Raw genomic sequence first — 144,179 nt, 5'->3', positions numbered from 1 at the left:
ATAAGTCATTTTGACTATTATAAATATCCAAATTAGATATCTCTCCTCACTCACCCATCTTGTCCTCTTTCCTCCATCTTGCAGCGCTGCCACCATGGTGTGCATGAATGTCCTGGCAGATGCTCTCAAAAGCATCAACAATGAAGAAAAGTGAGGAAAATGCCAGGTTCTCATTAGGTCATGCTCTAAAGTAATCGTCTAGTTCTTAAGTATTATGATGAAACATGGTTACATTGGCGAATTTGAGATCATAGAGCAGGAAAAATTGTTGTGAACCTCACAGGCAGATTAAACAAGTGTGGCATAATCAGCCCCAGATTTGATGTTCAATTGAAAGATCTGGTAAAGTGGCAGAATAATCTGCTACCATCCCATCAGTTTGGGTTCATTGGGCTTGCATCCTCAGCTGGTATCATGGACTGTGAGGAAGCAAAACAAAAACACACAGGAGGAAAAATCCTGGGATTCTTTTTCTAAGAGTATAAAGCATATATATATGTGCTTTATACGCTCTCTCTCTCTCTCTCTCTCTCTCTCTATATATATATATATATATATATATATATATATATATATATACATATACATATATATAATGCTCCAGTGAACAAATAAATGAATAAATAGATAAATAAATAAATAAATGCCCAGATTAACAAAAAATGATTATGAAAATGCTATCTTCATTCAGAGAAAGAACTGATAAACAGAAGTATATATATATAATTACTTTACAGATATATAATTATATATATACATATTAGTTGCCAATGATAGTCATCTATATGAAGAGGGGAGGGAAGAAAAAAATTTACATGATAATTTTATTATACTTTTTTAAAAGGGATAGCAAGCTGTACATAATAGATTTACAGTTTTATGTGTAATTATCTTTTTATTATACTGTTATAGAATGCTTGTTTTATTCCATAAACTAAAGAATTTTAAATAACTATATACAAGATAAAAAGGAAATAATCAACAGAGGGAAAGGCACTAGAATTAAGAAAATTGGACCTTATCTAGTCTAGTCACTATTTTACAGATGGAGAAATTGAGGGTCTCAGAAAGAGGTTGATTTGTCCTAGATCACACAGTGGAAGAGCCAGTATTTGGACCTTGGTTAATCTTAATGATCTTCAAGCAAATGAAGGGTTACTACTGCATAAGCAACTATTATCTAACTCTATGTATGATATAACAAAAAAGAACTAGAATAAAATGCAGCATGGAAGACTCCAATTAGATAGAAGAAGTCATTTCTAAAAATTGTGATTTTTAGAAGCTTTATTCAAGGAATCATGAAATCTCCTTTATTAGAGGTCTTTAAAAACAAAAGAGAAAGTTTCATATAAGATGATCCTGTCTTAGATAGAAGAAATCATTTCAAAGTTATCTTATTATGTAATTTTGCTATCCCTTATATTTTATTTTTTTTTCCTTAAGGATTTGCCTCTCTCAACACATTCAACTTAGATCAATGTATAGCATGGAAACAGTGTAAAGACTAACAAACTGCCTTGGGGGGGGAGGGGGGAAATTGAAAATTTTTTTAAGAAAAGAAATCATTTCCAAATAGTAATTTTTAGATGCTTTGTTTAAGGAATTATGAAATCTCCTTTACTAGAGGTCTTTAAAACAAAAAAGAAAGTTTCATATAAGATAGTCCTGCCAGAAGGCAAAGAAATTATTAACCTAATAAACTCTGGAGATTTCTTTCATTTCTATTTTTCTCTTTTCTTTTGCTTCTTTGGTTTTTTAATTCCTATGGGCCAAGGGGATTTTTCTTCTCTAACACTACGTGTCATAACCTCATCAATGGGGCTAGGAAAATCCCAAGAGAAACACCTTTGACAAACCTAGAAACATAATTTACTTGATTCAGAGCAGTAGGTAGGGTTAAACGTATTGTGTTCTTCAGCAGGACCCCATTGGTAATTTGAAAATAAGTAAAATATCAGTTATTAATGAATGAAACCAACTTGTCATAGAAGCTGCTCCTGCCTGGAGGTCATCAAAATGAAATCAGGAACCAAGCAGAGCAAGTCAAAGCAAGAAGAGTAAATGCCTCTACAACCAAGAATGGAGAGGAAAGGGTGGGGAGAGGGAGGAACCTACCTAAATCACTTGAATATGGATGAAAGGTAAAAATTTCCTGCCAAGCTGAAAGGGGAGAGAAGAATTGACTGTCAGGAAATGAAACAGCCTTGATCTCTGAAACAGAAAGGAACCTGTCGGCTTTAGCAAAATTCATAATAAGCAATCTTGTCACCAAGCAGTTGGAGGTCCCTGATAGCTGCATAAGAGCACTTGGTTGTTACTAAGTGAGAGTAATGAATTCAAAGAGAGGAGAGAGTTGAGATCACTCAGGCTGCCAGTCTGCTGTGTCTAGAGTCCTACCACCTGGGTTCATCTTTTTGGCACATCCTAGAACTGATTTGTGAACAGATAGTGAACTAAAAATCAAAAGAGTAGCAGGCTTTCTTCCCCCCCCCCCCCCCCCCCCCCCCCCCCCCGTGTGCTATGGGTTTCTCAATTCATAAACATCATTTGGAAAAATTAATCAGAATTAACAATGTGGGTATTTATCTAGGGAAAATAATGGATAAGGAAACAAATTTTTTTTCAAGGTATAAATTCTTAAGCTCCAAAATGTCTATTAATAATGATAAAATTAAAAGAGAGTTGAAGCTTAAGTCATAGAACCTGAGTTTGGATTCTGGTTCTGCCACTTTCACCTGGGGCAAACAACAATTATAACAATAATAACCATAACAATAATTAGCATTTATATAGTACTTGAAAGTTTGAAAAATGCTTTGTAAATGGTACCTCATTGATCCACATGTCAACCTCTAATGGTAGGTGTTGTTATCATGTCCATTTTAGAGATGAGGAAACAGAGGCAGATAAGACGTCAAGTGATTAAGTGATATTTACAAAGTGACTGAGACTAGATTTGAACTCAGATCCTTCTGACTAGTGCTTTACCCACTGTTAACATTTCTTCATCAGTAAAATGATGAAGTTTGACTAGCCGACCTCTAAACAGTTAGTGACTGGAGCAAACTAGTTTGAACTCAAGTAGATCCAAATTGGTTTATACTGGTTTGAATTTCTTATTTGAACTGGTTTATATTGGTTTGAAAGGGTTTGAACTAGTCAAAATTTGTTTAGACTGGTTTGAACTGGATTGAACTGCTAAAACTTGTTTGAACTGATTTTTTAAACTTGATTAAATTTGTTTTAACTGGTTCACACTGTTTTTAAATAATTTGCACTGGATTAAACTAATTTGAACTGAATTTTATAGAATGAAAGTGCTTTGCACTAAATTGGTATGAACTGGATTAAATTGACTTGGATTTGTTTGCATTGACTAAACTGATTTTTACTAAATCAAACTATATAGTATGAAATGCTTCTAAATGTTTGAACTGGTTTCTAACTGGTTTGAACTTGGTTTATTTGAATTAAGCTGGTCTTGATTGGATTTACTGGTTTTTCATTGCTTTGAACTAGATAAAATTGATTTTAACTGTTTTAAGCTGTGTTAAGTGATTTTAACTAGTTCATGTTTCAACCTAGTTTTAACTGAATTAAACTGTTTTAACTGGTTTTAACTGGTTTCAATTTATTTGAGCCGGATTAAATTTGTTTGAAGTGATTGAACAGGTTTAAAATGGTTTGCACTATATTAAATTGTTTAGAACTGATATGAACTTGTTTTAATTTGTTCAGGTGACTTGAACCAGTTTTAACTGGTTTTGTTTTATTTTTGAACTGTTTCATTTTGTTTGAACAGTTTTGTACTGGGTTTAACTATTTTCTACTGGATTGAACTGGTTTGCATTGGATTAAACTGGTTTTTGGTAGTTAAATGGCACAGTAGTTAGTATCAGGTCTGGAAGGAGAAAGATCATCTTACTGAGTTCAAATCTGGCCTCACTCACTTACTAGCTGGGCAAATCACTTAACCCTGCTTGCCTCAGTGTCTTCATCTGTAAAATGAACTAGAGAAGTAAATGGCAAGCCAATCCAGGATCATTGTCAAGAAAACCCCAAATGGGATTACAAAGAGTCAGCACAATTAAAATGACTGAACAACAACTACACTAAACTTAGATTACATCTATTTCAAAAATTCCTTTAATTTGGAACATATTTTCATATAGAAACAATATTCTAACTGATATATTTTTATGATTAATTGGAATCTCTTATGGTCCACATAAATCTATTTAATATCAATGTGGTTGAATTATAGATTTGTAACCCCTGTGTCAGAGACTTTGTCCTAACATAAGAGGGCTTTATAAACAATGGGGAGGGGCTTTTCATTTTTCTAGTTCATTCACATAATATGGGAACTTCAATATTTAACCCCAGGGTTACAGTTAATGTATTCATCACCTCCTCTTACAAGTACACAGGTTCACAAGGCACAGAACATTAACAGATTTATTTTGCCATTCAAGATAAGGAAATAGAACTTTCAGCAAGACTCATAGAAAAGCAGTAATATTCCAATGACCAACCTTTCCTCAGAAACCTATAAATCTCAGTCACAGAATTTCCTGGGGTTAAAATTCTAGCAGGGGGTTATTCCCTGACTTTAGAACTCTCCTCCATTGCTCTTCTGGCTGACTGTGAAGCATAGTTTTCCATTAGTTAACACATCCAGCTACACTTAACACATTTTGGTTGTGTCTATACCATATCACAGCTTCCCACAGTGGTCCTGATTTTTGTCTCTAAAATTACTGGCCACCTGTATAATGCATTTCAAAAATACAGTTTCAGATGATTCTTTGTAAATGTTTCTCTATATCCCATAAACAGGTCTGTCTCTCTCTCTCTCTCTCTCTCTCTCTCTCTCTCTCTATCCAGTTCTATTTTAGCTCAGATTGAATTATCATCGTTTAATATCTCCTCTCCCCAAGTGGACCTCCTGACTACATCAGAATATCAAATCCATCTAGAGACTTCAATTTCTTCATCATCTCTCAGTGTTCCATGATACATTGTCCCTTGAGTAAATTAGTAAAGTTACATTCAAATTACCTAAGGCAATTTCTTAAAATATTTAGGGGATTGATGAAGAGCAACTCACTTCCCTACATGCTAAAAAGAAAAAGAAAAAGTTCTTTCAAAGTATACCAGATATATGGATAAAGATCACACCAATTAGAGACATTTGTTTGCATGATGTTTGTCCTTCATTCTCAAAGAAGACCATGACATCAGGGGAGGTGATACCATAACAGGCTTGTGAATTGGGTTGAGTGGGGTGGGGAGGGGTGCTGTGCTAAGTCACCAATCTTACTTTCTCCTCCAGAGTCATCTGGATTCAGTGGCCAGATATGAATCAGGATACTGGAGATGGACCTGGATGTAAGGCAATCAGAGTTAAGTGACTTGCCCAAGGTCATATAGCTAATAAGTGGCAAGTGTCTGAGGTTAAATTCACACTCCCATCCTCCTGACTCCAAGGACAGTGTTCTATCCACTGCGCCACCTAGCTGCCACAGATATGCTTACTACAGTAATACATATATATATATATATATATATATATATATATATATATATATAGTAAACTTTCTATGTACTTTTATATTTTTGTCATTCTCCCCATAAGGCAATATAACACCCAGAATCAAAATTGCCAAATCAAAAGAACATTGCCAAGTCAAAAGCCTCAATCACTGCTTCCTAGAATATCATGTTACTCTTTGCTTTTGCCAAAGAGTCTGTGTACCTCCTCTGTAACTTATGGTCACCTGTGCCTGTCCTCCTATTCTATGTGTGCATTGGGTTGGATAAAAGGCATCAGGAAGAACTAATTTCTGGGATGAGGTCATAGGTAGATAGTATACATCAATCTATCCAAAAAAACTGGTTCAATTTAGACAGAAGTATCATTTGCCCTCCTTTCTCAAGGATTTCAGTAAGTAGATTACATTCTTCCTTTTCATTCCAAATCTACCCTTATATTAAAGGACTTCAACATACATGTTAATGTTCTCTCAAACACCCTGGATTCTCAGTTAACCAAATCCCTTAATTCCCAAGGCTCAAGCCTTCATTTCATATTAGCTATACCTGAAGATGATCATAGCCTTGATCTTATTATCTTCTACAAATATTCTTCCTCAATCAAGAATTATGAAATTCTTCCCTCTGATATAAATTCCTACCATTCCAGATTTCCCTATGATTCCTTAATCCCAAACCTATTTTTCTTCTTTTTCTATCTTATTTCTTTTCCTTATTAGTGTTGACCTTACATATTCAACTTTACACTGCATTCTACTCTCAAATAGTCCTATCTTGACTTTAGCCTTGCCATATCCAAATCCTTAGAAATGACTTCACAATCCCTCTTCTTTCATTTACTTCCCAAATCCTTGCAATTTGGCTTTCAAACCTATCATTCAAATTCAATGATCTTTTCTCTGTCCTCATACTTATCAACTTTTCTAAACTATTTGACATGGTTGATTCCTTTCATCTCCTTTCTGGATTTTATGACCCTCATTTCTTTTGGTTCTCCTCCTTAAATAACAGGAGTATTAAGAACCTGTCTAAATACTCCTCTGTCTCCTTTGTTTACATAGTCCATGTCCTCTTTGGATGTATAGTTAGGGCACTATGAGTGCACCCAAAGTCACTCCTAGGTCTCCTTCTCTTCTCTCTACACAGTCTCTCTTGGTGACCTCAAGAGAATTTATGGTCCAACTATCATTTTTATACAGACCATTCTAAAACTATATGTCCAGTCTAAATTTCTTCCCTGAGCTCCAAGGCCACAAAATTACTTGCTTTTTTGGACTTTTAGAACTGGATTTCCAATAGACTTCTCAAATTTAATTTATCCAAAACAGAATTCTTTTCCTTTCCTCCCCATCCCACCCAAAAAATCACCACATTTTCTAACTTCTGTATTTCTCTTAAGGGCATCATGATCCTTTCAGTCACAATGAGGTACCCTTCAAAGTTGAAGTAAATAAATGTTGATAATTCATCCTCTCTCATCCCCAATAGTCAATCAAATACCAAGTCGTATTCATGCTACCTCCACAACATCTTTCACATCTGTCTTTCATCAAGTTCTCATCACCTACTAATTTATCTCCCTGCCTGAACCCCATATACTATACAATTGACAAATTGATATTCCTAAAGCATATGTTCAACTATATAACTCTTGTACTCACAAAGTTCCACTGGCCACTCAATGCTCTAATAATGAAGGTGAGATCCTCTGTTTGTCATTGAAATCTCTTCACAACTGGTTCCAGCTTACCTTTTCAAAAAATATTATGTATAATTCCCCTTTGCATACTTTGGTTTAGTCAAACTGACCTAGTAATTAAGCCTCACTCCCAACATTTTCTCTCCCATCTCCTTAACTGTTCAAGGACTGCCCTCCCCATGCCTAGAAAAGATTCTCTATTCCTACTTCTTATAATCCTTAGCTTCCTTTTAAGCTTGCTCAAGAGCTACACACCACTTCCTTTATAATGCCTTTCCAGATATTTGTCCCACCCTCAGTTGATAGCCCCTTCTCAAAGCAATCTTGATATTACTTTGTATTTATTTTTTACATATTTAATATTTACTTATACGTGTAAATTCAGTTCTCTTTGTTTGATTAACAGCTCCTTAAGGAAAGGAACAGTTTTCATTTTTTCTTTGTATCTTCAGCACCTAGGATAGTACCTGGTCCAGAGTAAGCACTTAATAAAAGCTTGGATTAACAAATAATGGATTGATTGACTGAACAGCTTGGTGAGATTGATGCTATTATTATCTCCATTTTATATATGGAAAAACTGAAGCTAAGAGAGGTTAAGACACCTGCCCAAAGTCATACAGCAAGTATATTTCTAAGACAGAATTTGAACTCAGGTCTTCCTGACTTCAAGTCCCTTTATCTACTGCTTTATGAGAGGATGCTAGCACTAGCAATAAAATCATTTTGCTTCACACAAGACATGCAGTTTAAGGGAAATCAAAATCAATTCCAAGACTAGTTAGAACTTGCACAGTTTTAGCCTTTCTACAGAGCATACTGCATCAATCTCATCCACAAGAGAGTTTGAAAAAACAGGAAAAAATGTTGTTGGTTTTAATATCTGCATATTACTATAGGAAAAAAAAATGTTGTTTCTTCATAGGATATCAGGCTATCAAAAACTGTTCTAGCATGAAATTTAGCAACCATTTCCAAAGGGTCTATTGCATTATAGCCAGCCGGACTAAGCAACAATTCCCTTTTCTAAATATTGTCACACTGGTATCTGAACCCTCCCAGCTGGATTGAAGCCAAAACTATAAATAGTTATAAACAGTGAAACTAATAGAGGGACCATCACTAGGGAATCTAGGGAATGGTAAACCAGAATGAATCCCTGTCTTTGGGTCTTGGTATTTTTATTTTTATTTGGGGAGGTGGGGGAAGGGGAGAAGATGCTGTGGAGTGGATTTCTATTTCAGATAGGAGTACTAAGAAGCCAAGGAGATTGCCAAAGATGTGAGAAATGTAGAGGGAGGGTCCTTTAAGGAGAAGAAGGTAAGGTGTAGACTCTGACATGTTTCTGCAAAATTGGAAAGAGCTTGAGAAAAAAGCACACATACTCTAAACTAAGAAAACTCATGCTGTGAAATTCTTCTTTGGACCATCTGCCATGTTACCCTACATCTGGCTTTTGAATGCCAATAAAAGTAACTGTCTATATTTACATTATAGACCTGACAGTAAAAATTCTCTTCCCATAATCAGCACTCTTCTCCCTTTGAAGTCTCCCCTCACACCACCCTCCTTCTGGATCCTCCCCCATGCTCTCTGGTTTAGGGCTGACTGAAGATGAAGAATCCTATAGCTTGAAAGATTTCCCCTTACTGCTACTGACAGCTATTGTAGATCTTAAAGTATGCCTACTGAGAAACACACACACGGACTGAACCCCTATAGGGGGAATTCAACCAGAAAGTCATACTTGCTAAGGAATATCAGATAATTTCATTCAGCAAACATCTGTTAAATACCTACCATGTGCAAAGGACTAAAAACAGTTAAATGGTATAATGAGAAGAATGCTAGACTTGTAATTCGAAAAGACAAGTTCAAATCCAGGTTCAACACTAACTAGCTGTGTGACCCTGGGCAAGTCATTTAATGTGCCTCAGTTTCCTCATCTGCAAAATGGGGCCAATAATAGCACCTCTTAGAAATTTTGTAAAGATAAAGAAATAATCATTGTAAAATACTTTACTAATCTTAAAGTACTACATAAATTCTATGTATTTATAATATTATTATGCAATGCACTCAAGATAAAAACAATCCTTAGCCTCAAAAAGCTTATATTATATTAAGGGATACAACATGAACACAGAAAAGTAACTGCAAAATAATTTAAGGAAGGAAAGACTGCTAACAACAAGAAAGATCAGGAAAAGCTTCCTAAGGACCTCAGTTAACAGCTGAAGCTAGCCACATAAAAGAAATGGAGGTATGTCCCCCAGGTATGGCATAGCAGCATAGAGACAAATGATTAAATGATCTAGTTCAGAGACAAACTAGCAGTCCTGTTTAGATGGAACCTACAGTACCCCAAGGGCAGCAGCATGAAGTAACTGGAAGGCCACACACATTTTTTCCAGACTTGACCTGGCAGAGTTTCCCCTCATTGGCAAGGCTCCCATATACCTCCCTAAATATAGGGTGTGAATTTCTCCCCCACCCAGTTAAATGCCAAATGGGTTTCCTAAACCTTATAACAATATGTTCTCCTCTGAACCAAGAGAACAAAGAATCACAGAAACCCCATGATTGATCCAATCAATTCAGCAAAGAAAAATCAATCAAAGTTTCCAGAGTCTTGGAGAAGTATGCTATCCATTTATGAAGAAGCAACTGATCAACCAATGGCAAAGTACACACTTTAGGATTATTCATTCATCCATTCAACAAACATTTGCTAAACACTTATTATACTCAAGGCTCTATATTAATTGGTAGTGGAAATTAAAAAATGAATAAAACAGTATCTCAGGACTCTTAGCATAATAAGGAAATTACAATTTTGGTAGCCAGGTGGACATCAGGTTTGGTATCATGAGTTCAAATCTAGTTTTAGACACTTAACTAGCTGTGTGACCCTGGGTAGTCACCTCACCTTGTTTGCTTCAGTTTCCTCATCAGAAAACTGAACTGGAGAAGGAAATGGTAAATCACTCCAGTATTTTTGCCCAGAAAACCTCAAAACAAGATCATTGTGAATGACACATGAGTTACAATTCAAAAATAACTATTTCTGTGGAATCATTCCCATTTTTAATCAGTATCATTTTTGACCATGAAGATACACCTTCTGAATAGCTGGCATGATTGGGGGTATATTTTATAGCCAAGAACAGAACAAAATTAATTAACCCAAGCTTAAATTCTTTAGCATGCTACTCGAGCGAGTCACCTAAACAACCAATGCATCATTCTTTAACAGATGACTGTTAAAAGCACTTAGAAGATTTTAAGATTTGGTGAAAGTAACTATCAGAAGCTTATGCTAAAACTCTAGTAATACCCAGCAAATCTCGAGAACAACTAGAGGCCTTTAGATGTTGGTCTGGGTTAAGACTGTGTCCATTTATCAGTGGAAAATAATCTTCCCTGTTGTCTCCCTATACTGTGCACTGGAAACTTATTCCTTCCAGTCTGAAACTTTTCCAGTTCAGCATATAGATGGGCACCCAAAGAGAGAACACAGCCTATATGATCTCTAATCAGTCAACAAACATATATAAAACACCTACTGTTTCAGGCACTATGTTAAGAGATGGCTACAAAGAAAGACAAGCCAATCTCTACTCTTAAAGAGCTCATGTCTAATGAGAAGTCAATATGCAAACAACTTTGTACAAACAAGAATTATACAGGATAAAATTGAGGTAATCAACAGAGGGAATATAAAAGATTTCTTAAAGAAAGTTAGATTTTTAACTAGAACTAGAAAGAAGTAAGTAGGTGAGAATGAGGAGGAAGAACATTCCAGGCATGACAGCCAGCCAGTAAAAAGGCAGAAGACAGAGTGTCTTGTTCAAGGAACAAAAATAAGGCCAGTATTGTAGAGTAAATGAAGTGAATAAGGTGTAAGAAGACTGGAAAAGTAGAAGCACCATTAATTTGTCTTGAAAGTTTGCCACAATTGTCATATGAAGGCTTCAGGATTCAAGTTAGTCTTGTGTCTGTCTCTACTTTCCTAAAGAAGTAGGCTAGGAATATTGCTAATCCCCAATCAATTCTTAAATCAATTCTCACTTTCTTCTTTTGAAAAAGATCTGACTTCCTTTTTATAGTTCTTTCAAGTAGCTAAAATATTTTTAAGATAATAGCAATAATTAAGTCCTATCTTTGATAAAGCTGGATAATGTGGCATAGCACAGATATAACTGCAAAGATTTGTACATTTTCATATATGAAAATTAGAAAATTTATCTTTTTATAGACAAATCCCCTCTATTCAATTTGCAATCAATAAGATGTTTGATTGGGGTGGATGGGGGAGGGTGATTTATATGTAGAAAAAAGCATATGTGTGTTAAAACAAAATTAATAATAAATTTTCCTATGAAAAGAAAAAATAAGGAAGTTCTTATAATGGAGTTGTGCCTGATAGGAAATGCTAGGCTTATAATTTCATTATAGTATTTGTGTTGGAACTTAGCAAACATATAGGAATTAATAGAATTTTGCATTTTCAAAGGGCAACTGAAGTTGACTGACCCTCTGTTATTTCTGAGTCCAAGAACACTTTGTTATAGTTTTGCTTTTGGGATATTATGATTTGAGCAAATAAGTCAACTAATATAAATATCCACATTAACTATAAAGGACATATGAAGAAAGATATTATCTAAATCCAGAACAAGAATCGATAAATAGATGTGTAGAATAATATTATTTATATGCATATATATATGAATCTAATAGTAGCCATCTCTAGCACTGAGGGGGAAGGAGAAGGGAAGAAAAAGGAAAAAAGAAATTTACAAAACTTTATTATATATTTTAAAATAATATCAAGTTATATATATTTGAAGTTTCATGTAAATCATCTTTTTTATTATGTTATAGAAATGCTTTTTTATTTCATAAATTAAAAATAAAATAAATTTTAAAAATATATATAGTACTATAAGTTCTGGATTTACACGAAACAAATTTAATTGTGGGATCTCACATAACATTTTGACTTACCTGCTCCTACCTAGTTTCCCTTGGGAACTGCAAATGTATTGATGTGGGTGAAAGTTATTTTTGAACTTATGAAACGAAAAAAATAAGAAAGTTTTTATAATGAATGGAGTTGTGCCTGGGTTTATAATTTCATTATAGTATTTGTGTTGGAACTTAGCAAACATATAGAAATTAAAGGAAATTTTTCAGTTACTATTGAAGTACTCATTATAATAATGTATATGAGATAAAATAGTCTTTATTCTAACCTCACAGAAAATATAAAACAACAGAAAAAAACTCACAATAGTCCAAAAATAGTTGACAAACATTGATTATGATGTGTTAGGCATTTTAAATCGTGGAAATACCAAGAAAGGTACAAGATAGTCCCTGCTCTCAAGCAGCTCATAATCTAATGTAGGAAACAAAATACAAATAAATCATACCAAAAAAAAAACTACATTTAGAAAAAATTGGAAATAACAAGCAAAGAAAAGGTACTAGTATTAAAGTGGATCATGAAAGTCTTTTTTATAATATGTAGAATTTTATATTGAAGCAATTTCTGTGATGGACTTAAGCTAAAGAATGCTATCCATCTCAAAGACAGAGTTAATGGTGCCTTTTATACAGACTGAAGCATACTTTTTTCCATTCTATTTTTCCTTGAAGTTTCTCCTTCTTTGTGTGTGTGGTGGCACTATATTTACCTTTTCAAAATTACCATGATAGGTGCAGCTGAGTGGCTCAGTGGATAGAGCACCTGTCCTGGAGTCAGAAGGACCTGAGTTCAAATCTGACCTCAGATATTTAATAATTACCTAGCTATGACCTTGGGTAAGTCACTTAACCCATTGCCTTGCAAAAACTAAAAAAAAAATTACTACTGTAGTAATGTTTTACATGTCTACACAATTTTAATCTACACAAAGTAACTTGTTTTCTCAGGTAGGGGAAGTGGGGTGGGAAGGAGGGAAAGAATATGGAACTCAATGTTTTGGAAGTAAATGTTGAAACTTGCTTTTGCTGGGGAGGAAAATATAAAAATAAAATTGAATGAATGAATAGAACATTTAAAAAAAATAAAAGGTAGAACTGTAACTGGGTCTTGAAGGAAACCAGGGAAGGTAAGGAAGCAGAGATGAGCAGGGAGAGAACTCCAGGTATGGGGAAGAGCCAGTGAAAATGCCCAAAGTCAGGGCAAACAATGTCTTGTTTGAGGAATGTCAATGAGGCCACTGGATTGTGAAGGTAGAGAGGATGGAAAGTATCTAAAGAAGTGTATTATGAAAGACAACTAGCAAGCCATTCCAACATTACAAGCATGAGATAATTTGGTACTTCACCAAGTGGTAACAGTGTTAAAGAAAAGAGGGCATATGAGAGGGATGTTATGAAGTTAAAGTTACAGGTCTTGGCAACAGATTAGATATAGGTAGGTGAGAGAGAATGAAGTATTACAGGTCTTGGCAACAGATTAGATATAGGTAGGTGAGAGAGAATGAAGTATTAAGGGTGACAACTTGGTTGTAAATCTAGGGGCCTGGGGAAATTGTAGTGCAAGTGAAAATTACAGTAAAGTTTGGAAGTGGGGAGGCTTGAGGGTGTTGGGGGGGACAAGGGAGGAATAAGTTCAACTTTAGACTATTTAAACTATCTATCCAGTTCCAGATATCCAATAGACAGTTGGAGATGCAAGACTGAGGTCAGTATAGATATTAATGATGGATAATATTGGAGAATCATCAATATATATGATTATTGATTCCATGGGAAAAGATGATATAACTAAGTTAAATAATATAGAGAGAAAAATCCCTAGAAAACATTCACTGTGACCTGAATGAAGACCCAGCAAGTGAGACCTTCTTTATTACATCCATGGGTTTGTTTCCTGTAAAGGGGATCCAACAGACTTGTAGTAATCCCAACGTTATTAAGAGAGTTCTTGCAACAACTGAGCACAGAGCAGTCGAGCTAAGAATAGACAGTTGTTAAACATGTTCCAGTATACCACTGGTTGGAGAACACTCTGTCAATAAGAAAGTGGGAAATGTGGAACAAAAGAAGGTTGGGTTGCAAGAGCCTAATTCCAAAATTCAGTATTTTGAATATGGTGAAGTTCCTAGAGACTCTAAAAGTGTATTCAAGTTAATATGTGACTAAAGTGGAGGAGAAGAGGGGATTGTGGTTGAAGAGGTTGAGAAGTTGTGGAAGGAAAGGAAGGAAGGAAGGAAGGAAGGAAGGAAGGAAGGAAGGGAGGGAGGGAGGGAGGGAGGGAGGGGAGGAAGGAGGGGAGAGGAAGGGAGGAAGGGAAGAGGAGAGAAGGGAAAGGGAAGGGGAAGGGGTAGGGGAAATGGATAAAAGAAGAGGGAGGAAGAAGGGGAAGGGGCAGGGACAAGGGAGAATGGAAGGGGAAATGGGAAGGGGGAAGGGAGAAGGGGAAAGGGAAAGGAGAAGGGGGGAAGGGGAAGGAGAAGGGAAGGGGGAGGAGAAGGAGGAAGGGAAAAGTGAAGGAGGAAGGGAAAGGGAAAGAAAAACCATAGGAAAAATAAGAATACTGAGCATGATGGCAAGAGAAGAAGAGTGAGTGGCTAGTCTTTGAATAACTTGGGAATGTGTTCTGGAGGGTCAATAGGTGGCAAACATGAGACCAGGAAAAGAGTGGAATAAATGGACTATATAGATTACTCAAAAAAAGTGAAAAGGAGGGGTGACTAGGTGGCACAGTGGATAAAGCACCGGCCCTGGAGTCAGGAGTACCTGAGTTCAAATCCAGTCTCAGACACTTAATAATTGCCTAACTGTGTGGCCTTGGGCAAGCCACTTAACCTCATTGCCTTGGAAAAAACCTAAAAAAAAAAAGTGAAAAGGTTATTGAAAAACTAAGATAAGCAACAGAGTACATTGTTACTACCTTTTTAAATTCAATGCACATGCATATTCTTTTATTTTTAAAAAATACTAACAGAAGTTCCTTTGGTTGAAATACTTATATTCACAATTAAATAGAATTTCACAATTAAAAAAAAAAATCAAACCAACACCTACTCTTGGCCCGATCATTCCAAAGGAATGAGTAAATGAGTGGACTACAATGAAGATGGAGACAAAAGAAATCTGTCTTTGGAGGAATCCCTGATGTCTGTTAAAAATAGAATGTAGAAGGAGTATAAGTCATAAAGTTCAAGGATGTAGAAGAGTTTATTCAAGATAGAACAAGATAGAATTTGAAGTAACAGTGAAATGATTAAGATTATGATAAACAAATGGATTTGGGATGGGTCTGGGGGGATTCCAAAATAGTCAAGGTTCAACAATTAAGTAGGAACATCCAGCTAGCTTGCTCCCATTAAGCACCCATTACTAAAAACTTGGATGACTTGTTTGAGACTAGATTAAATAATATTCATAGTTGGCATGCTTCAGAGAAAGAATCCCTCACTACATTCAACTAAAAGCTTAAATATTCTTCTTTCTGCTCTCATTGCTTCCCCCAAACTCCTTCAGAAGGCAGTTCTACTCCATTTCTTTAGGGAGAAGTCTAACCTTTAAAGAAATATGCAAGGACCATTTTAATCCCTTTCCTTTACTGTACCTGAGGAGCCCTCTAGTGGTATTCTTAATTTTAGCAACCAAAGTAATTGGCATCTCATACCTTATCTTTGTCTTTCACAGTTGCTTGCAATATTTATTCCCCACAGTCACTCTAAGGTTAGAATTCTCACACTGAAAGCAATGTGAAGTGGGAGTCAAAAAAACCAAAACAATTCTCCGAATTCTTCCACTGATTCGCCAAAAGAGAGAGAAAACACTTGTTATAAGCAATTATAAGAACAAAATGAAATATAATTGAAATTAATCTAAGACTTTAAAATGTCTATTAAGCAGCATCATATCTTCAAGGGAATACAAATAATTATTCTCATTATTTTACAAGTGAGAGATAAAATAAATTCTAAGGCAGAGACTCTTTACAGCTTGGGTTTGGGTTTGTTTTTTTGGGGGGTATCATGCACCCCTTTGGCAGAAACCTTTCTCAGAATAATGTTTTTGAATATACAGAATCATAAAAGAAACTAATTATGTTGAAAGAATTATTAAAATTTTTTAAATAAGATTATAGATTCTAAGTTCATAAACTATATTCTAAGGTTCATAATTGAAGCCAATAAAATTCAATCAGCATTTACTAAGTTCCAATTCTATGCTAAGCATTAGGGGTAACCCTGTCTTCAAGAAATTTACATTTTACTGGATCAGAAAGGTCAAATAGTTTCCCAGAATTAAAGAAGAACTCAGCTTCTGAATCAAATGAAAATAACATAGCCTTCAGCATTCTACACTGTTTTTATTTGCCCCTTTCCCCATGATGGCTAGGATCCAGAGTTTGTGGATTAAAATGACATATCACTCAGTTTGGCAAGATATAACTACTTTATATCTAAACCAGTTAGTAACAAAAGTAGATAAAAAGAGGGCATTATATCTATGATTCTGTGGTCATACAGAGCCATAATGGATAGTCTCATCTACTTCATGTTCAACTAGGTCATCTGAGAATTATCCTTATTGAAACACTATCATTTGGGTCATTTCAATTATAATCAAAAACAAGAAACAAAAAACATCATAAAATGTCATGACTACTATGAAACACTTATCTTAAGTAGCAAGCTGGAATTATTTTACCTAGGGCAAAAATGATTGGAAGAAGGAGGTAGTAGAAAACATGATGGTGGCAGTGATGATGCCTATGCAAAGGACAGACTGACCATAGATAAAGACAATCCCATTGAGAGAATAGAATAGTTTTCAAGCTCCTTCAGATGCTGGGGAGAGGAAAATCATAGTAAGGGCATGGTAGATGGTGACCCAGGATAATTGTACCACTGAGCATCAAAGGCCAGCTGAAAACTAAAGGGGAAGAAATAGGTAGCAGCCATTGTAATGAGGAAGCACAGCCTCTTCCCGCAGGAAGCAAACATGCTTCCCATCTCTTATTCTAATAGTCTAGTATCTATAATCAAATCAACATTGACTGTTCAGAAAAAGAATATGTAGACTGACCACCCTATTCCCTGGCTACCAATCTCCTAAATATATGATGAGTCCTACAATTAGAATTTACGTTCCTTGAGGAAGAAGAGGATTATCTCAGTTCCATCTATACTCCCAAAATTTAGTACAGTTCCTGAGATGCTGATACAGGACAACCCAACATAGTGTACCCTCATCAGAAAAGTACTGTGCTCTACAAGCAAAGCAGAATTGAAGTAGTGTAAAGGCAATATGAGATGCCGAAGTTTAAAGAATCCACCCCAAGGGGCGGCTAGGTGGTGCAGTGGATAGAGCACCAGCCCTGGAGTCAGGAGTACCTGAGTTCAAATCCAGCCTCAGACACATAATAATTACCTAGCTGTGTGGCCTTGGGCAAGCCACTTAACCCCATTGCCTTGCAAAAACTAAAAAAAAAAAAAAAAAAAAAAAGAATCCACCCCAAATGTTCACATGGACTACTTGTGGCCCCCACTGTGGTAGAGAATTTTAAGCTCATATTGAATTGATCAGCTATAGTTGGACATGTTGTAAAACTCTCAATATAGTGATGTCATTTTGGTCCTCCTTAAGAATGAAGAATAACAACTAAACAATCAACAGCAGCTGATACTGGTTTTTTCATTCATTCATCCATTCATTCTTTCATTCATTCCAGATATCCATGTCTTAAGATAAAGGTCTAGTTCACCTTTTTACAAGTTATGGCTCTAAGTGACAGCAGTACAGGGAAAAATTATTTGTATATTCCAAATGAGATGTTCTCATGAGCAACATGTATATTACATACATACAAATGCACACATATATGTATATATTCAAATATCCAGTTATAATCAATTGTTTCAGTAAACCCTTCCACCATTGATGCAAACTAATTGTTCTTAATATTAAAACATATCATCTACTAACTCTAAGCTTAATCAGAAGCATATGATTACAAATCCAAATTAGAAATTACAAAGATTCCTCTCAGATTGTATGTCCTAGACTATTGCTGTTTCCATATTCCTCAGAATAGTCAAATCAGAGTTTCCGTGATTCAGTAACATGACTTTCATTGTTCAGTCTCTAAACCTAAATCACTCCTTCCTTCAGGTATGTGATTAATCTGTTGGTCCTTGAAACCGATGACTAAGTGCCTCTAAATGAAAACTGTTGCCTCCTCCTACTTAAACTGATGGACCATTTTCCTAGGAGGGGAAATAGGGAAAGAAAAGGAAAAAACTGGAATTTTTTTTAAAACTTAGTTCCTAATAGAGAAGTGTCTTCGCAAAGAGCAAGAAGAGGAATTTAATTAATGCTGCACAAAGATGGTCTCCAAAAAAGTGCAAATGAAATACAAAGGGACTTTAAGCATCAGCTTTGATGACAGGCTTAATTGGACATAAAAAAAAGTTAGCAGGAATATTCCAATTCTTTCTAAAATGGCCCCATAACTGGCACTGACCTTTTTTTACAAATATTTAACACTGAAGGAGCAGAGAACCTGGAAGATGAAGGTAAATTCACACAAACGGGAAAAGTGAAATGAAGATGGGGAAATAACAGTCTTTGCCTATGAATTGGGGTCAAATTGTATACCTGACATATCCCTATTGACAAAGAAAACCATTTGCATGAGAAAAGTACAGCTTATCCACTGTTTTATTTTCACAGCTTTGTTTATTTTTTTTTTAATCCAGTTCAGTAATTCGGTATGATTCCAACTTTTGGCCATTTATTTCATAAATGAAAGGACATAACTGTTATTCATCTCCATCAGCCAAAGAAAATATTTCTGAAGTCATTTCTTTCTAGCACAAAATCCTGCCAGTCTCCATGCTCAGTGTGGCTGCAATGGGGTCACGTGATGTCTGGGCAAAGGAGCTGAGCAGTCAATTATGCAGTTTCTAGGCAGAGAAGAGTTCCCATCACACCCAAATGCCTCCAAGTCACATGAGGTGACTTTCTAATCTGTAGTTTGGCTGTTCATCTGGCAATTTAAAGACCCCTCTCAGACTGCATGATGATTTTTCCCCCTCAAGACGGTAAATACATATTTAATGACTTGTCCTTGTAGTCTGCAGGTTGATAATTCCTACTGTTAAGCAAATTCTAAAAAACAATTCACAGAGATCCACACATAAAGCTTCCATTGAGAACCATCAAAAGCTATCCAGGAATATCTGATGCACTCAAATGACTTTAAGGTTGCAAAGTTAGTTATTATTTTAACAAGTAGGTTTTTTTCTTAAGCATATTATGACTGCAAGTGTCTTAATAATGAAAAGGAGTTATAGAATTTTTTTAAGCTTCCCTAGTTCTCTGATATAAGTAGGAGTTAATACATTGGCATTTAGGGAGATGAAAAACTGGAAAATTAAGTTGAACAGAAATCAAAGTGCCAACATTTACACTGATTAAATTTTATCAAGTGAGTTAGTATGAATATCCCTATTAGATCACTGAATGTCAGTCTGCATCCCCATAACCCATCTTGGGTACTCCATAAAAAGTAGGAGCAATGGGAAGGTTGGGATGATGAGAGTCTCCACAGTTTTCACAATGCTCACTGATTAGCATGCAAATAAATGTAGGGGCAAGTGCCAGATGAAGCTGGCTGAGCCATCCACCTCCACCCCCAATCTACATGTCTTATACGTCTATCACAAAAATCACTGTGTTATTAGCCATCACAAGCCTCACTGATAGTCCTACAAATGATCAATGACTTTACCATCTCAACATCGAGAGTCATAAAGATATATCCAGGATATGCCCCATCTAAATTTAGTCATAATTACAGTCTTGGCCATCCTGGAAGGAACTTTAAAATCATTTAATTCAATTTGATGATATTAGTAATATTTTTAAGTCCTTTATCCTTACATACAGAAAGTTTTCTTCCTTAAAATATTCAAGTGGACCCATCTGCATTCTACTTCTATGAAGTATAACTATGGTAGTGAGGACAAAGATTTTCCTTCTGTTTTTTTACTTTGCCCACATCCCATGACAAAGATAGCCCCAAGTTTCTGACACAAGCTAATAAATAGCCCTAGAAGCAGGAGTATGGTAGCTGTTCCAGTCCCAAGCTGGGCAAATGCTATTAACCAATCCCTTCTAGTTCTATAAGTTTTGGGGTTATTTTCATCAAAGTTCTGCATTCATGGATATATCATCCTCTCTCAATCTAATATCTAGCAGCCTAGAGAATTATTCTTAAATCCCTGTTTGTGACACTCATTTTCTAATTTTAGGGAAGGGTGAGCAATTAGGGATTCCCAGGACCCTAGGTCTATTACATTTTTTTTCGATGCCCATGTCTCTTTGCCACTAAATTCAATTTCTTTAAAACTATGCCATTAGAGGGAATAAGGTGAGGGGCCTGAAACATTTAAAACCCACCCTATTCATATTTTTTCTTTCAATTCAACTAACAATATAGTTGGAAAAGCTGGTATAGTAGAAAGAATAATAGACTTGGAGTTAAGAAAGCTTGCTTTTGACACATATAGTTTTGTGACCATGTATGAATCCTTTAACCTCTCTGAACCTTAGTTTCTTCATCTGTAAGATGAGGGTAATATTATCTGATGTATTTGCCTAACATGGCTATTATTAGACCCAAATGAGACAATAAAAATATGTTCTTGGTAAACCCTCAAATATTATATAAATGTCAATTATTGTTATTATCATTACTACTGTCTCAAATTCAATGGACTTTTCTCAAGTCTCATCCTTCCTGATATTTTTTACATTGTTGATAGTATCTGGGCTTGCTGGATACTATGTCCCTTGGGCTCTATTCTCATTCCTCTTCCTCTCCAGGTTTCATTTTTGACCTTCCAGACTTTGTCCACCACACTGAAATAAACCAGTTACCAAGTTTTTCTTGGTAGCAGTCATCACATCCATTTCTTCTTCCCCATTTCCAGCATCACCATCTTAGTCCAGAACTTTATTACCTCATACTTAGACTATTGTACTATCTTCCTAAACTGCTTCCTTACTTCTTTTTTTATTCCCTTATTTTTTTAATTTATTTTTTATTCTCATTTTGTACAAATGTTTTTCTTTACATTAATAAAATCTACTTGTTTACAAGTAAACAAAATACCCCTCCCCCATGAATATAGATAGACTTGCTTGGGCAAAAAAGTAAAGGGGGGAGAAAAAAATTAAAATTAAAAAAAATAATAGTAATAATTGTAGGTATGGCCAGGTCGTGCAATGGATGAAGCACCAGCCCTGGAGCCACGAGCACCCGAGTCCATATCCAGCCTCATAAACCCAATAATCACCCAGCCATGTGACATGCAAGCCACCCGATCCCCACTGCCCTGCAAAAACCAAAAAGAAGAAAAAAAAAAAAGAAAGACCCAAAATAAAATAAAATAAAATAGTAATAATAGTAGGGGTGGCTGGGTGGCAGATAGAGCATTGGCCCTTGAGCCATGCTTCCTTACTTCTAAAACATCCACTCTCTCATCTATCCTCCACCCAGCTACCAAAATAATATTCCTAAGACACAGATCCTCCCAGTCTAAAACTATCAGTGACTCCTTATTATCTCTAGAAGAAGCTTGGCATTTAAGTCACAGGTCTATCTAGCTCTAACCTCTCTTTCCAATCCTATTTCTCATTAATCCCCATCACGAACTTTACATTCAAGGGACAATAGACTTCTAGACCTGTGACATTTGGGACACTTACTTCATCTTCCTGATTTTCTGTTTTCTTATCCATGAAAACATGGAATATATGGCATCCACAGGGTCCCTTCCAGATGTAGATCTAGAATCCTATGATTCTGTTTCCTAAAGTCAATTTTCTATTGCCCTTCATTCATTTTCACTAGACATCATTCATAGCCAAGATGCATCCTTACCTCAACTCTAACTTGAACCCCCTCTTCTGGGAAATATTTTATCCCTTTCCCCCAATTTGTCAGTGTTATTTTCCTCCTCAACTTGCAATACTTTTATTCCAACCTAGTATCTCTAACATACCTCAACACCTCAACAATCCATCATTTCCTTGTTCTGGATAGGTCATCCACCAACACAGATCTCAATCCTTCTATACTAGGATCTTTTCTAGCCCTTGGTAATAATTGACTGCTGACCTAACTCATAAATATAAGACCCCCCAATGTATGACATATTGACCAAAAAGCCCTGAGCAAATGTTAATTTATTCATTGTATCTAAAGCATGATTTAGAATATGGAGGCCAGTTCAACAAAGTTAAAAGTTAAATCAGAAATTCAGGGCAGGGGGCAGCTAGGTGGTGCAGTGGATAGAGCACTGGCCCTGGAGTCAGGAGTACCTGGGTTCAACTCTGGTCTCAGACACTTAATAACTACCTAGCTGTGTGGCCTTGGGCCAGCCACTTAACCCCATTTGCCTTGCAAAAACCTAAAAAAAAATTTTTAAAAAGAGAAATTCGGGGCAGGAACAAATTTGGGCACCTTTGTTCTTTGTATGAACTCAGGAATACATGGTGAAAGTGAGCATTTCTGATGGGTGTTACAGATCCACTTTTATTGGTTGGGGTGGAGGTATTTCTAGGATGATGATTTATGGAAAGCAAGGTTACCTGCTACACTTACAAATCTATTTTGGGAACATTGTAATTAGTTGAAAGAGAAAGGGAAATAGTGAGAAACTATGACTAATCCCATGGCTGACCTTGGGCCTATTTCCATAGGGATGGGAGGCTACAATTCTTGCCTTTGACTGGACTTCCCTCTCTTTTTTTCTCTCTCTCTCTGGGACAACTACTGATATCCACATAATCTCTCCTTTAGAAAAGTTTTTACTACCAAATATAGGAACTAAAATGGGTAAGAAAAGCTAACAAAGTCTGCTCATTTTAAGACTCCTAGAACTCACACAAATATTCTCCATTCAAATTGCTGCAGTGAATCACTCTAATTTAATTGGGCCTAGCAGAAAAATCCTTTTGGGGGTTAAATCACCCTCTATGCCTTGGTAGATGGTCTTTGTTGGAGTTTTGTTACTAAAAAAACAAAAAACTAATTACCTTAAAATGTAATGATGACCTCCCAAACAGTAGGCTGGAAGTAGATTCAAGGTAATTTGCAAAGGTAAGAGCATTAACGGAAGAGATTAGGGAATGCTTCTCAAAGAGACAACATCTGAGCTGTTTTTAAAGGAAGATGATGACAAAATCACTTCGTTCTTACTACAAGACTTTCTAGCTTTGGCATAATCTTTTTGATCACCTCATGATCATCTCCACACCACAATGAGATAGCTGCCAAAGGATGGGACAGCTAGGTGGTGCAATAGATAGTGCACAGACCTTGGAGTTAGGAAGACCTGGGTTCAAATGCGGCCTCAGCTGTGTGACCCTGGGCAAGTCACTGGTTAATATTCCCCCAAAAAGGGAGTTTAATAAAAATCTGCTTAATTAAATTAATTATGTAAGGCACTTTATTAAGCTCTGGGATTTTAGAAACAAATATAGTCCCTGTCCTCAACTAAACATTATTAGAGTCTAATAGGGAGGAACATAATACATACACAAATAAATGATAATAAATGAATAATAAAAGATAACGTACATTAGAGGCAAAGAGATATCCAAAGTGCTCTTAGAAAATATAAAAGATATGGGGGGGGGTGAGGGGAGGGAAGCATGAATGGGGAAAAAAATTGTAAAACTCAAAATAAAAATCTTTCTATAAATAAATAAAAAGAACATATAAAAGATAACATTTAGGCAAGAGAAATAAGTGATAGTTTTATGAAGAAGGTTTCAGTCAATCTTTTCTAGACCTTAAAGGAGAAAAAAAATTTTTTAACAAACATAGTTGTAGAAGGAGTACATTCCTAGCCAAAGGTCTAGAAAGGGAAGGGATCAGGAAGCATCCAGAAGCAGCAACTTAGTGAAATGTAGAATTCATAAAAGGGAGTGAAATAAGTCTAGAAAATTAGATTGGGATCAGGTATGGAGAACTTTAAAATGCCATAGTAGAGTTTGTGCCTTATCCTATAGATAAAATAAAGTCATTGAAAGGGTTTTTGGATTTATTTGGGGGAGTTTTTTGGGAGGAAATGACATCATTAGGAAAATTAATTTAACACAGGTGTGAAGGATAGATTAAAGAGAGGTGAGACTAAAGGTAAGGAAACCAATTAGAAAGGGTATTTTTCAAGCATAGAGGCTGAATTAGTATGATGACAATTTGAGAGGAGACAAGAGGACAGATACAAGAGATGCTATGGCAGTAGAATACTAGGACTTCAGAACTGATTAAATGAGAGAGGTGACAGAGAAAAAGAAGAAATCAAAGAAACCTTGAAGTATCAAGATCTTAGTCTTGGCTCTATGGGGATGATGCCTTTAAATTGAAGGAGAAAAGAAGGAATTTAGGTAGGATAGTCATAAAATCAATTTTGAAGATTTTGTTGTTGAAACTGAGGAGAAGTATGGATGGTAATGTCCTGCAGGCAATCGAAGGGATGGGAATGGAGCTCAGGGACATGAATCAAATATATAAATTCTTTCTCCAACCTTCTCACAGTCATCCCAAAAGGTTTTGTTGGTATTTTTAAAAAAATTTAAGTTCTTTGGTTTTAATTCAAAGTTTTACACCTGAACTTGGTAGGAAATATGTAGTCAAAGATCAGCCTGTTTGAAAAGATAAAGATAATTATATTTCAATTAAATATTATATTCACTATATAATTATAATTAATTAATTATATTATTGTTTTATTGTGTTCCAGATTATATATAAAATATTTTAAATATATAAACTAGTATTGTATCATAATGATTTATTATTTATTAATAATTGTTCCTCATATAATTAAATATTATATTTAATTAAATTATTGCATTATGTAGGATCCCTTATACTCACTAAGAATATATGGATGAATATCATTTATTAAGTACTTATTATTTGCCAGATATTGATAATAACATGTTGAGGATACAAAAGCAGAAGTTAAAATAGTCCTGACCTCAAAGAGACAACACATTAAGGGGAATGATGGCCAGGGAATGATGTTTTAGTTTTGAAAATTACAAGACTATAACTCTAGGAGCTATATTAACCTACCTTTTCCTCATACCATTGGTAGTACTGATTCTCTTATGGATCCAAAACTGGAGAGGTGTAGAGAATGAAGCTGAGTATATACACAGGATCGAGGAAGTTGACAAGCCAAGGAGTAAAGTAAGATACTGTTCTAACCAGCCTTATATAAGCCATGTAAAGAGTTAATTCCTCCAGAATGTTTGCTGGTGTGCAAGGAGCAAATTGAAATATGACTGAGTCTAGACTAGGTCCTCTATAAGCAGCATCAACTAAAGATTTACACATTTCCACCTTAATTAAAAGTAGATGGAGATGTTACCACCATCATTTACTGGAGAATGCCCAGAAATCATCAACCCTGTTTCTAGGCAACCGCCAGAAAGCTTGAAGAGAAAGAATGTTGAGGAGAGGGGCAATGATGCTTCTGGTCATATGTGAGTCATCAATGAGTTTTGCCCAGTAAAATGATGATTAGTCACCATAATTGGCTGCTGAGCCAGAAAGATGATTCCTCAGTAGATATACAAAATGAATCTTCCCCACCACCACCACCACCACCACCACCACCACATCCACATCCACCTCACCCCCATTCACGTGTTCCAGCCCTGTTCGGCTCTATGGTGGCTGAGAATCATTTGACAAATAGTTGTCTTTGTCTCTAGACTCCCAAAGAAAGAGGATGTGGGTAGGAGGGGGCTACTTCTACTTGAAACATAGAGTCAATCTAGTTTAGTGTACCTGCACCTGGGGGTTTTTGCACCCTTTTTTGCTTTTATGTTTCTAAAATTGCTGACTGGGTACCAACCTCAGGGTGAATGTGTCCAAGTTTCAGGATCACCTTGCAGATTCAAAAGGCCCAGACGTCTTGGCTTCTAGTGAGGAAGCTTCTATATTGGAGTTTGCAAATAGCAAAACTACTCTAGTGATCTTGGAAGAAAGCTTGGCCCTTGCTTGACAATTTGTTTTGGACAGCACCTTGCTAAGTAAAAAAGTAAAATGGCTAAGTAAATGTTAAATGTACAATGACTAAGTAAAAGTAAAATGTCTACATGCTCTGCAAACTGCTCTATCTGATTAATTTATGTCAACCTCCCAGTAGATTGTCATAGTAGTTTTATGTTAAATTGATGACTACCATTCTATTAATGTTCAATTGTGAATTTTTTTTTTTGGTTTGGCATTTCTTTTTGTGAGTAGAAATAAATTAGCTGTCCCATAACCTAAACCTTAAGAAATTTTCCCTGAGGCCCCTGGATTTTAGTAAGATTATCAGCAAGGGGATCTTAATTTCCCTAAAGGAGAGGTAGGCACCCTCAGGAAAGATTCCAGTTCAAATTATCTGGCTAGATTTAGAAGACGGTTGTTTTGTTCTTTGTTTTGAAAAGGAACAATGACATCACAGTGTTGTCTTGACTCTTGACTCAAGAGTGAATTGGATTTAAGTGAAGCAGGAATGTTCAAAGTCATCAGCCTCAATTCTCTCTTCATTGGAGTATAGTGACATGACAAAAGTCAAGGGATACAGTGGGTGACCTTGGTGTCTTTGATATCTGACCAAGCTCTAAGCACTCCACAGCATTTCCCCCCCCCTGAATTTGGCTATGAACGAAAAGATATGGAATGATGGATTTTTATTTTAATTAGATATTGCTGGTACTAGTCTGGTTACAAGTGGCCAGTCCAAGATGGAGGGGAAAAACCTGAAACACTTCTCTAACCACCCAACTCTTTGTCTTTATATTATGAGACAACATTCTTGTCCCAATGCAAGCCATGCCCAGCACATATCCCTCCATTCTTCTTTGTGTCAATGGTGGGTAAAGCCAAGTACCAGAATTAGGTTGATGAAATGAACCAGGAAAGACTCTTTTTTTTAGATGTTTGCAAAGCAATGGGGTTAAGTGGCTTGCCCAAGGCCACACAGCTAGATAATTATTAAGTGTCTGAGGTTGGATTTGAACTCAGGTACACCTGACTCCAGGGCCAGTGCTCTGTCCATTACACCACCTAGCTGTCCCAGGAAAGACTTTCAAAAGCTACTGTTCTGCCCCAAAGAGATCTTCATTATTTATATTCTTCTTCTAAACCACCAGCCCAGAAGTGAACACTTTCTAGGCTTTTCCTATTGTTGATTTCAGAGTGAGAAAAGACTGATGTTCCAATGAATGTTTCTACTGGGAGCTTCTGTCTACTTGCTCTGCTAATTACTCCTTCTCAAATTTAGGAATTTAACAGTTAACCAACCCCAACCCTGAACAGTCTTTATCCCACTATGTATGAAGAAAGGTACAAGAGAAGAGAGCACATTAATACAGAATTGGGATTTTTAGAACCACTCCTTCTTCCCCCCCCCCCCAGTGGTAATAGGATGCCCCAATCTCATGGAAATATGATGTCCTCCTGATCCAGAGGTCTTCCAGTGTTTTCCCCATGAATTTGGCTATAAATGAAGAGAGATATGAATAATAGGCAGTTTTTAAAATTTTAATTAGACATTGTTGCTAAGAGCAAGTTTGGTCACATGTGGCCAGTCCAAGATGGAAGGGAGAAAAATACGGTGCATCCTCCAACCACCCACCTCTTGTTTAAATATCATGGTACTCACTCAGGTTGCTTCCATGCTCCCTTCCAGCTTCTACTTGAGTAGAAGGTACCCAGGATGGATGCCTGGCTCCAACCAGATCTTGATAAAGGAACAATATACTGTTAAGAAACAGGAGTTACAAGAGGAGTCCAGAGAATTGATATCTTACTGGTCCATATGGTAGTGTCAATTTGGTGCTCCTTAAGTGTATCCTTGCCTAGTAGTTTACAACTCTCCTTGTAACAGAATTTTAAATAAGGCAATGGGGACCCTGAGATTAATGGATAACTATATCCCTAAGAGTATTATTTAATATATATTTAAATAATATTCTTATATATATTATATATACATCTTTAGGCATATATATTATTTACATACCCTAACACATTTATCTGCATACTTTTATATGCACATAAACTCACAAGCCTAAAATGAATTGGATAAAGCACCGGCCATGAAGTCAGGAGGACCTGAGTTCAAATCCAGCCTCAGACACTTAATAATTACCTAGCCGTGTGACCTTGAACAATTACCTTGTTAAAAAAAAAAAGGGGGGGGTACTATTCTACTGTTACCCAAGAAATGAAAAAATATCCTAGAAGAAAGCCTCCACTACACTGAACAGATTGTATGTGGAAGAACATGGAAAAGAGTCACAGATGGATTCAAATCTGTACCAATGGATTAAATACCAACATAAATGAGATCACTGTGATTCACTACCATATATGTACCTCAATGAGATGGAACCTTGGGGAAGGTGGTTGCTACAAGAAACCACTAGGTGGCATTATAAATACACTTTAATTTTTTTTTCATGATTTTTGCACTATAAAGAATCTTCTAGTAATTTTCTCCAGCTTCTTAATTTTACTAATGATAACACTCAGGTCCACAGAAGTTAAAATAAACTTGGCCAAAGTTTGACAAGGAGTAATTAGCAGAGCAAGCAGACAGAAGCTCCCAGTAGAAACAATCATTGAACATCAGTCTTTTCTCACTCTGAAATCAGCAATAGGAAAAGCCTAGAAAGTGTTCGCTTCTGGGATGGTGGTTCAGAAGAAGAAGAATATAAATAATGAAGATTTCTTTGGGGCAGAACAGTAGCTTTTCAAAGTCTTTCCTGGTGGGCTTTCTTTATATGTCTGTTAATGTTTTGTTTTGTTGTGCATGTTCCTAGGAGAAGTCTTGGCAGTATCCTTTTCAATAAGCTGTTTGAAAACTAAAACACAGAAAACACCAAAATTGGGCAGTGAGGATTTTATTTCATAAAGTCATCGAGGGCTCTGTCCTTGGAGAGCACATTCGGAGGTCTTTTACAATGGTGTTGGAGGGTCTGGATTCTGATCCAATTTACTACAGATGCCAGTATGCTCTAAAAATTGTCAGCTTGCCACTACTGACTAGGAACCAGGAAGACCCGAGTTTGAATTTTGACTCAGACACAAATTAGCCATATGACCCCAGACAAGAAATTTAAATTCCTTCCTCATCTGTAAAATAAAGAGATTGAACTCAATGACTTCTGTTCTAAATCTATGCTCTTCTGACATAGCAAAGACCTTTCTAGAGCTATGTTGGGGGCTAGCAGAAGATCATAGAAGGTGACAGATTTACTACTTGAAATGGATGGGACAGAAATCATGGATGACAGAGAGAAGGTAGAATTCTCCACAATACTTTGCTTCTGCTTGCCTCGATAGGAAGGCTAGAATTAAAATGTTTAATAAGGTTCTGAAATCAAGATAAGTGTTGGAAAAATACTTAGTTGCCTTCAGTGAGTTAACATCACACCTAGATAAATTATATACTAGAGCACTTGCAAGAGCTAAAGCATGATTGCTCATCTGATTTCCATAATGTCTGAAAGATCTTAGAGAATGGGAAGGAAGGAAGGAAGGAAGGAAGGAAGGAAGGAAGGAAGGAAGGAAGGAAGGAAGGAAGGAAGGAAGGAAGGAAGAAAGGAAGGAAGGAAGGAAGGAGGGAAGGAGAGAGGGAGGGAGGGAGGGAGGGAGGGAGAGTGGGTGGAAAAAAGTCTTCAGGCTGTGCCTCAAGAAAGCTGGATTAAATTTCAGGCAAAATACTGCAATGTGTTAGTGATGGTTTGTAAGCATTTAGAAAGAGAGTCAACAGTCAGCAAAAACCAGCTTGGGTTCATCAAGAAAATGTCTTCTGGGGTGGCTAGGTGGAGCAGTGAATAGAGCACCGGCCTTGGAGTCAAGAGTACCTGGGTTCAAATCCGACCTCAGATACTTAATAATTACCTAGCCGTGTGGCCTTGGCCAAGCCACTTAACCCCACTGCCTTGAAAAAAATCTAAAAAAAAAAGTCTTCTAATCATATTTTCTTTCTTAATAGCATTATTAAACTGGGAAATCAGGAGATTGTCATAGACATCATATGCCTGGATTTAAGCAAGGAATTTTACAAAACCTTTCATGATAGCCTTGTCCACAAGATGGAGAAATGTGGACTAGAGGCTGGCATAGTATCATAATTTGGAAAACAGCTAAATGAGTAACGATTATTAAATCTATATGAAGCTGGAAAATATCTTTAGTGGAGCAATACAGAATCCGTCCTTGGCCTCATTCTTATTCAATATATGGGGGGGGGGTTGTGTTTGTTTTTAAATAACATGGTTAAAGGCAGAGAAAAAATGCTTATCAAATTTGTCAGTGGCATGAAACTGGAGGGGATCTGTGGGAAGAAGAGTATTGCATTCTACTCAATAATGAACATTCTTGCTTATGTTCAATTTTTTATTTTTAATTTATAGAATAAAACAAGCACTTCTATAACATAGTGCAACAAAAAATAATCACACACAAAACTTCAACTGTTACATATAGCTTGCAAATTCTTTTAAATTTGTAATAAAGTTGTCATGTAATTTTTTCCCTTTTTCTCATCCTTGCCACCCTAGAGATGATTACCATTAAATATAAATATATATGGATATATGTAAAATATTCCTATACATTTATTGATCAGTTTTTTCTGATAAATATTCAATAAGTATCTGATGGATATATATATACCTTCATATGTCCTTTGTAGTTAATTTGGGGATTTATTAACATGCAAATGACTTATTTGCTCAAAGTTACTTTTTCTTTAGAGAAGTTATTACATTTATTTCATTCAAAATAAATCAAACTTTGGAATAGTAATGTTTTCTTATATGCAATGTAAGAATAATATTGAATAATATACCCCATATAATAGGATAAATAGTATCCTTATTATATTCAATATAAAAGTATCTTTAAAAGTATTTATGGGGCGGCTAAGTGGCACAGTGGATAAAGCACTGGCCTTGGAGTCAGGAGTACCTGGGCTCAAATCTGGTCTCAGACACTTAATAATTACCTAGCTGTGTGGCCTTGGGCAAGCCACTTAACCCCCTTTGCCTTGCAAAAACCTAAAAACAAAGTATTTAGAAAGAATGAACTGGAAACAGATGAAAACGATGCTTTGTGCTTGGATCATTATTTGGAAAAGCTATAATTAAAGAGAACTAATTTCCTCAATTTTCTCACTGAGATGAATTTGGAAGAGAATTTATCTATATGATTTAAATAGACTGAGTAACCACTATGTATCAAGTACTATGCTAAATGCTAGAGTGAGAAAAGAGTAAGATATAGAATTGATCATAATGATTGTACAATTAATATTTACTTCTCACAAGATAAATAGATTTGAATAGGAAGGTTCCTCAGAGGTCAAATAATCTAACCTCATTTTATAGATGAGGAAACTGAGGCCAAGGGAAGTGAATGACATGTCAAGTCATTTAGGCAGTTAGTCGCAGAGCTGGAATCTGAACCCATTTCAAATTTTAAAAAATTAATAAAAGCTTTTTTAATAATCTAATTCCTGTGTAGAAAAAAAATTACAGATTACAATAACACATGAGGCACATGTTATACCACCTATAAAAACAAGCAAACAGGACCCACTCTACTAAGTAAACTCCAAAGGCTCCCTGTCTCTTCCAGGATCAACCACAAAGTGTTCTCTTGAAGATTCAAAGCCCTTCATCACTTTAGTCTTCCTCCTTTTCCAATGTTCTACCTTACACTTGACCAACATGTACTCTTTGACCCAGAAAAACTGGCCTCTCAGCTGTTTCATTAACAAAACATTAAATCTGAGCTCCAGGCACTTGCTGCCTATTCTAGAAGCTTGGAATGCTCTCCATCTTTATCTCCACCTCCTGGCTTCCCTGGGTCCATTCTACTATTAACTGAAATTCCAACTTCCACAAAAAATCTTTCCTAAATCCCTTTGAGTTATAGTGCCTTTCTTCTCTTTTATTTCCTATTTATCTGGTAAGTAGCTTGTTTGTACATATCTATTTCCTTCTTGTTCCCCCATTAGATTGTGAATGTTTTAAAGGCAGAACTCTTTTGACTTTTTTGGTATCCTCCAACAATTAAACAGTGTCCAGCACACAGTAGGCACACAATATGTGTTTATTGATTGAATTAATCAAGATCCAAAAATAATTTTATTGGTGTTACTGATATTATCATAGCCCTTTAAAATTTACACAATGCTTCCTATATGTACAGACATACTTTGAGTTCTTGAGATGTTGTTCTTTTGTTACACAAGAAGAAAGTAATGTTCATAGAAATTAGGTGACTTGCTCAGAGTCACACAAGCTGTTATTCAACAGTTTCAATCATATGGGACTCCATTTGGGGTTTACTTGATGAAGAAACCTGAAGTGGTTTGCCATTTTATTCTCCAGCTCATTTTTTTTTAACAAATGAGAAAACTGAGGCAAACTATATGTCCCAGGGTTACATAGCTAGTGTCTGAGGTCAAATTTGAACTCTGGTCTTCCTGAGTCAAGACCCAGCATTTTATCCACCGAGCCATGTAGCTGACCTAGCTGCCCCAGTTATACATTTTGAAGAAGTTAAATTATAGGATTTGAACCCGTCTTCTTGTTCTAAAGGCATCCTTTTGTCATACCATACTACTTAGTCCATAAGATCTCAGTAAGTTAGAACAGTGATTCAAGTTTATTAAGATAAAATTAGTTAGGGATCAATGTGAAATCTTGATAGCATTTATAGATAAAACTCACAGAAAGTTTAGTAAATAGATGCAATATGGAAACTATCTACCAGTGTTCTTATAATAATCCATTCTCATCATCAACCACAAAGTCATTACATTTGATTCTCTAATACCTCACTATCTAGATGCAAAACTAACACTAGAAGGTGATATTAAGAAGGGTAGCTAGCTAGACCAGAATAAATATGCAATAAATGGAATCCATGCTTGAGGCAATATGATTTCAAAGATACTCGAAGTCAATTTCTAATATACTCCAAAGCAGATGATATAATTACCCCCCAAATAATCAAGATACACCAATGATTACTAACTATTTTTCTACTTATTCATCTCTAAAAATTCTTTATGAGAAAGTTTATGCTCGCATAAATCAGAGGGGATGATTGGGGAGTCACCAATAAATTTGAGGAGTTAACCTGAGGAGATTATGGGGTATAGAGCCATTGTTTTGAGGTCACTATATGGAAAATCCTCTTGGAATGCAAGCGTGCCCACTGATGCCACACTGGACTAAGGTTTCCTCTTGATAACTGGTTATCTGAGAATCAACAACCCATCTCCATGGTTTCTAAGAGTGAGCTGTAAAATGTAAATCAAGCTTTTTTCAGTCTCCTCTTCAACACCATAGGATGTCAAGTTCTTCTATCTCCACCATGTTTCCAAGACACTGTCTAACCATCTCATTCTTTTCCATTCCATTTTTTTTGCCTTTAATCTTTCCCAACATCAGAGTCTTTTCCAATGAGTCCCTTCTTCTTCCAGAATGCAGCAAAGGAAGGAAGGAAATTTATCATTTTCCCAGATCCCTGGGGTAATGATGGGGATATATCAGAAACAGATAGCAGTATTAGATATGTGTTTGCATGTAACCTGAAAAGATAATACTTAGGATTCATAAAAATAGAGTTAGAAAGGACCCTAGAGGTTCTCTAGTCCAACCCCCTCATATTACAGAGAAGGAAACAAAAGCCAAAGAAGGCCAAGTGATTTGCCAAGATCACAAATGTCATGAACAAACCAAGTCCTCTGACACCAGACCATAATGCCTTCCCAATAAATCATGGTGAATATTTATGAATTAGAACCCTTCAGGGCATTTCCTAATGTACTATGATCTAGGAAGAGATTAAAGAATAATTTGCACAGTTCCCATGAAGGAAAATTTATAAAAAGTAAGACAAAACCAGATCTTACAAAGAGGGCTTGCTTGTTTAACCATTCCCAAAGTATGTACACTTCATCTTGTTGTTGAGTTGTAATAAACATGTTCAATTCTTTGTGACAACTTTGGGTTTTTCTTATCAAAAATAGTGAAATAGTTATTTTACAAATAAAGAAATTGAGACAAACAGGGCAAAGTGACTTGTCCAGGATGACACAGCTAGTAAGGTTCTGAGGCCAGATTTGAACTTAGGAAGATAAGTCACCATCACTCCAGGTCCCAGCACTCTATTCACTGTGCCACCTAACTGTCCACGTACCATCTAGGGAGAGGTCTAAGCCAGAGAGTAAGAGACACTTCAAGAATTAGGGAGACTCTGTGTGTGTGTGTGTGTGTGTGTGTGTGTGTGTGTGTCAGTAAAAGCCAGTTTGATTGGTATGGATGACCCCAATCCCACCCCCGAGAGTGTATGTGTACTGATATCTGTCCTTTTTTGAAAATACTGTGACATCAGGGAGGGGATACCAAGACAAGCAAGTAAATTGTATTTGAGTGAGGGGAGTGCTATGCTAACTCACCAGCCTCACTTTCTTCTCCAGAACCATCTGGATGGAGTAACCAGATATGAATCAGGACAACTGGAAATGGTCTTAGATTCAAGGTAATTAGGATTAAGTGACTTGCCCAAGGTCACAAAGCTAGCCCAAGACAGAATTTGAACTCAGGTCCTCCTGACTACAGGGCATTGTTCCATCCAATGAGACACCTAGTTGCCCCATAAAACCCTTTAACTATATATAGGGGAGGCTTCAGATTTGTTCAACAACTATATGATGATGGGATGAGATGAGTTCTGTTTGATCTCAGGGAATTAGATTCATGGTGGGAAAGTTACAAAGAAACCAATTCAGAGTTTATAATTTAACAATTTCTAAAGATTAGAGCTGTCTAAAAATAGAATAAATTGCCTCGGAAAAAAAATGGGAGATCTCCCCTTTGAAGGTCTTCAAGCAGAGACTCCTTGTTGAGTTATGTTAGAGTAGAAATTTCTTTTACAGATGGGATGGACTACACAGCCAACTTTCAAATTCTGTGATTGTTCCTCAGTTATAGATAATGCTAGATTAATTGACCAAATGTCTGATAAAAGGTGTTTGGTAAGATAAATACTGTGAGAAAAAAAACAGGAATCACAATCATTTTACAATATCTTGTTAGGCTAGTAATGCTGAAATTCCCCAACCATATGTGGCCTAACAGTTGAAAGCACCCAATTGCTACCAAAAGGAGAGTCAAAATATAACAAATTTTGCAAGGACATGGTAAATCAGATAGTACTATTCTCTGCTTATTATTATGCAAATTAAAGCAGCTCTAAGGTACCATCTCACACCTATCAGACTGGCCAATATGACCAGAAAGGACAATGTTCAATGTTGAAAGGGATGTGGGAAATCTGAGGCACTAATGCATTGTTGGTGGAGCTGTGAACTCATCTAACCTTTCTGGAGAGCAATCTGGAATTATGCCCAAGGGGCAATAAGAATGTGCATATCCTTTGATCCAGTAATATTACTACTGGGTCTTTACCCTGAAGAGATCATGAAAAAGGGTTAAAACATCACTTGTACAAAAATATTCATAGCAGCCCTGTTTGTGGTACCAAAGAATTGGAAATTGAGCAAATGTCCATCAATTGGGGGATGACTGAATAAACTGTGGTATATGTATGTTATGGAACATTATTATTCTATTAGAAATTCTATTCCCAAAAAGGATGTGAATTCGGAGAAGCCTGGAAGGATTTGCATGAACTGATATTGAGCAAGATGAGCAGAACCAAAAGAACACTGTACCTTCCTATCAGCAACATGGGAGTAATGATCAACCTTAATGGACTTGTTCATTCCATCAATAAGGGTCAATTTTAGAGTACCTGTGATGAAAAATACCACCTGTATCCAGAGAAAGAACTGTGGAGTTTAAACAAAGACCAAAGTCTATTATTACCTTCAATTTTTTTAAAAAGTGTCTTATGTACAATATAATTTTGCTATCTTTAATATTTTATTTTCTCCTCAAGGATATTTCTCTCTCAACACATTCAATTTTGAACAATTTATAACATGGAAACAATGTAAAGATTATCAGACTGCCTTCTGTGGGGAGGATGAGGGGAGGGGAGGAAGGATGGGGGAAAAATCATAAAATTCAAAACCTTACAAAAAAATGATAGATAGAAACTGCTATTGAATATAATTGAAAAACTAATAAAATATTTTTAAAAAGACAAGGTAAAAAAAATAATGCTTGTATAAGAGTTGCCTGCAATCTTGTCTAAATGGTTATTTCAAACCTACAGGTTTCTCCAAACAGACTACTTCTCAACAATCAAAATTATTTGGTCATTTTCCCCTTGTCTCTTGCCTTTGAACACGGATTGTTTTCTTTCTTTCTTTCTTTCTTTCTTTCTTTCTTTCTTTCTTTTTTTGCAAGGCAAATGGGGTTAAGTGGCTTGCCCAAGGTCACACAGCTAGGTAATTATAAAGTGGCTGAGACCAGATTTGAACCCAGGTACTCCTGACTCCAGGGCCAGTGCTTTATCCACTGCACTACCTAGCCACTCCTTGGGAGTGTTTTCTTATAATGAATCCTTCCAAATACATTCCAATTACTCCTCCTCAGTCCATTGGTTAATACCTTCCCCCTCTTCATTTCCCTTCTCTCTTTGGTGAAATACTTTTTACTTTTATATCTTGAATCACTGAAGAATGCTATTGATTGATTGTGTATTCAAAATGAGCTTGAAAAGTTATGTTCCCTAAAAAACTGAAACCACTATTTATCAAGTCTTCCTTAGCACACTAATAAATCTCTTTGCTTTCAATTTGACTTCCTATGTGACTTCCTTTAGGGAGACTGTGTGTGTGTGTGTGTGTGTGTGTGTGTGTGTGTGTGTGTAAAAACCAGTTGATTGGTATGGATGACCCCAATCCCACCCCCACTGAGAGTATATGTACTGATATCTGTCCTTTTTCTAAAATACTATGACATCAGGAAGGGGATGCCAAGACAAGCAAGTAAATTGTATTTGAGTGAAGGGACTTAAGGTCCTCAAAACTTAAGGGCCCTCAGACCTCTCTCCCAAGAGGTCCCAGTCTTCTCAACCCAAAGAATTCCCTGACAACATGTTTTCTTATTTTGCAAACAATTACTATAAAATCAGAGTTAATTGTTTTTGCTCCCTGACTCTAATCTCCTTATTTAAAAAATCTCCTTGTCTCTACCTATTTTCCTAAGTTTAATGTATTTCAACAACCCCTCTTGTCCATTCAAACCTATTTAGTTCAGCTCAGATAAAAGTTAGGTTCACAAAATGCTCTTTCCTCTTTCTTTCTTCTCCTCCATGTCTATATATTCTTACCCATTTATGAAGAAATAAATAGTTCCTTTGTTTCTTCCTCATTTCTTCTTCAATGTATTCCTTTTTCTCCTTCCTTTTCTATTTATTCTTAAATCTTTAACAGAGGAAAATCCCTAGGCCCTATATTTGTCTAGCTTCATGTATTCTGTGGCCCTAGAAGACAGTGAGGTTCTGAAGATAAATTTCTCTCCCTTATTAGAATAAGAATACTTCATCATCATCATACCCTTCTAATGGTTCAAATGGGTTTGACTTTCTGAATTTCTCTTCCCCCCTATGTTTGCATTTCAAAGATTTTGATTCTTCAGGATATAAAATAAATTCATAAATTTTATATATTACAGTTTTATATTCTATCTATTACAAAGTCCAACAACAAGAGATAGAAAGAGAAATTCTATTTTAAAAAAAATTATAGATAATACAAAATACTTGGAAATAGACCTGCCAAAACAAACTTCATAACTATCTGAAAACAAATACAAAATACTTTTCACACAAATGAAATCAGATTTGAATAATTGAAAAAATATTAATTTCTCATAGGTAGGCCAACCAATATAATAAAAATGACAATTCTATCTAAATTAATTTATTTATGTAGTAACATACTGATCTACCAAAAAATTATTTTATAGAGCTTCAAAAAATAACAAAATTCATCTAAAAGAACAAAAGGTCAAGAATATCAAAGGAATAAGTTCTCGAACTGTATTATAAACTAGTAATCTATATATACAACACTCAGTAGACAATAATCACAATAATCAAGTATTTGATAAATGCAAAGATCTCAGCTTTGTGGGAAAAGAACTCATTATTTGACAAAAATTGCTGGGAAAACTAGAAAGCAGTTCAGCAGAATTTAGGTGTATATACCAAAACCTCAAACCAGATACCAAGATAAATTAAAACATTATCTAGACTTAAAGGGTAAGACCATAAGCTAATTAGGGAAGCATGGGATCCTTTACCTGTCAGATCTATGAATAAGGAAAGAACTTTTGACCAAACAAGAGATAGAACTGGGGGCAGCTAGGTGGCACAGAGGATAGAGCACTGGCCCTGGAGTCAGGAGGACCTGAGTTTAAATCCAGTCTCAGACATGTAATAATTACCTAGCTGTGTGATCTTGGGCAAGTCACTTAACTCCTCAGCCCTGCAAAAACTAAAGGGAGGGAGGGAGGGGGGGAGAGAGAGAGAGAGAGAGAGCATTACATGATATAAAATTGATCATTACAATTACATTAAATTAAATTTGCACAAACTTAACCAATGCAGCCAACAATAGAAGGAAAACAGGAAAGTAGGTGGGGAGATTTGCAGCAAGTTTCTTTGATAAAAATTTCATTTCTCAAGTATATAGAGAATTGAGTCAAATTTATAAGAATACAAGTCAGTATCCATTGAGAAATTATCAAAAGATATGGGTGATTTTCAGAAGAAATCAAAGTTTTCTATAATCATTTGAATCTAAATCATTATTGATTAAAGAAATGCAAATTAAAAGAACTCTGAGGTATCACCTGTCATCTATCAGATTTGCTAATAAAAACAGAAAACAAAAATGACAGATGTTAGAGAGAATGTGGGAAAATTAAGACACTAATGCACAGTTGGTGAAGATGTAAACTGATTCAATCATTCTGGAGAATAGTTTGGAACTAGGTCCAACCCTTTAATCCAGCAATATCACTACTAGGTCTATATCCCAAAGAGATTTTTTTAAAAACATTTTTTCAAAAATATTTATAGAAGGTCTCTTATTGTGGCAAAGAATTGGATATTGATAGGATGCCCATCAGTTAGGGAATGGCTGAACAAGTTGTGGTATATGATTGTGATGGAAAACTATTGTGCTATAAGAAATGATGAACAAGATGCTTTCAGAAAAATCTGAAAAGAAATATATTAACTGATGCAAAGTGAAGTGAGCAAAAACAAAAGAACACTGTATACAAGAAACAGGAATAGTATATGATAATCAATTGTGATTTGACTTAGCTTAGTAAATCAATTAAAAATTTAACCAAGCACAGCAAAACCCACTCTTGACAAAGTTATGCAGTTTCTTTATGATCACCTTTTCTTTTGCAAGATTCATCAATCATCATTTTAATAATGCATTTTTTTAAAATTCTGCTAGGAATTTAAGTCAAGCTCCAAGATTCCCTCTGCCTTTTTTTTAATCAAGACAATTTTTTCCCTTTTTCATTCCTTTAGTAACTCTCCTGTTTTCTATCATTTTCAAATATCATTAGATAGATCAGTTTTCACATCCACCAGTTCTTTTAATATTTATAGCTTCTCTTGGCCCAGATGACTTGAATTCACAAAGGGTAGCTATGTGTTTTCTTACTATCGCTTTACTTAGCTTCAGTTTCAACTCACCATTAGCCATTTTGTCCTGTAATTTCATGTATAGAAGTCATTCTCCTTAGCAGCAAAAACAGAAGCAAAAATTAGCCCTACTTCTCCTCTTTAATGTCAATTATCATAATTCCAACCACTCTGTAATGAGCCTAATTCCTTTTGCTTATGATATTCTTCTTTCCTCAAAAGACAGTTGGGGAAAAAAATTAAAACTTGTTTTCTTTAGTATCAAAAATGTTAAAGCTCAGAATGAGTTGTGGTATTTGAGAAAAATATTATCAGTATTATGACACACTTTTACAGTCATCTCACCTCCATTTTCTATAAAAAAGAAATTTAACCCTAATCTGTGATAAAATTGTTATTTCCTAGTAAAGAAACATCCTCCTGTTTGGCTAATTTGAGCAACATCATCTTTTGAAGGATAAATTATGATTATCAAATCAAAAACTTAGTAATTGTTCTACTTTGAGCAGAGGGAGAATTTCAATAGATATTTGGATAGCCGGAGCCTGTTATCACTACTATATCATATCTGTGTGTCTGAATTGTGATGTTTCTCAAATTCCTTTTCTGTTTCCTCTTTCTATTCAAGTGGCTTATAGTATACTGTGATTTTTTAAAAATTGCTTCTCCCTTCATTAGTCCTTATTTATTCAAATGCTCTCCAAGCTTCTCTGATTACTAGGTTTCTTTACATAATTAAACCTTTTATAGTATAGTACTACTATTACCTTAGTCTTTTACCTATTCAATTTCTTTTGAATAAGGAATATCCATCCAGATCTATATTCCAGTCAAAGATTTATCCTACAATATCTCAGTAATATTTTTGAGGTCAAATTTCTCTCTTTGTGGTCAAATTTCTCTCTTTGCATTAGGACCTTCTTTCAACTTGTTTATTGACCATTGGCCATAATTTTGTATTTGTGTATAGACATTTGAGGCCATGCATGTTCATGAATTTTGCTAAGCCATCATCCTCACTAGGCTCTAGGCTGGGCTCTGCTCAAGGGCAGAGCTGAATAGATCCATATAAGAACAGCATAAGCATTGATGAATCATACACAGTCTCCACATGAATCAGCAATCTCTTTTGGTCACAACACCCTAGTCATGCTTCCTCCCCATTTTAGCTGTGTCACTGCCATTTCGTTCCCCAATTAAAGATTTCAATATCTTCCAAAATTGACCTAAGGAAATAAATATAAAAGTAGCTTATGTGTGGCAAAAAGCTGGTGATTTGAGGAAAAAGAAGGCACTAACAACTAAGGGGCATTAAGTGGTCTTTGTGCCTCAGTTTCTTCTTCTGTAAAATAGGCAAAGTAGAATTTGATTTCCTCCTTTAAATCAAGTTTACAGTGTTCAAAGACTTGGAGGGAAGGGAAGGAAGTGAAGAAATTCAGGTTCACCCCATTCTGCCTTTCATAAATTTGCTTACTTAATAATAATCTCTTGTTAGGCTTCATCTCTTTAGATTAAAGAGTTCAGATATTTTTAGTCACTTCTTATCTAGAAATTCTTTTATCTAGCAATAGGAATTCTGATATTTAGACCTTGAGAACAAACATATTTCTCTTGATCACTGTTAAACAGAGAAGGATGAAACAGAATTCTAAGATGCAATTATAAATAATCCTTGATCATAAAAACAATTCAACCTAAAACTCCCTCACAATTCATCCTGTGATGGAATAGTAAGTCATTATCTCAACTTAGCCTCAAATGCCCTTTTGCAATTCAGTGGAAAGTTACACTTACTGCCTTACAAGGTGCTAAGGAGGTACAGGACAGTTAGAAAAGAATGTTTTCTTCATATAGTACATTAGAATTTTGCCCCCTTCCACAGAGCACATATTACAGACTGAATAGCTTGTGATAGGGATTAAAGAAACAAAGTGAAAAAGATTATGAAACTGCACAAATTTAAAATGGAAGGAAAAATTAGATAAAGAAAATATAAAATTAAAAGGGTGAATTTTCAGTATAATTTATTATTTAATAGATTTAATACACTAATAAATGACAAGTGTCAACCTGGAGAGAAGTCTTCAGTGACACAACCTGGAGAGAAGCCTTCAGTGACAAGCTGTAGAGCTCTTTGGTTCTGTTCAAACACATTTTTGTCAATCATTTGGATGAATATGTAGTAATATAAGATTTGCAGATAACATAAAGATGAGAAAAGGGATGGGTGAATGATAGAATCAAGATTCAAAATTATATTGGGTTAAAACCAACTAGTTCAAACTTACTTCAATGTAGTGAATATTGATGAATCCTAGTATTTACAGACATTCTGTAGCCCTTTCAAGCTAGAAAGGAGAAAGGAATCAGGATAGTTAGAGGAGAAAGGGAAAGCTGTGAAGACTCAAATGGATTTATGATCTCATCATCAATTTGGATATCCTCTCCCACAATGCAGCTCACAAACCACCCAGACCTGTTTACCGATTTGTCTGCTTCCCCCCAAAAGTTCACCACAAGGCTCCACCCAATGAGCTAGAGCCCTTCCTCTCTTTCTCCTAACATGACAAGAATACCAGTGGGGGATTAGGAACCCCTATCCAAAATTAACTCTTGCCTTCACCATAAGACCAGACTATGATTTTTCCAGTCATCACAGATGATATGTATTCCCCCAACTCTTTTTCAAAGTTGGTTATTTATTTTGCAGCCTGACCATATCCACCATACACTTCTCCATTACCTCTTGTGTGCTAATTTCAAGTTTTGGTAACTGCTATGCTTCACATCTTTCATGTGAAAAGATATACATAAAGAACTATTATCAAAAAGAGAATGTGCTAAGTACAAAAGAATAATTCTGGCAAAGTCCCATGCAAAATTTAAGGATGAGGAGATAACTTTCAGCTAGGCTTAAAGGGGAGTCAGGGAAGGTTTTGTGGATAAGGTGAGACCTTGAGAGATAAGGCAAATGACTCGGTATGAAGGGGAAGAAAATGAGCATTTATTAATTACCTGTGACATACCAGGCAGTGGGCTAAAGAATTTATAAACATTATTCATTTTATTCCCATAATAACTTTGGGACATAGATGTTACTATTACCCACATTTTACATTAGAGGTTAGTGAGGGCGACAAAAGTTAAATCCTGATTCACCAGCTACTAGCTTAAGATACTAAGTATCTTAGGTCAGATTTAAACTCAAGATTTCTTGTCTCCAGGCTTGGGGCTCTATCCACTTGCACCATCTAACTAGTAATCAAATATATTTGCTTTTATCCCCTCCTGGTTCTTACTTCCTCCACCTTAGGTCAGGCCCTAATTGCCTTTTGTCTCGACAATTCTAATAGTTCCCTATCTAGCACTTTTCCATTTAAATGGTCAGTCATTTGATTCAATTGATTTTTAAACCTATTAAAAACCTACCATGTGCAAGATATCATGCTTGGCAACATGATTAATGTTGATATATGTTTAACATAGTCATAAACATATATAACCTATATTAGATTTCTTTCTGTTTGGGGAAGGGGGGAGGGAAGAGAGATGGAGGGAGAAAAATGTTAAACTCAAAACCTTACCAAAAAAGTGATTACTTTTAGTTATTTTTACATGTCATTGGAAAAATAAATATTTTTAAAAGTCCATGATTAAAAAATAAAAGAAATTCTTCTTTTAAAAAAGGTATTACTCAGCAATTAGTCAAAGCAATATTAACTTTTTTAATGGTGATTACAGTGAGATTAACTAGTCAATGAGACCCCATTGAGACAAGTCAGTCATCACTGTAATTCATCTCTTTTCAAACTTAGCTTGATGATGACATGTTCTTGGCTTTTCATATCAAAATTCATTTTAAGGTCCTTTGTTTCATATTTCTCAGAGTCAGATGAACTTTCAAATTACTCTCATGCCTTCTTTAAAAATATTTATCTTGGTTGAGAAACTAATTTTAGGATGAAATCCTGTGTAAGGTCAAGTTAGGGATTTCAAGGAACAGAAAGAAAACCTCATTGTTAGATGATCTAAATACAAGATTGAATTCAAATCTCTTGAATATATTCATATAATCAAACAAGATATGAGTTTTACTTCACTGCCTTCCATTGGGTCTTTTTCTTTGCCTAATGCCCAGAAGTAAAAAGACATACTTACCTTCTCCCAGAAGGTCAACTCTTCCAAACAATAGCCCAAAGACTAGATGACTTGAAGTTGCTAAGGATTGTAAGTTTTGTATCAAATTATACAAAGTAATCTGGGTGTTCTATGGTGAATACACCCCCCCATCTTTGAGGAGTCATGAATAGGTTAAAGTTAAAATAGGGAGTGGTAAATATACACCAGAATGGAAAATCTACTCTCCTTAATATTCATAAGTTGCACTTCTCAGGACACAGTTCTTAAATAAGTGAAGGAAATATCAAATTTTAGTTAGAGGTTAGTAAAGATAAGGATGTAATTTTTTCTCCATCCAAATTCAAAGATTCCTACTCTCTCCTGAAATCTATCCACAGATCCCTTAGAATCTATGGACCATAGGTTAAAAACCTCTACAGGATGCTCATGTAGGAAAGACCTACATGAATTAATGCAAAGAGAAATCAGCAGAACATTATATACAGTAATAATAATATTTTATGATGATCAACTGCGAATGACTTAGCTATTCTTAGCAATACAATGACACAAGAAAATCCTGAAGGGCTTATGATGAAAGATGCTATCCATCTCCAGAGAAAGAACTGATAGATTCTGAATGCAGATCAAAACACATTTTTTTTTCTATTTTTCTTGGGTTTTTTCCCTATCATTCCTTTTATAACATGACTAACATAAATGTTTTGCACATATTCTTCTACATCAAGTTATTTGGTTTCTCGATGGGGGGGGAGAGGGAGAGAAAGAAAGAATTTGGAACTCAAATTTAAAAAAAAATAATGCTAGGGGCAGCTAGGTGGTACAGTGGATAAAGCACCGGCCCTGGAGTCAGGAGTACCTGGGTTCAAATCCAGTCTCAGACACTTAATAATTACCTAGCTGTGTGGCCTTGGGCAAGCCACTTAACCCCATTTGCCTTGCAAAAACCTAAAAAAAAATGCTAAAAATGTTTTTACAAGCAATGGAGTAAAAAAGAAAATATTAAATGTATGGACATGAGCTTTGTAATAATTATACTATATACTAGAGTTTCCCTTCTTCACAGGGTAGCAGGACAATGGAGCCACAAAACAACCAGTCAATTAAAAGGCTTTCTAAGGTTCAGAGTTGCTTTATATACCCTGTGATCTTTCTGGAAGTGAACTCTAGACCAACTTTGAGATGGTTGCAGAGACCAGACCAGCCTTGAACAACTCTAAGCAGCCTTGAGCAGCAACTGTAGACTTGGGATTTTCTAAACACTTTACTCCCTGGCTTATGGTATCTACCTATATCTTCTCCCTTAAATGCTTGCCCCTTTTTTCTCTCCTTTAGGGAGCTCAAGAACTCTCTCTACGTACCTCTCTGCTCCAATGTAGGATCTTTTTTTTCCCTATAAGACTTTTCTCAAGATAATAAATACATTTAATTGATATACTGAACTCTTTTCAATTCAAGTTCTTTCATGGATATGGGAGCTACATGTTCCACTTAACCCCACTGCCTTGCAAAAACAAACAAAAAGGACCCCTAAATAAAATTAAATAGATAAAAGTCTCTGCTCTGGGTTTTTATCTAGAAACCCTTCCTCCTCTTAAGGAGCCTGTTCTAACCTGTTGGTATAAAGTTCTATATTTCTTAACTTTTAGTATATGATGATACAGCTTGTCATTTATGAATTTTTATAGAAAATTATTGTGTGATTCAAACTGGAATTTTTTGATATATGATAAAAATAGGTAGGCAATCTTCCCATGCAGAAGAACAAGAACTGCTTTCACCTTTCAGCTCAAACCACTCACCAGGACTAATCACATCTCAGCAACCAACTGATTGCCCACATTTTTCCCCATCACTGCCCACAATTAAGTCAAGAGGTTTGTCAAATTTCTTGCTGAAATTTTTATCTACAGCATTCCACTGATTTTAGTAATTTCACTTTAACCATTATCAAAAAGCTGGGGGGGGGGGGCAAGGTGATTTATTAGAAGTCTGGCTATTCCTCAGTTGTATTTGATCTACCTGAGCCCAAGTTTCTAATGTAGGGGTGGGGCATCAATACTAATAGTGTAGGTAATACTTCCCTAAACACATTGAAAGATCCTAGCAATGACTGTTCCACAAGACCAGGCTCAAAAAGGGGGAATTACTGTCCTTTCTATGATTCCAACATAAGTTTGGCATTGAGATTAAAGTCACTACATGGGATTGGATACAAATGAACAATATGAGGTTCACAGGTGGGAAAGAGCTGACCAACATTTTTCTAGCTCTAAGTATGGGGCAAGAGAAAAGTTGAATGCTTGGGAAAAGAACACCCATGGACAAGACTTTAAATTCAAGTCCATATCATGAATAGACTTCAGAAGGACTAGAGGGTAGAGGAAAACGGGACTGGGATGGGGGAAGGGATGGATTTCCACACTACCCAACCCTCTGAAAAGGAGGTTTTAAGGGAAGTCCATAGAAAGGTCATAAAATACCAAACAATAAAAGATAATATAAAAAAATCTTTCCCTCAAATCAGTGAGATATTATGTTTGTCCTTCATTCTCAAAGAAGAATATGATGTCAGAGAGGTGATGCCATGATCAGCACTGAATTATATTTGAGTGGGGGGTGCCGTGCTAAATCACCAGCCTCACTTTCTCCTCCACAACCATCTGGGTCCAGTGACCAGATATGAATCAGGAGATGGCCCCAGATGTGAGGCAATCAGGGTTAGGTGACTTGCCCAGGGTCACATAGTTAATTAGTGTCAAGTCTGAGGCTGGATTCAAACTACTATACTCCTGACTCCAAGGCTAGTGTTCTATCCATTGTACCACCTAGTTGCCCTTGGGAGTGTTTAGGAGAACCAGGAAGGAGGAACCAAGCTAGTATGTTGGTTTTTGAGAGGCCTGAGAGTCAACCAGAGTATGACAAATATAGAAAATATGAATGGAGAAGCAGTTGTTCATGGTAGAGTTTGGGAGTCTTGGCAACGTGTTGAGTTGTAGTTTAACTAGTAAAACTCAGAAGGGATCGATAAAGACTTGATTCTAGGCAGGGCAGTTAGGCCAAGTGGGCTTGGAATTCAGGAAGACATCTTCATGAGTTCAACCCCAGTTTTAGACCCTTAGATACTATGTCATCCTGGGAAAGTCACTTTTCCCTATTTTGATTTGATTTCTTCCTCAGTAAAATGAGCTAAAAAGAAAAATGGCAAACCACTCCAATCTTTGCCAAAAAAAAAAAAAACCCAGCTGGGGTCATAAAGAGTCAGACACAACTGGAATCACTCAACAACAGCTGTACTAGTAATGTGCTAAGCACTGATCACTATATACATGAAGACACTCCTGCTAGTCCCTGCTCCCGTTCTCTGGACAACGTGCACAGTGTACTGTATACAGTGTACAGATCAATAGTGATACATGGAAAAATCAGATTCAGTTCAATACAATTTGTCAGATTCATGAACACCTTAGATTTCTGTTTCAGAACTAGATTACCCTGGAAGAGTACTGGGCAACCTAACAGTTATCAAAAAACATTGATGAAGCAATGTCAACCTAAATATAGGTTGTTAGTGACACAGCAAAGGTCTCTAACATTACTACTGCACTGTTCAATATTTTTATTGATGACTTGGATGAAGACAAAAAAAATGGTTATCAAGCATGTGAATGTCAACAAAATTTGAAAGTATAACTAATAGACCAATTAACAACAACCTAAGATCCCAAACATACCACCCAAAGTCAATCAAAATTTATTTTTCTCTATTAAATTTCAAATTCAGCAATTAAATTTAAACATATCAACTATTATAGGACAGGGAGACCTAGATTAATGTTCACATAAAAAACATTTAGTTTATTAAGGAAATCAGCAGTCAATATTGTGACCATTTAAAAAATGTAATCTTAGTTTATTAGTTGGCACAGTGTGATAAAGCATTGCACCCAGAGTCAGGATAGATCTGAATTCAAATCCAGCCTCAGACATGTACTAGATGTGTGATCTTGGCAAGTCGCTTAGTCTCTGGTTTCTTCAGTTGCAAAATAGGAATAATAGCTCCCAGAGCTGCTGTGAAGAACAAATGAGATATTTGTAAAGCATATAGTTGTTAGGCTACATTAATATTCAATGGTCTGACTCTATATGACCCCATTTGGGGGTAGGGTTTTTGTTTGTTTCTTTGTTTTTGGCAAAGACACCAGGCTGGTTTGCCTTTTCCTTTTTCAGCTGATTTTAACAATGAGGAAACTGAGGCAAACACATTTAAATGGCTTATCTAGAGTCTCCTATCTAGTACATGTCTAAGGTTGGATATGAATTCAGATCTATCTTAACTCCAATACTTTCTCATACTGTGTCACCTAGTAAGGTGAGATTGGATTTTAAAAAGATGCATGTTGCATTGTTGACTGATGATTTTCCACAGCTAGTAAGTATCTAAGGCAGGATTTGAACTCCTGACTCCAATTATAGATATAGATAAATGGAAATAGAAACATATACACACATACATGCATATATATGAACCAAATATGTATTCACATATACTTATTTACTAAACAAATATACTCACATATAGGAAACATAGATTTATCTATGGAAAAAATGCATGTGTTCATATATAGGAAACAAATATATGCACTCACATAGGAAATATATACCCCAATATAGGAAATAAATGTATGTGTGTTCATATATAGAAAATAAATACATACTCATATATAGGAAACAAATATATGTACTCATTGGAAACAAAAATATACTCATATGTAGGAAAAAATGTATGTGTTCATATATAGGAAATAAAAATATGCTCATTTATAGGAAATAAATGCATATGTGTTCATATATAGAAAACAAATATATGTACTCATATAGGAAACAAATATATACCCATACATAGGAAATAAATGTGTGTATGTTCATATATAGGAAATAAAAAAATAATCATATATAGGAAATAGATATATGTATTCATATAAGAAACAAATATATATACCCATATGTAGGAAAAAATGTATGTGTGTTCATATATAGGAAATAAAGATATACTCATTTATAGGAAATAAATGCATATGTGTTCATATATAGAAAACAAATATATGTACTCATATAGGAAACAAATATATACCCATACATAGGAAATAAATATATGTATGTTCATAAATAGGAAATAAAAATATAATCATATATAGGAAACAAATATATGTACTCATTGGAAACAAATATATACCCATATGTAGGAAAAAATGTGTGTGTTCATATATAGGAAATAAAAATATACTCATGTATAGGAAATAAATATATATGTGTTCATTTTATATATATATATATATATACATATATATATATATATATATATGAAACAAATATATGTACTCATATAGGAAACAAATATATACCCATACATAGGAAATAAATGTATGTGTGTTCATATACAGGAAATAAATGCATGTATGTTCATATGTAAGAAACGAATACATACTCATATGTAGTAAACGTGTGTGTGCTCAAAGGGGCACCTGGGTGATGCAGTGGATAAAGCACTGACCTTGGAGTTAGGAGAACAGGAGCTCCAATCCAGCCTCAGACACTTGACACTCACTTTCTGTGTGATCTTGGGCAAGTCAATTACCCTGACTACCTCACATCCAGGGTCATCTCCACGTGCTTGGCCCGGCCTCGCCGCCAATGTCTTCTTCAAAAACTGAAGGGTAAACTTTACATATTGGAAACAAATATATATATAAATATCTAGATTTATATATAACTATAAATAGATTTATATTATAAATGAATATAGTTTATATATATTCATCTATATAGAGAAAGAGAACAAAAATATATGTGCTCATGTATAGGAAACATATGGTCATCTATAAGAAACAATTATCTATCTTCAGTCTCTCTCTCACAGACACACAGACACACACACACACAAACACAAATTCTCTCTCTCTCTCTCTCTCTCTCTCTCGGAGCCTGAGTTTAGCTCCTCCAGCTCCTGCCCCTTCTCACAGAAGCAGCTAAGGTCCGGGGACTCGGCCAAGGTCACCCCGGGAGCAGGCCACCGAGCCGGGCTGTGAACCCAAGACTGGCGCGGTTGGACTCAGAGCTGCTTGCACTGCGCCGCCGCCACGAGCCCGCATCCCGGGCCACAGGTCGCTAACGAGGCCTCGGCACCTTCGCCGCAGGCCGGGCTCCCCTGCGCCCAGGCAGCGCAGGCGGCGCGGGGGCCCCCCTGGGCGGGCCGGGCCGGGCCGGGCGGAGCCGGGCGCGGGGCGGAGCCTGCGGGCGGGCGCGTGGGTGTGCGCCCGGCAGCCGCGAGCCTCGGCGGTGCCCGCACCCGGGAGACGCGCCGCGGCCGGCCGGGCCATGCTGCCTGCGGCCGCCGTGCGGCCGAGCCCGTCCGGAGCGGGGCGCTGAAGGCGGGCCGGAGCCCGCGGGCCGCGCAGCGCGGCGCCCCTCGGCCGGCGCCCTCGCCGCTCGCCCTTCCCTGCGCCCCCGCCTCCGCCTCGCCGCTCCCGCGCGCCCCCGGCCCGCAGCCATGGCCCGGGCTCCCCCGGGCGGCGGGGCGCGGGGCCGGCGGCGGCCGCGGCTGGGGCTGCCGCTGCTGCTGGCCGCGTGGCTGCTGGGCCCGGCGGCCGGAGGCCAGCGCGCGGCGGCGCCGCTGGCCGAGCTGCGCTCGTCCATCTCGGGCGTGGAGGAGCTGCTGGAGGAGTTCCGCAAGCAGCTGCGGCAGGAGCCGCCGGCGCGGGAGCCGGCCCGCGGCCCGCAGCCCCGCGAGCGGCCCGGGGCCGAGGCCGGCTGCCCGGGCGGCGCCTACACGGTGCGGCCGGACTCCATCATCCACACCAAGGACTCGCTGGGCGCCGGGGCCTCCTTCCTGTCGGCGCCGGCCGCGGTGCGGGACTGGCAGCAGTGCGTGGCCGCCTGCTGCGCCGAGCCGCTCTGCACCGTGGCCGTGGTGGAGCTGGCCCAGCCGCAGGCCCCCGCCGCCGCCGGCCCCAGCTGCTACCTGTTCAACTGCACCTACCGCGGCCGCAACGTCTGCAAGTTCTCCCCGCACCGCGGCTACGACAGCTACAGCCTGAGCCCGGCCGCCGAGGGCCGCCGCAACGCCACCCGGCGCCCCGCGGGCCCGGCCCGGGGCCGGGCCGCCGCTCCCCCGGGGGCCCGCGGGAAGCCGCCGCCGCCGCCGAGCCCCGCCGCCGCCTCTGCAGCCCCGGGTAAGAGCCCCGCGAGCCCCGCCAGCCCCGGCGCGCCGCTCCCCGCCTGCCCTCCCCGGCCGCGGACCCGGGGCCGCGCGGCCGTGGGACACGCAGCCTGCCCGCAGCGATGCTGTGTGCCCGCAGCGATGCTGTGTGCCCGCAGCGATGCTGTGTGCCCGCAGCGATGTCGCGTGCCCGCCTGTCGAGGTTTGGTTTTGTGTTTGTTCCGTTCCCAGCTCCCTCCCTCGGCCCACGGGGACACGTTCCCTTCGTTATTGTGGCTCCGCCAAGACTGGCTGGCAAGCAGCACACTGGTCCCCGCTCCGGGGCATTTAAGGAACGACATTAGATTTAAAATGAACCAAAGTCAGGCTTAAAACCGCAGCCACGACCCTATTTTTATAGCGAACGGTGTTTGTGTGTTAGAGAGGACGCGGGTGGAAGTGGAGCCGAGCCGCTTTGATGTCATTAGAGCCGATTTCCATAATCACATCGCCTTTTTAAAATATGGCTCTTGTGTTCCACCTTTAATTGCCTCCAGCAGGGAAGAAAAAACCGTGTACCTCATCTTGGTAATGGCCTACCAGCTGTTGTTCTTTTGTTGAAGTAAGAGGACAAGACTAAAGTGAATAACAGTAGCAGAAATCGCGTGTCACTTTTTTTTGATGCCTTTAATTCTGTGGGTTTATTTCACACACACTCTGTTTAGCTATGAATAAGCATTAAGACATGTACTGGAAGAAGAAAAGGAAAAAAACAAACCCATGACTGTACTTTTACAAAAAATGTCAAGTGTAATAGTGGGCTGGATTCTATTCTCCTACTGTTGGATCTCGAATCATAAAACAGAAGGCAACCCAAGAGATCTGAGAAGAGAAATGAAGGCAGAAAAGAAAACCACTTTCTTAGCCTAAACAAAAATGATCTGGTTTTCCCATCAACCTTGATAATTTAAGGAAAATAAGCAGGAAAGTGAATCTTAACTTAGGAGGAAGGGCATAATTTCAGGAAATCATAAAGCTGGCGGACATGAAAGCTCATCTAATCCATTTTTTTTTAAGTTGAAGAAACTGAAATCCAGAGACAGGGCCAATGTTCATTTCATTATTTTTGTTATTAAGTTATTTTTCAGTCTTATCCAATTAGATGAGGAAATTGAGACAAAGAGAGTTAGAATGTGCCCAGGGTGACCCATCAGAGGCCAGATTTGAACTTGGGAAGAGGAGTCTTCCTGACTCTTATCCATCTAATGCCCCTCTTTTCATTATACTACATTGCTATGTCTTTGCTGGAAGACCCATGAAGAGGTTACCTAGCCCATCACTCTGACTTTAGGAAACATTACATTTAACACTTTTCTTTACGGGTAAGAATCTCTTCATTTCTGAAAAATGGTATTCTCTAACTTGTGTACATTGTTTCACATTGTTTCATTATACTTTCTCCCAGAACAGGTAATGAATGATCTCATCTACTTAGACATAGTCTCTTCCTTCTTATTGGTAGCCTAGTCCCATTTCAATCAAAGAATGAATAGCGAGTTCTCATGGGCCTTAGCATTGTTTTATAACTCAATGATATTCTTTTTTTTTCCTCTTTTATGAAAAATTTCAATATTCAGGGTTTTAAGTTTTAGCTCTTAGGATACTACAATCAAAAGTCTAATGGGAGTGTTTCAAATGACTCCAATGATATAAGTCTTTTTTTTTTTTTGGCATTGTACTGTCTTGCTTGCTTTTTCTTAACTGCACAATTGATGGGTAATTTGTCAAACATCCTTCTCAGCAGCCAAGCTGCTATTACTAATGCACTGGTCTGACTGCATCACTCCCCCACTCAAGTAATTCCAGGACTCATTTTCACCAAGAGGGTAAAATGCAAACTCCTCTGTTTGGCATTTAAAGCCCTTCACCATTTGACTCCAGCCTACCTTTCTTTCCATACTTCTTACACATTACTCTCCTTCCAAACTGTGAGTTCCAGCCAAGTGAACTGCTTGCTGTTTCCTGTACATTTCATCTCTTTTCTCTGCATTTTTATGTAAGCTTTCCCCTCATGCCTTCAATGCAATGCCTTCTCATATCTGCTTATGTGCCACCTCCCAATAGAAGCCGAGGTTGAGTCCCATCCACCTACCCAGTTGCTATTATCCTTCCCTCCAAAATTACTTTGTAAATTATATATATATATATATATATATATATAATACATATATATATATGTATGTATGTTGCACTGAATTTTCTATGTATGTATCATTACATATCCATAATAGAATTCGAGCTCTTCAAGTGCAAAGACAGTCAGGGTTTCTTTGCTTACTTGGGTCTTCACTGACTAACATAATGACTGGCACTTGGCAGGTCTTTATAAAAGTTTATTCAATAGAATGAATTGAATAACAGCCCCCACCTCCCCATCCCCTACCCCTCTTTTTGCATTATACCTGCCACACCTCATCTTCCTGTATCTTGCATTTATACAATGTAATTTTCTTCCTCCAGTATCCTATGCTGTGTATTCCTTTGTATTTTATTTAGTTTGTTTATGAGGACTTCTAGTTTCTTTTTGGATGATAGTTGACCTTTTCTTCAAGAAGACTTATCTCCTACATTCTGAACAGTAAGCACATTGAGAAGACCCTTAGCCCTCTCTGGGTCTGATCCCTGTATATGACAATCTGTCTCTTTTCTCTGCGCTTTTTATATAAGCCTCATGCCTGGAATGTATGGCTTTCTCTTCTTGGAATCCTACTCTTCTCCCAACTCAACTCAGCTTAGGAGCCCATCCCCTAAAGGAAGCTTGTCTTGAGTTTCACCCACCCAGTTACTAATATTTATTATTATTATTATTATTTTATTATTATTTATTAGCCCTCAGGAATCTGTAAAATTATGATATTAGGCTTGACTCCTTAAGATGTAAATCTATGAGTGTCCTTCCATTTAATCTTTTTTATTTATATTTTTTATTTTTCCAATTACATGAAAGTTTTTCAACATTCATCCACTTGCATATTTATGTTACACAATTTTCTTCCGCCCTCCTTTCCCACCCACTAGTTAATCTCCTGTTAAAAGACATTTTTTTCTGATCAGATAAGCTTTATCCCTGTTGAGCAGTCCTTCCTTCTAGAGACCAGAGGACAATCAATCTTTGATCCCTTTCCTTTAATGCCAGGGGTTCTTTACCTTTTTTATGTCTTGAAGCCTACTTGGCAATCCAGTGAAGCTGATGGACCCCTTCTCAGACAGATGTGTATGTGGGTGAGGTAGTCAAAGTTAAATAACTTGCCCAAGGTTAGGCAATTGGTGACAGAATGGGGGCTAGATTCCAAGTGGTATTGCTTCACACTAAATTTCCTTTCTTTCCTGAGCCTTCCATCCCTCCTAAATAATCTGTACGCTTACAGTTAGAGGATATCATCACATCTCAATTAGATAGCTCCAATTGAGCTATCTTCCATAGCACATGCAGACCAGTTTGCAAACATTGATTTTATCTTTAATGCCTGCTATATAGCCCCCATTTACAACATCTGAGTAACCAAAAAGGTGTCAGTTCTCCTACAGAGGTACAGATATAGAGAGGTAACCTTCCAGGACAGGTTGGAAAGGAAATAACCAAAAATGACTTTTTTTGAGATAAAATTTAAAGATTTAGAGGTAGAAACCGACAATCTAGTATTTCTGAGGTTTAGTTAATATCTTTCAATTCTTTGAGAATAACTACTGACTACTCTTTATTATGTCTATGATTCCAGTATTGAGGAGGGGATTATGAAGGGGAAGAATTTTTTTCTTGGGGGGCAGGGCAGGAAGTACGGATACCTCAGGCAAACTTTTTTTCTGAATAGGAATAGTATTAACTTCATGGGAACCCAGCCTCAGACACATAAAAAAGTATTAGAAATTTTAGGATATGGGATTGACTTTACAAAACCAAAGAGTCAATGAGAAGGATCAAAGTATGTGAATATACAAATATCTATATATAGATAGACATGTATACCTATAAGTGTGTGTGTGTGTGTGTGTGTGTGTATGTGTTTTACCAAAGTTGGGAATAAGCTGCTCCTATAAGCTGTTAAACTTTGCTAAACTCTGTATCAGTCTCATTTTAGTTTATTTTTCTGACCAGATTTGAACTCAGATCCTCCTGATTCCAAGGCTGCCTTTCCAGCTATCCCCAGACTGATTGTAAGTGCATAAAATGAAATTCAGAGGATTACAAAGGAAATCAATGATGTTAACATACAAGTTATCAGATTAATTTTTAAGATCATGAATACACAAGACAGATAGGTAATACAGTTGGTAGAGTATCAGCTCTGAAGTTGGGACCTGAGTTCAAATCCAGCCCCAGACCCTTCGAGCTGTATGACCTTGCACAAGTTGCTTAATTCCAATTTCCTCAAAAAAAAATAAAGTTTATGGACACTCTGAAATTTACCCATGACCCTTTTGAGGGTTAGTGGATGCCAGGTTAAGAATACCGGCTTTATAATTTTATGGCCCCCCTTTTGTCTTCTCAGCATCTGATTAGGCTCTTTCATCTGTGTACCTAAATAAGTAACAAAGGATAGACATCTTTTTTCCCTTCATTAAGTCATATTCATAGTAGATATGTTGTAGCTCCATCAATGATTAGCTATTTATTATAATAAGCAGGTTTTGTTTTTATTTATTTGTTATTGACACTAGATTAATACTGTGGAAAGAACACACACCTTATTCTCTGGAAATTTATTGTATTTTTATATATGCCAATCATTTATAACCATAAATGTTCTAAACTTTGTATCTTTCTCAGTACATAAAATGTACTGAACATAAGGGATGTTAATGAATTTTTTTTTAAACTGAATCAATAAGCCAGAGATAAATTGGGTTCCTGGTTATAAAAATCTAGAAAAAAGTATACAGTTATCCCTTCCAGATCATAGGCACCCCCTCCCCATCTGGAAAATTTTTTTGGTCCTCCCTTCATGCCAGAGAAGAGAATTATTATGGTATTAAAAAATAAAAAATGTGGACCTTATACAATACTATACATAAAATTTGTGCAATTCTGAGTGTCTAAACTTTTTCTGTTTCACCTAACCTTTACCTGTTGTCTGTAGATTCTGCAAAACCCCCCCAAAATTCCCATTTAATTTCTTATGCCAATCCACAGTATATTGAAACAATATTGAGAAAATTTTCAGTGTAGCTGAATAACTAGTTTGGGGATTTTTTTAAAGTTTAGATTTGATTAATTTATGCCTTTCAAAATCATAGTTCTGGCCATGTCACTCCCAGCTCAAAAACATTCTATGGCTTCATGGTTCCCCTAGGATAAAACAGAAGCTCTTTACCTTGGCATTTAAATCCTTTTACAGTCTGGCTCCAGCCTACCTTCCTAGGCTTATTTTGCATAATCCTTTTTATACATGCTACTTTTCAGCCAAATTGGCCTACTTGCTATTCCTAGAACTCAGCATCCCATTTCCCTACTCCACACCTTGTCATATGGGTTTACCTCATTCCTGGAATGCATTTTCTCCTCATCTTCCATTCTTAGAATCCTTTGTTTCCTTCCAGTCTCAGCTAATGGGATATCTCCTCGGAGGAGTATTTCTGGACTCCCTTCCTCACCCTCAAATTGTTAGTGTTCTCTTTCTATTAGAATGACCTAGCCTTTATTTCCTCTCTCTTTACTCATTGCACCCTATGGAAGAATGTAAGCCGCTTGAGAACAGAAACTGTTTTGTAGCTGAACTCAGCACAGGATCTGCTCATTAGGCACTTTAAAAGTATATGCTGGGGCAGCTAGGTGATGCAGTGGATAAAGCACTGGCCCTGGAGTCAGGAGTACCTGGGTTCAAATCTGGTCTCAGACACTTAATAATTACCTAGCTGTGTAGCCTTGGGCAAGCCACTTAACCCCATTTGCCTTGCAAAAAAAAAAAACAACCTAAAAAAAAGTATATGCTGCAATTTATTGAGCTAGCCTTGTTAACATATTGGAAAATGTATAAGTAAAAACATACTAGAGGAGAAAAAAACAAAACTGATATACTTGGAGCATGTTTAAGGGAAGTATGTTGAAGAAGTTAAAATAATATCCTTGTATAAAAAGAATTTCTAGGGTGTCATGTTTTCCAAATCATTTTGGCCACATGACATGACTGACCTTAAGTATATTAATGGAACCATAAATGCTATCCCTTTAAGTCTGGAGACATAGAATTTTATCTTGGGATAAAAGGAAGTTGGAGTCATTTTGGAGCAAAATAGAAGAAATTATGCCTGTTTTATGATTGTTATTTGCCTAATTTAGTATTTAACATTTTAGAAAGGGAAATATCATTAGCATTGACATATAATTCTCCTGTAACACCTCCACCGATACCATCAATAGATTTCCAGGTGCAGCATGGGAAATAGCAGAGGTAACAAAGAGAAAAATTTAAAGAATTCTTAAAATATTGTGTTTGGAATTTTAAAAATAGTAAAATTCTCCTTATATCTATAAAATATCTTCAGTATTTCATTAATAGGAAAAGTATTGCTAGAATTAAATGAATAGACAATTAGTTTATTTTTCTTCTTTACTGAATTAAGGTTATTAAAATGGGATATCAATTAAAATTGTCTTGAAGCTATAAGTAATAACCTTTTTCACAATAAATGTTTCTCATTTTTCCTGAAAAACTCAAGAAGTAAATGAAAATATGATTTTTGTTTAGGGAGCAAAAGTTTTTCTTCTTTTTTTCCAATCTTCTTCCCCACAGCTGTTTGGTACATAGTGATTTTGCAATTTTGTAACCCAACAAAAGCACATTTTACAATTAGTGTCAGTAAAGCAGATTTAAGATGACAATGGTTTATAGTCTACCTCAAGAAATAGTTTATTTAGTCAGATGTTATCATTTTAACACTGGTAACTTCCCTTAGTTTCAACAACTATTTTAATGAAAATATATTAGAAAAAATAAGCATTCAGCTCCATTAAACTTGTTATATAAAATCTAAATTGAATGATATTTTCCCTATTCCACATTCAAGTTAAATACCCTATGCTAGAAATGATTGATCTTCCCCTAGATCTCCTTGGTAATGTTCGTTAATTTTAAATTGTACATTGTAAGCTCATTCTTGGTTTTGATACTTTTTAAATGATACTTTCATATAGTCTACCTAGAGAACTAAGGAGCATATCTCTTCCTTTGTTCAGTAATCAGAGGATATCATTTAAATAACACTATAAGGTTTGAAAGTGATGTACAAATGCAATCACATTTTATCCTCACCACAGCCTTGGGAAGTAGAGGCTAATAATAGCCCCATTTCATAGGTGGAAAAACTGACACTGAGAGCTAATGTAAGAATAACTGAGTTCTAAGAAGTTTATATTCTATTGCATGTCTTTTAAAGAACCTTAGAACCATAGAATTTCAGAGCTGAAGGAACCTTAGAAGCTATCTATACCAATCTACTCCCATTTATCATACTGGAAGACTTACTAAGTAGGAAGCACACTATCTCCCAAGGTAACCACTTACATTTTTGAACACACACACAATTCCTGTAGCCTTTTAGAACAGGTTGAAAAGTGTTCATACCTTAAGAGTGAAAGACAAGTGGTCTGGATTTTCACCCAAGGGCAAAAATTTGTTTTTGGCATATCTCAATTAAGAGCTGTAGACTCTAAAGGTACTGAAATCATAGAATGTCAGACCTGGAAGTATCCTTAGAGCTAATCTAATCCCTTTAGAACTAGTAATCCCTTTATTTCACTTGATTGGTTTTTAGCTTTTAAGAAGAGTGTATCTGGCTATTTGCAGATAAAATGTGTACCTACCTACAAATGGGGATATTTCTACATATGGGATGGAAAAGAATCATGATTTTTCTTGAATAGTAGTAGTGTCACTTATACAAAAAAAGAATAAATTATATCTAAATACTTCTTGTGTAAATTATATTGAGTCATGCTTTTAGACTGTATTTATTAAATAAATGAATAATAATAAATTGAGACCTTTTCAAAAAAGTAGTTTCCCAGAAGCAGAGCTATACTGGGGAATTCCAGGATCTGGTACAAAGGGAGGGGATGGAACAGATACTTTAGGACAATTCTCCCCATTATTGATTCCACCATCCCACATGTCATCCCACATGAGTCCCCAGATCAGTATATGGGCAAGCCAAAACATTGTGACTACCAAATAGTCAATCAAGCTGGTAGAAGAACACAGGACCAGCAGTGATGATGACAGGAACCTGCAGAAATGGTTAAGAGGGAAGGAGGAGGCATGGCAGTTTTAGGATTTAGGTAACAGTGAGGGAAGTCTGTCATATTCTTCTGTCCCTCGTAGTTTTCCCCTAGCTCAACACAGCCTGAATGACTCCTCAGATAGGAAGCCCATGTGCTGAGACTAATGTTAGTGACCTGAGGGCAAAACCCCTCTTACCCTGGATTCCTTTGCCTAGAATAAAACATTCTTCTAACTATTTTAACTAGTGTTAAAATATTGTAAATTTTTTCACAACACAGAGTAATTTTCCATAGAAGTCAATTTTGATTAAGCATTATAGTTTATCAATTTTGACTAGTTTTTTCCCCCTCAGATCACATCTAGTACAAAAAAAAAATCCTGATTATACTCAAATAGATCTGTGATCAATGTAGTTATTGCCTACCAATCCAGTCTAGCCTGTGATTCTTATCTGTATCTTCCCATAAGTTTTACACCTAACTTGGAAAAGTTCTTCCTAGCTTTTTTGCAACATTGGGAGGATACTGGTTGTGATAAGCTGAAAATTTGGGTTAGTTAGGCTATAATGCAGATATAGCACAATCAGAATTAATAAGGAATTCCTCCCAGGTAGATAATCTTGGAGGGTAGATACAGCTACTGAGTGAACAACAATCCAAGAAGAAATGGTCTACCAAATTGCAGATCATCAGCCTTTCAACCTGATGAACCTGACAGAACCTCTTGCTCTATGTAAGCTGCCTTTACTGGGAAGTGGTCCTCACTTTTTACCCCTGTGAACCCATTCCTTTCCAGTAAATCAACTGTCACATACTCAAAACTCCAAGCACCCCATTACATTAAATCAGACCCATTTCTAGAACATCAGGTGTTCTCAAGCTGTCCATGTGTTACTGTTACCTTGTTACCAATCATTCCATTTTGCTTAAAATCTTCTTGGATAAAACCTCTTTCTCTCTTTTGCCTTCATAATATATCACAATGTATTCATACCCACCAGCCTTTGTAGACTAACATCTTCCAAGACTTGTAATATAATGCCAATGGAATTTTGTTTTTAGCAAGATTGGACTTTTATTTCATAGAGATTTTGGAGTTTATTATAGGAACTTCATAATTTTACAAAAACTATTCATGCCACTTGCTCTTGTTCAGTTATGGGTTCATTTGTAATGTTTGTCCAAGATATTTCTTGTAATGATCCCTAAAGATTATCTCTCTAAATGGAAAATAAAATATTTATTTTCACTTGGTTTTTACTGTATTAGTTTAGACCACACTCTTTTGAGTAGTTAAGGATCTCATTCAAAAAATTTGGCAATGTTCCAGCCAGATATGACCAGTCCCAAAAGAGAAGCAAATTGGAAGACATCATCATCCATTGAGAAACCCACTCTGACTTGGCCTCCAATCTGGATCTGATCCATGTCAATAGCATGCATTTTGGCAAGCATCCATTTTCCAGTTTTATATATATCAATAGGTATTAGTGATCACAGGATCACTAATTTTTTTGTTGTATTTTGCCAGGTATCTTGTATAATTTTGACATATGAATGGGAGAAACTATTTTGGAGGATAGACTTTTGTGTTTGCAAATGAGATAATATTCTTTTTTTTTGCAAGGCAATGGGGTTAAGTGGCTTGCCCAAGGCCATATAGCTAGGCAATTATTAAGTGTCTGAGGCTGGATTTGAACTCAGATACTCCTGACTCCAGGGCCAATGTGCTATCTACTGCACCACCTAGCTTCCCCTTGACTATTTATATAGATAGCTAGGTAAAAAACTGCTGTCTTACACCAATAATCATATCTTTGATCAAAAAATTGTCCACAAGTGTTGTAGTTTCATGATCAAGAATTATGAAATTACTTTATCTTACCACAGCTTGAATGTCATCTCTTTTTATAATTCATTCAGTCTAAACATATTCTTCAACCTTACCTCAGTCTCTAGAGTTTCTATTCCCCAGTACTATCTGATTCTAGTATTATATTGTTTCCTTCTTAATTATAATCCCAGAATTAACTAGCTCAATGTTATACTGTCCTCTACTCATGACTCTCTTATCCTCATGTTTCATACAGCTTATTAAACTCCAACCCTGAATTAGTCCCACCATCTGCTTCTTCTACTCCTACTCCTATACTAGTAATGGTCTTGAAAAAAATCACGCAACTGTGCTGAATAGGCCCACTGCAAATTCGAATTCTCTAATCACAACTGGGCCCTCATTACAGCAAAGTAATTCTTTTATTCCTCCCTAATTGATTCTTCAACATATTCTACACAGCAGCTGTCCTAAATCTTTTCTTCTTTTCTCAAGCTTCCTACATTGAACAGAAGACCTTGCTTTATATATTACTAAAAAAAAAAAAAAATAGAGTTCATTTGCCTTAAACAACATCTTTCCTATTTTATACCCCAAAATTCTATGACATCCTCCCACTTTTTTTTATTTAAATCCCTGATTAAGAGATTCCTTCTCATCAAGACCAAGCCCTTTATTTTCCTCCTTGGCCCTTTCCTTCCTGTCCCTTCCAAAACATAACCTTCACTATTAGAATCTCTCTCTAATTCTCAGTATCTTACTATCTACTGACTTGTTCCCTGATGATTACACACAAATCTAGAGCTTTCCATCTTTAAAAAAAACTCTTGACTCCATCACTTAAACCACTCATCCTGTGTCCTGATTCTCTTCAATAGCCACCAAAAAAAACCGTTTATACCCTTTGTTCCTCTTTTTTCCACTTATCATTCTTTCTAACTCCTTGCAATCTGTTCTCCAACCTTATTATACAACAGAAACTTCTTCCTCCAAAGTTACCAAAGATCTCTTTATTACCAAATCTAATTGGCTTTTTCTGAGTCCTTATCTGGTGTGATTTCTCTGCAATATTAAACACTGTTGACTATCATCTCCACAACATTCTCTTCTTTCTGGGTTTTCCAGATGCTACTTTCTCTTGGTTCTCCTACCACGTCTTAGTCTCCTTTGCTGATTAATCAACTCTATCCCATCTCCTTGATACCCAGATTCTGAGCTAAACCTTGAAGACGTTTCAGGATTCTGCTAGGCAGAGGGGAGCAATAGTGAATTCTAGCTATATACATTATAGATGTGCACAAGAGGGGAATTGGGTTGGCAAGTAGAACAGTTTGCCTGAGTGCAGGGTATGTGTAGAGGGTGAAGGGGAAATTAAAAAGAAAAAAGTATTAAAAAAAAAGTAGACAAGCGATGTGATCAGATTAATGGTTTTGTGTGAAGGATAAATTAGAGAGGGGAAAGGATGAATGTAGGGAGGCCAATTAGGAGACTATTGAAGGTATTTAAGCAAAATGTGATGAAGATTTAAACTAGAATGTCTGGGGGTGTAAAGTGAAGCAAGCTAGATTTTCAAGGTCCAAAGTTCAGTCCCAAGCTTCTCTTTCAAAAAGGAGCATGATACTGTGAAAGAGCAATGGATTTGGAGTCAGAGGACCTTAGTTCAAATCTCATCTCTGTCTTAAACTACTAGTAGGATCCTGGTTAAGTTTCATAATCACTCTGTGTCTCAGTTCTTCATCTGTAAAATGAAGGTACTGAACTATCTGATCTCTACAATCTCTTTCTAATTCTAAAATTCTTTGAATCTGTTATAAACGAGACATGGCAATTGACTGGATATATGTGGGGTAAGAGATAGAAGTGGCAGCTAGATTGATGGGCTTAGAGTCAGGAAAACTCATCTTCATCTGATCTCAAACATTTGATAACTGTGAGACCCTGAAAAAAGTTACTTAACTCTATTTGTCTCAGTTTCCTCATCTTAAAAATGAGCTGGAGAAGGAAATGCAAACCACTCTAGTATTTTTGCCAAGAAAATTCCAAAAGGGATTCCAAAGAGTCAGACATGACTGAACATAAAACACAAGGAAGAGAGAAGAGATGAGGTTTACTTTGAGACAGAGAATGACTGGAAAGATGGTTATACCCTAGGCAGAAACAGAGATATTAAAAATAAAATAATTTTTTTAACTTCTCTATGCCTCAGTTTTTGAATCTATAAAATGATGGAATTAAACTAAATGACCTCTAAAGTCTTTTCCAAATCTGAATATATAACCCTTTGATCTTTAACAATAAATACTATTATTTTAATGAAGCAAGTATATTATAGTACATGTCAAATTATTCCAGTTATAATTTTTAAAATCCAAAGTTTTTGAACAAAAGCCAAATAAACCACTTCATCCAAGTCAAAAAGAGAAGATTTAAAATCATGAGGCTTGCATTCATCTTCTCATTATTTATATCCCAGGAAAGGATGTGATTTCCTAACTTACAGACTAATTTTAAAATGCTCCCCCCCCAGAGGAAAAAAACTTTCCAGATCTGTGAAGGGAATTTCTTATTCTTAAACTTTAAAATCATCTCAATAAAGTGACACCTTGGTTATTCAAATGTTAAGGAAAGTATGGGGGAAGGGAGATGAAGTATTCCAGGTAAATAAGGTAACCAGACTGTTACAGGTCAACTTTTTAATAGTCTATACTTACCGTTAGGAATCTTCCCTAAAAAAATACTCTTTCTAAAATATACATTATAAACTCCCTGCCTCATAAACACGGTTTATTGAACATGTTGTAAGTCCCTGGGAGCAGGGATTGACACTGTTTTTCATTTCATAGCTTTACTTCTTAATACAATGTTAGCCCTTACTGTGCATCCTCAAGATATGTTTTCTCATTCAGTCATGATTTCAGGGGCAAAAGGGTTATTGGGTAGGAATGTTGTAAGGGCTAACATCATAAATCTGAAGTACTATATAAATGTAAGGTTGTTATTTAATAGAGTAGACAAGTAGAACAAGATGTCACTGCAGATGTTTCTTAATATCTGGGAGCTTTCAGGGAGGTAGTTTGTTAGTTAAAAAAAACAAACTAAAAAAACTAAAGACCTGCACTAAATTAATTTGTGACCTTAAGAAAGTTCTTTAACATCTTTAGCCTCAGCTTCCTCATTTGTAAAAGGAAGTGACTGAATTTGATATTTTAAGGTATGATTTAAGTCAAAAATTCTGTAATTTTCTTTGTCTTCTATTGTACCTGGTCAGTCTTTGCTTTATTTCTCTTACCTGCCTTAATCACTAAGGAGATCTGCTTAGGATAAAAAAGGCCATTATATTCAAGGCCATCTCCAGTCATGCTGATCCATATCTGGATTAAGATGGTTCCAGAGATGACTGAACAAGTTATGGTATATGAATGTTATGGAGTACTATTGTTCTATAAGAAATCATGAGTGATCAGACTTTAGAGAAGCATGGAAAGAATTATATGAACTGATGCTGAATTAAGGGAGCAGAACCAAAAGAACATTATACACATTAACAACAATATTGTGATGATCAACTATGATGGATGCAGCTTCTCCCAACAGTTCAGAGATTAAGAAACCCCAGAAACCTGCTGTGGACATCCAGAGGGGAAAAACCATGGAATCTGAATGCAAACTATGTTGATTTTTTAAAAACTTTTTTTAAAAACTTCATTTATGTTTTTCCTTCCTATATCATGGTTTTCTTTCTTTCCCTTTAGTTCTAATCCCTCTTACACAAAATGACTAATATATAAATATGTTAAACACAAATGAACATATACAACTTTTACCAGACTGTTCAGTGCTATAGGAAGGGGTTAGGGAAAGACATGTGGCTAAAAAAAAAATGTATACTCCTAAATTTGCAAATGGACGAATGTGGAAAAGCTACCATAGCATATAATTGGAAACATAAAACAAAATTTCAGTTAAAAAAAAAAAGATGGCTCCAGAGGAGAAAGTGAGGCTGGTGATTTTGCTCAACTTAAGTCCAAGTTATTTGCATGTCATGGCATCACCTCCCTGCTGTCATGGTCTTCTTCAAGAGGAAGGGCAAACAACAACAATAACAACAATGTGTCTGACATAGAATTCAGGTAAAGTTTATTGAATAAAGATAGAGCTACATTATTGAAGGAGAAAGACCACCTTCAGATACAGGAAATAGCTTGAGAAATGGATTATTGTTGAATTAAATGTTAATCTAAGGGAATATTCACACTGATTCTAGGGAAAGTGTGACCTACGGAGTAACAGGAGGTAGGAGATATTTTTGGTACTATGGAGAAGAATGGGAAGTCCGATCAATCAACAAGGATCTATCAAGTGCCTTCTTTTTGACAAGTACTCTGCTAGGCCCTGGAATATCTGTATTCTAAAGTACTTTACTCTCTATTGGGCCAGATAGATGGGTAACACAGTGGATAGAGCAATGGGTTTGGAATCAGGACCAATGAAAGTCAAAACCTTACATACTTGCTGGCTTTGTAACTTTGGGCAAGTCACTTAATTTCTTTCTGCCTTAGTTTCCTAAACTAAGTGGATAATTATTTGGGGATGAATTATATAAAATGGGAATAATTATAGCATCTTACCTCCCAGGGTTGTTATAAGGATCAAATGAGGAGTGACTGTCTTGTAGTAGGATTCTAATAAATGCTTATTTCCTTCATTTCTCCAGAAAATATATATATATATACAGAATAAATACAACATAGGGTTGTTGATGTTCAGCTGTGTCTGACTCTTCCTGACCTAACTGGGGTTTTCTGGGCAAATATCCTGGAATGGTTTGCCATTTTACTCTTAACGGTTCATTTTCCAAATGAGGAAACTAAGGCAAACAGGGTTAAGTGACTTGCCCAGAGTTACACAGCTAGTAAGTATCTGAGGCCATATTTGAATTCAGGAAGATGAGTCCACAGCATCATCCAGCCTTCTCTAGTGTTTACACTTGGGAAACAAGTTGTGTGAGAGATAATTGAGGGGATCAGGAAGGGCATCATGTAAAAGGTGTTCTTGAAGGATTATGAGAGAGGTGAGGAGGGTATGCTTTTAGACGTGAGAGACTGCCAATGCAAGGACAGAGGCAAGACAAATGCTATGAGAAAGAAAGAGAGAAAGCCCCAGTGTTGCTTGACTAATGATTGTATATAATAAGGCAAGAAAGATGGGTTGGGGGAGTTGCTCTATAAACTAAATAAAGGAGTTTTTATTTATCCTAATGTCCTTTAGTAAAGAGCCTGGGTTCAGATGTAGAAATAGTTGGAACACCTTTTAAGGCAGTGTTTGACATAGTTTTAAGCATTCAAAGGAAAAATTCACTTTGATTCTTTGTTACCCAATAAAGGTCTGTAGTTTCCCTGCTGCGCTGTGTAGAGGACTGTCTGGCAGTATTTACACCTCCAGAAAGAGAATGGGGAGGCAACTGATGGGAGCAAATATTCTCACTTGCTCAGATTCTACCTTGTTTTCCACTTCATTTTATACTTCTCTCTATATATAGACAATATAAGTGGAAAGAGTGGGGAAAAACAATCCTTGAGTCCTGCCTCCAAGTAATTGTATGACCATGGTCAAGTCATATTATATCTGACCCACTGTTTGCTCATTTGTAAAAAGGGAATAATATTAGTATTACCTACATCACAGGACTTCTGTGAAGAAAGAATGTTATAAACCTTATAGGTTTATAACAGATAGGATTTATATTCAAGAAAATAATAGTGGGGCAGCTAGGTGGCGTAGTGGATAAAACACCGGCCTTGGAGTCAGGAGTACCTGGGTTCAAATCCAGTCTCAGACACTTAATGATTACCTAGCTGTGTGGCCTTGGGCAAGCCACTTAACCCCATTTGCCTTGCAAAAACCTAAAAAAAAAGATAATAGTGTCATCAGAAGTTTAAAATAATTGTGAGATATATTTACAACAGACAGACAGACAGAAAAGACAGAGGGAGGAAGAGAGAGACAGAAAGGGAAAGAGAGAGAAACAACACATACACACAGTTTTATAGAGCCAGTATTGTCCCTGAAAGTACCTGAGAGTACATCACTGCTTCAGTTAGCTAAGTCAAGAGCTAAGTGCCAAACAACCCTGGTATCCTAACTTCAGAATGGGTCATGGATCAGGCAGAAGACTTTAGGAAGCACCTAAATGACATGATTAAAGAATTTGGGGAGTGCAGTGGGATTATCACAGTGGGAGCATCAAGTCAAATTAATTGAGAGTGAAAGAGGAGAGCTAAGTCTAGACCAAAATTTGAATGATGGTTTTTGTTAGTGGGAAGTGTCAGAGAAATAGTAAATCCATGAAAGGCTCTCTAAGAAGAAGCACATTAGCACCTAACTCCTGTGTTGGGGTGATGATCAAATGAGTTAATATTTATAAAGCACTCAGCACAGAGTGATGTGATGAAGATGTTTGTCCTTTGTTCTTGAAGAAGACTAAGATATCGGTGAGATGATGCCATGACTAACAAGTTAATTGGATATGTTTGAAGGGATGCTGTGCTAAGTCATCAGCCTCGCTTTCTCCTCCTGAGGCATCAGGGTCCAGTGGTAAGAAGTGAATAAGAATGACTGGGGGCAGCTAGTAGTGCAGTGGATAGAGCATTGACCCTGAAGTCAGGAGTACCTGAGTTCAAATCCGACCTCACAGACTTAATAATTACCTAGCTGTGTGGCCTTGGGCAAGCCACTTAATCCTTAAGGAAAAAAAAAGAATAAGGATGACTGGAGATGACTCTGGTTGTGAGGCAATCAGGGTTAAGTGACTTGGCCAAGGATACACAACTAGTAAGTGCCAAGGACTGATGTCAAATTTGAATTGGTGCTCTATCTGCTGTGCCACCTGTACTGCCCTGTTTGGCACAAAATAGGTGCTGTCCAAATGCTACCTAATCATCACCATCATCTATCTATCATCACTAAAATATACACTAAATTTATCTATTGTGATTTTTAATAACTTGAGATATAATTTTGAGATTATTTAATAATTTTACTAATAATGCCAGCATGTTTGTTACTAAAAGGATGGTCAGTCAGCCATCTCTTAGATCAATGACAATTGTGGCAGTGAATTCAGGTTATATATCCATTGGAAAGAAGGACATTCCCATGGGTGGCAATCAACTCTGATTGGTTAACAATTAAAGAGAGTATAAATAGTACAGTGAGAATCTAAGAGTGACATTATGTCAAAGAGAGACTAACCCTTTACCCAGACCACCCTCAAGCTTGGACAATTTATTCAAAGAATTTATCCTCACCGAAACTTGAGTGGAGCACCATGACTTCCCCAATTGGATGGGATCTGAACAAGATTTTTAAGAAAATTACTCCAGTCTCATTATCAGTAATGTCCTTCAGGAAACTGAACTTTGAAATTAGGACTTTAGAAAAGGGGGAACACTAGATCCCCACAAATCAGGACTTTAGAAAATGGAAGGAATTCTGGATCTCTCCAAATCATTGGTTTTTTAGTAATCGTTTCTCTCACTATTGAGTATTTAAATACTAGTGTGTCTTTTTATATTTCAAGATATTTTCAATCCTAAAATAGATGACAGTATTAATATTTAAAGGCACACAATTAGCCTTAAATTTTTAAACACTACATAAAGCCACAAGAATGAACATATGCTTGGTTTGCTGTTATATTAGTTTTCCCAAAAAGCAAAAACTCATATCTAATTGCATGTAAGCTGCCTATTAGAAAATGTAGACTTTCCTTTTTTCCCTATGTGAAGATTTAGAATGTTGATATTTTCTATGAACTTATTTTTGTAAAGGGAATAATGTTTACCATAATATTTTAAAAATTTATTAAAATGAAATGATTATCAACAAAGTCAAACAACCAAAAAAACATATAAAATGTGAAGTAAAACCTTACAGAAAAGCCATAAGGAGCAGTAAACAAAGGAGCCCCAAACAAATTAATAGACAGACAAAAAAACTTTCATCTCTGTCTCTGCCTAAGTCCATCTGAGGTTCCATTAGCTTTGCTTTATTTCATTTTTAAAATATAATTATAATTTGTCTATAATTTGCTTCTGATAATCTGGCTTCATCTAAGTCTTTCCTTTCTATATATGCTCTCTGCTTGAACTTTTATGGAAATATAATAGTCCATTAACAAATCAACCAGGATTTATTAAGCGCCTCTTTTGCATTAGGCACTGGGAGTATAAAGACATAACTAAGAAACAATTGAAGAGTTAGAGCTGGCTCCAGTATATCTCTGTTAACCATTCCGTGTGAGCGTTTAATCCTCCTACAAATTAGTGTTTAGTTTATTGTTTAGTTGATTGTCTAGATTCTAGATTTAACGAAGTGTTAATAATGGAAGTTAAATTCAAAAGTGTATGAACATTATTTTTTTTCTGTGGAAGTCATGTTTACTAGTACGCCCCTGCATTGCCCTATAAATATTTCTTGAGCTCAATAGGAGCTCAAGAAGGGAATGAAGTCAGCACCAGAGTAGAAGGCCTGGTGACTGGAGGCATTTATATAGATAGGGCTTTAAGGTTTGCAAAATGCTTTGCATACCTTATTTCATTTGATCCTCAAAGGTGTTGGCTTTGTAAAGGCTTCTCAAAGTGGCACATGAGTCAAACTTTACAGGGAATTAGGATTTCTGTTATATTAATATTTCACCATTTACTAAGTTAATAATAATTGGACAGAGTAATTGTTTGCAGGTTTGTTTGATTTTTGCTTTCTTTTTTTTCTTTTCTTTTTTTTTTGTAAGGCAGTGGGGTTAAGTGGCTTGCCCAAGGCCACACAACTAGGTTATTATTAAGTGTCTGAGGCCAGATTTGAATTCATGTACTCCTGACTCCAGGTCCAGTGCTTTATCCACTGCACCATCTAGCCAGCCTCGGTTTTTGCTTTCATAAGTAAAGCAGCTATGAATTATTTTGTACAGTTAGGTTTTTTCCTTTTTATTATACAATTTAGAATAATCTCATTCTGAAGTTCAAGTGGTATGATCAGCTTTATGACTCTTAGTGTATATTGCCCCATTGGTCTCCAAGGCAAGTCAAAAAGTTATTAAACATTATGAAACTAATCAACAGGGATACAAATAAAGGCAAAAGACAACCCTTGTCCATAAGAAATTCACAGTGTAATTAGGGAGACAACATGGAAACAAATGTGTTGAAAGATATATGCAATATTTTTACATGTAATTGGAAATATATATATATATATATATATATACACACAATAAATAGGAAATAATCTCAGAAGAAAAGCACATTTATAAAATAAAGGAAGAAGGGGAAAAAGTTGAGATTTTAGCTCGACTTAAAGGAAACCAGAAGATCCAAGAGACAGAGATGAGGATAGAGTATTCTATATGTGGAGGGTATGAGAAATAATTGAAAATTTCAGGTAACTAGAGATTGAGTGTCTTGTATGAGGCATAGGAAGGAAGCACAGCAGAATCACCAAATCAGAATATATGAGTAAAGGGAGGAAATAAGGGAAAAGAAGACTAGGAAGTTAGGAGAGGGGCCAGGTTATGAATAGCTTTAAATACCAAACTAACAATTTTATATTTGACCCCAAAAGTGATAAAGAGCCAATTATTGAATAAATAGGTGATATTATCAGAACTGTACATTAAGAAGATCAATATGACAGCTGAATGGAGGACACACTGGAGTATGGAGAGACTTGAGGCAAGCAAACTATCCAGCAGATATTGCAATAGTCCAGTGTAAGACCTACTGATGGCCTACACCAGGCTATCCAAAATATCTCTACAAGTCAGTAGCACCATAGTGTAGTTGTATCTGTCTCTTCACAACCAAAAAATCATTTTTGAATTTCATCAACTCATATTTTTTTAAACTTTGTTCTGTTTAGGGCTATATAGTCAGGCCTTTGCTGCTATCTGTTTTTTCCCATTCTATTTCTTCTCTTTTCATTTTAGATTTAGAAGTATCATTTTGTTGAATAACTTGCCTTGACTTTTTAAAAAATTATATTGATATCTTTTATTTTTATATAACTTTTATTTTCTAATACATACCTCTCCCTTCTAAAGAGCTATTCCTTATAATAAAATGCAAGTTCAGCAAAATCAATCAACATATCTGTCAAGTTCAACAACTTATAGTGTTTTTTATATCCATGGCCACTTGTCTCTACAAAGAAGGAAGAAAATATGCTCTCCTTTCTCTACCTCAGGGGAAGACTTCATCATTAGTGTCTTTTTGTTTTCACTTATATTGATGGAGTCATTGTATAATGTATTGTTTTTCCTTCTCTGCTTATATTACTCTGCAGTAGTTCACGTCTCACCGTTCCACTATGCATTCTTCTTATTCATTCATTTTACAGTGTAGCAATATTCTATCATATTCAATTATCACAGTTGGGACATTTCTCAAGCAGTGGACATTAACTTTGTTTATATTCTTTTACTAAAATACAAAATATGACATCTATTAATCATAACCATCCAATAGATATAATCTGTAGTTGAACTCACCAAATCACTTCCTCTTCAAAATTTGGGATGAAGGTGTGCTAACACATAAAGAGCTAGAGACAGTTACATATGGACATATATATATATATATATATATATATGTATGTATGTACATATATTAGCTTTAAAATTATTATGGGAAAATTGATGTACCCTTTGTAGTCCCGTAACAAAATTTTGAACTTAAGGTATTTGTAAATTATGTTGCAAATTCCCTAAAAAAACAATATTTTACCAAACTTTAACACTCAGAAAGATTAACACTTTAAGCTTATACTTGTGATATTAGCCTACTTCTACTGCTTCTCAGTAGGATCAAAAACAATGTTCTTTACTACATCCAAGGGTATGAAAAGTTTATGCAGAATACTGATATATTTTAAAGAAAAGTCAGTAAGACAGCAGATTTTAATAAGCTGAAATTCTTTTACCAGTAATCTTATAAGAGTACTTCCATTCTTTTAAGGAAATTATTTAATGCTCAGTGACAAATAAATTTGTAAGGAGGGTTATATTCTCATTCAGTAAATATTTATTGAGCACCCACTACTACATTCAAAGGATTGTATTAGATGCTGGGAGGGTACAATGATGAACAACATGATCCTTTACTTTAAGGAGCTTATATTTTAGTGGTGAGAAAAAATGAACTAGAAAATTAATCAGAATATAGTATGTGCATAGAGGACATGCCACAGATTTGCAGAAATAAAAATAATATCTTCAAGGAGTTCACAGTCTAGCTTGGAAGATGACAGGGCAACAAATTATTTAAACACAAGGTAGAATGTGAAAAAAAATGGTATTAGAGAGGTATAAACCAAATGTTATGGGAGTTCAGACAAAGGAAATCACTTTCAGATGGAGGTAAAAGGAAAGAACTGTATTAAGAGTCATAAGAGACAAGTCTGCATCTTGACTCTATGAGTAATTAACTGGGCTCCATTTTTCTGTAACATAAATAAAATAAGATCTGTAATTTCATTGAACTAAATGAACTTTAAGAGCTCTTCCATCTCCAAATCCGCAAATATTAGAGAAAGGATTCTAATGCTATTCCATCAGAATTGGCCACTTTGAAATTTTTTAATGACTTGGATGAAGACACAGCTAGCATGCTTAGTAAACTGAGGATAAAAGGACACTGAGATGGATAACAACTTTATTTGATGGAATCAGGATCCAAAAAGATTGGAATCAAGCGCCAAATCAAACAATGGAATTTCAATGGAACAAATGAAACGTAGTGTAATTTGACTCAAGAAATCAATTTCTTAAAGACAAGATTGGGAAGATGTGGCTAGTCAGTAGGAATGAGATGTAGGTATTCCTTAAGTATTCTTAAATTGTAATAATAAAATTGTAATAATAATTGTAATTGTAATAATAAAAATAGCTTGTTAACTCAGTGGAGGTGATAGTCTACTGTACTTTGAGCTAATCTGAACACACCTGCAATATAATGCTAAATTCTGAGAACAGCATACATTAATAATAACCGTCATCTATGTCACACTTTAAAGTTTGTGAAGCATAAATAAATTTCATATTTTAAATACATCATTTCAACTGAGCCTCACAACAATCCTTTGAGACAGATACTACTGATATTATTTATTTACTGTTTACTTCTTATCATGAAAATCCATACTATCTTCTGCTTCCTGATTAATCTAAGGATCATGGAATCTTAGATTTCAAAGAGATGTCAGAAGTAATATGAACCTATATTCTACTTGATACATGAATATCCCTGCAAAGAGGCCATCCAGCCTTTGTTTGAACAATTCCATTGGGGAGTTTTACTGATCTGGAAACTGGAGCTCTGAAGAGTTAAGTGACTAGCATTATCTTTACACAGCCAGTGAATATGAACGGTAGCATTTGTACCCAGATTTTATTGACTCTCAGTTCAATACGCAATCTATTAAACCACATTAGTCCTCATTTTGAAAGGGAGTTTAACAAGCTAGAGTTTACATAAAAGGAGACCAGGAAGGTGAGGAAATTCAAAATCACAGTAAATAAGAACTATTGAAAAATATGAAGCTGTTTAGCCTGAAAAGAAAACACAGAATGTGTTCAAATATTTGAAGGGCTGTGATGTGGAAGAGGTATTGGTTTTATTCCATGAAGTCCCAAAGGACAGAATTAAGGTCAGTGATAGAAAGAAAAACAGGGAAGTAGACCAGATCTTACATGTGGAAGATCTTCCTAACAATTGGAACTCTCCAAAAAAGAGAATGAGTTATTCTGTAGGATGGAGTTGTTTAAACAAAGACTAGGGATGACTTCTTTTCAAGGATATTCATGTTTCAGGTAAAATATAAGACTATTATTTCTGAGGTCCCTTTGAAATCTAAAAGTCTATGACCTTAGATTAATCAGGCAATTGAAAACAGTAAATCTTTTCATTACTAAGACATAAAAAGAAATAAGCAGAACAATTAGAAGACTCTTGAAATAGTCTTGGACAAGAGTAGATTATCTAGGGGACAGTAGTAATAGAGAGGAAACAGAATCTATAGGACTTGGACTAGATATGGACAGTGAGAGAGGGAAGCATCAAAGATGGTCCTAAGTGTTCAATCCTAGGTGACTGGAAGGATGATAAGAAGGAAGAGAAGGAGAATCATTGGAGGCAGAGTTTTATTTGAAGCATGTCAAGCTTGAGGTGCAATTGGGATATCAAGATGAATCTATTAAGCATGCAATTAGAATTAGAAGTCCTTGGGTTTCAAAGAAAGGCTTGTAGTTTGAATTATGGATTTGGCAGTAATCAACATAGAGCAAATAATGAAGTTTTAGGGAGGGGCGGAGCCAAGATGGCGACAAGAAGGGATCCAGTCTTAGGAGCTCTCTGATAAAATTCATCAGTTAAGGACTCTAACTAAACTTTCGAGAGACAGAACCCACAAAGGGACCCAGTGAGGCAGTTCTCCTACTCAAGGTAACCAGGAAAAGAGCAGAAAGGCTCTGCTCTCCGGGGTCGGAGAGGCCGCCCACCAGAGCCAAAGAACCTCAGCCTCCCGGAGGCAGCCCCAGGGTGCTGGGGGTCTCAGCTCACAGCAGCGAGGGAGTCTCCTGAGCTGCACCCCGAGGAGCACTGGGCACAAAGTGGGGGAACAGCGGGGGACCTCTGCCAGAGCGAGCACATGGAGCCCAGCCCTCAGGGCACACAGCAAGTAGGACCATCTTTCCCCAGCCCTGATCCAGGAAACAGAAGCAGGCGGAGCCGGTAAGCAGGAGCCCCCAGGGCATGAGCCCATTGAGCTGAGGGAGGGGAGTGAAGAGAGACTGCCTAGCTCTGTCCTCTGCCCCTGAAACAGGACTCTGGGGCTCTGACCACATTCAGATCCTGACCACAGTCTAGGCCCCCCCATAGAACAGCAGCCCCCCCCACATCAGCCCCTTGGAAGAGGGGGTCGCTTATGGTCATTCACAGACCAGGAGGGAGGACAGAATCTCACACACTGAGACCCTTGTGGGAGTGTCCCAAAAGCTCAAGAAACACCCCAAACCAGGCCGAGGCTGGGAAAATGAGCAAGCAGAGAAACAAAAAAGAAGACTATTGAGAAATATTTTGCAAATGAGCCCAAGAAGGACCAAAATACTCAGTCTGAAGATGAGGAAGCACAAGCTCCTGCATCTAAAGACTCCAAGAAAAACAGAAATTGGGCTCAGGCTATGATAGAGCTCAAAAAAGACTTTGAAAATCAAATGAGGGAGTTGGAAGAAAAACTGGGAAAAGAAAGGAGAGAGATGCAGGAAAAACATGAAAATGAAGTCAGCAGCTTAGTCAAGGAAATCCAAAAAAATGCTGAAGAGAATAGCATGCTAAAAACCAGCTTAGGTCAAATGGATAGAACAATTCAAAAAGTTATTGAGGAGAAGAATGCTTTAAAAAGCAAAATTGGCCAGATGGAAAAAGAGATAAGAAAACTCTCTGAGGAGAACAAATCCTTCAGACAAAGAATAGAATTCAGGGAGATTGATGAATTTAACCGAAATCAGGAATCAATACTTCAAAACCAACAAAATGAAAAATTAGAAGAAAATGTGAAATATCTCATTGAAAAAACAACTGATATGGAAAACAGACTTAGGAAAGATAATTTAAAAATTATTGGAATACCTGAAAGTCATGATCAGGAAAACAGCCTTGACATCATTTTCAAAGAATTACTACAGGAAAATTGCCCTGATATTCTAGAAGCAGAGGGCAAAACAGAAATGGAGAGAATCCACCGATCCCCCTGAGAAAGAGATCCCAAAAAACCAACCCCTAGGAATATTATAGCCAAGTTCCAGAACTCCCAAGTCAAAGAGAAAATATTACAAGCAGCCAGAAGGACACAGTTCAAATATCGTGGAGCTGCAGTCAGGATCACACAGGACTTAGCAGCAGCTACATTGGAAGCTCCTAGGGCTTGGAATACAATATACTGGAAGGCAAGAGAGCTTAGAATGCAGCCAAGAATTAACTACCCAGCAAGGCTGAATGTCCTCTTCCAGGGAAAAAGATGGATTTTCAATGAACCAGGGGAATTTCAAAGGTTCCTTTTGGAATGGCCAGAGCTGAACAGAAGGTTTGATCTTCAGATACAGGACCCAGGTGAAGCATGGAGATTGGAGGAGGGGGGGGGAATATGAGGGACTTAATGAGTATGAACTGCATGTATTCCTGCATAGAAAAATGACACTGATAATACTCATATGAACCTTCTCAGTTAATAGAGCAGGTAGAGAGAGCTTTTATAGTTGAAGCACAGGAGAAAGCTGAATTCGAAGATAAAATATGGTGTAAAAATGGAGTCAATAGGAAAAAAAGGGAAATGGAATGGGAGAAAGAAAAAGGAGAGGGGGAATAGTCCAAGATATTTCACATAAGATTTTTTTTTATTACAATGAGCTATTGCAATGATATGGAAGGGGGGAATGAGGGAAACTTTGCTCTCAGAGATAGATGGCTAGGAGAGGAAACAGCAAATATACTCAATGGGGTATAGACATCTGGAGTAAGAAGGAGTGGGGAGCAGGGGGAAGGGGTGGGGATGTGAATAAAGGAGGAGAGGATGGACCATGGGGGGAGAGTGGCCAGATATAACACATTTTCTTTCTTAACTTCTTGCAAGGGGCTGGGAATGGAAGGCCTGCCCAGGACCACAGGGCCAGGTGGATTCTGGGCCTAAGGGTTGGTATGGGGGCTCAGGGCTTCTTGGCCCCCGGACCAGGGATCTGTCTGCTGCACCACTCAGCTACCCTACAGCAGAGTCATAGTGAAAGGAGAGAGAAAATAGAGTACATGGTAGTGGAGAAATAAGAAAGGAGGGAGTTGTGATCAGCAATGGCAACGTTGGAAAAATATGGAAATAACTTTTGTGATGGACTAATCATAAAGAATGAGATACACCCATAAAAAAAAAAGATACTTGCAAGCAGGAATTGTTTAGTTTCTTTTTGTATTCCTAGCTCTTAGTAGGTATTAATAAATGTTTATTGATTCTGTTCTTAATTATTACTTTAGGCATATGTCCTAGTTCTCAAACTAAACTATAAGATTCATTGAGAAAAGAGACTATGTCACATCAGTTGTATTCCTCCTCCGTAACACAGGGCTTTGCATTGAAAAGTCATAACTATGACAGAGTGCCCTGAACATTTTGCCCACAATATAAGTATGATGTGGTGGACTTCTGAGGTGAAGGGTACACCCTCCCTGAAATAGGCCTTTGAATCATTGCCCTCACTGCTGACCACAGACCCAGGTTACCTCTATTCAACAACCCAGCTCAAGTCTCTAGAGTACTAGTGTTCTATTAGCCTCATGCACCTTTCCTAGAATTAGCCCCCCCTGCCCCAACTGACCTGTTCTTCTTCGTCTTCTTTCTCAGGGTTAGAGCACTGAGGGTTGGATGCTAAGGACTCAGGCTAAAATTATATTCTATGGAGGATGGACCATTCCCACTCCTACTGTGTACTCTACCTGAAGTCCCATTGCATAGTATTTGGGAACAGGGGTCCACATCCTGCCTTTTACAAGTAATACCTGCATGAATAAGTGTTTTCATGTACCAGTAAAGAAAAATCCCCAAATCTTCCAAAAGCTAGCTCCCTTTTTCCTTCACCTAGTCCAATATGATCAGCTGAATTTAAACCAAATCATTGAAGTCCCAATTATGCCTGAAGTACTGTGAGTGCCCTCTGATATGAAGGGCGATTTCTATTTGCATTAGGACATTAGCAAGAATCTATTAATTACGGGAAACAAGACCAACTATAAATAAAGACTTACTCTGTAAATTTTCAGAATGCCAGGGGTGGGGGGGCAGGCAGGGAGAAGTGTAGAAGCTAACTCTAAGAAAAACAGAACTTGAATTCCAGCAAGTACAAAACAAAAGGTAGGGTAAATTTATAGTGAACTGAAGAAACTGAATTAGTTTGATTCTATCAAAGTCTAGTAACTTTTTAACTGGAAAAATATTTATGTAGATCTTCTTAGAAGAGGAGAAAGTGAAAAAATTAGGGCAGGGATTATTAACCTGAGGGGAGGGAAGGTTATATCCAGGAGCTGGATTTTAAAAACATATTTTGATGATCATATTTCATTGTAATTGAAAAGGAATTATTCAGTGTAATATTAAGGGTTTATACTTAATTTTTGAAATTAGATTAGAAGTGTGTTCAAGCTTTTGTTGGCCACTTTTCAACCCCTGTTGTTTACAATAAACTATATATACATATAAAAAAAATAATGAAGTTTTAGGTGTAGATGGAATTTTTTAAAAAAGGGAAAGGTGACCAGGTGGTGCAGTGGATAGAGCACCGGTCCTGGAGTCAGGAGTACCTGAGTTCAAATCAGGCCTCAGACACTTAATAATTACCTAGCTGTGTGGCCTTGGGCAAGCCACTTAACTCCATTTGCCTTGCAAAAGCCTTAAAAAAGGGTGAGGGGGGGGGGACAGAGTATGTAAATCTTTACCCTTATTGGTGCCATGGCCCATTCTGCCTTTGGGCTCCTTCTCAGAAAATGTTTTTAAATTAATAAAATAAAATATATAAGATTAAAACTAGGATTTTGGTGATACTGGAGTAAAATTAATGATTTTTTTTTATTTTAGCCCCTTTATTTTATTTATTTTCAAATTTATTTTATTTTCAGTTTCAAATTCTTTACCCTTCCCCACCAGTGAGAAAGCAAGAAATACAAAATCCATATGAACTCATGAAAACAAATTTCTATATTGTGTTATGAAAAAAAGAAAGGAAAAAAATATATGCTTCAGTCTGTACTCTGAATTCATTAGTTTTCTATATGGAGTTAGATAGCATTTCTTAATATGAGTCCTTTGGAATTGCATTGGCTCCTTGTGTTAATCAAGCAAATCTACAAAATTGTTTTTATAACATTTGCTGTTACTTGGTACAATGTTCTCCTGGTTCTGTTCACTTCACTTTGCATCAGTTTTAATGTCTTTTCAGGTTTTGCTGAAACCCTCCTTTATCATTTCTTTTTTTGGTTGTTTGTTTTTTGGAGGTGGGAGGAGGCTTGGAATTATTAAAGTTTTTACTTCCAAATTCTCTCTAACTCTCCCTTCTCCCCATCTAGACAGTGCACAGACTCCAGGTTAAATATCCTGATGTAGAGAAAGGAATTCACGGAAACAGAATTTTGACAAGAAAATGAAATTAGGGATTAGCTGTGGAACAGAGGTAACCTCTTCTTCTATTTTACTAATATTTTTTTCTTCTTTCTTAGAATATGATGAGCCTCCACATAGCAAGGCAGGACATGACGTAGTTTTGCAGCTGCCTACAGATTGGGTGACTTTGGATGGCCGAGAAAGCACAGATGACCATGCAATCATTAAATATGAATGGACTTTGCAGCAGGGTGACTCATCACTGGATATGAAGGTAATATAGATTGAATAGGAACTATTGTGTAATTCCTAACCAAAATTGAATCCTAGTATTTTGGTCTGATTGAGCTCCTCTCATTATCATCCTCCTTCTGTTTTTGTGCTGATTAAAGTCAACAAAAGTAAGTATAAAATTCACCCAGCAAAATCAACCTATTGTACACAAAATTAACTTTTGTTTCGATTAATCAATAGTATAGATTTGCTTTTCTAAAAATGGGAAAATTCTCTATCAGCTATTTTATTATTCAGTCCTAAGGAAACTCAGAAAGTTTTTCATTCTGCCCGAGGTGTCCCCATTGGGAGACCTTTTTTCCCTTTGACCTTTTATTTTATTTTATTTTTTTTAGTTTTTGCAAGGCAGTGGGGTTAAGTGGCTTGCCCAAGGCCACACAGTTAGGTAATTATTAAGTGTCTGAGGCCAGTTTTCAACTCAAATACTCTTGACTCCAGGACCAGTGCTCTATCCACTGTGCCACCTAGCTGCCCCTTGACCTCTTGTTTTAAAAAACAATGTTGTCCCTCACCAATCCTACTTCTGAAATGGAATATGGCGTCTCTTGCCATGAGACACAGAATCACTGTGAAAACGTAAAAGCAACATCTGGTAGTCCAACTCCCTCATTTTATAGATGGGGAAACTGAGACACAGAACATTAAAGTTGCTAGAACAAGGTCATTTCACCAAATCAATTGCCTCATGCCAGTTTGTACAAGAACAATTCCAGCTCAATATTGCATGATTATAATTCCAAGAGATATCATGAGTATAAGCAAACTGGACCTTTCTCCAGGGCTAAACCTAGCACCAAGCTAAAGGATCACAGATTTAAAGCTGGAGTGGAAAGCATTTAGGTCAATCCCCCTTAATTTTCAGATTGGTTAGTTAAGACCCTGAGAGAGTAAATGACCTGCTCATTTGTCACACTTCAGAACTACAATTTGAACCTGGACTCTTTCTCCAAATCCAGTGTTCTTTCCAGACAATCTGAGGAAGAGGTTCCCCATTCAAGCTATATTAAATATCAGGTTAAAAAATAGGATTTTATCAGTCCTCTCTGATGCTGAGTCAGGAGTTTTCTTGACAATCAAAAGACTCATGCCACTTCCTTTGTGATTCTGATAAAATGTGATCAAATGCAATAGTGACACCAAATATTGTTTCCCATAATATATAGTATTTAAGGAGGTTATTATGTTATTATTAAAAAGTTGAGGACATGGAATATCCCAAAGGCTAACCAAGACATGTCATCCTCCTTCCCCTCTCTTCCATGAGATTCTTCAGGAATGGCATTCTTGGGGGGTTTTTTTAATGTTTTTACAAGGAAAATGGAGTTAAGTGGCTTGCCCAAGGCCACAACAGCTAGGTAATTATTAAGTGTCTGAGACCAGATTTGAACCCAGGTACTCCTGACTCCAGGGCTGGTGCTTTATCCACTGCACCACCTAGCCGCCCCCAGGAAGGGCATTCTTCAAGGAGCACTAGACTCAAAATTATAGGAATGAATATCCCATTTTTCCCCTGCTCTTTAATGATGGAGTAAGTGAGCTTTTTCTCTTGAATCATTATAAATTTTAGATGAATCCTGACAACTTCTGGTCAGGATCCAGCCCTCATGCCAAAAGATGATGCCTATCCATGTGGTCCTAGATAGCCATCTATGCCAACTTTACTGAGCCCCAGGAAGTGCCAATTGCTAGACATGTAGAAAATAAATTATACTTAGTCTAATCAACTGTTGTTTTCTCAGTCAAATAAATATGTGTGTGTGTGTGTGTGTGTGTGTGTGTGTGTGTGTATCAGGGGAGACTTCATATTAATGATTCTGGTAGCAATTAAATGACCACCCTTTAGTGCCACACCTTAGAATCTAGTCTCTAAGCGTTCCTGAGGCTCAAAATGTTGTTTATGTAGTTTCAGTGCATTCCCATCCTTTAGTTCTTTCATATGCATGAAAGAATATCACAAGATTTATGGGCCTCAATATGTAAATTATCCAGTTCTTCGTAGAAATAACGAAGAAAAATTAGATGTTTTCCTTTCATGCTAAAGTATAAAGCATTAACTTGGCTAGAGACATGATACCAGATACCATTCTTGTCTTCCACTACTCATAGGAAACAACTTCTAAAATAGAACCTCTCCCCATTAATGTGAAATCTATATTTTGGAAGAATATTTAAACATCATTGTATGTGATATCATTTTATATATTCTTAAGTTCTTACAAAACTGGACTACTGCTTTTCTTTGTTGTGATCTATATCATTCACACTTCCTTGTATTGGCTCATACCATATCTTATGCAGGGAATTCTTTCCTCCTTTTCTCATTCTTTACATCCTTTCCTACCTCCCATCTTTACCTGATCAAAGCCTACCCATCCTTCAAGGTCCAGGTCAAATGAAGCCTCTTCCATGAAGCTTTCCTTTTTTTTTAACCTTCCCAGGCAGAAGTTATTTCTACCTTCTTAGATTTTTCGTAAAACTTTGAACTTCTCCATACTCTTTTATTCTATTCTGAATGTTGTTATTTTATTATTATGTTCATTTTCCCTAGAAAGTTGTATGCTTTTTGAAAATGAGCTCTATTTCTTATATATCTTCGCATTCCCTAATATAGTGCCCTGAATGTAGTAGTTGCCCACATAGGGTACAACAAATATCCATTTGGCATGGCATGAAAAGCACTGATCTAATCACTTGGCAGATGCCAAGCTTAGTTAAGAAGTGATAATTTAGAAGTAGGAATAAGACACTGATACCAGTAATAGTGCCCATTTTTACATGATAAGCACATTAAAATTACAAATTAGAATTTTATATAAGTAAAATCTGAAGGGGAAGGTTGTTACCAACTGGAGACAACACAAAAGACTTCCTGGAGGAGATAAATCTTTGAAATGAACTTTAAAGAATCAACAGGAGTTGAACAGATGAAGATGGGAAGAATCACAGGAATCAGGAACACCCTGGAGACAATAGGGGGGTCATGAATGTTCAAGAAACCAAAAGATTTTTCAATCTGACTGGAGTATAGAATATGAGGAAAGGAGAACTATGAGATAAGATGGATGTGGAAGAGCACAAGATGCCAAGCAGAGGAATTTCAAATTTACTCCTCCCCTCATACTTAACCAAGAATATTTAAGTCATTTATCATGATTATTCTCTTTTCCTCATTTGTATACTTCAGATCCCCTCAAAATAATTGCCCATTCTCTTCTCCTTTGCTTCAGCTTTTGAGAAACAGTCCTTGCCAAAACCAACCCTTTACTATGATCCCTGGCTCTCTCCTGGGAGTTTTCCTTTCCCCTTTCAAACATTTTTTCTCTATTTTTCTCACCCCCCCAATTTCTCCTTATCCACTGGCCTTTTCCCTGTAGACTACAAAAATGCTCAAATCATCCCTATCCTTAGAAAACTTACATTTGACCTTGCTAACCATTCAAATTATACTCCATCTCTCCCTCCCTTTCACAACCAGAGATGAAGGCAGGCAGAGGGAGAAAGACAGAGGAACACAGAGAGAGAAACAGAAAGAAACCCTTTGTGCTAATTGTTTCTCTTTCCTTACCTTTCACCCACATTGAAGCCTCAGAGTAGGAGTTTTGTGGAGGTGAGAGTAAAGAGCTATTTTACAGAGGTTAATCTGGGAACTACCTTCAGAAAATGTCTTTTCCTTAGTTTCATCCTTTCTTCTAATTTGGTTGATTTTTCCCCCTTCTGGTTCAAAGAGAACCAAGAGCACACAAATAGCTGATTCAGAAATGACTCCAAAATCAATACAAGTCAATTCCTCTCCATAAAGATAAAAACAATTTCATTTTCTTTGGACTTTACCTTGTTTATTGCTTTCCATTTCTCTTCTTACAGAACATTATTCATTATTCAGGTGAGAGTAATAGTCTATAAAAGGTTGGCTTCCTGTTGTTTTGATTTTTGTCAAAATCAAATCAATGATTTGATTGCTTTGTTATCTTCTGAGTCTTCCTTCACAGTGAAGTTACTTCATTATCAAAGTATTATTCACTTAGTTTTGAGAACTTCTAAGTATTTCACAGACTTTTCCTGCTTCTTCATTCAGGGCTATAAATATTGCCATCTAAACTGCAATTATTTGTGATATTCTTTTTTCTTAGGCTCATTTGGACCAGTCAAGGGGAGATAACTAAGTATTCCATAAAATGATGTTTTTTGATGCCCTTGGGTGCAAAATAAAAATAAATCCATAGATTCCTTTATTTACCTCTCCATGAGAACCTTTAAGTGGTCTTTCTACTTAACAGTAACTTCTTTTCATCTTCTGGATTCATTTCCTGTGGGAATGCCACATTCTGGGGTTCTTAACTTTTTTGTGTGTTCTGGACCCCTTGGACAGGCTGATGAAGCCTATGAACCCCTTCTCAGAATTTCTTAAGATGCAATATAAAATACATAAGATTACAAAGAAAATTCATTATATTTAAATATAATTTATGAAAAAAATTTAAGTTCACAAACCCTAGGTTAGGAATTCCTGATAATAGGCCTTTGGTAATTGATAATATTTCATGGTAAATTTTCATGTTTAGTGTACCAACAGTTAGATAAATAAATCTAACAACCTAAAAAATCCTTCCCAGAACCCTTTTTCTGCATACTTTTCTGCTATTTGGTAGAAATGCAGAACAGAAGAAGCACATTTTTATTTGTTTTATAGGATGTCATTGTCTCATGACCAACTTGCTGGCAACCAGCCTAGCTATTCTTAACCAGAACAGGTACAGTTTGTTACTGGAATTGTACTTAAAGTTCTTTCAGACTGGTATAACTTGCCAGGTTTGTACTAACTAGCACAGACTTTGAGAATCCAGGACCACCTCAATGCAGTGCTAAGGCTTCTGATCTCTTAATAGAGGCAACAAGACACCACAAAGATATGATTTGGAGCCAAAATACTCCACTGATAAAGTGAAGATATGCCTATTCTCATACTTAAGAGTAAAATTTACCAAGCTTTGAAGAGATATACTCTAGAAAATTAGGAGCAGCTTATGGAAGGGTGGGAGGGGAAAAAAGAAACCTTCCCCAAATTATTTCTTCTTTTTCTGCTATCCCACTGCTACTCCCAGACCCATCCACCCACTCAAGGCAATCTAAATCTCCCCTTACCTGAACTGGACACTGGCAAGTCTTTGAGAACCTACCTGCTTCAAGGGAAAGTTGTGAAGTTTAAGTGAGAGAATACATATAAAGTAGTTAACAAACTTTAAAATGAAGTAAATAAATGTCACTTTTTTATTGCTAAAAGTAATATTAAAGAAGTGAGCACATATGTAGTTTTACAAAGACATTGCCAAATTCTTCACTCTAACCTTTGTTTGAAGCCCCATTCCTACCCCTGACTCAACTTTAGGCAATTCTATCCTTAGGTGAAGAATATCAGCCTAACCTGAGCCCAGTGCTATAACAGACAAAGCTTTGAACTTGGAATCAAAAGACATGGATTCAAAATCTGACTTTGAATAACCTTGGACAAGTCATTTAATCTCTAACCTCCATTTCCTTTTGTAACATAAAAAAAGGTTAGAGTTGGACAGCTAGGTGTATAATGCAAAATGTGTTAGGCTTAGAGTGGGGGGTGAGGAGGGATATATTTTGATAACTGCATTCCAATATGATTGGTTTCCTTTGTAATCCTATGTATTTTAATTTATGTATTTAAAAATATTGTCTTAATTTGGATTCCATTGATTTCATTAGATTGCTACAGAGTCCCCCCCATGGCACAAAAGGGTACTGAGAACCTCAAGACTAAAGAATTTGTTTAACTTTCTTTCAAGCTGTAAAGCTTTATGATGCTAAACTCTAAATGGCTGCATCAAGTTAAAGTCTTATAAAAGCCTGAAGTTTGTAATTCAGCCTTTTGCTTAAAACTGATTCTTTTTCCTCTTTCACTTTCAAATTTGGAACCCCTTCTGACTCCTTCCCCCAATTTCTAACTCTGGATACCTTGACCATCCCTTGTATTAACATTTCCACCTTTCCTCTCCTACCCACTTCCATCCTTAGTTGCAAGCTCTTTTGAAAAGATCACTTTACAGTTATTCAATGCCTAAAATACTTTGAACATACTTTGACAATCCACAAACTCCATTAACAGGAAGGAAAAAGTTATTTCATCACATGTGAATAATAGACCTCTTGAGAGAAACATTTTTACTGCTAAGTAACTGAAGTTTAGGGTAATCGTTGCCCCTGCCATTCTTTTGTTGACTTATTTGCTGTACATAAGCACAGGAAAAAAGAAACCATTCTTCATACATACCTTAAATTTACTGTCACCTAACACTTGGTTTTTCCACAAGATAAAAAGCCTTTAGTGACTTAAATATAATTGAGCCTTTGGATTGAGAGGAAAGTTTACAAAAAAGCTTCCATTCAATTGTAGTAGGCAACCTTGAAGAAAAGAAAATGTCCTTTCTTTAATGTGTATTTAGTTTAGGCTGTAATTGATTCAGATATAAATGACAGGCTTGTCAGGTTGCTGGTTACACAACAGGATCGTTGAACTGTATGACAGGTAGCTTTTTAAAACCACAGTGTGAAAACTTTCTATCCAAGTTAACTTCAGCCTAAGGGTAAAAACATAGTTCAAGGAAGTACTTGGATTTGAGAAGAGGGTTAGGAATCAACAGTGTATCACCTCTTAAATACCTTATAAATATTTTATTTTCAAGAATTTGGTAAGATGCTTTAAAACCCTTACTTTTAAATATATACCCAAAAAACATTGATTTTAGTATAAAATAATAATCAGAAAGGACAGAATAGTTAGACCTGTGATTTTTTTTTTTTTGGTGTAGGTAATTCAGTGAGGAAATTCTCTGCTAATGTATCTTGATATCTGTTCTGTAATGTTTGGAACACTCAAAGGGCAATAACTTACTCCTAATCATGCAGCCAGTATATATATCAAAGTTGCCTTACTTTCCTCCTTTATAAAAATAGAGAAAATAAAAGCACCTTGTGCAAATGGACTGAAATAAATCCATCAGTCAACTATCATTTATTAGGCATTTACTATTACTAGAAACTGCACTAAGTGCTGGGAATACAAATACAAACTAAAAAAGACTGACCCTGTCCCTGTCTCAAGAAGCTTATATCCTAATGAGGAAAGACTATACATAAAATAAAGCTTAAGTTTTGGCTGGGGAGGGGGGGAAGGTGGGGGAAGATTGGGGAATGAATGAACCTGTTCTGAGGGCTCTGTGTTGCAGCCTAAAGAGGAATGAGACTAGGGTCCTCCTTAAATGGAGACCCTGAGAGAAGTTACCTAATCAGAGAGGAAGAACTGGAGTGAGCTTCCAGGTTGAAAAGCTTTCTAGAGAAAGATCAAAGCATGGTGAGGAATGCATCAAAATCCATTTTACACTATACTGCTATTCAGTTTTCCTAGTTGTCTATATTGAACAAAATGGTAATTCCACTATTAGTGAAATAGAATAAAAATACATTTTTCCTAGGATCAAAACATCTTTGTATTTATGAGTAGGTGTGTGTGTGTGTGTGTATGTATAAGGATTTTCTTTTGTGTTCATTAATCTACTTTCCTTTCTTCCCCCCACTGGACTTACAAAAAATTGTTTTGTAATTATATATTTGGAAATCTGGTTAGTTAGATCCTCTTACCTTGTTCTTTTTTTTTCATTATTCTCCTTTCTGTTTTCCCTATGAACTTTTTGTTGTTGTTGTAGTTGTTGTAGTTGTTGTAAGTGCAAGGCAGTGGGGTTAAGTGACTTGCCCAAGATCACATGACTAGATAATTCTTAAGTATCTGAGGCGGGATTTAAACTCAGATCCTCCTGACTTCAGAACTGGTACTCTATCCACTGCACCATATAGCTGCCCCCTCCATATGAATTTTGTTATGGATTTTGCTCTTTAAATACACTAGTGATATTTTAATTGATTTATCTATATATTAAATAGGAAAGTATTGACATTTTTACCTTTTTCTTGACTTAAACAATATTTGGCCATTTGTTGAGTTCTTCCTTGATTTCTGCCAAAAATTTTGAATTGTTCCTCATATGTCTCCAATTTTTCTTAATTGTTTAAATGCCCCTTTCCTGGGGGTGCTTTTTGTCATAAATATCAATTTCTCTTGCTTTTGGTTGATAATTTATAAGAATACATATTTTCTGTGGAATTATCTTATATATCCCTACTTGTTAAAGTAATTTGTTACTTTGGGTTATTTAAGTATCTTGATAGTCTAGACATAAAATCATACGAACTAAAAATAAATTACAAAAATGCAATCCTTTTCTTTTGTCATGTTGCACAGTTAGTCAAATAGAAACAGAGAGATATATGGTCTTACTTTTATTGTTTTACTAATAGATTTAATTAGAGCTTGCTTACAAAGTTCCTAACATATGTTCCTAATTTTGTAATTTCTTTAACTCTGGACTCCCTGTTCATCAAATGAAGTAGATTTCCTTTGGGATTATTCTGCCCTGGGGCAACTAGGTAGCACAGTGGATTGGGTCTGGAATCAGATTCATCTTCTTGAGTTCAAATTTAGCCTCAGAGACACTTATAGGTGCTTGACCTTGGATAAGTCACTTAACCCTTTTTATCTCAGTTTGTTGATCTATAAAATGAGCTGAGAAGGAAATGGCAAATTATTTCAGTATTCTTGTTGAAATAGAATCATAAAGACTTGGACATGACTATGAAAAGTAACTAACCAAACAACAAAATTCTGCCCTGCCCACCTTCTATCCTCTTTTAATTTTTTTTCTGAGACATACTACTTAAACTTTTAATGATTTAATAATATTCTAAAGGTTCTAAAATTTAATTAGTAACTGATTTATCTTTATTTGAGAAGTATGAATTGTTTTAAGTATTTATCTTTAGGACTCACAGACTTTAAAGCTGCTTAAAAACTTTCTTGATGGGGGTGGCTAGGTGGCGTAGTGGATAAAGCAGTGGCCTTGGAGTCAGGAGTACCTGGGTTCAGATCTGGTCTCAGACACTTAATAATTACCTAGCTGTATGGCCTTGGGCAAGCCACTTAACACCATTTGCCTTGCAAAAGCCTAAAAAAAAAAAAAACCTTTCTTGATGTATTTGTGTCTCTACATATTTTTCCAAATCTGTATGCTTCACAGATCTTACCATATCTAACCTTTATGCATCAATCACATGAAGCTTTGCTAGATAAAAAGTTTTGGACATATTCTCATGAATTTTGGTACTTTTTTATTAATTTTATCTTTGTTGATGAGTATGTTGTTTCTATCTTTCATCTTGTATCTTACAAAAATAATTTTACGTGAAAAAGATTTAGAATTGGAAGAAAATTTAGAGGTCTTATATTTGGATCCATCATTTTTTATATGAGGAAATTGAGGGTCAAATCAGATTAAATGTCTTGCTGAAGGTCACAGAGATAGTAAATTACAAAACAGGAATCGGAATTCAGCTCCTCTGAATCTCAATCCAACATTTTTCTAAAATGCCATGGCTTCCTACTTGTCACTGTAGAATTGGAGCCCAATCATAGTGTGTCTTGGAAATTTAATTTGAGTTTTTCCCGATTGTAGCTATACAAATTCTTTCTATGATATATTGCTACTGTATATTGCTATATTGTTTTTATAATTTTAGAAATTTTTCTTTAATAAATTTCCTGAAATTGGAACATATTTGATTTTTTTGTTTTTCTTAATTCCCTGAGATGACAGTAAACTCAAAATTACTGAAAATAATCACATGCTTTAAGAATTGCAAAGCAAAAATCTGATTTGATCCTTGCAACAAATCTATGAGGAAGACAGCTATTTTACAGATAGCATGAGACTAAGAAAGTTTTTGTTGTCTGTGGTTATACCATTATTACGTGTCGAAGATGAGATTTGAGCTCAATTCCTCCTGCATTCTATGCACTGTATTTTACACTTCTGCCATTGGAATTTGCATAATTAATAATTGTTTCAAAAACTGAATAATTCTATGAGCTCAATTCTCCTCTTAATTCAGGAGTGGGGAACCTTTTTATTGCCAAGGGCCATTTGGATATTTATAACATCATCCAAAAGCCATACAAAATTATCAACTTAAAAATTAGCCTGCTATATTTCGTCAAACATTTAATTAATTCACTCCTAGATCTATTGACTTCCAAGTCCCACCTTCAGTTGCCATGGCATCACAGGACCAAATGATTTCTCTGGCCTTATAGAGCAGGGGGCCTGACATTCCCCATCCCTGACTTTATGCATCTGAAATTCTATTTTCTGCCATAGTAACTCTGGTCTTCATGGTTTCTAATATTTTTTATGGCTTTGGTTATAATTTCTACATTTATAACTTTTTTGATTCTTTCATCTCAATCTTTTAATTCTAGCTTTACTTTTTCCTGTTTAAAAAAAATTCTATATATTCCTTTATTTTAGTTCTTGTATTGATTCTTGCTTAAATTTTTTAATGTGTTATTTATCCAACTGAGGATGAATTTCTGAATGTCCTGAATTTTTTTCTTTGCTTTAGATAGTCTAGCTGTTTTATTTATCTCATGGTAAAGATATTCATCACTTATGATTGAACCATGCCAATATAATTTTTGAAAAATGACAATACTACCTAACAGTTTATTCATTGACATGGCAGCCAAACTGCTAAGAGATTACCTTATAGTGTTAGAAAAAAATGGCAAAATTTATCTGGAATAACAAAAAGTCAAGAATATTGGGGAGGGGGCATATCAATGAAAAAAGGAGGGAAGAAAAGACATCTAGTATTACCAGATCTTAAACTATATATCCTACAGTGATAGGCAGGCAATGATCATCTATTGTTAGGACTTGGTTCATACAAATAAAAAAAGTTGATCAGGAAAATAAATTAGGTATAAACATTCAGAAGCAAAGGATTATTTCCATTTTATCCTTCATATTGTTTATACAAGTCTCCCCCATTAGATTCAGAAGTCCTTGAGAACATGGACTTGTCTTTTGCCTTTCTTTGTATCCCCAGTTCCTGGCTTGTAATAGGTGATTAATAAATGTTTATTTACTGACTGATAGACTGACTTACTAGTTATAATATCCCACAAATACAAATACTCCAACCACCAGGGTAGGCTTCACTATTCAACAAAAATTCCTATAGTGCTGTAGAAATGAAGTTTAAACATACTTCACGCTATATCACAATAAGCTCCAAATGAATACAGAGTATGGATATAAAAGATCTAATCCTAAAACAAAAAAAAAAATAGAGGACAATAGACATTAGACAAGGATATCTTTGACAATTAGGAATAGGGAAAGAGTTTTTGACCAAAAAAGGAATAAAAAGGATTGGAACAGACAAAATGAACAGATTTGATTATATAAAACTGAAAAACCTTTGCCCAAGCAGAATCATTACAGTTAAAATTAAAAAGGAAATAGTGTAATGGGAGAAGATGATGTTGCAGGAAGTTTCTCTGATAAAGGTTTAATCTCTAATGTCTATTGGGAATTGATTTCACTACAAAAGAACAAAAGCCATTGTAAAAGGATATATACTAGCAACTCTAAGGGGAAAGAAATCTAAGCAATAATTCACATCGTATAGGAAAGTGGTTCAAATCATTAATAATGAGAGAAAGACAGATTAAAATAACTCTGGGTTTCTACTTCATATTCACCATATTGGCAAAGATGACAAAACAAAAAGAAAATGACTGATGTGGAGGGATTATAAAATAATCCACCAAATTGATGATTGTCAGTGAAACCTATGAACTGGTCTAGCCATTTTGGAAAGTAATTTGGAACTATGTCCCAAAAGTCCATAAAATATATATATCCTTTGACCCAATTGTGCCATTACTCAGCCTTAACCTGAAAGAAGTCAAAGATAAAGAAAAAAGACTCTATATATCATTATAATAAGTTCGGCACTTTTTATGCTAGCAAAGAACTGGAAAATAAGAAGATACTCCATCACTAGGAAATGGCCAAATAAATTATATTAATGTAGTAGAATATTATTATATCATAAAATACCTAAGGAATCTTTAGAAAAACTTAGGAAAACTTATATTAACTAACGCAGAATGAAGTGAACAGAACAAGGAGAACAATTAATACAACATGTACATTGTAAAAAAATTTTTTTAATTTAAAACCCATAGTTTTGAAAGACTAAAAAATTGATCAAAACCTACCATGATGCCAAAAGATGATGATGATGTAGCCTGCTGCCCACCTCTCGACAAAGAATGGATGCATTAGAGCTTTGGGATGAGGCATTATGTTTATTATTATTATTTATAACAAGAAATGGTTCATTTTTATTTTTTTTACAAGGGGGAACTTGGGAATAGGAGGAGTTACAAGTTATAAAAGTTATAGTTATAAAAAAAGAAAAAAATGGAAAAAAATTGAAAATGAGAAGAGAAGGAATTCCAGAATGAGACATACAAGTAAGACATCTTTGAAATATGTTAAATTGTCATCCAAATGTATATAGAAATGTTTATGTTTGTTGATGTTTGATAAGTTCAGAATAATTTTTTTTTAAAAGAAGACTTTTTTCTATAGGAAACACCATCTATGTCGTCACATAGCTGAGATGTAGAAATTTTAAATCTCTCTGTTTATTATTCACTGGTTACCAAAAAACTTTTGATAATAGAAAAAAATCTCGGCCCTCAAGAGTCTTCTTGAATAAAATGTATTGCTCTTTTATGTTAAACTCATATGGGGTGGCTAGGTGGCATAGTGGATAAAACACTGGCCCTGGAGTCAGGAGTACCTGGGTTCAAATCTGGTCTCAGACACTTAATAATTACCTAGCTGTGTGGCCTTAGGCAAGCCAATTAACCCCGTTTGCCTTACAAAAACCTAAAAAAAACCTCATATGGTCAAACCCAAAAGTGAAGACTGTTCAACAAGCTATTGAATATAAACATGAAGCAAAGCATAGAAGAGAGAAAAATATTCCCCAAGGTTCTTTGGTGTTATCTTGTTCAAGGAGAAAAAGGGATTCTTTATTAACAGCAAAGTTCTCTAGAAATTTTTGTTTGGGGTTCATAGTATGTGATTTATTGATTGATTGATTGATAATACCAAAGTACTACCTCATGATTACTCAGGAGAATTTTGTGTAGCTACTCAAAATAGAAAACAAAGTGGAAAAAAAATTCATATTTCCCATATTTTATTATGATTAGGGAAACCATGTGACATGTTAATAGAGGGTTGGCCTTGCCATCAGGAACAATTGGGTTTATGTTCTGCCTCTAATTAGACAGCCAGGTGGTAGGTGACACAGTGAGTAGAGTACAAAGCCTAAAGTTAGGAAGACCTATCTTCCTGAATTTAAATGTTCCATCAGACACTTAATAACTAGGCACATCACTTAACTGTGTTCTAAGTTTCCGTATCTGTAAAATGAGCTGGAGGAAAAAATATCAAATCACTCCAGATTCTTTGTCAAGAAAACCCCAAATAGGCTCACAAAGAGTTGACCAAGACTGAAATGACCAAACAACAATCTGTTTGTTCACATGGGAATGTGTGACTGACTCTAGGCAAGATACTTGTTAACTTTCAAAGAGTATATTACACTTAATCCCATTTGCCTTAAAAAAAAAGAGTATATTACAATATCATCAAATGTAATTTTTTGTGATGGAACAAACTTAAGAAAGTAGATGGCATCTTTATTATTAAACTTATTTCAAATATAAAGATGTATTAAGTAACATCAGTGTACTTTTACAAATCTAAATCTCTAGAGAGGAAAACCTCTTTCTAGTTATTTTTTGAGACTTTTTTAAACAACTTAGGTTATGTATTTTGAGAACATATTTTTGTCCTTGGTTTTCTTTTCATTTTCCTTTGTATGTTAGGCTTAGATATGCTGTTGTCCCTTTCAGTTCATCAGAGATTTATTAAGTATTTGATGTAAGCAAAGCACAGTAGGGAATGAGATGTATAAAACAGTCACTGCCCTCAGTCATCTTATAGGCTAGGAGGAGTGAAGAAACTAAAATGCACAAGAGAAAGCATATGATAAATAACCCCAAGAGGCACAGAAAGAGTACTGTGGAAATTCAAAAGAGAGAGAGAGTCAATCCCTTTGAAAGAAATCAAGAAAAGCTTTTACAGACTTTGAATAAATAATGTATCACATTTCTATGGGCAAAGATTAGGGGAAGAACATTCTAGGAGGAACAAAGAGCAAAAGGATTGGTTTGGAAGTAGAAAAATGCCAGATGTACAGTAGGATAACACCTTGTCCAGCTTGACTGGAAAATAGGATTCATATTGGAAATTAGTAGAAGATAATACAGGAAAGGTAGGGTGGAGCGATGATGTTGCCTAGCCCATTTCTATTTGTAGTTCATTCAATCCAGAAACAGTAATCTGATTAAGAGTGCCAACCTGGTTTCCACATCTCTACAGTCTGTGCAGCATATCTTGCCAGATCCAAAGCAGATCTTCCTTATTTGTGTGTATGTGTTTTCTTGTGGCTACAGGATCATCACCAATTACCCTCAGCCCTACTTCTCCACTCATCCTGATTTGTTTCTATTTCCTATGTTCATTTATATAGCCTTCCCTGTCACCATCTACATAGCAATACTAAGCAAATGAGACCCAAAATTACCATCTAGGGAATATCTCCCTCTATTCCACATTTACATATCAATCAGTCCAACCAAGCCCAGGACCACCTAGTCTCCCACACATCACACAAACAGATACTGCAAGAGTGACAATACTCCCAATGTAATTCACATGCAGAAGGTTCCAAAAGTCAATGTACAATTTTAAGCTAATAAATAGTTTATTTTAACCTGTTAAAGCTTAAAACTACATTAAGCTGTAAAAACCCTGTATTTAATGTCATTCCAAACAAGATACCAATGGCTATATTGAGTCATAAATTCTTAGAACTGGATAAAGTTATAGAATTTATGGATCCATTGACAAGATTATATATAGATTGTATATATGCAAATACACACACACACACACACACACACACACACACACACACACGGTGAAGAATAACAAGGAACTCTAATATGTTAGTGGATATATTAGCAAATAGATCCAAAATAGCAAGACTAAAAGCGGAATTTTTTTAAAAAGACTAACAGGAATATATAACTAATCAAGAAATAGAGGGACAGGGGCAGCTAGGTGGTACAATGGATAGAGCACCAGCCCTGGAGTCAGGAGGACCTGAGTTCAAATCTGGCCTCAGACACTTAATAATTACCTAGCTATGTGACCTTGGGCAAGTCATTTAACCCCATTGCCTTGCAAAAAAAATAGAGGGACAAATCAAATTACCATTATTAAAATGAATTGGTATATTCAAAATAAAAATAAGGTTAATTATCAAAAAATATCATACTTATTTATATGCTATCAAAACCAAGAACCCAGGAGAAACATATATGTCTACAAAAATTTTAAATACCCAAATTAACAAATAATTAAGAGTAGAAACCTTTCAGAAAAAGAAATTAAATAAATCATAAATGAATTGTCAAAAGAAAAAATACGTGCAGTTAGTGAATTCTTTCAAAGATTTAAAGAATAATCAATATCTACTCAACAAAAATTATTCTCAAAAACAGAGACAGAAGGCCTGTTACAAAATTCCTCTTATAAGAAGAAAATTGTCTTGATACCCAAACCCTAGAAAGAACAGGGGGGAAAGGACTATAAAGCAATATAGCTAATGAATTGTGATGCAAATATTTTAAATAAAACATTAAATAAAGAAAAGACTACTATATGACAATATATGTAGAAAACAATTCATTATGTCCAAGTTGCATTCATTCTAGGGATGCAAGAATGATCGAATAGTAAGAAAAACAATTAGCATAATAAATCATATAAACAACTAAAATCCACATGATTATTTCAGTAGTTGTAGAAAAAAAGTTGTTGACAAAACAATATTAATTTCTGTCAAAAACCCTAAAAAGTTTTGACTCAGAAATTACACTGCTAGATATATTTCCAAGGAAGTAAATTACAAAAAGAAAGACTTTATATACAATAAATATTTATAGCAGTGCATTTTATGGTAGCAAAAAACTGGAAACAAAGTAAACTTTCAGTGTTTAGGGAAGATCAAATAAATTTTGTCATATGGTTGTGATGGAATATTAATACTGCGCAATAAAAAAACAACAAAAATGGTGAATCCAACGAAACTTAACCTTACATGAACCAAAGCAATAGGAAAACAATAAATGATCACAATAATGAAAGAAATAGCAACCCTGAATTATAAAAAAGTTGAAACTGAATAAAGCAAAAATATAAAGAACAAGCTTAATTTCAGTGAAAAGATGTGAGAAGGATACTCTGCTTCTTTGCTGAAATAGGGACTCATTCCTTTGCATATAGTATTAGATATTTTTATGCATCAGCTAATTTTGCTACATTTATTTTCTCTTCTTCCTTTCTTTTTTTTTCCTTCTTTGAAAAAGCTATTTGTTATAATATGTTGCCTACTAGGAGCAGGAAGGAGAAGAGATATGAAGGGACTATTCAGATAATATAAAAAGATATCATTTTCAAAAATATTTAAATCCTAAAAAGCATAAGCTTGAAAGAACCCCCTTCTTTAACATTATCAAAAGTCTATTTAAAATCAGAAGTTAATATTACTTGCAAAAGATGAACTTGGGAGGTATTCTCAATAAATTAGTAGGTCATCTCTCGCTGTACTATTATTTAACATAGTTCTGATGATATTAGCTTTGGCAATAAGACAAAAATGAGGTTTTTATATTCTATAAATTTATGTGAAAATATTGACTAATATTAAAAACCAGCATCCAATTCACAGGGAGAATTAATAAAAGTAGAAAAGAGAAATTGGTAATTATTACTTGAAAAATAATCCACTAAGAAAGAAATATAAATTAAAAACAGCTTTGATTTATCATGCCCATCAAATTAATTATTTAATTTGCAAAAAAAACTGACAAAAGACAAAAGCAACCAAACTCAGTGGTGGCAAAGGTGTGTGCCACCTTAGGAAAGAGATCTGGCAAACAGCAAATGTTACATAAATAATATATTTTGATCCAATGTCTCTGTTGCTACAACTGTAGGAGGAGAGTATAATGAGGGCAGAAAAGGGGTAGGGCAAATAGATTTTGGTCCAAACTATTCCATGTTGCACATGCTTAGAATATAGTAATCTTTGAAGAACTGAAAATTTGTCTAAACATCAGACAATGGACTGGTGCTTTTGACGTGAACAGTCCGCAACAAGAAACAAATAAGAAACTTCAAAGAAGTACTGGAGTAAAGGATGTCACCAGGGAAATGTATAATCACAAAAATAAAATTAGTTAATAAGGTGAAGGATGGCAGACAAGTGGACAGCCCAGGAGTTCCAATGGTAGGAGAAATTGAGGGCCCCAGATTATTGGATTGATCCTCTGTGGACTCTTGGGAGGATATGGTTGCATCATTTAGAATTAGCAAACTTGGATGTGTTGTAAGCTGTATCACTAGAAGGGAAACATCCATACTGATGAGATCACAAATCCATTTTAGTATTTAATGTTATTTGTATTTATTTTAGGCAATGCAGTATTATTCATAACTGTAAAAATTTAACACTGAAAGCATGCAAAATGTCTATTAATAAAGGAATGATTAAATCAATTTTATGTAATTAAATCATTAATAGAAACAGCATCATATAGAATAAAACTAGGATTTAGAATTAGAGACATGCCAATGTCAAAACCCAGCTCTGCTAGGTAATACCTGTTTGATCCTCGCAAGTCATTTGACCTCTATAGACCTCAGTAACTCATTAGAGCACTGAGGGAGTAAGAATATATGATTCCACAGTCCCCTCCAGCTCTAAATCCGTAATTCTATGAAATGAACTCCTTTAATGCAATAGATAAGCATGAGAAATATTTTCAAATTTGGAGAAACTATGAAAGCAAAAATAAAAATCAGAACCAGGAGTTCATATGGTATTATATGAATATCAGATGATCTTATAAAAGGAAAAATGAATAAGACTGGTAAAATCATGCAGAATGTAAATTTATTTAGTTTTATTGATGTGCAATACTATTAAGTTTTTTTGGTTTTGGTTTTTGCAAGACAATGGGACTAAATGACTTGCCCAAGGTCACACAGCTAGGTAATTATTAAGTGTCTGATACTGAATTTGAACTCAGGTCCTCCTAATTCCAAGGCCAGTATTCTATCTACTGTGCCACCTACGTGCCCCTAAGCTTTTTAATAAATCTTTTTTTAAAATGACTAAAAGCAGTTTGGAGGTCAAAATAGAACATTTTAACATATTAGAGGGTCCAGGTTCTGATTCTGCTCTTTATCTGTAGTCTTTGTTATAGCTGAATCTTCCTGACCCCATTTGGGATTTTCTTGGCAAAGATCCTGAAGTGGTTTGCTATTTCCTTCTGGTCATTTAACAGATGAGGAAAGGAAGACAAAGAAGATTAAGTGACTTGTCCAGGGTCATACAGCTGGCATGTGAGTGAGGCCAGATTTGAACTCAGATGAATCTCCCTAACTCACCACCTTGTATACACACTTAGATAGTGTGAAAGTCAATCACTTCACAATTATTTAATGTCCCCTTCAGTAAACAGTAACAGTATAAAATTTCACAAATTAGTTTTACAAATCAGTAATATAACTAAGCACTTTATATTTGTAATATAATACATAGTAATGACAGCATCTTCTAATTCTAAAATTAAGAAGGATATCAGCTTCTAGTTTTACAAATAAAAACCAGAATATAATGAAGTAATAAGTTAAATGATAGATATACTATTTAAACTAACATGTGATGATTATTATAAGAGTCATGTCTTTTTATTTAGGCAGAAATATTCAAGGAATACTTTGTGCAATTAATATATTTCTTCCATTTTGACTGTAGCTACTACTAATAGTTCATGATATCCTTTATTTTTTTTTTGCAAGGCAAATGGGGTTAAGTGGCTTGCCCAAGGCCACACAGCTAGGTAATTATTAAGTGTCTGAGACTGGATTTGAACCCAGGTGCTCCTGACTCCAAGGCCGGTGCTTTATTCACTACACCACCTAGCCGCCCCTAATGATATCCTTTAAAAGATTATTTAAATGGTCAATGCAATATCTGTTGTCCCTTAGTACTTGGAGAACCGTCTTACAGACTTAAAGCAACTTCTGGGATCATAGGATATGATATATCATATTCATATGAACATATCACATTCATTTGGATGATGGAGTAAAAATTGGGCAGCTAAGAGTCACTGGGTCTAGAGTCTAGAAAATATCTTTCTCTATTCAAATCCCCTTACTGTGTGACCCTGGACAAGTCACTTAATCATGTTTGCTTCAGTTTCCTCATCTATAAAAAGGAACTGAAAAAGGAAACAGCAACCCAAATGGATTGAAAAAGAGTCAGACATGACTGGAAAATTACATTTAAAATAAAACAAAAATTTCATTTAAAAGTATGTTTACATTTTAAAAGTATATAGATCTAGAACCAGAACCTCAGATATCCAATACTCCTCATTTTATATATGAGGAAACTGGGGTCTAAGAAAACTAAATGATTTGCCAGAGGATAGAGAAGTAGATCAGAAAGCCCCCAAGTGGGGACCTTGGAAGCCTCTTCAAGCTCAGGAACTCTGAGGTCTAACATTCTATCCTAAGATGCCATAGAGGGTTCTGTGAAGACACAATTAAACCAGTCACACAAACCCAGAAGCACAGCCATAAAACCCCAGACGAAGAATTAGGAGTAGAGAATTGAGTAAAAACAATAAAACTAGCTAAAACTAATTGTAGATCTATAGATTCTCCCCCCCCCAAAAGAGGGGGGGATCTATCTGCAACCAGACTCAAAGAAAAAGACTGATTTTCCACAAGATCAGTCAGTACTTTAAAAAAAATGAAGCAAAAGATAAAAAAATTAAATAAAAACTCTTTAGGAAATAATTGAACAAAGAATAAAGAACTCAAAAGAGAAAGTACTAAAATCTGCCCAGATTACAGACTCCTTGAAAACCTGAATTGACCAAACAAAAATTAACAACTCCATGGGAGAGAGTAATAAATACTAGAATAAATTTAAAAGACTACAAAAAAACAGAAGAAAATATAAAATATCTGATGTAAACAACAACTGGCCTGGAAAACAAGTTTAGAAGAGATTGCTTAAGAATCATGGAACTCACTGAAAACTATTTTTTAAAGCCTGTTTTTCAAGAAAACTGTATTTCAAGGAAACATAAATAATAACTGCCCGAATCTGTTAGAATCAGAATTCAAAATGAAGATAGAAAAAAATCCACCACTCCCATTCTGAAAGAAAACCCCAAATAAAAAGTCCTTTAATTGTCATAGCCCAAATCCCAAGCTCACACATCAAAGCAAAAAATAGAGTAAGCAATACAAAAAGAAGCAGTTCAAGTACCCCAGAATCATAGTCAAGATCACATAATACCAGGCAGCTTTTATTATAGACAAGAAGAGATATTTAAATACAATATTTAAGATACATAGACTTTTTTTTTTTTAGGTTTTTGCATGGCAAATGGGGTTAAGTGGCTTGCCCAAGGCCACATAGCTAGGTAATTATTAAGTGTCTGAGACCGGATTTGAACTCAGGTACTCCTGACTCCAGGGCCAGTGCTTTATCCACTGCGCCACCTAGCTGCCCGATACATAGACTTATAAACAAGATTAATTTGCCCTGAAAAGCTAAGTATAATCTTACATGTAGGAAAAAAATGGATTTTTTTTCTTTTTTTATTTTTGAAAGATTTTTGCAAGGCAATGAGGTTAAGTGACTTGCCCAAAGCCACACAGCTAAGTGATTATTGAGTGTCTGAAATCAAATTTGAACTCAGGCCCTCCTCACTCCAGGTCTGGTGTTCTACTCCCTGCACCACCTAGCTGCCCCCCAAAAATGTAATTTTAGTGGACTTCCAAGCATTTCTGTTGAAAAGATCAGAGCTGAGTGAAACTTTGAAATGTAACCACCAGTGTAAAGAGAAGCCTAGAAAGATAAATTTATTTGAGTGATTGGAAGGGGTAATATGAGGATTTAGTGCTAATTCTAATAAAAGAAGAAACAAATGTTTCTTCAGAACTGTAATGTCTTCAAAGGATATTGAAGGATTAAATAAGAAAAATAGAGGTTCTGGGGGTAGATTGATTCAGGTCTGAGGTTTTAAAGAAGGAAAAGAAAAGGGAAGTTAAAATGTGTGTGTGTGTGTGTGTGTGTGTGTGTGTGTGTGTGTGTGTGTATATATATATATATATATATATTAGAATTAAAAAAAGGAGAAAGATGGAGCTAGAATTTGCTACATCTCTTCAAAAGAAGATGCGTATACCAACAAGAAGGAAGGGATGGAGAGAGAGGGCATCACACAAAGCTCCTTCTCATGTAAACAAGGAGGGTTAGATTCTCTCTCTCTCTCTCTCTCTCTCACACACACACACACACACACACACACAAAACACACACAGACCCGTGAGGGGAGCTTTTTGCCCAATCCAAAATAGGAAGCATCTGGAGTTTATGGAGTGTGAGGGATGTGATATGGTCAGACCTGCTCTTAGGAAAATCATTTTGGCAGCTGTGAGGGAGATGAATGGAGCTTAAGGCCTGGTGGGGAACAATTAAGAGACTATTATAATAGTTCAGGCAAGAGGTGAAGAAGGACAGAACCAGAAAGGTGCCTGTGTGAATGGAGAGGAGGGCCCCAAACTAGACTTGTAATCTCATAATGGTAACAAATCTAATTTAATTTCAAATTGATAACTGAAATCCTAGAAGAGTCAGCACCTGAGGAAAAAAAACCTGTCAGTGCTGCATGCAGAGTTAGAAAGTCTATGTTGGCCTAATGCCAAAAGAAATTATAGTTTAAATTTTATTACCCCATACTATTTCACAATGGTGGAGGAGGGATATGGATGGTGGATGGAGGGGAAAAGTTAAAAAAGAACAAAGAGTAGAAATAAAAAATTTAAGAAATCTTATGAATAAGTTTGTATATCCTGCTGTATATGGCAAGCAAAAAAGTCTCAAATCATTTTCATCAGTTGTCCACAGGAATTAATGTACATGTACATTTATCAGTACATACACACACACACACACACACACACACACACATATACAGTAGTAACCATACAGAACCAATTAAGATTACGATTGTATCTTTTTTTTTTTTTTTTAGGTTTTTGCAAGGCAATGGGGTTAAGTGGCTTGCCCAAGGCCACACAGCTAGGTAATTATTAAGTGTCTGAAACCGGATTTGAACCCAGGTACTCCTGACTCCAGGGCCGGTGCTTTATCCACTGCACCACCTAGCTGCCCCCAACAATCGTATCTTTTAAAAGGATCTTTAAGGCCATCTGGTCCAAACCATTCATATTACATAGAGAGAAATGGACCAAGAAAGATTAGGTCATTTGCCAAAGGTTAGATCTGTGATTTGATTCTGACCCTCTACTCCAAAGCCAGGAAGACTTCTGGAGGGCCAAGTTGTTTCTCACATTTTTTGCTTATAATTTTTACAATATTACCTGAGGGTGCTGACAACCCCTTACCCCACACCTCTGAATAAGAGAAGAAGAAAAAAAGATAGAAAACTATAAAACTGACACAAAAGCAGGCCAGGTCTGAGAGGAAAATTTATAGATTCTGTATTTGCTAATATAGAGGCAACTAGTAGGTGCATTGGATAGAATTTCAGACCTGTAGTCAAATACAGTCTCAGACACTTACTAACTGTGTGATCCCGGGCAAGTCACATAACTTTATTTGCTTTAGTTTCCTCTTCTGTAAAATTACACTCCAGTATTTTTGCCAAGAAAACCCCAAATGAGGTCACAAAGAGTCAAACAGGACTAAAAAAACAACTGAACAATAACAACAAATTTCAGTTAATACTACAGTCATCTTCCATATCCTCCAATACTCAAAATTTTGACACAATCTCTATTTCTCTTGCCCCCACCCTAATTATTGCTCCTCTCTCAACAATATCTCTAGAATACATTTTTTCTATTCCCACTTTTTTATTACCATTTTTCCATCACCACTTTCCTTTTAAGCTCTCATAATCTCTCAGTAACCTCCTAACTCATCTCTCTTCACTCCATCCTATGACACTAGTATCCAATCAATCTCCTTAAAGTCTAAGTCTTAATAATAGTTGGTCATAGTTATGACCCTGGGCAAGTCACTAAGCTGTTCTTCGTCTTCCTTTCTTCAAATGAAGCAGTTGAACTAGATGATCTTTAGGGACCCTTTCCAGTTCTAAATCCTATGGTCCTCTGATCCCTTATATAATGAGGCAGTTTTTGTAAACAAGGTTTACAGTCTTCCGTTGCTTCCTACTTCCAATATAAATAAGGAGAGACATTCTATTTGCAAAAATGAGGACAGATGATCATTTTTTTTATGAATGTGAAGACTATTGTCTTTTAGGCAATTAGGTTGACACAGTGGATTCAATGACAGACCTGGATTCAGGAAAACTTGACTCAAATTTTGCCTCAGAGATTCACTAGCTATGTGACCCTGAGCAGGGGTGGTTATGAAGCAAGGAACAAGATAATATTTGCAAAGCACTTTGCAAATGGAAAAGATATATACATAAATGCATATAAATATGTTTATGTATATGCAAAATATACTGTATATTTCTTCTTGTTATTTTTCTGACAGTCTTAGGGGTTGGTACCACTATTTCCAAATTTATTTTTAAATATGTCTGACTTTTGCCTCAAATCTATCTTCTTTAACCCATTTTCTGCACAACTACCAAAGTGATTTTCTTAAAACATAGATCTGACCCTGTTGCTTCCTCATCAACTGCAGTAATTCCCTGTTGAACTAGAATCAAATATTATTTCATCTTTATCTCATCCTATTTTAATTTCCATTTTGTGCATATAATATAATGTAAATTATTGACATGGTAGTACATGCATATAAATTAATATACACAGATTGGGGATAAATACTCAAAAATATTTTACTGACTGTGATACATGATCAAAAAAAAGCAATGAAGACCATTGACTTAGAAGGCTGCTCATGTTCAATAAATGTTAATTTATACCATAACAGTGGTATAAATGAGTTAGCTCATGACAATTAATAGTGGTTGCTAGTTCATAATTTTGATACTAACTCTAGCCTTTAATTTTCCAAAGTGAAATGTGATATTTCCTGTTTTTGGATCAGGTACCTCAACCAGGAATCCTGAAGCTATCCCACTTGCAAGAAGGAGTATACATCTTCCAGCTGACTGTGACAGATACTGCTGGTCAAAGGACTTCTGACAATGTCTCTGTGACTGTACTCCCTAAGGCACAAACTGCAGTAGGTGAGGGGGAGAAAAATTAAAGTATCACTGTAGGATAATTCTACAACAACAATAACAAAGCCATGTTACTTTATGGATCTGTAGACTTCCTATGCTACAAGTATAAGGGCTTTTATAGGTTCTTCCATTTTATTTTCTGAAACCCCAAATCTGATATAATTTCAGGTGATTTACACTTCAATATGGGCAGCATTTTGGGAATTTACAATGAGATGGTTAACAGAGTGTGAGAGTTTCAGGGTGTAGTAAATAGCCCATCTCTTTTTTATTTTCCCTACTTCCGCTAAATTGTCAGTTTCTTATTGGAAATAATATTGCTTAAAGATTGTTGATAGTTAGAATGTGTATGTATAGATAAATATAAAACACATATACAAACATATACATATATTGGCCTGTGTGTGAATGTGTCAGTGGAGAGCCTCTGCCTAAATTTAATTCCAAACAGATAAAAATAACTACCACATTAATATAGATGTTATTACTTATGTAAGTAACAACAAAAAGTAATATGTAACTAATAATATTTTAAACTATGTAGCATATTTCTGCTACATATATATATACAAATCCAAAACAAATTCACTGCCTTAACATTCACTTCTTTTGAATTATCACCAACCTTTATTTTATTCTAAAAGCTCCCCATTTCTAAAATGAAAGCAGCAAGTGCATATAATAAACTAACCAATGTGAGTTGCATGGATTATCCATAAATGGCACTAGTCAGCACTGAAGTTGGAGGAGAGAGACATCTAAAGTTATTTAATCATTTTTGGGAAAGTTACTTTGGGGGAGATTCTGTATTTGTTAACCTGAAATGTTGCATGCTTTTCCTAAGCTTTCAGCAACCTCTGGCAGTCTTGAACTCTCCATTATTTGCAAAGAAATTAAGGCAAGGAGCTTAGAATAAAGGATTAGAATATAAATATAATTTTGCCATGATTATTCTTGGCTCATATTAAAGATATGGCTCAGAATGTATATTAAAAAGAATTCAAAATCTATGGAGCTTGGCAATCTTCCAGCACATTATGCTTTTCTTTGGAATACAGGTTGTCAGTTCTTCAGAATATTTATGATGTCATTGATGTGGGTATTATCTCTAATGATACTGATCATAGCCCATCCAAGTCTGCCAAAATTATGCAAATCTTGTTTGTGTCTTCCCCCAAAATTCACAGGGGGTCCACCCAACAAGCTGGAAACAAGCTATTGGTCAAAAAGAGTTAAAAATTGTTGACTCTCTTCTATGCTATCTCTACTTTACTCTTTCAATGAAAATGGGGTGTGAACAGTACAGACAACTCTTCTACATTCCAGCAGTGGGAGTTTGTGATAGAAATCAAAGCCTTCCATAGAGAGTAGACATCCTCTTCCAGGTTTGGGCAAATTGATTCACAGCTGTTCCATGTAGAGACTAATTGACTTAACAATCTCTTGAGCACATATTTGAATTTACTAGATGCAAATCAGGAGAATAATAATAGCTCATATTGATATAGCATTTTACAGTTTAAAGAGCACTCACATCTCATATTCTTTCTCTCCATTCACACAACTACCTTCCTGTTTCTGCCCCCCCATCACTTCTTGCCAGAATTATTATAATAACCTCTTATTTGGTCTCCTGCCTCAAGCTTCTCCTTGCCCCATTCATCCTCCTCACAGCTGCCAAAGCAAATTTTTCCTAAAGAGCTTTATTTAGGATTTGAATCTAGGCTTCTTGTTTCCTAGGCTAGCTTCACGAGGCTTCTACTCAAGAAGTATATGATACCCTATCCTCAGGAATAATTGGCTCCTTTGTTGCCATCTGACCACATCCCCTCCTTCATATTCCATAGACTCCAAATGTTCCCATTATTTTTTTTAGGTTTTTGTAAGGCAACCAGGGTTATGTGGCTTGCCCAAGGCCACACAGCTAGGTAATTATTAAGTGTCTGAGACCGGATTTGAACCCAGGTCCTCCTGACTCCAATGCCGGTGCTTTATCCATTACACCACCTAGCCGCCCCTTCCCATTATTTCTAAGATCAAATATAAACTTCTCAGTTTGACATTCACAATCTTGCCCCGAGATCAGTACATATAACAAATGTTGGATTTGGTCTGGCTAGTATGGTCAGGGTCAGAGGGCTCTTCTAGACACATGCCTAGACAAGCTTCAAATCCAGTATGATTCTAGACCTGCAACTGTGTGAATATATTCCTGGCCTCAAAAATACAGGAAAAGTTTATTTCTCTAACAACCTGGCAGCACCATTTTTTTATTGACTGGCTCTGTGTGTGTGGTGGGGGCAGGGAGAAAGTAGCCTAAGACAGACAGATGGCCGGCAACCAGCCAGCCATTTGTTTGCCTCCATCCATTCACTTGGCCAGATTCTACAGTCTCCAGTAGCAACTTGGCAATTATAAATGAGAAAATGTCTTTGAAGTTGCCTGAGACAGAGTGAAGTAAATGTCCTTTGAAAAGCAGCTCAGGCTCCAGACCCTTTCCCTCTTCCCAATGATGTATTCCTCTACCGAGCAAGCTAACAGTGTAGTTACTACCAATATTCTCTCAAGGCAGTCTTAACAGCTGGGGCTTTGTCTTTGCCTTATAAACAAGATGCTAGGGATCAGATCCTAGGATTAAAACATTTTGAGATGCAAAAGGCAGGAGGTGGAAACATTTCAAATGCTGCTCATCATTCTGCAATATAGAGTGACCTTGTAGTTCAAGCAAAGCTGTATTGATTCAGGGCTATTTCATTACCATATCGTCCTCGTCACACCCCAGCAGGCAGCAGGCAATGGTGACTTGCAATGAAATCTGGCTCAGTGGGATTAGATTTTGTATGAAAAGGCTGTGTATTTTCAAATGAGAAAGCTTGAAGAAGTATTCAAAAGTAACTTCTACTTAGGAGCTGACATTTTTGTATGTGTTCTTAAAAATAGGATAAATGTCTCATTTAAATTTGCCAAGTATTTTCATTAACTCTTTGTAGCTAGAGTTTTCTTGTGACAGTTTTTTAAAACATAGCCTAATAAGGATTTTGCTATCTCAGAACTCTTCTACTTCCTAACATTCCTAGTATTCCAGATGTTGCCTCTTTCCACCTTCCCTGAATTCTATAGAATTCTAGTCCCTGATGACAGTGATGAACTACTACTGCTCTCTTTCCTCTCTTCTCTCTAACTTGCTCAAGATCAAACAGTTACTTTTTCCTGATTTTTTCCTGACTGTATAACTTAATCATTTGCTTTTCTAGAAAAGAAGTCTCTGGAGCTTTGCTTACACATGTGCATTGTACCTTCTATTCCCTTTCTAAAATTATATTTGTATTATAAAAAGAGTCATTCAATCCAGCTTGTTCTTAGGAACTTCTTCATGATCCAGTTTTGTACATGTATCTTTGGTCTACGTTACAGATACTAGAGAGGTCTTCAATTCTTCCTGTTGCTGCTCAGCTTTAATGAGAGTGATTTATCTTTGAGTAGATAAATTAGTCTTCAAAAAAAGAACTTCTCCTTAGAAGTCCCAATTAGATAAAAGGTTTTGAGAGCTCGGGAGGGAATATGATTTCATCATCCAAAAAAAAATAAAATTGTTATTAGCAAGAGGCCAGAGATTCTGGCAAGGCACTATCATATTCCAAGGATACTATGGAATTCACTTAAAGGATACAATAATCACAAATTAACCAAAAGAAACTATTAGTGAGGAGACAGTAGTGTATAGATAATATGATGAGAGATAGTATGTACTTTAAAAATAATGAAGTAGGGGGCGGCTAAGTGGTGCAGTGATTAGAGTACCAGGTCTGGATCAGGAGAACCTAAGTTCAAATCTGGCCTCAGACACTTAATAATTGCCTAGCTGTATGACCTTGGGCAAGTCACTTGATCCCATTGCCTTAAATAAATAGCAAATTGTTTTTTAAAAAAAAATTAAAAATAATGAATTAGAAGTGTTTTTAGTATCATTGGTGTCGGATGCAACTGAGTAGCTTTGAATCTGAAAGATCTACTCCAGATTCAGACACTGATTCTGAACAAATCACTTAACCTTATTTGCTTTAGTTTCTTCATTTGTCAAATTAGCTGGAGAAGGAAGTGGCAAACAATTCTATTATCTTTACCAATAAAACCATCAAAAAGAATCAGACACAAGTGAACAACAACAAATCAGAAGAGTTATCTTGGAGATGAACGAGCAGCTAGGAGACACATCAGATAGCCTGCTAAACTTAGAGTGACCCTGGGCAAGTCCCTTAACTTCTGCTTCAGTTTCCTCATCTATAATGAAGATAATAATAGCACTCACCTCCAAGGTTGTTGTGAGAATGAAATGCCATATTTGTAAAGTGTTTTGCAAACTTTAAAGGTCTATATAAATGGTGGCTATTATTCTCAGAGGGAAATAAGCCTAAAGGTATAATTATGTAGTGGAAAAAAGATAGGAGCAAGCAGTGAAAATTATTTGCCAATAAAAGCTCAATAACATTCTGAGATATCCAATGAATGAATGAATGAATGAATGAGGAAGTAAGTGAGCTCCATCACAAAGAGAAGTATAAGGCATTGGTTACTTAAAAAAGAAAATGTTAGCCTAGTAAGTCTGGGCCTCAGTTTCCTCATCTACAAAATGAAAGACCGAACTAAAGCATCTCTAAGATACCTTCCATCTCTGAATTGATGACTTTCAATGACTCAGTATTCAACCCCCTCATTCAATAATAGATTTAATGAAGATGGGTCATAGATTGTTAGGGACATAAATAAGAAGGCCAAGGGAAGATATACCAAGCTTTTTAAAATTTATTTCTTTGATTTTTTTATGTTTTTTTTTAATTACATAAATCTTTTCTTTGTTCCTATTTTTAAAGTGGATATCACAGAAGCTTTGCTTGCTTGGTTTTGTCCTGTTCCTGTTTTTCTTCCCCCCCCCCCCCATTTATTTTTATATTTTATTGATGCTTTTGGGGGATATTTCCATACCTTTCCTTTAATTACCTCCAAATTGAAATGCTCCTTTAAAATGAATGACTAAAGTCATACAAAGTCATAAACAATAAAACAAACCAACTTACTAACCATGTCTGTAAATGTATCTCATTCAGCATTGGAGACTCTAGACACACTAACTTTCCCAGGACCTGTTATTCTGACCAATTATTAATACTTAGTATATTTCTATTAACTGTTCTTTGTTGCCCCAAACACCCCTAAAAACCACAGCTTTTATGTACCTCCACCCCAGGTGTAGCTAACCAGTGATTTGAGGTTTGCTTTATAAACAGAATGTTTGAAAATTTGCTCTCGATATCATTTCTTCTGTGATGATGGCTGCTGTATTGACATCACCCTGGCTTGTGATGGCGTGGAACAATGCCCTGACAAATCTGATGAAGCTTTCTGCCAGAGTGGTGAGTGGTCAGGAGGGAATGTCATTGGTGTTGGGGCTTGGCAGACCAATGAAGTGGATTCAAGTACAAATTCCTGCTTGATTATTTATAAGAAAGTAAGCTTCTATGAGGCAGCTAGATGTTAGAGCTCCTGTCTTCCTGAGTTTGAATCTGGCCTCAGATATTTAGTAGCTACGTGACTGTGGGTGAGTCACTTAACTTTCATCTGCCTTATCACTCCACTAGAGAAGGAAATGGCAAAACACTGAAGTATCTTCGCCAAAAAAACCCACCGTGGACAATATTGGTGTGCCGTGGTCCACAGGATCACAAAGGATCAGACACAACTGTATGATTGAACAAAAGCAAACTTTCAGATGGACATTGGGTGGGATTCTTCTTGGCATTGTTATTGCCTACCATGATAATGATGATAACTGGCATAAAATGCTTCAAACTTTTACAAAGGGCTTCATATATATTATCTCATTTGAACTTCACAAAAATGCTATGAAGTAGGTATTTTATGGGGCAGCAGGTAACAGAAAGAATAGAGTACCAGACCTGGTCTCAGATTTTACTAGCTGTGTGACCATGAGCAAGTCACATAACTTCAGTTTGCCTCAGTTTCTTCATCTATCAAATAGGAATAATGATAGTACCTACTTCCCAGGGTTATTATATAGATCAAATGAATTAATAATTATAAAATGCTTGGCACAGTGCTCACACAAAGTAAGATCTATATAAATATTAACTATTATTCTTATTTCATTGAAGATAAAGAAACAGAGACTCAGAAAACTTATGTGATTTACACAGTAGTTACATTCTGAGGCAGTATTGGAACCCAGGTCTCTGATTCCAAATTCAGCATTCTATCCACTGTGTCACCCTGGCTCTCCTATATCTGCATGTAATAGACACTTAATAAGTGTTCAATGAATTAAATTTAAAAGGAAGGTAAATGCATAGACCCTTCCTCATTGATAACCACGTTTCCCAATCTAAATTTTGCATGTGTACAATATAAATATGAAATAGAAATGATTATCCAATTAATTGTTGATTAGATTTCAAAAGTAGTTTGTAATTCAGCGCTTTCACATATATTTAATGCTTCAATATCCTACCATTGGTTAAAACTTTACTACTGCCTTTCATGACCAAAAAGTGTTTATGGCATATTTTTTGAAAATTTACAAGCATTTATTTTTTCTCCTCAGTTTCTCCCCATTAGAAAATAATTGTAAAATCCTTATGCATAGTCAATATGTAATCAAGAAAACAAAACAAATGCATGCATTGGTTATGTCCAAAAATGCATGCCTCCCTCTGCTTTTGAGTCCATTCCCACCCTGTCAGGAAGTAGGCAACCTATACCATCATTGGTCCCCTTGAATCATGGTTGATCATTGCCTTGATCAACATTCTTAAGTCTGTTAAAGTTGTTTGTCTTTACAATTGTGTTATGGTAAAATTGTTCTGTTTATTCCACTCTTGTTCATAGACTCATCAGTTCAGACAAGTGTCCAGGTTTTTTGATATAAGTATTTCATTTACTTTCATTTACTTTCTGAGTAATGGGCACTCTTAAAATTTAAATTAACATTAATTTTGTTTTGAAGTAATTTTTCAGAATTTTAAGACTGAGGTTTGATATAATTTATGAAAACTAAATCATATACTAAACCACTCTTCTAGTTATAGGTACTATAAAAACATAACCAGGAGAAAATTAGCACTATAAAAAAAGGATTAATAATGTTCACTGATGAAGAATCTACAAATGTGGGTTTGAATCTTGACTCTGTCATTAAGCCTTAAAGAAAAAAAGATCAGACAAAATTGTCCTTTAAAAACCAGATGATGACATTTATTTTTTTTATTTTAGAATTTTGCATAACTCCAAAATTTCATTATAGAGATAGACCAAGGATTTAGTGTTTTTAGTTTATTTTTACACCAAAAAAAAAAATCTGACAACTAATAATTAATTCTCTCCATTCATTCAGTGAGTCCTGGCCGCAAGACAATAACTCATGCTGCTCTAAGTCCAGCCCAACAAAGAACTGAATTGACTGAAGATGCAGACAGAAGTCTCCCTTTGCAGAACATCCAGAAAGCCACAAGGAAACAGCTGCTTTCTACAGCTAATGCAGTCAAGAGTAATCATTCAGTCTCTCAGGGACCAAAGAATCAAATGAGTGCTTTATTGCCAGGTAAGGGGTAAAAAGTACCACTGTTTTAAAAAAATTTAAATATTAATTTATATACATTAGCAAACAAAGTTTTCAATATGCAAAGAACAGGACAAGAATTGTACAGGAACCTGAATTACTGTTACCTATAGTTTTTAAATTTATTAAATTTAAATTTAACAAAGGAATAATAGAATTATTCTATTAGGTATATCCTTTTCTGAGCTTCTTTTTGTTTCTTTCCCTGCATTTGCTAAAAATATTTTATTAATGCTTAATTTTATTATTAATTTTATTAATAAGAATAGTCAAGCCCAACAAACCAACATATTGGTTGTGCCTTAAATTGTGTATCTCATTCAGCCTCAGTTCATGAAGTTCTTCTCATTTTTCTCTGAACTCACTGTTATTTTTTATGGAACAGTATTATCCCATTGCATTCATGTACCAGAATTGTGCAGTCATTCACCAATTAATGGGTACCCTTTATCCTTGTAGTTATTAGCTACAACAAAAAGTACTGCTATAAATATTCTTACATACATGAGTTCTTTCCCTATATCCTTGATCTCCTGGAGTCATATATAAGCTATATATTGTCAGTATCTCTGGATCAAAGAGTCTATACAATTTAATTACTTTGGGGGTCCAGAATGATTGAGTTGTTCTTCAATAAAAGCAATATATTTTTTTTTTGCTGGAAAAAAAAAATCTTGATTTGTAGTTGTTTGTACTTAGTTAATAGATTCAGACTATAGTTGAGGTTGAGAATTAATATTTTTGATTTTGTTGTCTAATTGTTTCCTTCAGGTTCACCTCTTTTTGACCCCATTTGGAGTTTTCCAATATACTGGAATGATTTGCCATTTTCTTCTCTGGATAATTTTACAGATGATTGAAACTGAGGCAAACTAGGTTAAGTGACTTGCCCAGCATCACACAGCTAGTAAGTTTCTGAGGTTAGATTTGAATTCAGGAAAATGAATCTGTCTGACTCCAGGCCCTGGCACTTTTTCCATTGTACCACCGAACTACCTATCTAATATCTAATATTTGAACAGAATAGAATAATAAAGTCTCAAGAGTTGAAGTGAATTTTAGAGATTCAATGTTCTAAGTTTCTGGCTTCTAAAACATCTAGTCTCTGTTTAAATATGTCTAACGACTAGAAGTTCACTATTTTATAAGGCCATTCACTCCATTTTTTAATAAATCCAATTCAAAAAAATTGTTTAAAGATATAAGTTAGAGCTCACATCTCTCAGATGAGCCCAAAGCTGGAAATAATAGAAGTATTTCATATATAATATGAATTGGGTATGGGACAAGCTATTTATTCTTTTCTTCTTTAAATTAAATTTATTTTGAATTTAAGAAATAAAACAAGCATTTCCATAATATTGAATAGATAGTTAAAAATTATAGAATAGAATAGAAATGAAGCTTAGAGTCAATTTAGAGGCCATTAAAGGTGAACCTCATTTTACAGATGAGTTAAGAGAGACCTACAGAAATTAAACTGTTTAATGCAACTATTTGTCATGGGCAACTGCATCTAAGTAAGAGCATTTCCATAAAACACTAGGGTTTATTTTCACCAATTTTATAAATATAGAAGGGTGCCCACCAAAGAAGTGAATGTGAAAAGGAATAGGAAGAACCTTTTTTTATTAAGTCAATATTTTCTTTAAATGTATCCATCCTATCTCTTAATTCTCTACTTAGAAGAAGAAAAAGGGAACACTTGGAAGGTGATGTATGTTCTGTATGTGTCAATCATATGACAAAGAATACTACAAAAACAAAAACCACTGACCTGTAAAACAGAGATGATCCTTGTTCTGCCTTACATAAGAGAACTAGTAACAATGAATGGAAGATGCTAAGCAGCAAATTTCAACTAGAAATAAATAAAATCATTCTACTGGAATTGTTATTAAGGAAGAAAGTGGTTCTCCCTCCGTGGATGACCATTTGAAAGAGATGTTGGACAAGTCATCCAACAGTTCTGGTTGAGAGATTCCTTTCAACTCTGAGACACTGAAATTCTTCTATATGACCTTGATTATCATTCTTGACCCTTGGTCATTCTTTTCCTCTGCAATGGCATCAAAACTTTTTGTAGACAGAGCTTAGGGATGACAAGGCTTGAATTACAAAATTCCTCTGCAAAGTTAAGGGAAAGGAAAAACATGTAGTCTAAAAATATAAAATCAAATTTATATTAACATTTCAGATTTGCAAAGAACTTTCCTCACCAAAATCTAAGAGGTAGATATTGCAAGTAATATTCTCATTTTATAGATCAGAAAACTGAGGCCAAGAAGGTTAAATGACTTAACTATGATCACAGATAAAATAACTATAAAAACTGGGATGTGAAGCTACATCTCTTCTGATCCCAAGACCAGCACTGTACATTGTTTCTACATCATTCTACCTCTCATTAAATGTATTAAGGTTTAAAACCCTCAGATTGTTATTATTTAATGGAAAAAAATCTTCACTTGAAGATAATCAACTTATTTTCCAAGACACCTGAGTAACCGAGATTCTGAGATATGGATAGGAGGTCATCAGTCCCAATCAATCTAATATAATTAATGAAGAAACTGTGCCTACATTTTTAAAATCAGGAGTAAACTATCCTAGTAGGAAATATTTGTTTTCTGTTTTGATCCATTTGTCTGTTGGAGTGAAGGTATAGGGCGATAATTCATAGATTGAGATATCATTTTATTATAGAAGCTGAAAGTTGATATAGTCATTAAAAGTTCAGTGACTTCTTTGGAAGGGAGTCTAGTACACTAGGGATTTGTTCTTGATCCTTTACTTTTACTAATTTTAAGTCACTTTAACAAAGGCAGATAGGGCATCCTTTACCAAAGACATAGACTGAGAGCAGTAGCTAAACCCTGGATCATAGTCAGGATTCAAAATGATCTTGTTGGGCTAGAACATTGGACCAAAGCTAATGAAATTGGAGCAAATATAAATATAAATAAAGTCTTCCACTTGGGTTCAAAAAATTAACATAAATGTGCTATCAGGGAGGCATAACCAGACATCAGCTCATCTGAAAAAGATCTAAAGGCTTTAGTGGACTGCAAGCAAAACATATATCAATGTTATATGTTATCTCTTTCTCCATAGAAATTTTGTGTGTGTGTGTGTGTGTGTACACACACACAGAGGTCTACATATCTATATATATATATATATATATATATATATATATATACACATGTATATTAATGGAAAGAGAAAAAGTATGCATGTGTGAGAGTTATAAAAATTATATGACAGTGAAGAAAATGGATGAAATCTAAGACTACAGTAAGAGAATTAATATCCAGAACTAAGTCAATAATCATCTTGCTACATTCTTCCCTGGTCATACCACATCTAAATATTATGCTATGACCAACCACAGTTTTAGAAGATTCAGGACAAAATATGCTTCTCAGCTCCCAAGAGACTCAGAGTACAAGGTACTTTTGTTTTGTTTTTGACACTTCAAATGCAGGAATTTGTTTTGTTTAATTATATGTATTTATAAAGGAATTTTTATTATTCTAGCTTTTCAATAGAGATGGGAGGGGAAAATGTAGATCTGAAAATAAAATAAAATTGAATGAGCAAAAATGAATATGGTATTCAGTCCAGGGTGCCACTTTTAGGAAGGATGATAATATTTTATGGAGCAGACACAAGGAAGGATTCCAAATATATTCCAGTATGAAAATCATTTGAAGAAACTGGAAATGTTTAATATGGAAGAGGAAAGATTCAGTGGGTAAATGATAGCTAGCCTGTCTCATATGAAAGACAGATTAAACTTGCCCAGCTTGCCTCAGGCACAGAATTAGGTTCAATGAGGGAAAATATCAAAGTGACAGATTTAGCTTTGTGTAAGGAAAAACTTCTTAACAATTAGAGCTGTTTTATTAGATGAGTAATTAATTGAACTTGTAGTTCTCTAAAACATACATATTATTATCTAACCAGGCCTCTTTTTGAATTGTGAAGTTGGGTTTTTGACCCAAACATAAAAAAATTCCATGTGCCCATATTAAAGTTAATTTTCTTGGGAAAAAACAAAACAATTACAATGGTACAGAAGTGGTAGAATTGACTGATTTTGGAGGACATAGCCTATTGCTTCATAAAAATATTTGGCTCAATTTTTTGCCAGAAAGATTCTTCACCAGATAAAGGCTGAACTAAATAGAACCCTTTCAATTCTGAAATCCTGGAATTCTGATTTGGGGAGCTCAAATGTTATCTATTTTAATTAATACCTTTGTGAAGAATCATGTTTTCAATATGTCCAACAAATAATCATCCAAGGAAAGCGTGTGATCTGCCTCAAGGGATTAGATATTTTTCTTTCTCTTATTATACTTGTATGTATATTCTAAATGCCAAAAAATCAGCATGCGTAAATTAAAAGGAGAATAGAGACCTATTGTTGCTGGATAAAGCCCTTTGATTGTCTGGGCTGCCTTGTGTTTACCCTCTGTGAAAAGGCAGGATCGCCAAGATGTTAGAGCAGTAGATGCTTCATAATATGTGGTCTGTTCACTCATTAACACTTTTTAATCTGACTTGGCCAAGGGAAAAAGAAGCTGGTCTCTGAGACAGCTAGGATCTATTTTATATAAGTACACACACACACACACACACACACACACACACACACACACACAAATTCACACTTTTGCATTTGTAACTTGATTAATTTTGTCCTTTTCAAATCCAACTCTATAACCTTACTTAAGGATTGAGGCAAAATTTACGTGTTGAGTTGCCAAAGTTCAGCCTAAATTTTCTCTAGTTCAACTGTTTAAAAGCATAGATAGAGGATTTCTTAGCTTGGGATCTGTGTGTGGTACTCTATAAACCTTAAAGCACTATAAACTCCAGGTTAAGAATATGGATTTTTGTTTAGTTTCTAATATTGTGATAACTGAATTTTGAAATAACATATCCATTGTATTATATTTTTGTATTTATAATATTACTCTAAGAAGGGCTTAAAGCTTTACCAGCCTGACAAGGAGGTCCATAACTCACAAAAAAAGTAAAGTACCTCTATATTAGAGCCTGGAGGTGACTAATATAATTATGTACTAAGCATATGACTTATGACCAAAAGAGCCTGCCCATTGTATATTTCTTGCAACTTAAGTGTAATACCACTTTTGTGGTATTTGTACAGGTTTTATACAGTCGTTTTCATCTTGATAGTCTCCTATTTTCTATCAAGAAATTATAGTTTAAACAAGTTAAAAGAAGTTATTTCTGAGATAGGAGGATTTAATTTATGAGAGTTTGACAAACACCATAGTCATATAGGACTCTGTGGTACCCATAGTCCCTGATTTAAAGTGTTGTAATTATTTACTCTCCATCTTAGAAAAAAAAAAGTGTTTTAGTTCTCAAGTGGATTAATGATCAAATAAAAACCAATTCATTTATCACTGTGAAGGAAATTGATGGGTTTTTATACTTAAAGCAAAACAGCTCTTTCTACAAGTTTGTTTTAAGGGAAATGAGCATTAAGACCTAAATGTCATAGTCTATCTCATTGATAATGTCTTGTAAACAAATATAATTTAATAAATCATAATCAACAGATGCCAGTATTAGACATTACTTCTGTGCATAATCCAGCTTTGGGTTCTAAGGAATAGAATTAATTCTTGCTTTTTCCAAGTTTAAATGGCATGTAACTATTTGAGTTTTAGAAATCTGTATACATAAAATGTATCAGTTTTCAGGGTGAAAGTACAGAGCCATTTTGTTTCTAGTGAAGAGAAATTAGGATACACCAATTCTTCTATTGCACATCATCCCTTGGTTTTAGACAAAAATGATGCTTTTATTTCGCCAAAGAATAGTGTCACCAACATTGTTATGCCATGAAAAGATTACCCAATAAACAAACTTGTAGACAAGCAGAAAAATATTTATCAAAACTGTTATACTTTTATTAGTTGCTCTCTTCTCCTGAATGCATGATGGTAATAATAATTCAGGGTGCGGCTAGGTGGCACAGTGGATAGAGCACCAGCCCTGGAGTCAGGAGTACCTGAGTTCAAATCTGGCCTCAGACACTTAATAATCACCTAGCTGTGTGACCTTGGGCAAGCTACTTAACCCCATTGCCTTGCAAAAAAACTAAAAAAATAGAAATAAATAAAAATAATTCAATAAATAATTTTATTAGGACCTTTTAATAGTCTTACAAGTAGTCTTATTAGAAGACATCTTGGTGATGCAGTAGATAGAGTGCTGGATCCATTATTAGGAAGACTTATGGTAAAATATGTCCTTAGATACTGCTGTAAAAATTCCAAGCAAGTCTTTGACCTCTGTCTGCCTCAATTTCTTGTCAGTAAAATTGGAATGATAGTTACACTTTTCTCACAGGGTGATTGTGAGAATATGGTGAAATAATATTTTTAAGTTATTTTGCAGATTTTAAACAGTTATATAATTACTATCTATTATTTATTGACATTAGCTAATACCATATAACTGATCAAAAAGAATTCTATTGTGAATTATATGTCTATAATAAAACTCAAGTAATATTTCCAATTCAATAAAACAGCATAGGAGTTAAGATTATTTGTACTAACTCAGTAAACAAGATGTGTCAAAAGAGAGCTCCTTCCTATTAAATTTATAGGTTTCAAATGTGACCTGTTAATTTTTTTGCATTTATTATGCTAATAAGAGTTGAAACCAATATTTCTTGTTTATGGTTGTTGAGTCATTTCAGTCATATCCACTTCCTCATAACTCCATTTGCGGTTTTCTTAGCAAAGATACTGGAATTATATGTCATTTCTCCAGTTTATTTTGTAGATGGAAACTGAGGCAAGCAGGTTAAGCGACTTGCCCAGGGTCATACAGCTAGTAAGTGACCTATTTAAACTCAGGAAGATGACTTCAGACCCAGGACTCTATCTTTGTCAACCCCCAACTAGCAATCACCAGGCCTAAAACTTACCTGTCATTCAAATGATGAAAGAAACTTTGGTTGAAGGGAAACTACCCCTCCCCACCCCAAAGCATATCATCAAATCTTCTGTAACTAAGAGTCTTGGACAGCTATCTGATAATTTAAATGGTTTACCCATTTAAATGGGTATTTGACTATTCACACAGCAGAATGTGTCAGAGGTGAGACTTGAACCCATGTCTTCCATACACTAAGGCCAGTTTATCATGATATCTATGAAATCATAATAACTTCTAATGCTTTAAAATTTACAATGTTCTCTACATACATTAATTTATTTAAATCTATTTAGTCAACAAAGAATCTAGAGTTGTACTCTGTAATTGAGCCCTGAGATCCTATTTCAGTCAAGTATGGGTTAACTACAATTATTTTAGTGCAACCTTGTAAGGGTATTCGAGAATAGAATTTTTCCTCATCAATGCGGATAAAGTTAGAATAAGTAAATTATAAATTCCTTGAGGGCATAGAAATTGTGCCTTAACTCTCTTTATATCTCCACAGAGACAAATCCATATAGTCAGTGCTCAGAAATATTTAATTCATTAGGAGCTATAAGTAAATAGGAAGACTAGGGAAAGCACTTCTATATCATTATCCCTTCCAGATTGGAGGGAGAGAGGGTAGGTTAGGAATAGGGGATTGTGGTGGAGGTTGTTAGGGATATTGGGGAGGGGTATAAAATTTTTTGATCTTCCTTCCTACCAGAGAAGAAGTCTGAATTATTGTGATGTTGATATTATATAATACTATGCTTACAATTTATGTATTTCTGAGTTTTTAAACTTTCTGTGTCATCCGTAGCTTCTGCAAAACTCCCAAAAATTCCCACGTAATTTCTTATGCCAACCTGCAGAATATTGAAACCATGAAAAAGTCTCAATGTAGAAGAGATAACTATTTCTTTCTAACAGAGGCAGCAAATTATCAGCCACTAATTGCCTTAGGCACTTTTATGTGTTTGCTAATTCACTCAAAAGTGTTACTGGGATTTGAAGAAGCAAAATAATTGCCTTATACTATTCTTTTTATTTGAAGTCACAAAAAAGTGAATCTGGGACCCTGGAGAAGCCATAGTAAATTACTTCTAGTCACATTTATTAGAGAAAAACTGAGGACTAATTTAGATCTGGGAGTCAAAAGTTCTTCCATAAGAATGCTCTGTTTTCAACTTTGAAAAACTGAAAACATTGTTGAAAAATCAACAATGATTCAGTGTTTCTTATCTTGAAATGTTCATTGCTCCAGAAGACCCATATTGAAGCATATTACTTCCTGACAGAGAAGTGATAGATTTGTGGTACAGATTGAGACAAAACGTATTTTTTTGGACACAGCTGATAATGGAATTTGTTTTGCTTGTCTATGCATATTTGTCAAAAAAGTTTCGATTTTCTTTTTCTTTTCCAATGAGGGTGAAGGGATAGGAGGAAGAGAAAATAGATTTTTGTTTATTGAAAATAAATTTAATTTCAAAAAATTAAAAATAGAAAGAATAGTCTTTTTCATATGGACCATTGTTTAATTATGCCTTCAATATTCTGTCCTTTTGCAGCTAATCACCATCCACTCCCAAATTTCCAAATGACCTCTGAAACACCAGTCTGATGGTCTTTTTTTCAGTCTTTATTCTTCTTGACCTCTTTACTGTATTTAACAATTTTTTTTAACCAACCTCTACTCCTGTACAATCTTTCCTTGTTTTTGATTTGTTTTTTGGACAGGATTCTGGCCTGGTTCTCTTTCTACTGACTGATCACTCTTTCTAAATCTCCTACGCTAGTTCATCAGTCATATTAATCAAATCACTGTTAGAGGAGAAAGGGAGTAGACCAGGAAGATAACTGTATTATTTGTTTTATTTTGAATCCTTCTATTCCCAGCACCTAACAGTGCACATTATAAGTAGTAGGAAGATTAGCCAGTTAAATGGCACTTTTTTAAAATAAAGGAGCTATGAAAAATGCTTTGGTAGATTTGGGCTTTTGATTTTTATTCCTGTTACGTTATTTTAAAAATGGGAGTTTGTTCACAGCTGTATAATCTCATTCACAATTCACTTTGGAAAGATAAGCAGTTTCATTGCAGGGTAACTCTCAGAAGTTAGTCCAGGAACTAGTTCCAAGGATCTGTGGACAGTTGAGCAACTTCAGATAAGCCATCTGGCCTTCCTGGTATATGAGCCTTCTGTAACCTTCATACATCACTGATTTCCATCTCCATAAAACCAGCTCCACTCACATGTTCCTTTTATAAAAATATTAATAAGATAAATGCTTAGGAGAATGCCCAAGGTATATGAATGAGAAAGTGGAAAAAGCCCACACAGAGCCACAAGAGTTGATGAGATAGCATTTGGATTGGCAAGGATGGCCTTTCCAAAATACTGTATTCAAAATGGGGGGGGGGGGGGGTACAGAGCAGCTAGATGGTACAATGGGTAGAGCACTTACCCTGGAGACAGGAGGACCTGAGTTCAAACTTCATAATTACCTAGCTGTGTGATGTTGGACAAGTCACTTAACTCCATTACCTTGCAAAAACCAAAGCTTGGGAAAATTCACAGAAGCTGAAAAAAGTATAGTGTTATTATTACTGTTGTTGTCGTTTGGGAGCAGAGGTGAGCAGAAAACTGGTACAGTGGATAGGGTACCTGGTTTGGAATCAGGAAGACCTAAGTTCAAAATCTGGCCTCAGACACTTACTAGTTGCTTGACCCTGTCAAGTCACTTAACCTTGTTTGCCTCAGTTTCCTCAGTCATAAAACTAGTGTCAAAGAAGGAAATGGCAAAGTACTTCAGTAGCTTTGCCAAGAAAACCATAAATGGGGGCAGCTAGGTTGCACAGTGGATAGAGCACCAGCCCTGGAGTCAGGAGTACATGAGTTCAAATCCGGTCTCACACACTTAATAATTACCTAGCTGTGTGGCCTTGGGCAAGCCACTTAACCCCGTTTGCCTTGCAAAAACCTAAAAAAAAAAACCATAAATGATGTCACAGAGAACCAGTGAAATAACTGAATGATAATAACAACAAACTTCCTTCCAGCTCTAAATGTGTGAATCTTCTTTGCTATTTTCCTGTACGGATTTATATTTTTCCTTGCTAGGTATCTGCTTGAGAGCTGGTCTCAGAATCTAGATCTGAATCCAATATATAACAACAACCAGACCTCCAGGTTTGAAGTTGACTTTTTACTTACTACTGTCTCTGAGATGTTAGGCGAGTTACTTAACCTTGAAATGCTTTAATAGCAACTCTCCAAGATTATAAATTGCAGAGTAAGTAGAGGGAATTTATTCATCTAGGTGGTTCTTATGACAGACCAATCACAGCTACAGTCTAGTCCCTAGATAGATGGCTTCTTATAAGGGTAGAGTAAAACAACACAATATAATCTCATTTCTCTACGTGAATCAGGACCCAGGAATGATCCAAATATAAGAAAATCTCTATAATTTGGTGAAATATTTTACAATCTTTCCTCTTGTTCTGAAAATTAGAGGATTTAGATGAAATATATTTAGCATACAAAAGTATTTCTTATAACCCTGCAGATACTTTTATTGAATCAGCCTCAATTTTGACTTCCTGATTGGTCTCTTAAAATCCCAAGCTGGGGGCAGCTAGGAGTGGCCCTTGAATCAGAAGGAACTGAGTTCAAATTTGATCTCAGATACTTATTAGCTGTGAGACTGTGGAGAAGTCATTTAATCCCATTTGTCTCAAAAAAAAATGTGATTTACTCAATTTGGATCAATGTACAACATGGAAACAATGTAAAGACTGACAAATTGCTTTCTGTGGGGGGAGGGAAGTAAGATTGGGGGGAAAATGTAAAACTCAAAATAAATAAAATCTTTAATAAAAAAAATGTGATTTGCTTGAACCTACAAGCTTAGAAGACTAATCCTCTAGATTTCATAAAATTATGTGAATTTAGTGTCAGAGATTATTTTGTTTACCAGACTTATTCCACAAATGAGGAAATGGAGACCCAGAGATTGGAAAGTAACTTTCCCAAGGTCACACAAATAAATAACAACACAGCCAGGATATGAATGCAGCTCCTCTGAATCCAAATCCAGGGGTTTTTTCCTACTTCAATTTGTACCTGAATATAAAGTCTTTTCGATAACATTTTCGATAAACAGCAATCCAGTCTCCTGTTGAAGATCTCCAGTGACAGAAGACCTAACTCTAGAAAGCCCATCCAACTTTTGGACAATTATTAGAAATTATTAGGAAGTTTTCTCCTATGTGACTCCACCTTGTGCTTCTATTTCTGCCCTCAGGATGGAATAGCCCAAATGCAATCCATTCTCAAGTATCTTCAGATACTTAAAGATGATTGTCCTATTCCTCCTTAGTTTCTCTTCTCCAGACTAAACATCATGAATTCCTGCAACTTCATGTGGCTTCCAGTCACCATCACCATCCTAGCTGACTTGTTTGGGGTGAACACCAGATGGAGAATGAATCACTTCTAGGTGGTGCAGTAGACAAAGAGTACTGGGCTTGGAGACAGGAAGATCCATTCTCCTGAGTTGTGTGACCCTGGGCAAATCGCTTAATCCTGTTTGTCTCATGTGTAAAATGAGCTGGAGCAGGAAATGGCAAATCTTTCCAGTGTCTTTACCAAGAAAACCCTAAATAATGGGGTCACAGAGAGTTGGACACATCAAAAGCAACTCAACAACAATTCTAGATGTGTTATAATTAGGACAAAGCACACTTCCTTATTCTAGGTTCTATGATTCCCTTAATATAACCTAAAATCACATTAGTGTTATCTCAGAATATACCACCCACTAAAATCTTCAGGTCTTTTTCATAAACGACTTTCTAGCTTTGTCTCCTGTACTTTTGCAACTGACGTTTTTGAATTGAAATTGCACTTTCTGTGATTACCACTGAAACCTTAATCACCTTATATAATGTTCTTTTCTTAATTGTCCTTGTTCTTTTTCTTTTTTTTAAATTTTATTTATTTTTAATTTATCAAATAAAACAAGTATTTCCATAACATAGTAGAATAAAAAAAGATGATTGCACTTGAAACTGCAAATCTATTGTGTATTTTTTTCATGCAAATTTTTTCTTTTTTTTTTTTTCTTCCCTCCCCTCCTTGTTTTGGACCTTACATGACCACCTCTTTTCCAGGATACTCCCTCTTCTCTAGCTTTTAATGACACTGTCCATTCCTGGTTTTTCTCCTACTTGTCCTACCCCTCAGTTTTCTTTTCTGGTTAATCCCCCTAACAATCAATGGCCCTCTAGAATTGACTGACCTCTTTCCAAGCCAAAGATATATATATTCCAGACTGTGAACATCTATTCCATTCCACTTATGACTAATAATAAATGTTCACCTAGATTCCTTAGACAATTAGGTCTCTCTCTGCTACCAAGTCATATATAAAAAGAGACTTCAAAAACAGATGATTGTTATTCTAGTGTCCTTTTCTTAAGTCATCATTCTTTTTTCTTTTTTTGATTGTTAATCAGGAGCAGTTTCTCAGCAGCCTGCGACAGAGCCATCAATCCACTCTCACTCCGAGCCAGGTTTGATCTTCTTTTGATTTCTTACTATTTATGTGGCCACAAATTCATTTTATGGATCAGTGGGAGAAAGTGAAGGAAGTGAAGTTCAAAGATGAATGAGGGTCAAGGAAGAGGAGGTTTGGTGAGATAATGAGGCAGCAACTTCCCTGGGTTTCTATTTCTATCAGAAGCAGATGAGTGGGAAACATAATCTGTAACAGTATAATGCTGGGGCCCCAGTTCTTTCTGTGATTTCAGAGTGTCAGATTCACGATCCACAGTGACTGGATTCTACTCTCTGGTTTATCCAGATGACAAACTTGTCTTGCCAAGTCGGCCATGACCAGACCCTGTCAGCACATTCACACAGAGAATGCCAGATTTATGCTAAGATTATAAGGGAGGCTGAAAGTGATTCCATTGTAAATGGAATCTCCTTCTCCAGCTCATTTTATAGCTGAGGAAACTAAGGCAAACAGGATTAATAATGAAGATTCAAAGAGAAGTCATATTTGATTTTTATTAAGAATAAGCAATAGCCAAAATCCACCTAGAATTCAAAAGCTTGAAACTGCAGAGGACAATTAATTATAGGATTTGAAGTACTAGGATCCTGTTTCCAATCACTCTGAAAATACTATTCTAGATGGAGCTGCTGGAGAAATCATTCTCTCATTTTAGTTCTTCTACTTTCAAAATAAGAAAATCAGATTCTGTGGACCTGAAGTAAATTGTCAGTATTTCAGTGCAGAATAAAACTTTGGATAATAGGACCAAGGGGGAAAAAACAAGGGAAAATATAGGACATAAAAAATGTGAGACAAGATCCTTACCCTCAAGTGACTTGTAATCAATAAAATGATCAAGATGGATACACTTGAAATGAGTTTCAGTGATCTGTTCAGTTTCAGTGATTTTTCTGACCCCCATTTGTGTTTTTTTGGGGGGGAAGGTGGCAAATACTGGAGTGTTTTTACTATTTCCTTTTCCAGATCATTTTATAGATAAGGAAACAGAGATAAACCAGGTTAAATGATTTGCCTAGGTCACACAACCAGTAAGTACCTAAGGTCAAATTTGTATTCAGGGTCTAACTCTAAATGCACCTGTGGGGTAGAAAAGTCTTCATGGATGAGGTGAACTTTGAGTTGGGCCCTGAAGGACTATATAAAATGTAAAGTTTAAACTCATTTAATTGGTATTCAAGACCTACCACTTTATTCTGGCAACTTTTCCTCCTATATTTCTCCCTCCACATAGTCTAGAGTACAGCTAAACGTGATTAATATAAAACTGACCAAATATGCCCCACATCCTCCTGCTTCTGCCTTCTCTCATACTGTTCCTGCTGCTCCAAATGTCTTCCTTCTACTCCTCTCCTCTTGAGTTCTACCTGTCCTTTCAAGCCAAACTCAAAGGTTGTTTCCACCTTTCCTGATCCTGCTAGGTGGTAATAAACTTACCCCTAGACCCTTATATAATAATTTTGTACCTCTCCAATTCACTTATCATGAAATATTGGGTCATATAGTTATTTCTGTGTATGTTTCTCATCCATTTGTTAGACTCCAAGATCCACAATGGAAAGAGCCACATCTTCTGTAAGTCTTTTATATCACCTAGAAACTAGCAAAACTTTTTGCATATAGTGTTTTGAATGAGAAAATGATTGAATGAATGATGAATGGGGCAGCATATAATAGGAAGAGAAAAGCATAGAAGTGGGGTGTTTGCTAGGTGCTAGTGAGACCTGCTTAACCGCAAACAAAGATGCATGTTAATGGTAAGATGAAATGTGATAGCAAGATCAAATTACAAAAGAACTTGCAAACAAGTTTAAGAAATGTAGTCATCTTATGTGGTAGGCTGTTTTTCTTTCACTCAGTTGCAGTACTCTAAAGGTATGATGTGATGTTTAAAGAATGCAAAAAACCTGTCTACAAAATCTTGCTAGTTCTTTCCTATGACATGCTTCATCTATGTCAGGACCATTCTCATTAAAATTTTACAGAAATGATAAATTAACTGTATCAGCTAATAGATATCACTATCTTCTTGGTTGACTTTTTTGGTAAAACAGGTTTCTCCATTCTTAAATCTGTCATTTCCAGGACAGAATTTTCTTTAGTACATTGTTCTTGTTTTTTTTACTCATTTCATTGACTTTTTAATGAACTTATTTGGGATTTTCTTAGCAAAGATACTGAAGTGGATTGCTATTTCCTTCTCCAGATGAGATTTTTTTTTACAGATTTTACAGATGAAGAAACTGAGGCAAATAGAGTCAAGTGATTTGCACAGGGTCCCATAGCTAGTAAATGTCTACGTCTATATTTAAACTCCAGACTAACTACTCTGCCACCTGGGAATCTAACCGTATGGAAGGATAGTGGCACAAATCTGTAATACCTGCTGCTGAGGATACTAGGGCTGGTGGATCACTTAAACTCAGAAGTTCTGAGCTGTAGTGGATTAAACTTATTCAGGTGTCCACAAATAAGTCCAAAACCATTATGGTGAGCTACCTGGAGCAAGCATGAACCAGTCCCCGTTTGTAAAAGGAACAATATGTCAAAGAATCAGTCCTATAATTGTCCATTGACTTCCAGCTTGCCAAGAAAGGGAGATATAGTCTCCAGAAAGGGGGATGAAGGAGTTATCATGGCATCAGTGGTTAGGTGAATGAAAATTAGGAGAATCAAATAGTGTTTACAACTTACATAATTGTTTGCAACAAGTTATAAACCTCTTTTATGAAAAGTATCCTATGGATAAGTAAATATCTTGTCTAGACATCCTGCAAGTGATGACTGTATTTCTATTGCAAACCTATTTCTTATTTCCCAATGTTAACCTGTCATCATTTCAGGACTTAATAAATCCCCTCTCTTATTCCCAAAGAATAACAAATATTCACTTCTTGTCCCTGATTGCTCAAACCGAGGGCCTTTCTAGAGGGATCAGTCCTATTTTCATTACCTTTTTATTTTGTCAGGGTTGACAAAAGGTCAGGTTATTACAAAGATAGTAAAGTACAGCTGGGGAGGAAAAATAAACAGTTAATAGAGTGTCTGATCTCTTCTCCCTTCTTCCTTTCTTCCCACAGAATGAGTAGGATTTAGACCTATGAAGATCCCCTCTTTTATTTTCTTATTCTTCAAGGAGTACTATTAATCCTCCCCTTCCAAGAGGTACTTCAGACATAGTAACTCACAACAATTCAGTGTAAATACACAAGTTTCAGCTATTTCCATAGTTGAGATACTTAAACCTTTCAAAATATCAACCATACTTCATAAAAATGTATTTGTAGTCCTTTATATTCAATAAGATTAAAATATTACCACTTGAGAGCTATTAAGACTAACATTTTTCCAGGACTGTTAGAGCTATTTTAACCTTTAACATTTTCCATTCCATTATTGACCTTATTATGAGGTTTCAAGACAAAAAATCACTTTGCACAAGTAAAAAAAGTTGTCCTTTCAAGTATGGTGGTACACATCTATATAATCCTGCCACTGGAAAAACTGATCTCTCAAGCTGGAGAGAGTTATAGTGGGTTTTGAAGAGCAGATATCCCAGCTAAATTTAGAATCCAATATGGTGAGGCCATAGAAGCATTAGAAAACCTGATTGCCAAAGAAGGGGTCAAGAAAACAGAAACTGGTCAGAAACAGATTGAGTCTAAGCTTCTTTGCTAATCAGTAATGGAATTAGATCTGTAAATACTCCCTATATTTCCAGCTTGGGTGATCTTCAACTGAGTAGACACAACCATTTTTTAAAAAATTATCTGGGGTGGCTAGGTGGTACAGTGGATAGAGCACTGGCCCCGGAGTCAGAAGTACCTGAGTTCAAATCTGGCCTCAGACTTAATAATTACCACTTAATAATTACCTAGCTGTGTGGCCTTGGACTAGCCATTTAACCCCAGTGCCTTGCAAAAATATATATATCCTAATTGAATTACAGTCTCTCCTTAACAAGTATTAAAAATGAGCATAAAAATAATTTTTCCCAACTTAAATCTGTCATCTCTACTACTGTGAATACATTTAACTAACACTCAAAATCCTATCGAAATCATACCACTGCATACAGATTTATTTATCTGTCTATCATATAAGTCATTGTAATGCTCATTAATATTAATAATGTTCTTTTTCTGCACTCTTGATGACCTCATCAGCTCTCACACATTTAAGGATCCCTTTCCAGATAATTTATTGACCTCTATGCTGTGATAATTTTTAAAAATTCTGAGAGATGTAGTTTCTGGGTAATTTTATGATGTTATTAATAGGGTCAGTATATTTATTAATAAAAGTATGATCATTTAACCATCTCTCTAAGACCAACCTCATGGTGATAGGCTCACATTTTTTATGCCCTTCAAAGAGTTGGTGTTCCTGAGGAATTAACAAATGAGAGGTGGGCTATATTAAAATGAGTCTTGGGATATGTCTCTTGGGTCACTTCAAATATCACCTGTCTTGATGAAAGGGAGAATCAACATCTTCCCAGACCTGTCTGAGCAAATACAATGAGCAGGAATACACTCATTAGCCAGAACCTAAAATTTCTTTTACTATTTGATTAGATCTTGACCTAAGTAAATCTTTGAGAGATTTCCTACACTGGTTGGTTTCTGGATGAGGAAATATAGAAAGGGGGGAAATCTTGGCCCTAATACAATAATATTCATTTCTTACAATGTCCAATCTAATTTTTCCTCCTGAGCCATAGTCCCACATCACCAACCATCTTTTGGTGATATCAAATTGGATATTCCAGAAACATCTTAAACTCAACATATCCAAAACTGAATTCATTATCTTCTTCTACAAACCTACCCTTCTACTCACTATTCTCCTCTGTTGAAGGTACCAATATTCTTATGATATTTGCCAAATCTTGGCATTCCTCTCTCTACAGCATCTCTCACACATCTAGTTTCTTCTCTACTCACATAGCTACTCCCCTATCATTGAGAACTTCATTGCTTCTTGCCCATACTATTGCAAAAGTCTCTCAATTTTTCTCCTTGCCTCAAGTCTCTCCCCATTCCAATTCATTTTCGAAAAAGAAACCCAAGTGGTTTTCCTTCAGCACAGATCTGAATTTGTCATTCTCCTACTCAAACTCCCATGACTTCCCGTTATTTTTAGGAGAAAACATACTTCTGTTTGACTTTCAAAATTCTTCCCAACCTGAGCTCTCCAGCCTCATTTCACATTACTTCACTTTCTCTACCCCACAATCCAGTCAAACTAAACTTTTTTCTCTATTCTTCACATGCAACTCTTGTGTCTGTGCATTTATACAAACCCTACGTTTTTTCCTGGGAATGCACTCCTTCCTCATCACTAGCACAAGATTCAAGATTCAGCTCAGCTATCATTTTCTCCAAGAAACTTTCTCTCATCCCCCCACTAGCTGGTGCCTTCACTTTCTAATTAACTTGTGTTTAACTGCTTTGTATTTATTCTGTATTTGCTTTGTATATATTTATTCTATATATACGTATATACATATATCTTTCCTGATAGAATGTAACTTTTGTGAAAGTAGTAGTTTTTCTTATTTTTTGTCTTTGTATTCCCAAAACTTAGAACAAGCAGTTCAGTCTTAGTCATGTCTGACTCTTTGTGTCTTCATTTAGGGTTCTCTTGGCAGAGATACTGTAGTGGTTTGCCATTTTCTTCTTTAATTCATTTTATAACTGAAGAAACTGAGGCAGAGTTAAATGATTTGCCCAGGGTGATAACAGCTGAGAAGTGTTTGAGACCAGATGTGAACTCAGGAAGATGAGTCTTCCTGACTCTAGGCCTACCACTCTTATCTATGCACCTAGTCACCCCCAAGTACACAATAAGTCATTAAATGTTTGTTGATCAGTACATTGAAGATAAGCTATATTTGAAAAGAGAAATGAGATAATACATGAGGTAATAAAGCATTATAATTGTGACCCCTGCAGATCTGGGGGGGGGGATGTCATAATTTTATTGCTATTCCATTTTGCACATCCTTCACTCCATAGTTGAAAGGCATTGCTGAGTAATGAATAAACAAATTATTAAATCAAAATGTTGATTTTTACCATTTGAAGATGTTGTTCTTCACATTAGAATTAATAAAGACTACAAGTTTTCATTGGAGAAAAAGACTGATAAATAAAATTCAAGCTTAACAAAAAAAGATTCAACCCAAAAAAATACCAATTTTCTGGGCTGATTGAATTTAATCATTAAAATAAAAATAGGATATATGAAATCATTTTGAAATGTGAAAAGTCCAATGATAATTTAGTCCATTGTATTCATGATTATAAATTACAGGAACATAGAAGCTGACATTTCTATAGGGTTTAAGGTCCACAAATTTACATTTGTCAACTCATTTGATCCTCTCATCTTCCTTGGGAGGTAATTGCTACTATTATTGTTTTATAAATAGGAGAATGAGATTGAAAAAGCTTAAATGACTTACAACTAATAAGTGTCTGAAGCAAGATTGAGACTCAGGTATTCCTCACCAAAGTCCAGCTGTGTAGCAATAACAAGCACAGGATTTCAATAGAACTCAAAGGCCAAAAATAAATTCAAAAGACATAATTAGCCTGCCTTGTTTAGATAGGTTTTGGGACCTGATCTCATATTTCCATTGAAGTTTTTTGTTTTTATCCTTTCCCAAGATGTCTGAGGTTAAAGGGGTTGAGGGCAAGGAAGAGTGGTAATCAATCTATTTCTTTCACCACTTCACTTGAATTGTATTTATGTCTTTTTTTTTTATTTCCCCCAGATAGTAGCTCCTCAGAGAAAGATACAGATAAGAAAAAGCAAAATTATATTCCTGAGTCAAAGAGCAATCGAATAGAACATCCAATCCCAGAAACAGGTAAGATATAATATTTGCTTTCTAGTAAAAACAGTCACTCACACTCATCTTGAAAATGCTTTATAGACTCTAAAGACATGGGTTCTCAAAGCCTGCTTCAGATATTTACTGGTTGTATGACCATAAGCCTCAGTTTTCTTCTCTGTAAAACTGGAATAGTTCTTGCACTATTGCGATTGGGGTTATTCTGAGTATCTAATGAGATAATAGATGTAAATCACTATAGAAACTTTAAAGCTTTATGGAAATATTGGTTATGAGGAAAACACAAACATTAAAATATTTTAGAAACATGAGCTAATACTGTGTAGTAAAAAGACAACTGATTTTTCAGAAGTTTAGAATTCTAGCCCTGATTTCTGTATTTTAGTAGCTTTGCAACTTTGGGCAAGTCATTTGACCCCTCTAAGTCTCAGTTTTCTCATTTATAAGATAGTGAATATGAAGCAAGGGAACTCTGGGCTGAAAAAAAAATTTTAATTTGTTTCCCCTTTTTCTTTATTAGGAGACAAATATTGCAATACCAGCAAACCTCTATAAGCAAGAAATATACCTAGTAAACAGATACTTTGTTAAACTAGTTAATCTTTGAAACTGTTAAACTTTGGGGCAGTTAGGTGGCACAGTGGATAGAGCACTGGCCTTGGAGTCAGGAGTACCTGAGTTCAAATCTGCCCTCAGACACTTAATAATTACCTATCCATGTGGCCTTGGACAAGCCACTTAACCCCAATGCCTTGCAAAAATCTATTAAAAAAAAAAAAAAAAGAAAGAAACTGTTAAACTTTCCTTATTTCTATATTGACTCTGCTATGCAATCCTATCTAATCTAGTGTCTCCAAGTTATCTCACCAGGTTCTCCTAGTTATATATCAGGAAGGCTACCTTGAATTAACAAATTGATGCCTTCAGCTAAGGTACTATAAATTTTTAACCTTAATTTAAGAATTTAAGGTTAATCTGTAATTTCCAACTGCTTCAGATATGCACAGAAACACAACCTTATGTCCTACATTAAGCCATTCCTTAGTCCCTCCTGGTTCTGCCCTAACTCCTCCCCTTAGTCCTTCTAGCACAAGAGGTTACACTCCTATAAGAATTCTATGCACCTTCTCCAAACTGCTGGTTTTAATTGACTTTAGCTAATTAGCTGGGCTGTTCATTTACATTTGTATTTCTCTTCCCTTCCCCTTTCCCCATACTTAACTGTCCTTTATGTTCTCACCAGCTTAGTTATAGCTATTTCTTCTTTGCTTAAATTTACTGTCTTAAGAACTCACTTTCTTTACCTTGCTGAAGAACTTAACTTGTGAACTTTTGCAGTAACCAGTGAGTTAAAATTCATGCCTTTTCTTACTTCCCTGAGTCAGAGAGTTTTGTGATTTCTTCACTTAAAAGAACCATAGCTACGATCTCCCCACTCCCCAGCAGGTGTCCACTACAATAATAATATTTGCACTAGTTGCAAAGTAGTACAGATGTTTTCTAAACTCTAAAACTGGAGAAGATTATAGCCTCATGAGATACTATTATCAGCATAGAGACAAGAGCTGGTACATTGCAAAGATACTTGGACTCAGCAGCAATCTGCTACTCTTTCTTTTTGTAATTTGGAAAATTCACTTCATTACTCTGGATCTCAGTTTCCTTTTCTGTAAAATGAAAGGATTTGATTAGGTGCTTTCCGTGATCCTTTTAAGCTCAAAATGTAAAGCCACCCCATGTTTTTTATAGTTGTTCAGAAAAATTAAATGATTTTCCCAGCATGATACAGGCCTAATATCTTATTCTCTAAGTGAGAAGAGAGCATTGATTTGGGAGTGGAGAAAAGAGGAGGAAGAAGATAAATGGGTCAAGTTTGTAGATTGACTAATTAAGAAAATATTTTTCTTTAACCTTGGATTGTCGGTGCTGAATTAATAATGATATGTACAGGGTGTAGGTGGTGCAGTGGATAGAGCTGGCCCTGGAGTCAGGAGTACCTGAGTTCAGATCTGGCCTCAGACACTTAATTACCTAGCTGTGTGGCCTTGGGCAAGCCACTTAACCCCATTGCCTTGCAAAAAAATAAAAATAAAAAATAAAAAATAATGATATGTGCACATTGGCTACAACTAGAAGGGGTTGAGGCTCTAGAGCTAATGGTTAAATTGTCACTATGAGCATTTATCCCTCAGAAATTGACAAAGGCATTTTGATTTCTAAATACAAAATAAAATCCAGTGACCTAGAGTAGCAGAAATGTAGGTCATCTGCACTTGATTGCATAGTTTGAGAAGAAAAAAATATTTCCTTAGCTGTCAAGTGACTGACAAGTAGAATTTAATTTCACAGGAAGTCACCAAAAAATAAATAAATAACTTGGTTTGCTGAAGGAAGGAGAAGCAAGCAGCAGGCACGTTTTAGTTTTCATGTTATACAGGCTAAAAATAGTAAATAAACTATATTCTTAGCTAGCCTGAAAGGACCATTATTATTTATTAAGTACCTACTATATGCACTGCTACATAAGTACCTGGTATTTGCACTGAGGCTAGGTATCCAACCACAAAATAAAAAGTATTTCCTGTCCTTAAAAGGTCTGACACCACTGCAGCATTCACTGAAACTCACAAGCATTCTATGAAACTTCAGTTTCTTTGATTTCATTTTTTCATTTTGGCAAATCCACCTCCCCCAGTCGAGGCCGCCTCTACTTGATGGTCACTGTACCAAAGTGAATTTCTCTGCATAACTTTCTCATTCTGATCCATGCTATGAGTTCAGTGTCTTAGTTACCTGAACGATCAGAAGGGAGTCTGCAGCTTACACCTCCCCACCCCCACATGTCCTCCGTTCAAGAGGCAGGCACTGTGAGCTTCCCTTTCTATCTCCCTCCCCTGCCCAGATTGCCTGCCAAGGGCACAGGTCCCAGAATGAAATCTCATCGGGAGCAAGTACTTGGAAAGCTCTATACCCCAACTTCCAACACATACAGACAGCCTCCCTGCTGTCTCTTCCTTCCCTTCTCCCCCTCCTGGCTGGGTTGAGAGGAAACCATCGATTTCCAGTCTACTTCTCCCTTCTCGACTATTCCCTCCTTCCCAACCCTCCACCACTTTTTCCAGGTAGACTAGGCACTTGAATGGGCAAGGGATAATCAATTATAATACCTCTCGTAAGATGGAGCAGCACCAAGCGTCACCAGCTACCTCACCAATAAACTTCCCAGGCTCTTAGACACTAACTGCCAAGACACACTAAGGGACACCTGAGGCTGCCATTCTCCCTGTAGTTTCATCCTTAGGACCACTGGTCTGGTCTACCTCAAAGCAGAACTGTCCTTCCTCCTTTAGAATCTGAACTCATTGGGGTGGCTAGGTGGAGCAGTGGATAGAGCCATGTGGCCTCGGGCAAGCCACTTAACCCCATTGCCTTGAAAAATCTAAAAAAAAAATCTGAACTCATTGAAAGGAGGAACTATTTCACTCTGCTCTTTGCAGCCCCCAACACAATCCTTGGTCTGTAGTAATAGGGACAGGACTTTATTGATAGAAGAAACTCTTTAATGAGGAAGCTCCTTAACTAAAACAAGTTGATTCCTCAGGACCCATTACTGTCTTGGGGCATTGCTGAGAGGTTAAGTGATCTATCTGTCCAGGGTCACATAGACAGTGTGTAACAGAAACCCAGGTATTTTTGATTTCACAGTATGTTCCCTGTCCACCCACTTCTAAACATAATTCCAAATTCCCTGTCCACCTTGAGGAAACTAGGTGAGTGGATAGATTGCAGAATACAATATGTCTGGATTAGGAAACGTTTTCACTTGAACTCACAAGAGGAACTTCAGGAAGACAGCAGTTCAAATCTAACCTCATACATTTGCTAGCTGTCACCCTGATAGCTATTAACCTGTTTGCCACAGTTTATTCAACTGCAAAATGAGGATAATAATATCACTTACCTCAAAGGGTTTTTTGGTGAAAATCAAATGAACTAAAGTTGGTAAAAATACTTGTAATTGTTGAAACCAGACAGTGAAAGGAACAGCATGACTCCAGGAGCCAATGATGAGATATTCTACCCACCTCCTGACAGTGGAATGATGGACACAAGACTGATATAATGATATTCATTACATATACGCATATATTATAATTTGTCACAAAGGAGGAATTTGTATTTGTGTGGGTATTGATGGGTGGTTGAGGCAGCAAGGTGGTGCCATGTATAGAACATTGGACTTGAAATTAGGAAGAGTCATCTTATGGAGTTCAAATTCAGCCTCAGATACTTACTAGCTAGCTGTGTGATTCTGAACAAGTCATTTAAGGTTACCTCAGTTTCCTCATATGTAAAAATGAGCAGGAGAAGGAAATGGTAAACCACTCCAGTATTTTTTGCCAAGAAAACCCCAAATTAGGTCATAAAGAGTCAAATGTGCTTGAGAAGCAAAATAATAATCAATGGCAGTCAGATGAGACATTGAGAAAGTATTTTTAATGATATCATAAAAATAAAGAAGACAGAATTGAAACATGTAAAAATTATAAAAGCATAAATAAAAGGTTTAAAAGGAGATCCAGACAATCAGTATAGCTTTAAAATGATCGTGTTGAATGTTATATGCTGGGGCGGCTAGGTGGCATAGTGGATAAAGCACTGGTCCTGGAGTCAGGAGTACCTGGGTTCAAATCCAGTTTCAGACACTTAATAATTACCTAGCTGTGTGGCCCTGGACAGGCCACTTAACCCCGTTTGCCTTACAAAAAAAAAAAAAACTATTAAAAAAAAGAATAGAAGTACTGGGGCGGCTAGGTGGCATAGTGGATAAAGAAAGCACTGGCCTTGGAGTCAGGAGTACCTGGGTTCAAATCCGGTCTCAGACACTTAATAATTACCTAGCTGTGTGGCCTTGGGCAAGCCACTTAACCCTATTTGCCTTGCAAAAACCTAAAAAAAAAAAAAAAAAAAAAAGAATGTTATATGCTTTTCTTTTTTTTAATTTGGGAGATTTTGAGGAGCAATAGAGTTAAGTGGCTTGCCCAAGTTCAGCCTGCTAATAAGAATCAAGTGTCTGAAACTACACTTGAACTCAGGTCCTCCTGACTCCAGGGTTAGTACCCTACCTAATGTACTAACTAGCTGTTGCCATATGCTTTTTTTCTTAAAGGCAAGTTGTTGGTAATGGAGACTCTCCATTCTCCAATGCAATATTCTTTATCTGTTCTTTGCAAATAGAAATGTTTATGTTAATTACTGTGTCAAGTATAGAATAACTTTTTTAATTTAAAATTTACTTTAAAAATTTAAAATAAAAAATGCTTTTCAAGCTTTAACTTTTTATATATACCTTTATTATTACATACCCCACAGGAATGTTAAGGAAGTACTTTGTAAAGTGCTGAAAATATGAGCTCTTGTTATTTGTGATTTGAATGGTATTTGAGTGTCCCAAGAAATAAAGGAAGTCTTCCTGTGTTCAAGCTTCCACACTTAATGGTTATTTATAGGCCACTAACTATGGGGCCAGTTCAGACCTGTCTCTGTTCTCTGGTTGCACCAGCTGGCAAGACTTTTGTAGCTAAAAATAGCTTTTACTGTACTATCTCTAAATGAGGCCTAATGGAGGAATATTTAATTTTAAGAATAGTCAGGGCATGTTGACTAGAGAAAAATAAGAAGTCTAGGAAACCTTGTTGATATTGTTCAGTCACATTGGGGGTTTCTTGGCAAAGACACTGGAGTGATTTGCCATTACCTCCTCTGGCTCATTTCACAGATGAGAAAACAAAGGTAAAGAGGATTAAGTGATTTGTTCAGAGTCACATAGCCTCTGTCTGAGATCAGATTTAAATTCAGGAAGATGAGTATTCCTGACTCCAGACCCAGCACTCTATCTACTGCACCACTTTAAGCTGAACCACATTCGATTTCTCCTGCGTCCTCCCAAGCTAATAAAAGCTATTCCAGTCCGAGAGTTCAAGTATTTGGTAATTATAGCTGATGTTCCTAGGATTGACATAGTGTACTATATTAATTTGAATTTAAATGTAACCCTACAAAGTTGGTAAGAAGGAAATTATTATCCCTGCCTTAAAGGTAACTAAACTGAAGCTTAAGTAATTTTCCCATAGTCCTATAACTGTTAAGGCAAGGATAGGAAATAAGGTGTTTTTTTTCCAGATTTCATTCTAAAACACAAACAATGAGGAAGCCATACCAACAGGCAAAGAGCAAAGATTTGTTTAACCTCAGAACCTTCACATGCAGCCAAAATTTTGAAGTTGAGAGCCATGTCCAGAATATCTGATTTAATCTGTGTAGCTTAACACTAGACTAAGATTTTTGCAAAAAACTCTGTATAATGAATTATATGGAGAATTTTTTGATACTCATTCATTTCAGTCATATTCAATTCTCCACAATTCCATTTGGGATTTTCTTTTTTGTTTGTTTGTTTGTTTGGTTGGTTGGTTGGTTGGTGTTTGTGGGGCAATGGGGTTAAGTGACTTGCCCAAGGTCACACAGCTAGTAGGCATTAAGTGCCTGAGGTTAAATTTGAATTCAGGTCCTCCTGACTCCAGGGCTGATGTTCTTTCCAGTGAACCACCTAGCTGCCTGCATTTGGAATTTTCTTGGCAAAGATACTAGAGTAGTTTGTCATTTCCTTTTGCAGCTCATTTTACATTCAGGAAACCCAGGGTCACACAGCTAGTAAATGTCTGAGGCTGGATTTGAACTCAGGTCTTCCTGACTCCAGGCCTAGTGTTCTAGTCACTTCACCACCTAGTTGCCCTCTTTGGAGAGATATAGCCTCAAAAGACATGATCTTATAATCCAAATATTGACTGAATGGCATTAGGGTCCCTGAACACTTGTCAACAAAGAAGAGGATCCCTGAAGGTACTGATCAGCTTTAGCAAAGGTCTTTGCCACCTAGGAGGAAATCATAGGTCCATTCCCTCAACCCAATAATCTTCCTAAAGCCCAAATCTGGCTAAGAATTCAGAAGTCTCTCCTACATTAAGGAAATTAACATTATTCTGCATTGGTCTAAAATGTAATACAATAGGTATTTTATTCACAGAAGTATTCCTCTAAGTGGGTCAAGGCAAACTGGGAAAGCATCAGTGTGACAAAGTACAAATAGGAAACTTAAGCAGTGAAATAGGGTTCATTTTCAGTGTTCAGAAGGGTAGACTTTCCTATTTCCAAATAAGTGATCCCATGTGCCACTGACTCCCCCTCTTCTTTTCTGAACCTTTATTACAGGCGCAGTCTTACCCCTGGCATTAGGTTTGGCCATCACTGCTTTGCTCCTCCTCATGATTGCTTGCCGTCTTCGATGGGTAAGACAGAAACTCAAAAAAGCCCGGCCCATAACATCTGAGGAATCGGACTACCTCATAAATGGGATGTACCTATGAGAAACATATTTCTTAGTGGCTGAGGAGGCTGTTTCCATTGATAATTTTATCTAGGTGTTTGATTCTAGAAATTAACTTTTTTTGGACTTGTGCTAAAAACACTGAGAATATTAAAAAAAAATACTCGTCAAATACAAAAACTTTTAGTCTTATTCTTTTAACTATAGGTCAAATCTCTTCCTCTGACATTTCTAGATAATGATTGATGTGTCTATAGTTGTTCATGGGATTAAAATTATAAATATAAGTCAAAGAATGATTATAGTAAGCTGTGCCTGAAAATAGAGATGTGTAATGTAATCCGTTGATGCAGGCAATACTGCAGCTCAGGGAGATGGCCGTTGTATGGCAGTGATAGCATTTCACCTCACCCACAGATACAGATATATTTCTATATATCTACAGATATATAGACACATATATATGGTTTGCATGCATATACATAGATATATACATATATATTAAGAATCAGGGCCAACTAAAAAGTAAGTGAAGACTGTTTTAAACATCACTAGCTTCCCCTTTCTCTGTTCTTCCTGTCCCCCTCCCCATTTTAGGCAGTCAGTCCCTTTCCACTCATTCCCCAAAGACTTGCTCTCAGAAATGGATTTCTCAGTTGTTTCTACTTTAGTGTGAATTTATCACTCTACTTTGACCCCTTTCTCTGTCAAAAGAAAGACTTTGTTGCCCATTAAATAAATCTCAAACATCAATGACTAAATGGGAGAAATAGAAGAGAATGGGGCAAAATAATTACTGGCAATTTGGTTTGAATTTGAGTAAGAAGAAACCACAGAATGAGAAGGGGTAAGGTGATACAAGAGATTAAATTGGAAGTGTGGTGGGGGAAAGAGGTTTACAGAAAAAAAATTTATTCATTTTCCCTATTCTAATTTCTCTTGTCACTGATTCAACACTTAACATTTCTTGAGGGGCGGCTAGGTGGTGCAGTGGATAGAGCACAAGCCCCGGAGTCAGGAGTACCTGAGTTCAAATCCAGCCTCAGACACTTAATAATTACCTAGCTGTGTGGCTTTGGGCAAGCCACTTAACCCCATTTGCCTTGGGGGGGAAAAAAAACCCTAAAAAAACAAACATTTCTTGAGAGTTTCTAATATGATTCACATAGTTCTCCCTTATGTTTAACACTTTGCTCTCCTTAAGAGCACAGCCGGGCCTTTTATATTCATCACATTTCAACAGGATTCTTTGTCCATCAAAGAAAAAGAAAGCAAACAGAAAAGGCAAATACTTCCAGTGAATTTGCAGGCATAAGGTTGATAAAGATGCCAAGCAACATTTATAGAGCGGCAGTTCCTTGATTTAATAAAACATACCAGTTCTTACGATTTAATTTTTAAAGTTCTCTTTTGCCCTATAAAATTAACAATATATAACTTAGACTCAACCATTCACCATCAGATATGCACATTTCAGACTCACTAGCATTTTCAGACATAGCCATCAAGTTACATCAAGTAACTACTGATGCTCTTCAGTCTGCAGGGTCTTGAAAGATTTATTTGATTTGATACTAGGATGACATAATCCAGAGGCTGCAGGGCAGGAATACCATTGGGGACACTGTTCACACACACACACACACACACACACACACACACACACAAAGTGTCCATGAATGCCTATGGCAAATCTTTGAGAAACATCATAAAATGATTTATGTAGGCAACCACAAGGCTACTTGATCCTCTACTAAGCAAAATACTAGTTTTGAGGTCAGTGCTGTTCCTAATCTTTGAGTTAATTTTCAGGCCAAATCTTTCAGCAGATTGTCCAAGTAAGACATCATCTCAGCTTCCTGAGTAACACCAGACATTTGCCAACTGTTACACCTTTAGCAGCAAAGCATTAAACTTTTCCCAAGGGCAGCTTATAGAGATGTAAATGTTATCTATGATGTTGTGCAATTTACTTTCATGTGTAAGGATGTCACTCATAGCCATAACCAATAAAATTGAGACAGATAAGGCATGCATCTTCCTGTAGGTCATCTTTTGTATTTTAAGAATTAAAACCAACTCTAGGATTGCCATGGTATACAAATAAAATAATCTGTCTATGTAAAATAATATTGCTCCAATAAACCCTATTTTATTCTTGTCTTTTTACATTCTTTTTTATTAAAAATAAATATGATTAAATAGTAGCATCAAATGACTATGTAGCCATACTATTAAAGAGATTGATGGAGAAAGGATCAAGATATTTGAGTGGGTTAAGCAAAAAAAAAAAAGTCAGGGAAGAATGGACTTTGTCTTATCTTGGCCTACATCTATATCAGTTCATCTGTCTGTTCATTATTTTTAAATGAAGGATATTCCTCCAATTTGCAATACTTTGTATCAAAACCCTTTTTCCATCAAAGTGTATTTTTCTTCAAGCTAACCTAAGTCAGACTCAGCAATTCATCTTCTTGGTTCTCATTTTAAGAGAAGAGCTAGCTATTTACTTTCCTGCCACTGTGGTGCCAACAAGTCTCAGGCTACTTCTTTGTCTCTTCCATGAGAAAAATAGAATGACATGGAAAAGAGATCAAGATGTGGCACAGGCAGAGATGACTGTAATGGCAGAAGGCATCAATGAATCATTTTTTAAAAAATATTTTGAAAAAAAAATTTGTTTTTCCAATTACATGCAATGGTAGTTTTTACCAATCATTTTTTGCAAGGTTTTGAGTTTTATATTTTTCTCCCTCCCTCACTTCCCTCTCCTCTAAATCCCTCAATGGGGATTAGAAAGCAATCTGATTCTATATTTATAATACAGAAGAGAAATAATATAGAATAATATAATAATATAGAAAGCAATCTGACTATATTTATAATCATGCTAAACAGACCTATATTGATCATGTTGAGAAAGATGAATCAGATCCAAATGAAGAAAGAAAACATTAGAGAGAAAAAAAGATACAATATACATAAGACAACTTTTAAAAATTGAAAATAAGCTTTGATCTTCATTCATTTAAATTCTGCAGTTCCTTCTCTGGATATGGATAGTATTTTCTATCACAAGTCTTTTAACATTGTCTTTGATTATTGTATTGCTAAAATAACATAGTCCAACAAGGTTGCTCATTCCCCCATGTTTACTTAGTGTGTACAATATTCTTCTGGTTCTGCTCATCTCAGCATCAATTCATACAAGATTTTCCAGGCTTCTCTGAAATCCTTCTCCTCCTGGTTTCTAATAGAACAATAGTATTCCATTTATTGTCCCAAATTGATGGACATCCCCTCAATTTCTAATTGTTTGCCACCACAAAAAGCTGCTAGGAATATTTTTGCACATGTGGTATTTTTATTCTTTTTCATGATCTCTTCAGGATAGGGGTTGCTGGATCAAAAGGGGATGCACAATTTTTTTTTTTGCCTTTTTAGGCATAATTCGTTTGCTCTCCAGAAAGGTTGGATCAGTTCATAACTCCTCCAACAATGCATTCATGTTCCAATTGTCTGACATCCCCTCCAACATTGATTATTGTCCTTTATAGTCACATTGGTCAATCTGAGATATGTGAGGTGATACCTCAGAGATGTTTTAATTTGCATTTCTCTAATCAATATTGATTTAGAGGGGCAGCTAGGTGGCTCAGTGGATAAAGCACTGGCCCTGGAGTCAGGAGTACCTGGGTTCAAATCTGGTCTCAGACAGTTAATAATTACCTAGCTTGTGTGGCCTTGGGCAAGCCACTTAACCCCATTTGCCTTGCAAAAAAAAAACTAAAAAAAATTGATTTAGAGCAAATTTTCATATGTCTATATATGGCTTTGATTTCTTCGTCCAAGTACTGCCTTTCCATATCCTTTGACTCTTTATCAATTGGGGAGTGACTTTTTTTATAAATTGATTCAGCTCTCTATAACCAGTTGTAAAAATTGTTTCTCAATTTACTGCAATTGAATCATTTTTTAAAAATAAGTGAAATCCTTATTCTAATGACTTTCCGGGTCTTTAGTTATATCCAGCCTTGAAAATGCCTTGAATGTATCTTTCCACACACACCTCCCCAACAGATTTTTATTAGCACTTCCTTTTCACAGTCTCCAACAGCCAGAGCCTTCCCCAGGATATGTCAAACTGGTACAACTGCCCTATTCTCTAGACTGCTATGGTTTACCAAAAGGCTAAAGGAATGTAGGGATTTAATACAATAGAAAGAAAAAAAGAAGTGGAAATGTCAAACGGTGCAAAAAAAAAAAAAGACCCATATTATTCATGTGTCAGCATCTTCCCAAACAGGATCCCCTCAAAAATTCCTTAGAATTGTTGGTGCTCTCTCCCTCCTCAGATTATCTGGTATTTGCTTTATTTATTTATTTATATTTTTATTTATATCTCTATAAGCTCCTTGAGACCAAAGGCTTCTTTCTTTTTCCTCCTATTTTTTCTTTCTTTCCATAGTATATAATACTTTTTTTCTTTTCTTTACTTCCTTTTTTCTTTTCTCTTTTTCCTTTCCTTTTCTTTTAGTTTCCCACTATCTTGAAGATGGCAAGCCTTAATAAATATTTAGGAAAAGAACTGGTCCTGTGATTTCTCCATTACAATTCATTTTTATATTCATCAGCCAATAATCATTTATTAAATGCCTTTCATGCATCAGGCACTTGATAAGTACTGAGGATACAAATAAAAGCAAAAGACAGTCCCTGCCCTCTTTGGGGGACACAGTCTAATAAGGGGAAACAGTATTCTAACAACTATGTACAAACAAGACTTACAGACAATAAATTGGAGATCACCTTGACCTATACATGATAATGTGGAAATCACCGAGACCTATACACAATAAATTGGAGATAATCAACAGAAAGAAGGCATTAGCAATAAGGGGGATCAGGAAAGACTTCCTGTAAAAGAAACTAGAGAATCCAAGAGGTAGATACAAGAAGAAGTGGATTCCTTGGGGCGGCTAAGTGGCACAGTGGATAGAGTACTGGCCTTGGAGTCAGGAGTACCTGAGTTCAAATCTAGCCTCAGACACTTAATAATTACCTAGCCATGTGGCCTTGGGCAAGCCACTTTAAACCCTGCCTTAGAAAATGAAAAAAAAAAAAAAGTATATTCCAGTAATAGGGGACAGCTAAGGAGGTAGAAGTTGGAATGTCATAGGTGAAGAAGAGGAAGAAGAAAAGTATAAGAAAACTGGAAAGGTAGAAGGGGGTAGACTGTGAGAGACTTTAAAGGCTAAAGAGAAAAAAATTGGATGCTGGAGGCAATAGAAAGTCATTGCAGTTTATTGAATATGGCAGGAACATAGTAAGATCCCTGGTCCTCGATGTTGAATGGCAGGTGGGCAGCAATGGGTAGAGACTAGAAGCAATCAGACCAAACC

The 144,179-nt window shown here is 36.0% G+C and overlaps 1 protein-coding gene, 1 long non-coding RNA gene and 1 pseudogene across 4 annotated transcripts; 2 read left to right on the top strand and 1 right to left on the bottom strand.

The window, feature by feature from the left end:
* The first annotated feature begins 91 nt into the window (after positions 1-91).
* LOC141489959 (small ribosomal subunit protein uS8-like) lies at positions 92-477 on the top strand (annotated as a pseudogene).
* Positions 478-43,796: 43,319 nt separating this feature from the next.
* LOC141488082 (uncharacterized) lies at positions 43,797-50,318 on the bottom strand. The gene is made up of 3 exons (XR_012468579.1): positions 50,148-50,318; positions 49,681-49,848; positions 43,797-48,194 (listed from the first exon to the last, which is right to left on the bottom strand). It is a non-coding gene; the product is annotated as an uncharacterized LOC141488082 (long non-coding RNA).
* Positions 50,319-50,676: 358 nt separating this feature from the next.
* On the top strand, positions 50,677-140,939 carry LRP11 (LDL receptor related protein 11). Of its 3 annotated transcripts, XM_074187809.1 has the most exons (9): positions 50,677-51,358; positions 79,739-79,896; positions 104,196-104,337; positions 109,620-109,745; positions 111,740-111,946; positions 124,467-124,523; positions 126,068-126,103; positions 131,310-131,405; positions 138,663-140,939. In XM_074187809.1, the coding sequence occupies exons 1-9, from the start codon at positions 50,677-50,679 to the stop codon at positions 138,815-138,817; spliced, it is 1,659 nt and encodes a 552-aa protein (XP_074043910.1). In that variant the 3' UTR covers positions 138,818-140,939. The 3 variants fall into 3 exon arrangements, with proteins under 3 accessions (XP_074043910.1, XP_074043912.1, XP_074043911.1); XM_074187811.1 differs by lacking the exon at positions 109,620-109,745; XM_074187810.1 differs by lacking the exon at positions 126,068-126,103.
* Positions 140,940-144,179: the final 3,240 nt, after the last annotated feature.

The sequence above is a fragment of the Macrotis lagotis genome, chromosome 5 (assembly GCF_037893015.1).
Source record: "Macrotis lagotis isolate mMagLag1 chromosome 5, bilby.v1.9.chrom.fasta, whole genome shotgun sequence".
NCBI lineage: Eukaryota > Metazoa > Chordata > Mammalia > Peramelemorphia > Peramelidae > Macrotis > Macrotis lagotis.
This window is presented reverse-complemented; position numbering and strand designations above follow the sequence as displayed.

Bases quoted from the DNA above. Each gene is read 5' to 3' on its own strand.
- LRP11 (XM_074187809.1), top strand. From the start codon at position 50,677: ATGGCCCGGGCTCCCCCGGGCGGCGGGGCGCGGGGCCGGCGGCGGCCG. The intron at 124,524-126,067 runs GTTTGATCTTCT...TCCATTTGTTAG, and splicing joins CCACTCTCACTCCGAGCCAG to ACTCCAAGATCCACAATGGA. The intron at 131,406-138,662 runs GTAAGATATAAT...CCTTTATTACAG, and splicing joins ACATCCAATCCCAGAAACAG to GCGCAGTCTTACCCCTGGCA.